The sequence below is a fragment of the Hibiscus syriacus genome, unplaced genomic scaffold (genome assembly GCF_006381635.1).
Source record: "Hibiscus syriacus cultivar Baekdansim isolate YM2019G1 unplaced genomic scaffold, ASM638163v2 tig00116975_pilon, whole genome shotgun sequence".
Classification (NCBI taxonomy): Eukaryota; Viridiplantae; Streptophyta; class Magnoliopsida; order Malvales; family Malvaceae; genus Hibiscus; species Hibiscus syriacus.
In genome coordinates, this window is record NW_024063499.1 from 721,827 (window position 1) to 866,005 (window position 144,179).

The 144,179-nt window shown below is 34.3% G+C and overlaps 14 protein-coding genes and 4 pseudogenes across 16 annotated transcripts in view; 12 read left to right on the forward strand and 6 right to left on the reverse strand.

The window, feature by feature from the left end:
• Nucleotides 1–18,498: 18,498 nt before the first annotated feature.
• LOC120192436 (thermospermine synthase ACAULIS5-like) lies at nucleotides 18,499–20,619 on the forward strand. Its single transcript, XM_039195220.1, has 10 exons — nucleotides 18,499–18,647; nucleotides 18,789–18,855; nucleotides 18,972–19,066; nucleotides 19,165–19,267; nucleotides 19,365–19,453; nucleotides 19,540–19,696; nucleotides 19,782–19,857; nucleotides 19,949–20,007; nucleotides 20,082–20,218; nucleotides 20,299–20,619. Exons 1-10 carry the CDS (start codon nucleotides 18,499–18,501, stop codon nucleotides 20,375–20,377), a joined length of 1,011 nt encoding a protein of 336 aa, XP_039051151.1. The 3' UTR covers nucleotides 20,378–20,619.
• A 3,431-nt stretch (nucleotides 20,620–24,050) lies between these two features.
• LOC120192525 lies at nucleotides 24,051–33,049 on the forward strand (annotated as a pseudogene).
• A 3,710-nt stretch (nucleotides 33,050–36,759) lies between these two features.
• Nucleotides 36,760–38,171, forward strand: LOC120192526 (mechanosensitive ion channel protein 10-like). Its single transcript, XM_039195294.1, has 3 exons — nucleotides 36,760–36,765; nucleotides 36,851–37,812; nucleotides 38,107–38,171. Exons 1-3 carry the CDS (start codon nucleotides 36,760–36,762, stop codon nucleotides 38,108–38,110), a joined length of 972 nt encoding a protein of 323 aa, XP_039051225.1. The 3' UTR covers nucleotides 38,111–38,171.
• LOC120192527 (mechanosensitive ion channel protein 10-like) lies at nucleotides 38,133–39,222 on the forward strand. The gene is made up of 4 exons (XM_039195295.1): nucleotides 38,133–38,228; nucleotides 38,353–38,628; nucleotides 38,712–38,911; nucleotides 39,009–39,222. The coding sequence occupies exons 1-4, from the start codon at nucleotides 38,133–38,135 to the stop codon at nucleotides 39,220–39,222; spliced, it is 786 nt and encodes a 261-aa protein (XP_039051226.1).
• A 10,687-nt stretch (nucleotides 39,223–49,909) lies between these two features.
• Nucleotides 49,910–52,351, forward strand: LOC120192572 (PHD finger protein ALFIN-LIKE 4-like). Its single transcript, XM_039195329.1, has 5 exons — nucleotides 49,910–50,114; nucleotides 50,257–50,289; nucleotides 50,770–50,998; nucleotides 51,494–51,626; nucleotides 51,986–52,351. Exons 1-5 carry the CDS (start codon nucleotides 50,018–50,020, stop codon nucleotides 52,253–52,255), a joined length of 762 nt encoding a protein of 253 aa, XP_039051260.1. The 5' UTR covers nucleotides 49,910–50,017; the 3' UTR covers nucleotides 52,256–52,351.
• Nucleotides 52,352–52,741: 390 nt separating this feature from the next.
• Nucleotides 52,742–70,389, reverse strand: LOC120192571 (annotated as a pseudogene).
• LOC120192528 (ankyrin repeat-containing protein BDA1-like) lies at nucleotides 54,473–56,032 on the forward strand. The gene is made up of 3 exons (XM_039195296.1): nucleotides 54,473–55,082; nucleotides 55,178–55,422; nucleotides 55,453–56,032. The coding sequence occupies exons 1-3, from the start codon at nucleotides 54,504–54,506 to the stop codon at nucleotides 56,030–56,032; spliced, it is 1,404 nt and encodes a 467-aa protein (XP_039051227.1). The 5' UTR covers nucleotides 54,473–54,503.
• LOC120192529 (metalloendoproteinase 1-like) lies at nucleotides 63,065–63,762 on the forward strand. Its single transcript, XM_039195297.1, has one exon. It carries the CDS (start codon nucleotides 63,082–63,084, stop codon nucleotides 63,760–63,762), a length of 681 nt encoding a protein of 226 aa, XP_039051228.1. The 5' UTR covers nucleotides 63,065–63,081.
• On the forward strand, nucleotides 65,487–66,493 carry LOC120192573 (probable WRKY transcription factor 50). Its single transcript, XM_039195330.1, has 3 exons — nucleotides 65,487–65,713; nucleotides 65,794–65,935; nucleotides 66,023–66,493. The coding sequence occupies exons 1-3, from the start codon at nucleotides 65,506–65,508 to the stop codon at nucleotides 66,144–66,146; spliced, it is 474 nt and encodes a 157-aa protein (XP_039051261.1). The 5' UTR covers nucleotides 65,487–65,505; the 3' UTR covers nucleotides 66,147–66,493.
• On the reverse strand, nucleotides 67,077–70,338 carry LOC120192569 (protein phosphatase 2C 53-like). Of its 2 annotated transcripts, XM_039195326.1 has the most exons (7): nucleotides 69,987–70,338; nucleotides 69,610–69,946; nucleotides 69,546–69,562; nucleotides 68,805–69,506; nucleotides 68,406–68,723; nucleotides 68,203–68,308; nucleotides 67,077–67,727 (listed from the first exon to the last, which is right to left on the reverse strand). In XM_039195326.1, exons 2-7 carry the CDS (start codon nucleotides 69,641–69,643, stop codon nucleotides 67,393–67,395), a joined length of 1,512 nt encoding a protein of 503 aa, XP_039051257.1. In that variant the 5' UTR covers nucleotides 69,644–69,946; nucleotides 69,987–70,338; the 3' UTR covers nucleotides 67,077–67,392. The 2 variants fall into 2 exon arrangements, with proteins under 2 accessions (XP_039051257.1, XP_039051258.1); XM_039195327.1 differs by having other exon boundaries at nucleotides 68,805–69,508; nucleotides 69,548–69,946.
• A 3,623-nt stretch (nucleotides 70,390–74,012) lies between the features above and the next one.
• On the reverse strand, nucleotides 74,013–78,432 carry LOC120192568 (serine/threonine-protein kinase tricornered-like). Its single transcript, XM_039195325.1, has 13 exons — nucleotides 78,104–78,432; nucleotides 77,486–77,660; nucleotides 77,249–77,332; nucleotides 76,732–76,973; nucleotides 76,353–76,596; nucleotides 76,121–76,200; nucleotides 75,783–75,867; nucleotides 75,536–75,667; nucleotides 75,337–75,450; nucleotides 75,165–75,212; nucleotides 74,807–74,891; nucleotides 74,675–74,722; nucleotides 74,013–74,558 (listed from the first exon to the last, which is right to left on the reverse strand). The coding sequence occupies exons 1-13, from the start codon at nucleotides 78,244–78,246 to the stop codon at nucleotides 74,467–74,469; spliced, it is 1,572 nt and encodes a 523-aa protein (XP_039051256.1). The 5' UTR covers nucleotides 78,247–78,432; the 3' UTR covers nucleotides 74,013–74,466.
• A 967-nt stretch (nucleotides 78,433–79,399) lies between these two features.
• LOC120192570 (protein ALP1-like) lies at nucleotides 79,400–80,804 on the reverse strand. Its single transcript, XM_039195328.1, has one exon. It carries the CDS (start codon nucleotides 80,680–80,682, stop codon nucleotides 79,435–79,437), a length of 1,248 nt encoding a protein of 415 aa, XP_039051259.1. The 5' UTR covers nucleotides 80,683–80,804; the 3' UTR covers nucleotides 79,400–79,434.
• Nucleotides 80,805–82,037: 1,233 nt separating this feature from the next.
• Nucleotides 82,038–86,035, reverse strand: LOC120192530 (annotated as a pseudogene).
• Nucleotides 86,036–87,309: 1,274 nt separating this feature from the next.
• Nucleotides 87,310–90,717, forward strand: LOC120192531 (U-box domain-containing protein 52-like). The gene is made up of 7 exons (XM_039195298.1): nucleotides 87,310–87,472; nucleotides 87,711–87,784; nucleotides 88,057–88,178; nucleotides 88,263–88,475; nucleotides 88,544–88,826; nucleotides 88,915–89,016; nucleotides 89,258–90,717. Exons 1-7 carry the CDS (start codon nucleotides 87,310–87,312, stop codon nucleotides 90,422–90,424), a joined length of 2,124 nt encoding a protein of 707 aa, XP_039051229.1. The 3' UTR covers nucleotides 90,425–90,717.
• Nucleotides 90,718–91,615: 898 nt separating this feature from the next.
• LOC120192389 lies at nucleotides 91,616–95,946 on the forward strand. Of its 2 annotated transcripts, none has more exons than XM_039195177.1 (14): nucleotides 91,616–91,696; nucleotides 91,813–91,975; nucleotides 92,064–92,125; nucleotides 92,474–92,524; nucleotides 92,625–92,651; nucleotides 93,113–93,217; nucleotides 93,619–93,726; nucleotides 93,820–93,891; nucleotides 94,008–94,058; nucleotides 94,299–94,361; nucleotides 94,446–94,570; nucleotides 94,721–94,922; nucleotides 95,063–95,778; nucleotides 95,855–95,946. In XM_039195177.1, exons 2-13 carry the CDS (start codon nucleotides 91,876–91,878, stop codon nucleotides 95,774–95,776), a joined length of 1,680 nt encoding a protein of 559 aa, XP_039051108.1. In that variant the 5' UTR covers nucleotides 91,616–91,696; nucleotides 91,813–91,875; the 3' UTR covers nucleotides 95,777–95,778; nucleotides 95,855–95,946. The 2 variants fall into 2 exon arrangements, with proteins under 2 accessions (XP_039051108.1, XP_039051109.1); XM_039195178.1 differs by having other exon boundaries at nucleotides 91,643–91,700; nucleotides 91,829–91,975.
• Nucleotides 95,947–126,281: 30,335 nt separating this feature from the next.
• On the reverse strand, nucleotides 126,282–133,057 carry LOC120192532 (annotated as a pseudogene).
• Nucleotides 133,058–141,223: 8,166 nt separating this feature from the next.
• Nucleotides 141,224–142,842, forward strand: LOC120192425 (plant intracellular Ras-group-related LRR protein 9-like). The gene is made up of 3 exons (XM_039195214.1): nucleotides 141,224–141,880; nucleotides 141,947–142,113; nucleotides 142,190–142,842. The coding sequence occupies exons 1-3, from the start codon at nucleotides 141,227–141,229 to the stop codon at nucleotides 142,821–142,823; spliced, it is 1,455 nt and encodes a 484-aa protein (XP_039051145.1). The 5' UTR covers nucleotides 141,224–141,226; the 3' UTR covers nucleotides 142,824–142,842.
• An 849-nt stretch (nucleotides 142,843–143,691) lies between these two features.
• Nucleotides 143,692–144,179, forward strand: part of LOC120192403 — a 661-nt gene continuing 173 nt past the window's right edge. The window contains exon 1 of the mRNA XM_039195188.1: nucleotides 143,692–144,179. This exon is cut by the window's right edge and continues 173 nt beyond it. Coding sequence (XP_039051119.1) covers nucleotides 143,754–144,137 — 384 coding nt within the window. The 5' untranslated portion in view covers nucleotides 143,692–143,753 and the 3' untranslated portion in view covers nucleotides 144,138–144,179.

Genomic DNA, 144,179 nt, shown 5'->3' on the forward strand with positions numbered 1-144,179 from the left:
AAACAAGCACCTAGAGCTTGGTATGAAAGATTGTCAAATTTTTTAATTGAAAAAGGTTTTTCAAAAAGGAAGGTTGACACTACATTGTTTTTAAAGCATAAAGGTAAAGATTTATTAGTAGTACAAATTTATGTTGATGATATAATATTTGGTTCTACTAATGATGTTCTTTGCCAATAATTTTCTAAGCTAATGTAAAGTGAATTCGAGATGAGCATGATGTGGAGCTCTCATATTTCTTGGGACTCCAAATCAAGCAAAGAAAAGATGCCATCTTCATCAATCAAGCTAAGTACGTCAAGAATATGCTCAAGAAGTTTGGACTGAAAAATGGGAAACCTCATAACACTCCAATGAGCTCATCAACAAAGCTTGACATAGATGAAGGAGGTAAATGTGTGGATGTTAAATTATATAGGTCAATGATTGGCTCTTTGATTTATCTAACTGCAAGTAGACCAGACATTATGTTTAGTGTTTGCCTATGTGCTAGATTTCAATCATGCCCTAAAGAATCACATTTACTAGCTGTTAAGAGAATCTTTAGATACCTTAAGGACACTCCTAGTTTAGGACTTTGGTATCCTAGAGACTCTAGCTTTAGCTTGCATGCCTTCTCTGATGCGGATTATGGAGGATGTAAATTAGATAGGAAAAGCACCTCCGACACTTGCCAATTCCTTGGAAATATGTTGATTTCTTGGTTTTCAAAGAAACAAAATTGTGTTGCATTATCTACCACTAAAGCGGAATACATTTCAGCCGGTAGTTGTTGTGCACAAGTTTTATGGATGAAACAACAACTTTTTGATTATGGAATTGAAGTAGGTACCATTCCTATCAAGTGTGAAAATATTAGTGCTATTTGTCTCACAAAAAATCCCATCCAACACTCTAGAACTAAGCATATTGAAATTAGACATCACTTCATTAGAGACCATGTCACCAAGGAAGATGTAGTTCTAGAATTTGTTGATACTTTGCATCAATTAGCGGATATCTTTACAAAACCTTTAAACAAAGAAATATTTTGGACACTTAGGAGAGAATTAGTTTTAAAAATATATATATTGATGTTTTTGATTTAATTGTATTATTTTCATGAAAACTATACGTATTATGATTTCTCAAATATTATTTTCAAATAGTTTTCAAAATCTTGCCCATTAGGATTCGGTTTAGAGAATCTTGAATTATTGCAGACTCTTTTGAGTTTTGGGATTGATTATATTGCATACATGTTTTTTAGATTTGAAGGTTACATATCCAATTCTGATTCCTAAACCATGTCCAACCCGAAACGCCCTAGGACTTGTTCGAGTCGTTCTAACCGACCTCCTAATCCTATTCCTCCTCAGCTTCTAAATCCAAACGATCCCAATATGACCATTCTAAACTCCTATTTTAATATGCCAGGTCGTCATAGAGAAGAACTCTACCATAGGTACATGGATTCCTTCCGAACATACAAAATCCGAGAAGAACGAATTCCCTCTATTCAAGCCATGGTAGATATTAACTTTGAATACCTTCCGACTATCAAATCCTGGAAGTTTGATAAATTGTTTCACCTTAAACCAATTGTCTATCATCCGTTGGTCCGTATTTTCTACTCTAATGCGGTATGTATTCAAAATGAGAGTCAATGTGGGACTATAGGAATCAGATCCTACCTTTAGGACAATATATTCATATTGAATCCGATACTATAGCTAAACAGTTTGGTCTAGATGACAATGGTTTATATAATGAGAAAGAAACTGTGGCATATCCCTATCTTCCTAATGCCAGTGTTAGTTCCTTACGTACACATCACAATCATTTTCTGCATTTAATGATCTATTGGTGGTTTCGACCATCCGGAGGTAGGTACTCCACTCTTTGTGTCAGATATTTATGGTGAACACATTGTATCCAACATAATAGAAAGATAAATTTGCCACATATCATTTTTAGTGAACTAGTAGATACCATAAATGTAATCCCATCCAAACATGTAGAAACTTTAGTTTATGGGTTTCTACTTAGTAATCTTTTTATGAAACTCTATCTTAGAGCCTCTCTCGACAATCCCATCCCTCATCAAAATCAAATCAATCTAACTCTTGAAGTACGAGTAATTTACCATATATGGCTAATTTTCCATTACATATCTATTTATGAATATTGATTATGAAACTAATGGCTAAACTTTCTCCTGATTGTGATCTTAGCAGCTTTAACTATCAATTGGCTAAGTTTTTCAAATCCTTATTTACAAACCGTTTTCGAGTCTTTTTGATTTAACAAAAAGGGGGAGAAGTGTTAAAAGTGTTAAAGTAAAGGGGAGTCATTTTCAAAACTTGATTTCAAAATCTTAAAATTACTCAAATGTTTTGTTATATCAAAAAGGGGGAGATTTTTGAAAACATTTTGATGTTTCGATATAACAAACTAAGTTTAAATGAATTTTAAGATTTTACAAATGATTTTCTAAAGAATATTCGATATAATTATTTGAATATCAAAATATTACTCCAAGTATTTCAAAGTTCAATTTCAATCCTTCCTAATGTGTAAAATTATGTTTGATACGTAAAATATTTTTGAAACAATTTTAACAAAGTATTCCGAACAAAAAATGAGCCTAAAATCAATTTTTCAGGTAAGTGTATCGATGCATGAATCAATGCATCGATGCACCCTTGTTTTAATTGAACATCGAATGGATTTTGTGTACCGATGCACATACCATGCATCGATGCACTCCATATATATTAAAACATCGAATTGATTTTATGCACCGATGTACAAGCCATGCAACGATGCACCTAGGCTTTTTCAAAACATCGAAGCATATTTATGCATCGATGCACTATCAGTGTACCGATGCACTAAGGGTCCAACGGTCGAAATATTTGAATTTTACACATAGTGTGTAACCCCCTTAGACCGATGAGGGTAACCAGATCCGATCCGGGGTGTCATATTTGGGCCACCGGAGCGACCCACTATAAAAATAGCAGAAAATTTAAAACTTTTTTATCAAAACATGTAAACTCATAAAATCATTTATCAATATTAAGAAATAAAACAGATTTTCAGACTCGTATATAAAACAAAATACAATTACATGTCCCCTATTCACATGTACCATACTCTGCAAACAACGCCGGAAGAACTCCCTTATTGATTTTGATAGTTGTACTGGTACAATCTTTTAACCTGAAATAGTGAGTAATAGAGTGAGCTTCGAAAAGCTCAGCAATACAGAACTACCAGATGATGCTGAAGAACGTGCAGATACAGATAAACATATATTTCCTTATTGGTTCAGATATCTACATATTTCTTTGGCTGAGTTGAGGTCCCATTGATATTTCAGGTATTAATAAATAATATTCAGTTCTAATGGAAAATATTTGGGTTGTTTAGGTTCAGGAGATCAGAATAGGTTTTCTAGTGTGTTCCTAAAAATCATGTAACTTTTCAGATCTTTTTAAAACATATATATATACCCCCATCCGTCAAGTCCAAAATGTGTAGGTTCCCCAGAACCATACACCCACCGTCAAGTCTAGTAAGGCCCTGAGCACATAGCCAAGGAGCCGGTAAGTAAGGTCCTGAGCACACAGCCGATGAGCCTCCAAGTATTCTTCCTCCAACATTACCCCCCAAATAAAACATGTTTCGTCTATAAACGGATATATTAAAAATCAAATCATAATTCACGTCAAGTATCATATCAAAATCCAGGTCAAGTATCAGATCAGAATCCAAGTCAAGTATCAGATCATAATCCATGTTAGATATCATATCAGAATCCATGTCAAGTATCAGATCAGAAATCCAATCGAAAATCAGGTAAAATATTCATGTGAGTAGGGAACACACCAGAATTTATATATAGTATTCAAAGATATTGGATAATCATAATAAGTAGAGGAACACGGATCTTCAGTATACCGATAAGATATCTCCCAGAATTAATGCTTATCGACTGGTCAATTAATTGTCCTTACAGGGTATTTACACTTTAATACTACAAATTCTAGTCCATATATAATCTTCGGAATCATCGCTGAATAAATCTTCCAATGTCTTTATTTCATGTTCACGCTTCCACTATATCATGAAATGCTGACGTACTTGATTGTAGTTCAAGACCCATAAGAACATTACATCATGTATGTTCATTAACATTTTCAGACTCATCCAAATCACTTACTTAATCCTTAGTCCTTGAGGTTACTTAGTTCATTTAGCATTCAAGTCTATTCCAGTTACTTCAGGATTTTCCAGAGTAATTCAAGCGTTACTGAATTTCATATATATGTTGTACTTCTGTTCCATTCAATTTGTTCTTCGTGGTTGATATGTTGAACAAACGTCTAATTCTTAGTACTGAATGCGATCTAGAGTTGAGCTGAGCTGAATACTTCCAAAATTTATCATCGAGCCAAACTTAAGAAGACGAACACACATTCCAGTAATATCTATGCCATTCAGGTATTGACATAGCTTTAGGGTTGATCTACTCACTTAAATTATGTTCCAGTACTTTTAAAGGTAGTCTTACACCTATGCTTATTTGGATTCCTTAATTAATCCAAGACATTCATTTAGTTTAGGCCATAAGGTTATTTTGGTAATTTTGGTGTTCAGTTTTATTCCATTCATTTCAGAGCTCGAGGATATCCAACCATTCCTGAGCTTGGTGATATTCTTGGCCATTTGCATTCTAAGGGTATTCGGGTCATTTTATATAACCATTGTAGTCCAATAATTCATTCCGTCTTATCTTATTATTAAATTCAAACTTATCATTTATATCAGTCCCATCGAACTATTCTGACAAATCCGATGTATTTCAATCCTTTCCATCCATCTGATCTTATTATTTAATTCAAACGTATCATCTTTTCCAGTCTATTTGAATAGTTCTGACAAAAGAAACACCCTTGATAATTTATTCTTAAATCAGAGATTTCCAGGTTAAAAGTCTTTTCAGATGTTACTAATGAATTATCAAGAATTTTCCATACAAAGGTAGGTCTAAACAATCAAATCAGTAATTTATCGGTTTAAGTACAAATTCTCAGGTTACTTTCCCATTCAAAGTCAACTCGGACTATTTTTACCTTCCAAGGGCATTTTTTGTAATTTTTTAACCAAATAATTTTGGTATTAACTCTTAACGAAAATAATTATAATTTAGAGATCCTATGGTCAATTGCTTTCCCGAACATTCTCTTATCTTGAAATGATTCCTTAACAGACTTCTAATATCTTGCACAAACCCTCTTGGGGTTAAAAACCGGTTATCCAATTTTCCAAGAAAAACTAGCATTTCTTATGCACATCTGTAAATTTATCATATCAATATGCATTTTCAGAGTTATTAATCAACTTCTAGGGACAACTTGTCATTTTACAACATAGCGGTATTTTTGTAATTTTACCTAATCAAAATATTCTCATAATTTATCATCTAAGTACCTTTAATGAGATAAATTATAAACTACATATCCATAGTTGATTCCATTATCACATAATTCCAGAACTTGTAATATAATTCCAACTGTCCTCCAATTTCTTATAATAATTGTAACACCCCCCAACCCGGATCCAACATTTATTCGTATAAAATAGTGAGTAATTTAAAAAACGTTTACAAAATATATCAAAGTTCATACAATTTATATCTTTAGACTACATGCCAACTACACTCCATATACAATACATATATTTTCTGATCTGACATTTGGTAAGGAGAACTGACCTGTCTTGCTCAGCATTACTCTTTACTCTTCTCGAAACCTACGTGTGAAACAATCACACGCTAAGTCATAGACTTAGTGAGGCATATAAAACATATAATATTTCATATAACATAAATCATACATAAACATATACCATCATTATCATTAAGAAACACACATAACATCATATGGTTAATATAACACATTTCAAACCACTTACCTTTGATAACCATTTATAAACCCATCGTATACATATCACATTCAATATGTTTGTTTGATCTCTTTATTAGCCCATGTACACTATTGAGAACTTAAGGTATGTGAGTACATTGAGGTTGTGCACCAATGCTGTCACCACAGCTCGTATCAATTCCCTCATGGGGCACCGAACCTTAGTTCAGTATTCGTCCTGAAGGACCAGTCATAGATCCCGAAGAACCTAGGTAAACAGTCCATATGTCCCGAAGAACATAGGTAAACAGTCCAATGTCCCGAAGAACATAGGTAACCCTCGACCCTTGGCATGCCAACTATACCACTAGCTCTCTTATCACATAAAATGGGCATTATTCATAACAATTCAATTTACTTATTCATATCCTTTCTCTTATGAACATATATCTTTTCTTTTCAGTCACGTATCAAATGTACGTGTAATCATTGATCTTATAATCACATGTTCATTCTCTTCGGTCACATACCATATGTATGTGTAAACATATATGTAATATCATATAATACGCATCACAAATGCATGTATTCACATAACTCATTTCTTATAGCTTTATTCATATCACATATTCATATAAGCATATCTTATTTCACATGTACTTTCCATATAACTATATATCTCATAATCACACAAATCATAACATTGATCACCAATCAAATAACATTTTAAGAGTACTTCTTACTATAATAACTCCATCACTGGCTCATCGCAAGCCAAATGTTTATTCAATAATATAAGTACAAATAAAATTGCACTCACCTTAGCTTTGCTTTGATTTGATTCTAATCCTTCAGTTGATTCGGAACGGGATCACGTTCTATATCTACATAATCATACATAGATCTATATCAGTATCATAACTAATATACTCTAATGGTTCACTCTTTAGACCAAGAGAAAAGTCAATTTCATCTTTTAATGAAGGTATGCATCGATGCACTACTGATGCATCGGTGCATAAAAGGTATTCGATGTATTATTGCTGGGATGCATCGATGCACTCCTTATGCATCGATGCACCAATTGCATTCGATGTTTCATTATTAATGGGATGCATCGATGCACTACTTATGTATCGATGCATGAATTGCATTCGATGTATTTATTTTAAAAGAGTGCATCGATGCACTTCCTGTGCATCGATACACCTTCAAACGATTTCTGGGTTTTAACCTTGATGCATCGATGCACAATGAATATGCATCGATGCACTCTGCCCAGAATCCTCTTTTTAAACCCGAAAATCATTCATTTTGGATTAAATCCTTAATGTTTCATCCCCTTTTTCATTCGTAACTCTAGTACACATACTTAAACCAATCTATATTCAGTTATTTCATCTTAAACCTCAAAATCCTATCTTCCATATGTAATTTAATAATTACATCAATTTTGCAACATGATTCAAATCCAATTCTATTACTTCATATCTCTTACTTAGATTGATAACAAGTCAAATCCAACTTTCAATTGTGTATGAACTCTATTCCAATATTTCATTCAAGAACCTCTAATCTTTAATCTTCTCTATCTCCTTTATCTTTTGATCTTAAGATAACTTAAGCTTTCCTGAAGCTTAGTTATCATCTAATGATCAAAACTCAATCTTAAACTTAACAAATAATTAACTAAGTAGAATACTCACCTTTGAGCTTGGAGATACGGGAGGAGAGGAAGAAGAAGAAGAAAAAAGAGTTTCTGGAGAAATCTCTCAATCTTATCCCATATATATCATTATCTTATCCTTTCCAAGTCAAATGACCACTTTGCCCTTAAAATCCTTTAATAATTACTAACAACTTTTAGGATTTATTTTCAGATAAATCATTAAACTAATCCATTCTTCTACTTTAATCACCAAATTTCTGAAACTTTCCATTTAGTCACTAACCATAGTTGGGATGTTACAACTCTCCCCTCCTTATAAGAAAATTCATCCTCGAATTTTCACTGCACATCTTAATAAGAACATATCTTCTAATGTTCTTATGTTGCTTCCCTGACTTATTCTTTGTTGTCATCATCAGAAACTTACTTTTTAATTTCCCTGACTTATTCTTTGTTGTCATCATCAGAAACTTACTTTTCAATCCTTTAGTTTTCCAACTATCTTTTTCGTTTATACATTCATCTTTTGTTGCTTATCATATAAACAATAACCAGTAATATCAATCCATTGTTGTCTTTTCTCTCATTCGATTATGCATTTTTCCTTTTACCTTTCTAAAATTCATATAATGTTACTTATCCTGTAGACAATAACATCAATTCTTATCACTCTAAATCAAAAATCAATCAATTGATTTTTTCCTCATTTTCTAATTAATTCACCACAATCCAAACTTTTACTCATTCTTTCATCCTTGTCTGTATTACGATATACATAATCTCTTCATATAACCTTACATACTTTTCTTACTTCTAATAAAACTTATAATCTGCACTTCCTTATAACCCTTTATCATATTTAATCCTTTAAACACCATCTTTTCATTTCTTTATCCATTTATCCTTTTATTATCAAAATCTTCTTATAATTGTATTTTCCTTCATCAGCTTCTAATCCTTTAACTTAATATACTCCAACTTCATAACTCTGTTAAACAACATCGATTCTTCTAATCTAAAGCAAAAACCTTCATCTAACCATTCATATACATTCTTTGCAATTGGAATTATTTCAACAATTACCAAATCTCAATACTCATCTCACCCCTTTATAACACTTTTCCCGCTTCAATTTTCATAACTCTAACAGAACTTTTAATCTAATTCACAAAGGTTGTCTTTAAGCTTGGTTTATTATCAATTAAATCATTGTTTAATCTTTCAGTACCAGACCATACTAATTGAGTCTGTCTGACTCTCTTTGATGGTACTGAACTCTATGAAGCACCAATTCTCTTAATCATATCCACACTCTTGCTTATACCCAATATTATCCCTTCGTTTCAAACTCATAAGCTCTGGCTTCATATACCTTATACACTTGTTACTGATGCACTTATCCTTGAACTCTTTTACAAATTCTCACTAATTCATTTAATCTTTTTAACGTCCTTATGGTGACACTCGTTCACCATATTCCATCTTATCCACATAATAACAAACTTCTCAATTTAATTTCTCCACTATGGAGAAATGAACATCTTCTAGCATTATCTTCATATTATTTATCCAAAGGTCTGTAACAACAGAGCCTTCCTCAAATTCACCCTTGAGCTCGGGTGCTCATAACTCTTTTAACTATTTTAATACATTCATTCTATGAGTTAATGAAGTATACAATTGAAAACACATCGGAATATCATTCAACATCATGAATCATTCTCTAATCTTATACAGACATTCCCTGAGGTTTTCGCTCTTCTCCCTGCCTGGCCAGGGCAGGTGAATGCTATTACCTTCAGGTCTATCGTCTTGTATTTCACTTTACAAACTCTCCTATCATTTCTTCTATCACATATCACGTGTGCATATAATCATCCAATTCATATCATATAACATGTCATTTGCATATGTTCACATATCATCTATCATATCATATAACATAACAATTTAACTCTATTAACAAGACAGCACACTCCTTACCCTATCAGATTAGAATTTTTTTTCACTTTGTGTTGGCATGTGCACTTTTTAAAATACTTTTGATTTCGTTTTTAGCCTAGAATCGGCTAAACCGTAGCTCTGATACCATTAAATGTAACACCCCCAACCCGTATCCGACCCGGATATGAGTCCGAAGTGTCACATTGACTTTTCAAACATTTATTCGTATAAAATAGTGAGTAATTTAAAAACTTTTATAACATTTAACTTATTCAAAACATTTACAAAATATATCAGAGTTCATACAATTTATATCTTTAGACTACATGCCAACTACACTCTATATGCAATACATATATTTTCTGATCTGACATTTGGTAAGGAGAACTGACCTGTCTTCCTCCGCATTACTCTTTACTCTTCTCGAAACATACGTGTGAAACAATCACACGCTAAGTCATAGACTTAGTGAGGCATATAAAACATATAATATTTCATATAACATAAATCATACATAAACATATACCATCATTATCATTAAGAAACACACATAACATCATATGGTTCATATAACACATTTCAAACCACTTACCTTTGATAACCATTTATAAACCCATCGTATACATATCACATTCAATATGTTTGTTTGATCTCTTTATTAGCCCATGCACACTATTGAGAACTTAAGGTATGTGAGTACATTGAGGTTGTGCACCAATATTGTCACCACAGCTCGTATCAATTCCCTCATGGGGCACCGAACCTTAGTTCAGTATTCGTCCCGAAGGACCAGTCCATAGATCCCGAAGAACCTAGGTAAACAATCCATATGTCCCGAAGAACATAGGTAAACAGTCCATATGTCCCGAAGAACATAGGTAAACAGTCCATATGTCCCGAAGAACATAGGTAAGCAGTCCATATGTCCCGAAGAACATAGGTAAACAGTCCATATGTCCCGAAGAACATAGGTAAACCCTCGACCCTTGGCATGCCAACTATACCACTAGCTCTCTTATCACATAACATGGGCATTAACATTCATAACAGTTCAATTTACTTATTCATATCCTTTCTCTTATGAACATATATCTTTTCTTTTCAGTCACGTACCAAATGTACGTGTAATCATTGATCTTATAATCACATGTTCATTCTCTTCGGTCACATACCATATGTATGTGTAAACATATATCTAATATCATATAACACGCATCACAAATGCATGTATTCACATAACTCATTTCTTAAATATTATTCATATCACATATTCATATAAGCTCATATCTTATTTTACATATACTTTCCATATAACTTATATATCTCATAATCACACAAATCATAACATTGATCACCAATCAAATAACATTTTAGGAGTTACTTCTTACCATAGTAACTTCATCACTGGCTCATCGCAAGCCAAATGTTTATTCAATAATATAAGTACAAATAAAATTGCACTCACCTTAGCTTTGCTTTGATTCGATTCTAATCCTTCAGTTGATTCGGAACGGGATCACGTTCTATATCTATATAATCATACATAGATCTATATCAGTATCATAACTAATATACTCTAATGGTTCACTCTTTAGACCAAGAGAAAAGTCAATTTCATCTTTTAATGAAGGTATGCATCGATGCACTACTGATGCATCGGTGCATAAAAGGTATTCGATGTAATATTATTGCTGGGATGCATCGATGCACTCCTTATGCATCGATGCACCAATTGCATTCGATGTTTCATTATTAATGGGATGCATCGATGCACTACTTATGCATAGATGCATGAATTGCATTCGATGTATTTATTTTAAAAGAGTGCATCGATGCACTTCATGTGCATCGATACACCTTCAAACGATTTCTTGGTTTTAACCTTGATGCATCGATGCACAATGAATATGCATCGATGCACTATGCCCAGAATCCTCTTTTTGAACCCAAAAATCATTCATTTTGGATTAAATCCTTCATGTTTCATCCCCTTTTTCATTCGTAACTCTAGTAGACATACTTAAACCAATCTATATTCAGTTATTTCATCTTAAACCTCAAAATCCTAATTTAATAATTACATCAATTTTGTAACATGATTCAAATCCAATTCTATTACTTCATATCTCTTACTTAGATTGATAACAAGTCAAATCCAACTTTCAATTCTTGTTATGAACTCTATTCCAATATTTCATTCAAGAACCTCTAATCTTTAATCTTCTCTATCTCCTTTATCTTTTGCTCTTAAGATAACTTAAGCTTTCCTTAAGCTTAGTTATCATCTAATGATCAAAACCCAATCTTAAACTTAACAAATAATTAACTAAGTAGAATACTCACCTTTGATCTTGGAGATACGGGAGGAGAGGAAGAAGAAGAAGAAAAGAGAGTTTCTTGAGAAATCTCTCAATCTTATCCTATATATATCATTATCTTATCCTTTCCAAGTCAAATGACCACTTTTCCCTTAAAATCCTTTAATAATTACTAACAACTTTTAGGATTTATTTTCAGATAAATCATTGAACTAATCCATTCTTCTACTTTAATCACCAAATTTCTGAAACTTTACCATTTAGTCACTAACCCATAGTTTGGGATGTTACAATAGTCATCTGAGCCATATTCAGTTACATACTTTCTACCGCATTCGTATCGAGTGTAGAACTTCATTAATTACACATATGAGACCAATCATTTTCATTCATGCATTTATCAATACCAACATGTTCTATAAAGCATAAAGAGGTAGTAATGTATTACCTCGATTTCCGTACAATACTGATCGACTATTAAATTCTATTCAAACGCCCTCGATCTTGAAATCATCTTCCAATATTTCATCGGATCCATACCAACAGAAATTACATAAAAACGGAGCTTAATTTTGAAAAACAGATCGAATCGGATGGTAAATCAGTGAAAAATAACTTACCGGGTTCGAATTTGGCAAAACAGACTTCGGATTCGGATTCAGGACGTCGAAAGCATAAAATATGACTTTTCAAAATTTTGGAATTTTTGGTCAAAATCAAAGTCAACGGGTTTGACTGGCAATTTTGAAGCCTTCAGGTCCAAATTTCGAAAAACGGACTGCAGAATCGGATTTGGAATGTCGAAAAACATCAGGATAGGTATACTCGATCAAAGTCAAAGGTCGTTTAATGCCCTGTCAACTGTGGTCAACGCCAGTAAACGGTCAACACAGGTCAATGGTCAACAGTCGACTATTTTACACAAATATCACCCTAACATAAATTAATTACAAAATCAGCCACCTTCTGTAAATATTTACGAAATTAACACCCGAATTTTACACAAATTGCACCCAAACAGAAATTAATTACAACCAGATGATGCCCACTCTTAGGGGTGGCGCGTGGGGCGCGTGAACAGTGATACGGTGTCGGAAAATTCCGGGAAAAATTCTTAAAAATTATTTTAAGCGATTTTGAGGCACTTACAAAGCTCGGTTCACAATTTTGAATAGCGAAGAGCTCGATTCCGAAACGTTAGAAACTTTGACGGTCTCACCCCTCTACGAGCCAACTACGACGGAGAAATGGAGAACACCGGTGGACTCGGAACGATGCAAGGAACACGATGGTGCGGGAGGTGTCCTAAACGGATGGCCGAATCATCGTGAATCGACGAAAAACCAACTGAAATCGAGTTATTACCGACGATACTTCCGACTGAAATTAACGATGAACGACGACGATTCACGACAAAATGTTTGAGGGGTTTTGTTCCTCGGTCGATAACGAACACGATGGTGGTTTCGGTTCGTCGATCGGAGGTCGGACGACGAGTAGATCGGAGTTGAAAGTGGGTTAACGAGGGGAGGAAAATGGAGCATTTTTTTTCCTGCAGAATACACGGGAAATTGGTGTTATAATTCATCCCAAAAGAAAAATGGTCAAATCATGAGTTTAGCCACTGAATTTCCTGCACTTCTTAAAATGGTCTGCCAATTTTGAAATTTTACAATTTAATCCACCGTTTCTTTCAAAATACCAAATAAATTCACCACCTTATAATTCCTAAAATTTAGCCCCTAAATTGGGGTGTTACATAGTGTACCGATGCACTAGCCTTATGCATCGATGCACCAGATGCTCCCACTGATTTTATTAATTGTTTTCACACTTAAACGACTCCATTGACTCCACTAATCATCCCCAACTTTCAAAATCAATTGAATGAGTATTTAAACAACCTTAGAAGCCATTGATCAATAACAAGAAACAAGAATCAACAAGAATCAAGAGAGAATCAAAGAGAAAGCATCAAACCTCAAGTTTGAGCATTTTTAAGCCTATTTCATTCAATATTCATTTTTGCTTTCAAGAACACTTATTGTGCTCAATTGTATTATTCTTGAGTGTTCTTTCTTTGTTCTAGATTTGTGTAAACTTCTTGCCTTGTGAGAATTTTCTTGTAAGTTTGTAAAATCTGTATTGTTCTTTTTGGGAGAGAGTGTTCTCAAGAATTTGGGGTATAATTCTTGAGGGATTTGTAAGGTTACTCTTTGTCCTCAAAAGAAAGACAAATTAGTGAATTTGTGGAAAATCCTTAGTGTGGATAGCTAAGGTAGTGGACGTAGACTTTGGTAAAAAAAGTCGAACCACTCTAAATCGATGTGCAAATATTTTCAATTTTCTGCAAAAGCTTCCACCGAAATTTTTATTGCCAATTTACCCCCTCTTGGCCTATTCCATCGATCGATTAACTCAACAAATGATAATTCTCTCTTGATAAAAAAGAGAAAACAACTCTCAAGAAAACTCTCTAAATTCTCTAGTATTGGGAGAAAGCTAGAATGATTTGGGATGGTTTTGAAGCTTAAGGACTAATCTTGTAAATACCCTAAAATACTAGGACTAAATGTGTAATTTTAGCATCCATAATTTCAACAATTTCGGTTTGCACCAAAAGCCACCGAATTGCAGCTTAAATTTGTCAAATTTAGTTGCCATCGATTTTGACTTTAACATATTAGGGAGAGTAAGAGATAGAGAAGAGCGGCATAAAAATTTGAAGGAATAGAAAATGATATAAGTAATATATATTAGGAAAATTCTACGACGTTCGATGACTCATCCTATATATTAATAATAATTCTGTATATATTTTAAAAATAGTTATATAATTATATCTAAACAGTATGAGGTGTGTATATTCTAAATCTTCTTTTGTTACAATTCTAACTTTTTTAAAATATTCTTTTCAATACGTTTGAACTTATTTTTTTTAAAATATTTTTATAACATCAGATTATATATAAAAGAAGCATCAATTTAAATTTTTTTACACATGTAATTAAAACTCAGAAAGTAAAACGGAGAGTTTCAATTTGACTCTTCTTCATAAAACCATACAGTAATTGAGAAGCAGCCATCCACTTTAGTTGGGTTTTCCTATGAGAATTGAGAAGCACTAATTGCACAAAGACAAATTGACGGCAACTTACTCAACATCTCTTCACTTTTCAGGACACAATCTATGGATGCTTCAATTATGGATTCAAAATTATGATTTGAGTAGCTTCAATTCAGAGTTAATTTAGTTTCATAATGAAATATATAAGATGATAATTTGATTCGGATTTGATATATTTTGACTCGAACTAATAGAATCGATATTTTTTTTATAAATAAAGTTTAGGTTGAGTTAGATGTAGTAAGGGGTAAAATGATCTGACAATAAACGCTTACATTTATGTATATGTGGTGTTCAAATACAAGATCTAAAAAGATAACAATAAATCTCTTAACCACTATACCCGTTTGATTCGTATACTATTATGTTATATGATTCAAACCCTATCCAAAACCACTTCAACTAACACAATGGACGTGTGTAGGTAAAATGATTTGTTTGGGAATATGGAATTATGAATTGGAAGAAAAAGATAGTGGGCAGCAGCAGCAGCAGCACCAAGCACGCTCGCCTCCATGCGGAGTCTCCACTCATTCATCACCAACAAAATGCCATCACACTATTATATAGAAAAGCTAAGATAGAAAGCACTCAGGAGAACACATACGAATTCATCTACTTGGCTTCAATATCAACACCACATACACACATTAATGTCAAAAGGTTTTTTACTTGTAGGAACTAAGAAAATGAGATCTAGGATTATTAGACCATTTGACTTGATGATAGAATAATATATATATATATATATATATATATATATATATATATATATATATATATATATATCCACAAAACATATCCAAAAATATTTTTAAGAGTGGACACACATAAATTAATAATATTTTTTTTTTGAATAGGTAAGAATCATCAGTAAAGAAGTAATTAGAAGAAGAAAATTTAGATTAATGTCATTATTTACTCACACGCGAAAGAGAGAGAGAGAGAGAGCGCAAGAGTAGGTTTAACCTTTTCAAACAGTAGCAACGTTATGTCTTGTAAGCCGCCCTTTCAATAAACATTGAACAATGCCATGATTCATTTATAATATATAAAATTTTGATTGCACCCTTGTCTCCCTTACCACTTAGGCAATTACCTTTGGTGCTCCAATATCCCTCCCATTCACGTCCCCTCCGACTGCTCAAAATATTGTTTCTTAGTTTATCCAATGAAACCCACTTCTTTAAGTAACTACTCCCCTTGTTTTAGTTACCCATACAGAAGGATGAGGACAAGCCATGTAGCATCTTTATCCACAATTCAAATGTTGTGTAACGCTCCAAAGAATTTAAATATACAAAATTTAACATACTTTTTTAATATAAACCATTAGTCTTATTAAAAATTAAAAATATCTAAAATTACAAAGATTTACAACTATCATAGTAAACTAAATACATAATTTGAATATTTTCAATACTTTAATATATCAAACTAATTTGGACATTTAATTATTTTATTAAATACCTTTAACTACGAAATGATAATTTTAACATAGACTAACTAATTCATGCTATTTTTTAGTAAAGAAATTTTTTTAATAGTGAACCACGTTATGTCATATGACAAAAGTAATTAAGGGTTAAAAATTTAATTTTCTCTATTAGTCTTCAATAAATTTCAATGAAACATGAGAAAGTGATTCACTTATATCAAATTTCATAAATTCTATTTTATGATTAGTAGCACATGTTATTATAAAGAGCAAGTCAAAACCAAATTCATCATCTCCAGGAAGGCATGCATGGAAGCAAATTATAATTAGTAGCACATGCATGGAAGTAAATCATAAACAAGTGCTTGAAATTATTATGTGGGAACAAATCTAGTCCCCACTAGGGATTGCGTGTAACATTTATTGAAAAAATCTCAATCTATAAACTATGATGTAAATTAACTTAAAATCAAATATAAAGAGATAAGAACACTTTTAAAATAATTTATTTATGGAATTTACATACTTGTATTAGTTGCCACCATTGCCCTACATTACTAGAAAAGAATATCCATGAACATACCATATCACAAAAGAAAGAAAGAAAAAGAACGAGGTGCATGTGGATGAAACCAATAGGTTATTTTTGGTAGTAATAATTGATAAGAAAAAGCTACCCACTAAGTAAAAGAGAAACACTAAAGCTTTGGATGAAGCTTTTCTTTGTGGCATTATGACATATAGGAGATGGACAAATGAACCCAAGAGCAACAATATCTCTCTACATAGGAGCAATGGGGGATATGATGGAGAGAGGACATAATATTGGAGTGGGATTTGCACCTTTTTTTAAAGAACAAAGTGGAGTCACCCCACGCTTACCAATGGTCTCATCTCCCACAACAATACATTTTTATTGGGTTTGGGGACCCATAAACCCCCCTTATATTGGCAAATTGCACAAGGTCCCATTTGTCCCTCTTTCTTCTTCTTTGGTACGCTTTTGTCAATTTGATATAGTACTCCTCTACTCCACACTTTGCCATAAGCCAACACCCAACAAAAAAAGAGAGGCAATTGCACCATACATCCTAAAATTATAGATTAAATATTTTAATCTAACCTTAATTATTGTCAGTCTGGCGAGTCCTCACTTTCTTCAAACATGTTACATTTAAGTTAGCATTCGAAGCAAAAGTTGATAGTTACGTTGACGATAAGACTTGATTTTAATGTTTAGAAATTTAGGATTGAATTAAAAATTTAACTCATAATTTAGTGACTTATATTGAAATTGACCATAAAAAATAGATCCCATTTGGTTTTGTTGGGGGAGTACTTTGTGATTGAGAAAAGAACAAAGGTTGCTAAAAAAGTGTATAAACTTTAATACATTGATAATTATCTCACTATACAATCTCTTGGTGGAACCCATCACCACTGCCACATGTACTTTTATCCACGTGTCGACCAAATAGACAAAGCACATATGCATGATGGGGTCCACCATTAACCCAGGCGGACATATTCCCCTGTTTTTCTTCCTTTTAGCCACGAACTTATAGATAACATCATATGCGCATGCTTCTTTCAAAATTCTAGAATGACAGTCAATCTCTGGGAAATTTCACCAAAATCTAACTTGTGATGTCAACACATGGCCTTGGAAGCCCCCCAAAAATGAAAAAAAGGGAGAAAACCATCTTGATTACTGCCATGCCAGCTTAGAACATCACTAGGAAACAACCCTTGGTGGGTTGTCACCATTGATGAGGTTATCATTTCCATGAACCATGTAGTTACCATGATAATTGGCGTGAAGAGGCTTTTTGTGTCACAGAAAATCCGTGGGACTGTCTGTGACAGCATCATTGCCCGTGTTAGCCAAAACCCATGATTGTCTAAAAGATTATATTTTAATTTTTTGGGTTTTTACAGTCTCAAATGCTTACTATCTTTTTCGTTGCGAATGTGTGCTATATAAGCACTACAACCTTAGTGTTACCATCCTCACACTTTGCCACCTTTTGCTCTTTGTTCTGTTTTGTTCTATCTTATCTTGCTTTATTTTGTTCAACTTTTTTGTGATAATGGGTGAGGCTGTTGAGATCTTTTATCCTAATGGTTTTTGCAATGGAACAACAAAGAACCAACCTGTTGATGAGACTCATCACCAGTTTGATTCTTGGTATGAAGAGACCATTGATGAAGATCTCAAATGGTCCTTTGCTTTGAAAAGGTTTGAGCCTAATCATATATATATATATATATTGCACATTACCATAATAAAAAAAGCAATGAACTTTGGGGTTTTTCTTTGATTGATAGTTCAATCTTAAAACCAAGTCTCATCTCTGTATATGTTTATTTCTCTCAACAGTGTGCTGTATAAAGGTGCTAGTGAGTATCAAGATATAGCACTTTTGGACACTAAGCGTTTTGGTAAGGTACGTGCAAGAAGTATCATCCATGGTGCTGTTTGAATAATTCATTTGAGTTCTCTAGTATTCCATTTGTATGAATAATTGCTTCTGTTAATGTAAGTATATATGCATGTATGTAGGTGTTGGTGATTGATGGTAAAATGCAAAGTGCTGAAGTTGATGAGTTTATCTACCATGAATGCTTGATTCATCCAGCTCTTTTGTTCCACTCGAAGTAAGTCCATGCTATCTAACCATGAATGTTTTTTTTTCCTTCCAAGAGATTGTCCTTCTGTTTGTAACCATATATCTTTTTGTTTACCGAATTTGCAGCCCTAAAACCATGTTTATAATGGGAGGAGGAGAAGGGTCTGCTGCTAGGGAAGCACTCAGGCACAGGTCCATTGATGAAGTAGTAATGTGTGATATTGATGAGGTAACTTGCTTGGTCCCATTTGCTACATATTTCCCTTCAAAATTTTCACTTTGTATGGTACCATATAATAATTCTTATGCTAATAATATAATTGCAGGAAGTGGTCAATTTCTGCCGCAGATATCTGACTGTGAACCGTGATGCATTTTGCAACAAGAAGCTTAATCTTGTTATCAATGATGCCAAGTAAGCATATTTATGGAGCTTATTCAATGGCGATTTGTTTCGAATTTGATGCTAATAACTTGGTGCTTTTGTGCAAAACATTCAAGGGCTGAACTGGAGAAAAGGAATGAGAAATTTGATATCATAGTTGGAGATTTGGCAGACCCTGTTGAGGGAGGGCCTTGCTATCAACTTTACACAAAATCATTCTATGAGAAAATTCTCAAGCCTAAGCTCAATGAAAATGGCATTTTTGTCACTCAGGTTGGTTGTTTCCCCTTCAAGTGCAAGTTCCTCTATTTATGTCATTATGTAATGAAATCTGAAGATGAATTTGTCTTCTATATAGGCTGGTCCAGCTGGAATTTTCACTCACAAGGAGGTATTTTCCTCTATATACAACACAATCAGGCAGGTTTTCAAGTGTAAGTTACTTAAACCAAACTCCAAATTTCTATACAAATGGTTGAATTCTAACACTAAATCATGTTTTTTTTTCCATGTGTGTTGTTGCAGATGTGTTGGCATACACAGCTCATGTGCCATCTTTTGCTGATACATGGGGATGGGTTATGGTATGGAGATTAATGTTTCATATTTGTGTAGTTAAATGGACTAAAAGTATTAACTTTTGTTTGTTTCAATATAGGCCTCAGATCAACCGTTCTCCATTGGTGCTGAAGAAATTGACAAGAGAATTGCTGAAAGAGTTGATGGTGAATTACTCTACTTGAATGGATCTTCATTCCTTTCCTCTGCAACCATGAACAAGACTATTTATATATCGTAAGTTCCTGTTTTCTCTTGCACAAAACTCGAACTCGAGATCTTTGTTTTAGCCAACAGAAAGTGATACATTGTTTCAGGCTGCTGAATGAAACCCATGTTTATACCGAGGAAAATGCAAGATTTATACCAGGACATGGACTGGGAAACCACCTCTGAGGTTTGCAGGGCCTTAAAATCTGGGAAGAGAAGTTGTAAATAAAAGAGAGAAAAAAGGGAAGAGATTGCAACCAAAAGATAGCATCCAAATGAACTTTGCTTCAAAGAAATCAGTCACCAATTGTTGGTAAAATGTTGGTTTTAATTTTAAGACAAATTTATGTGTTTGGCTTTGTGTTGTTTTCACAGATTTTCATTACAATGAAACTAAATGCATGAAAGCTTTTTTTATCAATAAAATCCAACAGACTTCATTACCATGCAGAGCTTATTGATTTTGTTAAACAAACATGTACTGACAGTATCTAAAGACAATGATACATAAACATCGATGATTATACCAACTTTCCTTTGTGTCCTCTTGTGCTGATGTGTACCAAAACCGTCAGGCAAAAAGGTTACATTGGTAAAGACAAGAAATTAAAAAAAAACACAGTTCATATGATAACTGATGATGACTTGAGGTGGCCCCTTTATCCAGAAGCAAAATCTGGGTCTTAATGAAAACATGGCAAATGTTATAAAGCATATCATCGTTCTTAACTTGACAAATGAAAACAAAACTTGATCAAGACCATAATGTTGTTAACTCCACAGGGCATATATATAATACAAGCTTACATAATTAAACTATGTGTACTTGTCTTCTGCAATAACCATTTCCCGCTAACCTTATACGAATAAAAGGACCTTATTCCTTTTTTTCTGCAACAATTACTGTTTACCAAGAGATAAAGCATAGTTAGTAATATTTTTTTCTGTCAGAAATGCATATAGGAGGGTGCCCTTTCCATAGTTTACCTCAACACCGTCAACCACACAACGATCACCGACATCAAATGGATGCATCACGAATACGAGATCGATGGCTTCAAATATCGTCTTGCAGGTGTTTCCATAGTATTACTGTCACACGTATTAAACAAATACAAAATTTAGCCACCGTAATGTTTGTGTAACTAAAGAAGGTAAAAAGAATAAATTAATATAAAAAAACACCAAAACAAATGCAATACAGAAAAAAAAAACTGTTGCAGTTACTTGGAATTTAGCATTTACCCCAAGTTTTCGTCAAGGGCAGCGGTGATGTCTCCTTCGACCACTTTCATGTTATTTTTATCTTTTCTTTTTTTAATTGATTGTTGTTCCATTTTATTAATTTCTAGTTGTATTTTAATGTATTTATAATATTGTTTTTTTTTTGTTGTTTTTCTAGTAAAGGCTATTAAGTTTATCAGTACTTTTGGACTACTAGTGCAGGTTTGTTCCATTAATCTTTTTTTAATCTATGGTTCTTTGTGATTTCTTGGTTGCTTGTCTTTTCGGATGTATGGTTTCTTCATTCTTTTATATATAATTTTTTGTTGGATCTAGGATATATGTGCTAGATAAGATTACAATTAAAGGAGGATACGTTTTTCATTAGTTCGCTTTAGATATTCTTCAGGTTTTCCTCCTCTATGTTTGGGGCACTGGGACGTCAGAGTGATTATTAAGTGTATGTCGTTGCCTCAATTGTTCACGCTTTTGACCATCAGACTGTCACTTGTCACTTACCGTTATATTTTGTTTATGATAGTTATGAATGTATTTATTTAGAATACATTCGACATGATGTTGTTAAAGATGTTTTATTTGACTAATGAATATATTATAGTTTTATTTTTTTACAAAAAAAATAATTTAATTGGTATAGTGTCAAAATTAGTATCTAACATTTGCTTTAATGATCATTTTGATCCCTATTATTTTTTTGTATGTAAATATTTTAGCCTTAACATTTTAATTTTTGGTCAAAATAATATTTATTAGATGAAAATTAAATTGATTAGTGCAAAATTAAGAGTTGAGTATTTCAATTTTAATATTAGAACGGTGTGTGTCCATTGGTACTATCAAAATTGATATAAATCGACTTTCATAAATAATACAAAAAAATTAAAATTATTAACATGAGAAAAATAATAATAAAATAATATATTTTAAGATAAACACATTTAATAAAATAAGACAGCTGTTAAGAACAAAAGGACCAAGGGGGTTGACTAGGCGGAAGAGAAATTTTTACGTGGGTTTAGACAAATAGTCAACAAGAGGAAATCACATGGATCTAAAAAAAAAACTAATATTTTTTTAGTAATGATACTTTAAATCCAACTCTCGTCAGGCCAAACCTTAAATAAGATCCAATCATTAATCTTAATATGGAACCTGCTTTCTCATTTCTCGCAGTATTTTTCAGCTCGAACTTGCTTTCATAGTTAGGATTTCAAATCACAGTCCTAAATCGTGATTTCGTTCATTTGAGTTACTCGCTACATGCCTAATAACACTTAATAGCGTCCGCGACGGCCACAATCACGATAAATCTAAAATAAACGAAAAAGCAATTTCGACTGCGATTTGAAACTCTATCTATAGCCATTTGATGAAGCTATTTTCTCGGCCAGCAACAACCATATTTCTACCTCGTCTCAAGCTGCATCTATCAGTTTTTCATTTTTGTTTATTTGCTTCTGCTTCATCTTCCTCTTCCTCTTCGTTTACATCAGATTCATGCTTCTTCCTCATTTTAGGTTTGTTGTTATCTTTTTACATATTACTTGGTGAATTTATTCTTATTTTGGATCATTATAGTTTGTTTAAATGAGTATAGTTTAATCTGTTAAAGCCTTGACCTTTGGCTTTGGCTTTCATGTTCTAAATCTGATGGTTTTACTTGCCATAGAATTTGAGTGAATTTCACCAGCTATAGTTATTCCAAAAATATATATTTTATAAATTAATTTGGGCAGGCCAGATTTGGCCCCGATTTCATTCTATTTGGATCCGAATAATATGCCCAAATTTCGGTAATGCATTGTCCGAACCCAACCCGTGAAGTTTTTCTAAAAATAAATAACTAAAATAAATACTATGTTTTTATAATGATACTATAAACCCAAGGCTCATCGTACCAAACCCTAATTAAAATATATGAAAGCTGCTTTCTCATTTCTCACACAGTACTTTTCAGCTCTTCTTTCTGCATCACTTGTTCAAAGAATTTGCTTCCATAGCCATTTGAAGAGCCTATTTTCTCAGCCATCAACAACCATTTTTCTACCTCGTCTCAAGCAGCATCTTTCACGTGTCAGCTATTTCGTTTTTCATCTTTGTTCATTTACTTATGCTTCATCGTCCTCTTCCTCTTCCTCTTGCATCGGAATCATTCTTCTTCTTCATTTTAGGTTTGTTGTTATTTTTTTACATATTACTTAGTGAATTTATTCTATTTTTTTTATAATTACAAGTTGTTGAAACGAGTATAGTTTAATCTGTTAAAGCGTTTATATTTGTTCCAAAAATAGATATTTTATAAATTAATTTGGGAAGGCCGGGTTTGGTCCGATTTCTTTCTATTTGGATCGGATCTGGGCTAAATAATATGCCCAAATTTCGGTTCGAGTGAGCATGAATGCTTTGTCCGAACCCAACCCATGGAGCTTTTCTCGTTCATGAATAATATCGTAAAAGAAAGGTTGCATTTTTAAAGCGCAAAGTTTCCGCTTTTTCCCTTAAATGCAGGTCTGATCCAAGATTGTTAATCATCCATGTCTTAATTGACTTGTTTTCTTATCAGGGTTTTGGTTGAAGCTAAAAGACATGGCAGAGAAGAGAAGCAGTGGAGGAGAATTGGTGATTAATATTCACAGTGAAGAGAATCCCAAAGGTCTAAACGGGTCTCCTCCGAACGAAATAGAGGCATTGGACCCTGTGCAAAATACTCGAGCTTCACCTACTGCTGATAAGCCACCATCTGTCCCAATTGATGAAGTTAAACGGCGTATTAAGAGGAAGCTTAAGAAGCGAGTTGTGGTCGAGTGGGTCATACTTTTGTTACTCTCGGGATGCTTAGTAGCTAGCTTGACCGTGGATAAACTGCACCACACCCGTTTCTGGGATTTGAAAACTTGGAAATGGTGTGTGCTTCTCATGGTAACACTCTGCGGTATGTTGGTTACTGGTTGGTTTATGCGTCCTGTTATTTTCTTGATTAACGTTATACTGCCGAAGAGAGTGATGTATTTCGTTCATGGTTTGAAGAAGAGTGTTCAAGTGTTCATATGGCTTAGTTCAGTTCTGGGTACCTGGGTTCTTTTGTTTCTTGATGTCGAGAGATCAAATACCGTCACGAAAATTCTCGATTACATAACCTGGGCTCTTGTAAGCATTCTCATTGGAGCATTTCTGTGGTTGTTGAAGACTTTGTTGTTAATGATGTTCACTTCCAGTTTCCATAAGAACAATTTCTTTGATAGAATACAATAATCGGTCTTCCAAAAGTACATACTGCAGACCCTTTCGGGACCTCCATTGATTGGCAATGCTGAAGAAACCAAAAGCTTGATTGGCACGGGAAAGCTCCATAAATTGAAGCAAGAAAAAGTTTCGTCTTGGCAAATGAAGTTGTTGTTTGATGCTATCACCAATTCAGGGCTTGCCAACAAGAGTAGTTGTGACGAAGATGGTGAACAAACAGCTAAAGAGGGCGAGGAGGAGGCACGAAGTTTCGCTTATCAAATTTTCAGAAATGTTGCTCCACCTCCACATTACCGGTTCGAAAATCAGCTTTTCACGATGCTTCAAGTCATTTAATTTTTCTTTTTCCTTTTTAACTATAGCCTCTATGATCAGTTACATCGATGAGGATGACCTTTTAAGGTTCTTGACTAAAGAGGAGGTGATCTTGTGTTTCAATTGTTTGAAGGATCAAATAATGGAAAAATTGACAGTAAAAGTTTCAAAAACTGGGTGGTAAGAGTACTGTATGAGGGACTCTAACAAGTCTAGTATGTTTTTTAAGCACTTTTAACAATGCAATGGGTATTACAAAATTTTGCACCTATCATTTCCTGAAAGACCTTATGCCATTTGTTGCTATCTGTCAGATTTTATTCGTGCCTAAAACCTAAAGATTACTCAATGTAGGGATTTTTGCTGAACATGCTTGTTTTCTGTTATTTTCATGCAGATAAATGTTTTCAGGGAACGGCGAGCACTCCAGCTCACTTTGTTTGACACCAAAAAAGCTTTAGAACAACTGAATAAACTTGTGAAAGCGATCTTGATTGTGGTCACTTTTATTATATGGCTTCTTTTGGTGGGAAATGCAACCACAAGAGTGCTTCTTGTAATTGCAGCTTTTTTGTTTGGAGAAACCTGCAAGACTATATTTCAAGTCGTCATATTCGTATTCGTGATGCATCTGTTTGATGTCGGTGATCGTATTGTGGTCGATGGTGTTCAGGTAAACTACTGAAAGGGCATGCTCCTATATGCATTTCTGAAAGAAGGAAAGAAAAAAAACATTACTCACTCTGCTTTATCATTGGGTACCTGACAGTTGGTGGAGGAGATAAATGTTTTAACGACCACCTTTCTAAAGGTCAATAACGAAAAGGTGTACTACCCGAACTCGGTTTTGTATTCAAAGCCTATCAGCAACTATTACAGAAGTCCTGATATGGGTGAGACTATAGCGTTCTGTATTGATTTAAGGACACCGGTAGAAACAATAGGCAGGCTGAAGAAAGAAATAAAGAGGTAATTTGAGTGTAGATTTATCCTAGCTTTAATTCATATAAGATTATGTTTCATTGAACTTATTGGTGTGTGCATTTGTGCTGTTATGTCCAAGCAGGCATTTGGAGGACAATGGTACCAGATGGCATCCTGGACACCTTGTGGTTGTGACGGAGATTGAGAATGACAATAAGTTAAAGATGGGTCTTCATTGTTGTCATACCATGAATTTCCAGGACTTTGGAGAGAGAAAGAAGCGTTGATCCGATTTAATCATCGAATTGAGGAGAATTCTGGAGGAGTTGAGCATAAGGTACATTATCCTTCCCGAAAAGGAGAGTCCAGATGAAGCCGCTCGAGACAGGCCAGACGCAACAAATGCGATGTTAGAAGAATAGAAAAGGAGAAAGTTGGGTGAACATTCATACTGCAGTAAGTTTTGTTGTTGGTTACCAAATGAGTCTTTGGTATAAATATTCCTTTCTGTAATCATTTACTGAGCTCGATTCATCAATGAAATGATCAAAGATAATGGTTCTCTCCAATCCATGAATGTTGTTGAACAATCATAAGTTTAACATGCGTCCAGCTTGCTTGTGACAATGAAGACCAATAGTGTAAGTAGTATATATACTAAACAAAAGCTCAGTCCACTCCAATGAAAGCGACGGTCGACCAGTAAACCTTTGTTATTTTACTACGCACCAAAGCAAAAGTTGACGAACACAGTGGAGGACCACATCAACTTGAGAACGTTAGATAAATTATTGAATAATTTAAAACATATTAAGAATCCCGACTGATAAATTAAGGAATTTCAGGCAGCAATTTAAGGATTGAAGACGGCAAAAGGGGACGGGTTAAAAGAGTGGGCTATGTTCGAATAGTTGAAGAGGGAGTTGGGCTAGTTGGATCAATTGGGCTCGAGGAGGAAAGTGGGCATAGGCCTAAGTCTAAGATAGATGAAAAGAAGAAGGATGGGCGGGACGAGCAGTACAACAAGCCCAAGATATGAGAGTGCATAGATGTTATAAAGCATATCATCGTTCTTAACTTGACAAACGAAAACAAAACTTGATCAAGACCATAATGTTGTTAACCCCACAGGGCATATATATAATACAAGCTTACATAATTAAACTATGTGTACTTGTCTTCTGCAATAACCATTTTCCCCTAACCTTATACGAATCAAAGGACCTTATTTCTTTTTTTTTTTCTGCCAACAACTGTTTTTTACCAAGAGATAAAGCATAGTTAGTAAAAAAAAATTCTGCCAGAAATGCATATAGGAGGATGCCCCTTCCATAGTTTACCTCAACACCGTCAACCACACACAGGAGCGTATTTAGGGGTGGGCCTGCCTAGGCCATGACCCACCCCGTAACTCAAAAAAAATGTATAAATCATGTTAAATATTATAGGATAAACTACACATTTAATATTTAAACTAATATTTTATTCTGTTTTGATTCTCAGACTTTATTTTTTCCAAAATCATACATAATATTTAGTTTAGGTTTCAATTTGGTACCCCACCTTTAAAAAATTAACAGAACTGCTGACAATACATTTTTATAATTTTTCAATGATGACATGACATTATCTTATGGTGACATTTCAATATCATCATTAAATTTTTAACGAAGGGGTTACAAAGTTAAATATAAAATAAGCATTAGGTATGGTTTTAAAAAAGTTTGAGTATCAAAACGGAACAAAATTAATAGTTTAAATAGTAAATATGAATTTACCCAAAATTATATTGGTCTAATTGATTTTTGGATTAATTACCCCATTCATACATGAATTATACCTATATCTCAGTTTCATACATAATTTTTAAAAATTCTTGATCTCATACATGGCGTTTTCTGCCATTAACATGTTCACCCATTTTCGTCACGAAAGATGACGTGGAACAATTGTGACCACTAACAAAATGACACATGGCGCTTTTAAAAAATATTTTTTAAAAAAATAAAACTTTCCCCTATTTTCCAATTCCCCCTAACTGGAGCAAGATCCCAACGAGGTCAGCGAAGGAGATCGGAGAAGGCTGTGACACGCGTCGTATAGTGTCAAATAAAATTCATTCTTCTCAAAACAAATAAGGAAAGAGCATAGTAAAGAGAAGTAAGAGTCGGTCTACATGGACTTAGAAAATTCCCAAATTTGAGTTTGTGTCAGCTATGATCCAAGTAATTTACAGTGAAGAAAAATAAAACAATGAGAATTTGATGGAATAAGGATTAAATAAGAAAATTAATCAAGAGTTAAAATAAAGTATTAAATGCATAAGGTTGAAAATAGCAGTGGTAAAAAGCAGCCTCAAGCCTCGCTTTGACTCAATTCATTCATGATCATCGAAATGGATTTTATTTCGAGATTCACGCCGGTTACAGTTTACAAGGCACAACACTTCTAACTTGCTTTTCGCTCTGATAACCGATTTTCTTTAGATATCATTCTCAGTTTCCTACAAACTTGGATATGCAATTAGCCTATCCTTTGAAAAATTAAAACACTTTCTATCGAAACATTTTTTTCCTTAAAATGAGATTTTAAAAAACGACGCATTTTTAATTTATCTCTTTCTCATGGTTAATTTTTAACTAAAAGTGAATGTGATTTAAAAAAAACTCTCGTTTAAAAAATTTTGGAATTCTCTTGAAAAAATAAAACGTATGGTTCGAAGAGTCGCCACCAATCTTTGATTTGGGTGTGATTGGGCATCCAAAAATGTTTTGTCATTTTAAATAAAAATTAATTTTAATTAAAACAACAAATTGAAGTATGCGTTACCAGAAAATGAGTTCGGGAGTCTGTTACGCGTAGGGAAGGATTATCACCCCACAGCGCCCTAAATCGGTACATAGTCGATTAATTAATTTCTTTGCAATGAAACTTACAAATTGGAATTTAATTTTACTTTTGATCTCATAAAACAACAAAGATGTGAATTTCATAATGAATTATAATATTCAAAAGCACCAAAATATATTAAATTAAAATTACCAAGCCTTTTAGAAAGATAAAGAATATTCAAATATTTAAAAATATCGAGACCATATCTTAGATGAGTTCTAACAACCTTTTTTCAACAAATTTAAATAGTCGAACATTTTTTTCTCTTTTATTTCCAAATTTTAAGGCGATGAATCATTTTTTAGGTTTCACTGCTGGGGTACACTTTCAATTTAAAATCGTCGAAATTGACTCTCTAATAAGTTAAGACAAGCCTCTTAAAACAATTTTAAATTAAAAAGATATTACCCTTAATCCAATTATGTGAATAGAAGTCGAGTTATGCACGTGAGGATATCATACAAATTGTGCAAAAAGAATGTCATGTGACTAAGCATTCATACGAACCTACACATTCTAAAAGCACTCATGAACCTGTACTAAATTAGTTAACAAAGATCCATTATTCATACATGTACCGTACTTTGGTAAATGAACGAAAAAAATGTCAATTTCACACAACCATATCACGTATTTAATATATATATGCTAACATGACAATATATTTTATAAAGGAAACAAGGGATTATAACATACATTCATATAACCAAGCTTTAATATAAAAAAGTACGTACGCATACACAATGAAAACATAGTTAGATGAACCCAAAATAAAGGAAGAAAAAAAACGTAGGATCATACAACCAAAGGTTTTTTTTTAATAAATAAATAATTAAATAAGATAAAATAAAATAAAAATCCAAAGTCAAATATAAGATTCGAAACAGGGTGGCAATGAACTAAGGATTTCAACGGGCAGGTTCAAAATCAAATCAATTATATGTATATAAAGAAACAATCAAATACCATTAAAGCATGAAATATAAACATTAATAGATAAATGCAATAAATAAAAAGGCTTAAATATGGAATACATGAAATAAATATCATAAAATAAGATACTAAAACTAAACATACGAAAATGAAATAAAACAGGGAGTTAAATAACAAAGGAACTATGACTAATTTGTAACAAGAACAAAATCAAAGGCAAAATTCGAATGTAAAAAATCTCTAAAAAGGGGACTAACTTGTATTAAAACTAAGAGTAGGAGAGCCCTTTCGTAATAAAACCACAATGCCAAAATAAGCAATCTCAAACCTAGATAAAAACGAAACTTCCGGAGGCACTTAATTTAGAGGTGTTCAGATCTAATCCGATAAAAAAAAAATCAAAAATCGATCCAAAAAATGATAACCGAAAAAAATCGAAATCGATTTAGAGTGTTTGTTTTTTTTTTTAAAATTAATCGGTTCGATTTCAGTTTGAAAACCCGAAACCGATCCAAACAAAATCGAACCGATAGTCTCTTACAATGAATGACTATCTCAATGCATAGAATGACACAGTTTCAAGTTCAATAAATAAATGGACTCATCTATGCCCAAAGATATAAAATATTGGTTACATCTAAAAACTACTGTTGAACTATTAATGTGAGCAAACTTCACAAGCTTACATTTATTAAAATATATATTCTCTTTATAAGCTTCACAAGCTTGCATTTATTAAAATATATATTCTCTTTGTTTTTGTTATACATATGTTGTTTTTTAAGAAAAAATTCGAGAATTATTTTAAAAAATTAGAATTCAAAAATAGTACAAATTCAAACTGAATCAAGCCGTACTTAATTCGATTGGATCGAATTTTTTTAGAAACATCCAAACCATAAACATTTATATTTTCAGATCGAATGAATTTTTAGTCAAAAATCAATCTAAACTGACAGCGAACACGGAACACCCTTAACTTAATTAAAGCCTCTAAATGAGGTTTTAAAACAAAACCTAACCCCAATTAAATTAATTTTCACTAATTACTCTCCCCTCAATGTCATTTCTGTCAGCCCTTTCCCATGGCCGACTCTCTACTCTTTCTCCATTCTCTCTTTTTCTCTATAGCCCTAAATCTAACCTCAATGATGCATGCGAGCACCAAATCGAACCCTATAATCCAAATACTCTCAGGTTGCCTTCTCTCATCGCTCCACTCTCCTTCGACCGACGCTGCCAAGAGTCTTCACCGGCGAAGACTCCGACGACAGGTAAAGTCACTACTCCCACGTTCCATTTTCTACTTCCGAGATACAACCCCCATTAACAAAACCTTTTAAACACCAAAAAAGAAAGGATGCAAAAGGGGTTTTAATGTTACCTTTGAAGACCGAAGGCTTTTCAGTTTTGGTGAAGAAGACCACTAGTTACTCCCCTGAGGTAAGGTTCTCTCTAAGCTTCGTTTTTTCCTCCTGTTTTTTCGTTCGAAACCTTGTTGCTGCTGTATTTTTGTACCCCGAATGGTTGCTGATTTCTTTCCTTTTTTCGGTATTTGGCTCTGGTTTCGCTCAATGGTGGCTGATGATGATGAGTTTCGATTGATTTTTTTTAAAAGGTTGTTTTTGTGTTTTTTTTCGTTGAATCTTCTCAACAATGGTTGCTGATGGATTTTTTTAATATTTTTTTCTATTGGAGAAAAATGTGGGCTGTTGATGATGCTTTTCCCTCTTATTTGCTGTTTGTTCTTGATGAATGAAATAGGGATCGAAAATCCCCTGGTTCGATGCTTCTTTTTGATTGAAAGTAAGAAAAAGGAACAAAGAAGTATTATCTACTTTGAAAAGGACTCTGTTTTTTTATTACGTTTGATTCCCCCTCAGAGTGATTACATTCTTGTTGTGTCTATTCAGATGGAGAGGGAAAAAAACTATATCTTCTTCCCTTGAGGATAGAGTTACAATGGTAGTTATTTTCCCCAAAAATGGAGAACCCCCTGTTACATTGCTTCACTCCCCAAACCCCTTACCCACGTTGATGAATTCCTCCACTCTTTATGGTTGTTTGTTGCAGGAACTTCCAAACGGTTGCACGGGTCCAGCAGAGGAGGGAACACCAAGTGATCTAGCCGAATCTTCATTGGTTGCTGGCGTGGCTCTAGTGAGCCTGATGTTGTGATGGTGGAAGTCTCACAAATGTCAATTTGCTGATGTATGCTTTGGGCTTCCACCAATTGTGGTACGGGTTGGGTTGCAAGTGATATTGGGCTCGGGTTGTAAATTTTGCCTTATAAAGAAGCCTGTTCCGATTTGGACTTTGTATCGAGCCTATAAAATAAAATAAAATAAAATAAAATAATTATTATATGCTTTATATATATTTATATATTAAATTATATATTAAAAAAACTCAAACGAAAATCACGGACAAAAACGAGCATCTACACTTTTATTTCAAAAAGTCGACGTTGGTCTGGATGTTGTTCTGATTTAAAGTTGGTAGGAATGATCGACTTATAGCACATTCAATTTCCTGTGAACACACTAAGCAGCGGTCTGCTAAGGGAATCTGAGACCGAATTTGATTCTCATTGAGATAACATAATCCGAGTCGAGTTTTTTCAAAACTTAAAATTGTTTTGTGCTAACGACGATAGTCGTAATTGGTTCAATTAAAAGCTGAATTTCAAAGAAAACTGAGAATGATATCCAAAGAAAATAAATAAAGCTTAAAGTAAAATAGAGATGAAAACAAAAGAAAACTTTTATAAACCAAAGTAATTAAAACTACAAAATCAAGTCTAAGCAAGTGTGTTCAAAGCTTTACCATAAGGGGATATTTATAACTTTCTAAAACCCTAAAAATAACATGAAAATTAAAAGAAAAATAAATCCCAAATGTTTTTAAATTCAAAACAACTTCCAGAAGGTGCTAAATGAATCTTTTAAAAATTGTCACGTCGGATCGCGTCATGCCAGTGTCGTGCCCATGTCTCCAACCACGATCGAAAAATAAAAAAAATACAGATTGTTCCCTTCTTACTGCTAATTCTGGAAAATAGGCTTCTGCATGAAAATGAGCGTAATAGAACTAAATCGACAGTAATAAACCCCATAACACATAAGAATTAACAAGTAAATATCTTCAATTTAGAACACTTATCAGGTAGTGATGGAGAGGGGACAAGCCCGACTGAGTTTTGATCGGAACAACCCAGGGATTCCAATGGTGACGGCTATGAGGCTCACGGAGGTCGGGACCGGTCAGAACGATGAAAATCAACGACGAGGAACTTATTTCCTGTGAACCTTTGAAGCGACTTCAACGGAGATCGGTGGCGATATTCACAACAAACGATTGAAAGGGTTTTGGTTGCGGTAGCAAGGTGCTCTCGATAATGATGGCAGTGACGATCATCAACCAACGACGGTAGGGATCGATGACAAGGAACTTGAACAAAACTCGAATTGTCTCTCATGGATTTCTAATGAACGACGGACGAACAAAGGTCACCGATAGCCGAAATTTGATCGTGTGACAATGACGATGCCGACGATGTGAAAGTGCACACCACAAACGGATGGAGAAGGTTAAATGGAGATAGGCAACAATTTAAATGATTGAATATGAAAGGTTATTTTTTTAAAAAAAATTAAAAATATTTTTAAAATTGCCACATCATCTTTCTAGACAGAAATGGGTGAACCCATTAACGGCATAAAAGATTATGTATGAAATCGAAATTTTTTAAACATTATGTATGAAATTGAAAATTTGATAGACTTCATTGATGGAGAATGCTGAAGAAACCATAAGGTTGATTGACACGGGAAAGCTCCATAAATTGAAGCAAGAAAAAATTTCGACTTGGCATATGAAGTTGTTGGCTGATAATGTCACCAATTCATGCGTAATCTCCAAAGCCTTGTATATTTATCGATATGTTGTATATTTTACGTTTGTCAACAACATTATTACTAAATTTATGTGTTTGGCTTTGTGCAGTTTTCACAGATTTTCATTACAATGAAACTAAATGCATGAAAGCTTTTTTATCTATAAAATCTAACAGATTTCATTACTATCCAGAGCTTATTGATTTTGTTAAACAAACATGCATGTCCTGACAGTATCTAGGGACAATGATTTACATAAACATCAATGATTATACCAAATTCCCTTTGTGTCCTCTTGTGCTGATGTGTACCAAAATCGTCAGACAAATAGGTTACATTGGTAAAGACAAGAAATTTAAAAAAAACGCAGTTCATATGATAACTGATGATGACTTGAGGTGGCCCCTTTATCCAGAAGCAAAATCCGGGTCTTAATGGATAAGGTTATATTGGATCAGAGACATGAAAATGGCAAATGTTATAAAGCATTAATCTTACATATCATTGTTCTTAACTTGGACAAATGAAAACAAATAGAACTGTCGGAAGAGAGGTGCTTTGGAATCGCAAAATGGAAGAGAAAGAAAGTTTTTATTTTTTATTTTTTTATGTGGGTTTGAAAGTTGATGACAAATAGCCAACTTGCAGAGATGAAGACTGAAGAGGACAGGAAATCACATGCATCTAAAAATAGATAACTGAATTAAATACTATTTTTTTATAATGATACCCTAACCCAAGGCTCATCACACTAAACCCTAATTAAGATCCATTTTTTAGTCTTAATATGAAACCTGCTTTCTCATCTCTCACACTACTTTTCAGCTAGCCCTTCATTCTGCAACACTTGTTGGAAGAATTTGCTTGGTTATCCGTTTGAAGAAGCTATCGTCTCAGCCATCAACAACCTATTTCTACCTCGTCTGAAGCAGCATTTGTCACAAGTCAGTTATTTAGTTTTTCATTTTTGTTTATTTACTTCCCCTTTCCTTACATCAGATTCATACTTTCATTTTAGGTTTGTTGCTATTGTTTACATATTACTTAGTGAATTTATTCTTATTTTGTTGAAATTAGTTTAATCTGTTAAAGCATTGACTTTCATGTACTAATCTGATGCTCACAGTTTGATTTTATTTATTTAGTGTAGAATTTGAGTGAACTTCACCAATTATATTTATTCCAAAAATACTCCTATTTATTTTATAAATTAATTTGGGCTTGGTCCGATTTCTTTCTATTCGGATCGGATCTGGGCAGAATAATATGCCCAAATTTCGGTTCGAGTGAGCAAGAATGCCTTGTCCCAACCCCCCCTTTTCTCGTTCGTGAAGGAGTATATCATGAAAGAAAGGTCGCATTTTTAAAGCGCAAAGGTTCCCCCCACACCCCTTTTTTTCTTCCGCAAACCAAATTTCATAGTGGTTGAGGGATTTATTATCGTTCCTTAGCGTATGTTTGGTTTACGGAATATAAGATTACATCTGATAATAACATTACTAGAATGTAACATTACTATATGAGAATATTGTATTACCTTGTTTGGTTTGTTAACAGGAATGTAAGATTACAATATTTGGTTGAAAGAATATAAAATAAATTGAATGCATATTTTACTAAATTATGTTTGATATATATTTTTATAAAGTTAAACTTTAATATTAAATTATAAATAATGAATGAAAATTCATAAAATATTTTAGTTGTTATACTATCTAACTCTTGAGAAAAAATATATTTAATATATAATTAATATAATTAGTAAATTAAACTTTTATTTTTAAATAATTTTTATGCGTATGATATTTATTTATATAAAATATAATATAATATAATATGAAAAAATAATATTATGATAGTGAGTAAATAAAAATATTGTTTTTCAATATATAAGATCCATTTTTTATAATTAAAAGTTAAATACTATTTTAAATAATTAGACTTTTACAATAATATTATTGTTCTCATCTCATAAAATTATAAATAATTAATATATTGAATATTAAAAATATAAAATATTTTTAAATTCTCAAATTTATTAATATTTTAATAAATCAAACTTTTATATATTATTATAATGTTTATAATTTTAAGTAGAGCACAAAAAATAAGAATCGAGAATGATTATTATAAAAAGAATTCATTATTCCAAGTGTATTCTTGTCTAAAGTTATGGAAATTGTGTAATACCTAATATTTAGATGTAATGACATTCCCAAAATTGAGTCAAAGATTATTCTCCCTGATAATAATCCTTTTCGTATACCAAACGTGAGAATGCAATTCCGGAAAAGATTATACTATTTGGTAATGATCTTTTTCGTGAACTAAACGCCCCCTTAAGGTTTAAGTATGAGTGTTCAATATCAAATAATTGAGTCATAGATTCTATCTTGTATTCATCTATTTTAAAAAAATTCATTTTTTATAATTGAAAAATAAGTGTTTAATTTATATTTTTCTTATTTATTTTTAATATTTATTCATTGTTATCAGAATATATATCTAACGTTTTTAAAATTATCACTATAAAATCAATGTTGTCACAACTGTTAAAAAATTCATTAAATCTAAAATTTCTCAAAAAACACCTCAAAATTCATATAACTTTAATTCTCAAATCTCTTAAATCATAATTCCATATTGAAATTAAGAATTTATGATATTAAGGCGATGATAAGGGGTGACCAATAGAGGGAGTTTGACGCCGAATCCAATAATTAGCTTTGGGGTTAGGAATTTAGATATTGTGAATTTAGGGATTTAGGTTTAGAGAAATTTAGAGATTTACGTGAATAAGGCAATAACAAGAGTGATGGTTGATAATAGGATCTAATAATGAATGAGTGGGTATTTAACAACAGTGATCGCAACCGGTGATAGTAATGGATTTAAGTATTAGAGATTTTAGGATTTTAGTGAGTTTTTAGTTTTTTAAAATAAAAATTTTAAAAACTCATAAATATTACAATCATCACATTTTGAGTGGTTAACGATTTATTTTTTAAAATCATGATAGAATTTAACCTAAACAATTGATAACTTTAAATACTTCAAATTTAGTATACAAGATATCATATACTTTATACATTTATTTTTCAATTGATCATTTTACCTTAAATGCAGGTATGATCCAAGATTGTTAATTATCCATGTTTTAATTGACTTGTTGTCTTATCGGGGTTTTGGTAGAAGCTAAAAGACATGGCAGAGAAGAGAAGCAGTGGAGGACAATCTCAAAGCGCTAAACGGGTCACCTCCGAACGAAATAGAGGCATTGGACCATGTGCAAAATACTCAAGCTTCACCCACCACTCCAACTGCTGATAAGTCACCAACTGTCATAATTACGAAAGTTAAACGGCATTATAAGAAGAAGCTTAAGAAACGAGTTGTGGTCGAGTGGGTCATTTTTTTGTTACTCATGGGATGCTTAATATCTAGCTTGACCGTGGATAAACTGCACAACATCCGTTTCTGGGATTTGAAAACTTGGGAATGGTGTGTGCTTCTGATGGTAACATTCTGTGGTATGTTGGTTACGAGTTGGTTTGTGTTTCTTGTTGTTTTCTTGAGTAACGTTTTACTGAGGAATAGAGTGATGTATTTCGTTCATGGTTTGAAGAAGAGTGTTCAAGTGTTTATATGGCTTAGTTCAGTTCTTGGTACCTGGGTTGGTTTGTTTCTTGATGTCGAGAGATCGAAGACCGCCGCGAAAATTCTCGATTACGTAACCTGGGCTCTTGTAAGCATTCTCATTGGAGCATTTATGTGGTTGTTGAAGACTTTGTTGTTAATGGTGTTCACTTCCAGTTTCCATAAGAACAATTTCTTTGACAGAATACAAGATTCGGTCTTCCATCAGTCCATACTTCAGAGCCTTTCGGGACCTCCGTTGATGGAGAATGCTGAAGAAACCAAAAGGTTGATTGACACGGGAAAGCTCCATAGATTGCGGAAAGAAAAAGTTTCATCTTGGCAAATGAAGGCGTTGGTTGATGATATCATCAATTCAGGGCTTACCGTAATCTCCAACGCCTTTGACGAAAGTAGTTGTGACGAAGATGGTGAACAAGCAGATAAAGAGATCACTAACGAGGTGGAGGCACGAAGTTGTGCTAATCAAATTTTCAGAAAGGTTGCTCCACCGCCAAATGATCACAACCGGTTAGAAAATCAGCTTTTCATGATGCTTCAAGTGATTTTTTTTCCTGCATTTATTCCATTTTTTTAAAAATTTGCCTTTAACTATAGTCTCTTCATGATCAGTTACATTGATGAGCAGGGTTTCAAAAAACGGTCCGCGACCGTGATTTCGTATGCGATATAGCGGTTTCGCCGCCGTTCGAGTTATCCGCGACGGCCGCAATAGCGTCCGCGACGACCGTAATAGCGCCCGCGACGGCCGCAATCACGATAAATCCGAAATAACCGAAAACGTGACCGCGACCGCGATTTGAAACCCTGTTGATGAGGATGACCTTTTAAGGTTCATGACTAAAGAGGAGGTGGATATTGTGTTTCCATTGTTTGAAGGATATAAAAATGGAAAAATTGACAGACACGAATTCAAAAACTGGGTGTTAAGAGTACTATTGGAAGACTCTAACAAGAATTATTCCCTGTTCTGTTATATATAGTTTAAGTTGTTTAAACTCAAAACTAAATGTAGGGATTCTTGTTTGACATGCTTGTTTTCTTTTATTCATACAGATAAATTGTTACAGGGAACGGAAAGCACTCGGACTCACTTTGTTTGACACCAAGCAAGCTTTAGAACAATTGAATAAACTTGTCTCCGCGATCTTGATTGTGGTCACTTTTATTATATGGCTTCTTTTGGTGGGAACTTCAACCACAAGAGTGCTTCTTGTAATTGCAGCTTTTTTGTTTGGAGAAACCTGCAAGACTATATTTCAAGTCGTTGTATTCGTATTTGTGATGCATCCGTTTGATGTCGGTGATCGTTGTGTGGTCGATGGTGTCAAGGTAAACTACTGAAAGGTCATGCTCCCATATGCATCTTTGGAAAAAGAAAAAGAAGAATGATTACTAACTATGCTCTATGACAGTTTGTTGTTGAGATAAATATTTTAACGACCACCTTTCTGAAGGGCAATAATGAAAAGGTGTACTACCCGAACTCGGTTTTGTATTCAAAGCCTATCAGCAACTATTACAGAAGCCCTGATATGGGTGACTCTATAGAGTTCTGTATTGATTTAAGGACACCAGCAGAAACAATGGGCAGGCTGAAGGAAAAAATAAAGAGGTAATTTGACTGTAGAATTATCCTAGCTTTAATTCATATAAGATTATGTTTTATTGAACTTATTGGTGTATGCATTTGTGCTGTTATGTCCAACCAGATATTTGGAGGCCAATAGTACCAGATGGTATCTTGTACACCATGTGGTTGTGACGGAGATTGAGAATGACAATAAGTTAAAGATGGCTCTCCATTGTTGTCATACCATGAACTTCCAGGACTTGGCAGTGAGGATGGAGCGTCGATCTGATTTAATCGACGAGTTGAGGATAATTCTGGAGGAGTTGAGCATAAGTACAGTATCCTTCCCGTAAAGGGCAGTCGAAATCAAGTCAGTCAAGACAGGCCAGAAGCAACAAATGCGATGTTTGAAGAATAGAAAAGAACTTTAGAAGAATGTTGGGTGAACATTAGTGAAATCAGTTGGAAATTTTCAGTTTGTTACCAATCCTTTGGTAGAAATACTCCTCTCTGTTATCATTTGCTAAGCTTGATTCATCAATGAAATGATGGTTCTCTCTCAATTCTTCTGTTATCTCCTATTTCTCTTCATCCAATTCATGGAATCATGAATGATGGTTGATAATCATAAATTTAACATGTGACCACCTCAATCCATCCCTATTCACATGCTTAAACGAAACCGAGAAAATCGAAAAATCGACACGAACTGAGTAAAACGGTTCGGTTTGGTATTATACGGTTCGATTTTCGGTTCGGTTTAAAGTCTCAATTTTTTTAATTCGATTCGGTTCGGGTTTTCCATATGGAACCCATTTGTTCCATATTGAACCAAATGGGCAATTTTTTTAAAAAAATTATAGTTTCAAGTGATTTTTTCATTGAAAAACCAATAAACAAAACCGAAATACCCGAACCGTTAAAAAAACCGAACCAAACCGAAAAAAACGATTTCAATTTTTTAACCATTCGATTTTAATTTTGGTTTAAATTTTAAAAAAACGTTTATTTCGGGGAATACACCCGTACTTAAAATATGCTATCTAGAGATGATTTCTCTTTAGATTTTATTCATAAAGTGTCATTTCATGATAGTTTATAATTTATAAAAAGTAATTATAAACATTTTTTATCATTGATTTTTGCAATTATAATACGTGGTTTAGGGGTGCGTATTCACTCGAGTCAAGTAAGAAAATTTAAATTATTTGAGTTGGTGAGTCATATTTTATGACTCAAACTTAATTTAAATTTTTTTCAAGTTAAGTCGAGTTTATAAAATTCGACTCGAGTCGAATTATTTGAGTTTTTATGAAAATTTATTGTAATTATTTATTGTATTATGGTATGAAAATTTATGGTACAAATTAGTTTCAATTTTTTTGACTTTCTCTAACCATATAACATATTATATCTTTATATTCTTTTCACATTATAATGTTATTTAATATTTCAAATACAATATAAAATTATAAAATATATTTACAATATTATATTTTAAATAAGATATTTTGAGGGTAAAATATTAATGAGAGTATAAAGGAGTCAAGAAATTGATGGGAATAAAGAATTTACAAACAACTATAGTCAAAAGACTAAATTGAGTAAAATATAAAGTTAAGTGACTAAATTAAAAAAAGTACGTTTTTAGTTAAAAAAAATTGAAGTTACATAGGTATACTATAGTGGTATGAGAGCATATAGTTCAAATTTGGTAAAAATGAACTTAAAATAAATAAGGAATTAAAGAAATAAGGACATCATGCAAAGTTGAGAGATTAAATTGAAAAAATAAAAAAACTTGTTATCAAAAAGAGGAATTGAATGTACATAGGGATACTATGATGGTTTAGGAGCATATGGTTCAAATTTCAACTTGATTAGAACTTGAAAATCGAATCAATAATTTGACTTGACTCGAGTAACTTAAAATTGAGAAAAAAATTCAATTTTTTAGTCGAGTTCTGTTCACTTCTAATGTGGTTAATAATTACAAGAGATAATTCCATAGAAGGTCCCTCGAACTATATTCACATTCTAAATTAATCATTAAACTTTAAAATATTGTATATCATTCCTTGAACCATGACACCATTTTAAATTAATTCATAAACTTTAAAATGTTAATATCAACTCCCAAACTATGACCCTCATTATAAAGTAATTAATAATTCACTTTTCAGTGTATTTAAATTTATGATCTTTAGTTTGTTAAAGAAAAAATTACAATCTTTATAATTCAATTAATGACGTTAGTAGTATAGGAGGGTGTGTTATAATTCAAACATGATCTTATACATATGTAACAAGTAGACTAAGTTAGAGCCGGCTCTCTTGTCTTATAATGAACATCAAAACAAATAATCGCCCATGAAAATGCCATATTGTTCATATAGGTCAACATTGGCTAAGATATAGGCGTAAAAACCTATGGAACTTTACATCAATTAATGCCTCCATAGATGATTTCATACCTTGATCATTTAAGTCCCCAAGATTCCATGGAAACTAAAAGTTTCCTATTCAAAAAGAAAGCAATGGGCAGTGCTTAAACATTGGTTTGCGTGAAGCGAGTGAAGCAAGAAGAACCAGAAGATTGGGACGAGAGCATGCCATTGCCGGGAGACATCATCGAGACGATGGTTTGTATTTTAGCACGAAAATCATCAACTCTTCCCTTAATTCTTCTATTTTAAGCCTCTAATATGTCATTAAATTCAACTACCATTACTTAAATCAACTTATATCAATGTAAATCATATTTAACCTCAAAATCCTATATTCCTTATGAAATTCAAGAATCATACTCAATTTCTAACATGTTCCAAATTTCATTCAATTGCTTCTAACTTCTTAATTAGACCATTGACAAGTCAAATCCAGCTTTAGAACTTCAAAAACCTTTCTATAACAAAAGTCTATTTCTACACCCTTCATATAATTTCCTTTTTAATTCTCTATTCTTGATGTTTAAAGCTTATATAAGCTTTCCTTAAGCTTATATAATACTCAAAGAATCAAAATCAACTTATAAATCCAAGAATTAAACAGCTGAAATTAAACTCACCTTTGCTCAGCATGTTGGAGAAGAAGAAAGCAAGAAGAAGAAGAGTTTTCCAGATACTCCTTCCCCTCCCACATGTTTATCTCTTCTTAAAGAGATAAAAAAACATCTTTTATGACAAATGACCACTTTGTCCTTAATTCCTTTAATAATTACTAACAACTTCCTGGAAATATTCCCAAATAAATTATTGAACTATTTCATTCTTCTACTTTAATCACCAATTTCTGAAACTTTACAATTTGATCACTAACCTGATATTGAGGATGTTACACATTGTATGTTGTTGAACCTAGAAGTAGTGAAGTTTGGTCAATAGCGGGTAGTAATCAACTAAGTTCTTCAACCCCAGTTTATGGTGCTCACAATGTACAACGTTGTTATGAACCTCAAAATTTAATGGTTCTACCACAATTTCATCACCAAGAAAATTTTATTTCACCACATTTCCAATACCAAACACAATATCAAACACAATCTCAAAACCCGCAGTCTTTTCCTAATCCAAATCCCAATCAACTTTCAGCACCAAATTCTGGTTTTTGTATTGACCAATTAGACGATTATGAGCCAACAGAAAAAATTGTGAGTACTAGTCAGTATTCGAAATTTGATCTTGGTCAATACCTGGACTTTGATCTTGGTCAATACTCAGATATTGATGATGTTTCAAAAGAAGAAACAGACCATGCGTGTAATGATTTTGATATTGGTCAATACCCGAATTTTGATGATGAAACAGCCACTGCCGAGGAAGATGTTGTTGATAATAATGATGAGGAAGTTACGACTATTAATGAACATGTTGAACATCCATTATGTAATTCATATAACCCTGAAGAAGAAAAATAAGAATAAGAAGTCCCCGAAGAAAAGAAAAAGAAGAAAATGCCACAAGAGTATAACTGGAATATGCCAGAATTACTTCAGATACCGGAAGAAGAGTTGGTAAAAATAGTAGTTGATTGTTTCATAAAAGTTATTCGTATCAAGAAAGATGATTGTTTTGATACAAAGGAACACTTGAAGATACCTTTGTATACGAAATGTATGAAAGATGGCTATCAACTACAAGTTAACAAATCAAGCAAAGATCGTTTCGAAACAAAATGTATGATTGAAAAAAAAACTGTATGTGGCGTATGATTGCAAAGAGGATAAAAGATTGCGAAATGTTTCAAGTTAGGAATTTATTGATAAATATGCATGTTCAAGAACCCAAGTTTTTCCTCACCATAGACAGGCAAACAAAAAGAAGATGTTGGGTGGTTTTCTGGCTGAGTTAATGTTTTTGAATGACAGGGTATATCAGGGACATGAAATTATAACTGACATGAATGCTCGGTTCAAGATTAGTATATCATATTCTTAAGCTTGGAGAGCCAAATGTTATGCATTGGAATTGTTGAGGGGGTCTCCAGAAGCATTGTTTGCCCAATTGTCGGCTTATTGTCATAATTTAAAGCTGAAAAATCCTGGGTCGATAACTCATATCAAAACATATAGAGATGGACGCTTTGAGTTGATGTTTATCGCCATTGGTGATGCGGTTAGTAAATCAATATAATTTTATTGACTCATTTTTGTTAGTTACATGCATTTCACATTTAAATGATTATATTTCTTGTGTATATTATTTTGTAGATTCGTTCGTTTATTACTTGCATACGCCCAATTATTATAGTTGATGAAGCACATTTGAAAGGTCGATACCTTGGAGTAAGCTTATTAGCAGTAGCCATGGATGCTAACAATGAGATACTGTAATAGCTTACGGGGTTGGCAAATCTGAAACCTCTGATTCATGGACATGGTTTATGGGGCATCTTAGGGATTGCATAGATCCTATTAACAATCTGACAATCATATCAGATAGGGCAAACTCAATTGACAACGCTGTTAGAACGTGTTTCCCAGATGCTTTTCATGGACTTTGTGGTGTTCATTTGTACAAAAATCTAAAATCAAGGTCTGCTGGTATAAAAAAATCACAAATAAACATACTGGAAGACTGTAAAAGCTTATCGGAAAGTGGATTTTAATAAGCATATAAATTGTTTAAGACGTGTTTTGCCTCAATGTGCTCAAACACTAGAAGATGTCGAGTTTGAAAGATGGTCAAGAGTACATCAACTTGGAGCAAGATATGGTTTTATGATGTCTAATAGTGCAGAATCAATCAACACTCTAGGTCGTCATTCCCGGAAATTACCCATTACTATGTTAATGGAGTTTTTTCGAGCCTCTATTAAACAGTGGTACTACAAGAAAAGAAACCATGCATGTATTATTTCTTTAAATTCGTAACTTATCATATTTATATATTTTACTAATTATTATTTATTTAAATTTACAGGAACATTGGAATGTCGTGTTACACCATGGACTGAAAAAAAGATAACGAAACGTGTTGTGAAGTCAACGTCATGGAGAGTTGAACCATGTTCAAACACTTTGTTTGAAGTATTGGATAATAACTTAAATGGGCTTGTAGATATAAATGCAAAGACGTGTAGTTGTATGAAATGACAAACATCTGGTTATCCGTGTGGCCATGTTAAGAAAGTTTCTCTTCATCTAAACCAAGATGATTCAAGCGCATACGCTATGGATTGCTACACTACATAAGTATATCGACAGACTTATGCCGAGATTGTCTACCCTATTCCACATCCTTCTGAGTCGGACATACCAGATGACTTACAAACAATTTTGCCACCAGTCATGGACAGAAGATTACCTGGCCGACAAAAAAATCACGATCGTATATCATCTAAGGGTGAAGAGAAGAGGATATCGATATGTAGTCGGTGCAAGGAAAGTGGTCATACAAGGTTGACATGTGGATCACCAGTGCCATCACAATCATCTTTTCCTCTATCAAAATATGGATCCTCATCAAAATCCAAAGCTCATATGGTGCCAAGTAAAAGGAAATCAAAATTGCAATCACAATCAAAATCTCAATCACAACCGGCTTCACCTTTTGGGACTTATTAACTTATGTGTTTTTAAATGCATACGTTATATTATGTGTATTTTATGTGTGAATGCATACATTTTCAGTTAGACATTCATCAGTAACTTAAGCTTGAACATTACTATGATCTTTTCAGTTGTTATCACTTATCAGATTGTTGTTTGTTATCTTTTTGAAGGTGTTTTTCTTGAATTCACAACGCGAAAATCAAATTCACGTTGCAATTTTTTTGTTGCGATTGTTGCGAAAGTCAAATTCGCGTTGCGATGGTTGCGAAAGTCAAATTTGCATTGCGATTTTCACGTTACAAATTTGATTTTTGCGTTGCGAATTTGACTTTCGCAACCATCGCAACGTGAATTTGACTTTCGCATTGTGAAAGTATACCTTCAACAGATCTTTTTTGCCTTCAACAGATCTTTTTTGCCTTCAACATAATGCAGATTGAAATTTTCTTAAACAACAAATCAATTAAACAAGCAAAAAACAATTCTTATTTACACATCTAAAAAAACAAATCAACAGCTGGTTGTTTATGCACAAATACATCAATTTCACGCAGCTCACTTCAGGATTAACCTGTAGAAACCAAACATTTGCTCAAACAACACTTTCTACACATCTAAAACCAACAAACAACAAATTATCTAGGTACTTAACCAAACATTTTCAAACCAACAAAGAGTATATATGTTAACAACACTTGCTCAAACTTACCAATTTGTGTTGTTTATGCATACTTTCAGCACGCGGATGCAGGTAGGCAACGTCTCGCATATATCGCTCTAGCCATAAAATGACGAAACCATAAACCTACTACATCTCTATCTCTATCTGTGGGAGGTAGAAACTGTTTACTTTCTGTCATCAAACGTTCCAAGCACATGCATACGAGAGGACCACAATCCCCTCTGGCTCCCTCCGTTTGTTGTGGCACTGTCTCATCTTTGATCATTGTAACTTTGAACTTCTTTGGCTTCTTGTTTCCATAATTAGTCCAATAATCAATCGCATCCAAGTATTTAGCCAAATGAGCGCTCCATCCTTTACAAATAATATCTCTCAGATCAGAAAATGGTATGTAATTCAACATGCTGTCATATACTATCATCTTTAGGGATGGGAGTTGAAGCTCAACGAGAAGCCAATGACGACGTTCCATAACAGGGATAAACACCTGCAATAATAAATAATAATTCAATTGCGCACATCAAATAAAATTTATGAACACCTTTAAAATATTCAAAAATAAATACTAACCTTATCGACCTCCCAAGTCCCACCACGCAGGATAAAGTTTAGCTTTTTCATTACCCAACACATATGAAGCGTCTCTATGATCCTTTAAGTGAACAACGTGAAAAGACGAAGGCATAATAGTCTATCGTGTATTTTTTATTTTCTTCAATTACCTTATTATCAGAAGACGTGACACCCATGCATCAATATGTTGTTTTATAAAAAAATAAATTTATTAGTGAATTTAATAAATTTTAAAAAAAATTAATCAAAATGCAATATAAGAAGAATATAAGACTTACCCCCCATTCGAAATAGCCATTGTCTTCAACCCCTAATAAAACACCCCACCGATCAAGAAACAAATGAATATCATCGTCGAGTTTGCATATGTCAGCGTAATACCCCTGGCTCCGCTCATGTAGATAAAAATCAATTGTGGTCTTAGCCCAAAGGGTATTATCCTTAATTGTGTCTGGTAGTGTTCTCCTCTCCACTTCAGATACCGAAATGGTACTGACCGATAACTGATATGAAAGCCAACTCGAATCCATCATATTGGACACATGAGGGGGTTTATCAATATGTCGATATAATATGCGATATGAATCAGACTCTTGAACGGTGAGAGTGGCCTCTTGAATGATGAGAGTGGCCTCTTGAACGGTGGGAGAGGCCTCTTGAAAGATAGGTGGGCCTCTTGAACGATGACAGGTGAATCAGGCTTCTTCTTATGGAGTCTTGGAAGTATTGGGGTGAAAGGAGATGTAATGGCACGTGCACGACGTCTGATGCGTGAACCCCGTCGTACAAGAAAAACCCTACATAAAGCATCTACCTTATTAGGCCGCTAAAAATAAATTAATACAAAAATCAGTAAATAAACAAATAAATAATACCAAAAAAAGGTTATTTGCATTTTTAGTATAGTATTAAACAAACTTACCTTATTGCGTAGAGTATGAACCTCATTCTACAACGATGCAATAATCTCACTTAGAGCGGCTACCTCATCACGTAAAGTAGATACCTCACCACGTAAAGCACCATTGTCATCGCGTAAAACATCTACCTCACCACGTAAAGACCGTACCTCATCACGCCATGCACCATTGTCGTCACGTAAAGTATCAACCTCCTCACGCAAAGCACTGACCTCATCACGTAACTCCCCTAACTCATCCCGTGGAGGTGGAGAACAGGGAGATAAATGTCGTGGCGTCTTTTCCAGTCGCCTATCATGAGGTGATGGTGGAGAAGAGGCTCGATGATGTGATGGAATAGGTGATGGCTCTCGTTGTGGAGGTGTATAATCGGCTCGATCAGGTGATGACTATGGGTGTCGAGCTGTAGAATCGGCTCGATCAGGTGATGGAACTCGAAGCGGGGGTGCTCATCATCCGTGCCATCAAAACAACACTTACTAGCTTGCCACCAATCAGTGGCAAGCACAGCCTCTGTGGGTGTCAGCTTCTGTAATGGATAGTTGGACTCCTAACAATATAAAATCTCAAACAAAGTTAAACGTCTACTAGTAATAACTTGTTTATATATGGTAGTATTTGTGTTAACTTACATCATTCATCGTCGTATATGGTAGTAACTCTTTCCAATCCAACAGCCGAATCCTCCTCCAGGAAATAGCCCTAGGAGTATCATTTGAATTTTTGATTGCATATGTCTACATGCTGGGAAAAGCCTCAAATATTCAAATCTACAAACAATATAATAACCAAACATTAGTAATTGTTAAATAATTAATTATAATATTGGAAAAATTATATAGAAATTCTTACCTTAAAGGCCCAAATAAAGCATGTCAAAGTGTATTTGGAACAATGGCCACGCAAACTTTTTCGGTCCTCAAAGGCAGATGATAACTTTTTTCATGTAGCTTTCCATAGATATGAACCCCACGGAAAGACGTTCCATGCATTTAAGTCCTCTAACAATAATATTAGGTCCTCAGAAATAGGTTGTATGGCCTTTTTGCCTAAAAAACCGGCATGCAAAAGTAATAAAAGGCATACTCGGACAACATCGAGGTCATCCATCTGAGTAAAACCATCTTTAACAAGTAATCTTTTCAAGTCGTCGACGTGTAAACTGTGCTTCGTCTTTGCCAGCTCAGGAAAAACCCTAGATAACCATGATGGGCGGGCGATATGACTAGTGTACCGACCTACTTCATCGTGTCCGAAGCGTAGACCAGTGATTAAGAAAAACTCCTCCCGCCCAAAACAAGTATACGTCGGTGGAAAATAAAACCATATCTCTTCATCACCACGTTGTATCCTCTCGGGTAGATCATTAGTCATGGTCTGAAGAAACAAATGGGTCAACATAATATCTCCACCTGGATGTTGTACTTTCAGCTATGGCCCGAAGCAAGAATCCTCAAACAATTTTCTTTGTACAGGTGTAAGTGTAGACCCTATTGTAGTGGCTAGGCTTAATTTATTCCTTAGAGTTAATGAAGCCGAAAAAATTTCTAACAAAAACAATAAACATACCAAGTTAGATATATCAAAAACTACAAATTATACACTATAAACAGACATGATATTAAACAGTGAAAACAAAGCCAAATATGTTTTAAACTAGCACGATATTCACCCAAGTCATTATTCTATCATAGTTCACAAAATACATCAGATAACATTCCAGAAGTAAGCACTTATAGACAACATATAGGTTTAGTGCAGGTTCAAGGACAACCTAAAGAGTAGTAGTTTATTCTTGAAACTTAAATTCACAACACTGTAAAGTTAGTATTTGTCTTTATTTTTTGGTTGAGTAATGCAATTCATTCAAGTTTCAATTTGCAGAAGAAGAGTAGTTTCTGAAACTTAAAATCACAACGCGAAACTAAAATCGCGTTGCGATTTTTCATTTTCGTGTTGCGAATTTAAGTTTCAAAAACTATTCTTCTGCAAATTGAAACTTGAATGAATTGCATTACTTCAACCAAAAGATAAAACAAAGACAAATATTAATTTCACAGGGTTAAAGACTAAACAGTTTAGTAGTATTGGCAGCAACCGAATGAATTTACTAAGCAATCTAAGTGAAATGGTTAATTTATTATTGAAGAAATTACCAGTAAATTTATCATCAATTTAAATATGAAAAATCTAATAATAATACAAAATTTCAAAATAAAAATAATTAAAAAAATAACCCTCAGTAGTTGTTTTTTTATTTGTGACCGTGAATGGTTGTGAGGGTGGCTCTGAGAGATGGAGATAGACGGATTTCGCCAGAGATGGGGACGGATTTCGTCGGAGATAGGGACGGATGTCGCCGTAGAGAGTGAGAGATGGAGATGAGACTGAGTTGTGATTTAGGGTTTTAGGTTATGATTTGCGATTATATTGTTTACATTTGTGTTGCGAAATTAATATTGTGTTTCGAATTCGAAAATAAAATGTGTTGCGAAAATAAACGCGCTTTGTGAATTTGACTTCTGTGTTACGAATTTGACTTATGTGTTGCGAATTACAAATTCACGTTGCGATTTACAGATTCGCGTTGCGATTTACATATTCGCATTGCGAATTTGGAAACTGAATTACGAAATTGAAGTTCGCGTTGCGAATTTGTTGGTCAATTTTATAAATCCAAAAAAAATTAATTAAATCGTATATTATAAGACATTTTCAGTCACTTAAATTATTTTCTCTTTTTGAAGGAAAAAATACTTTAAAAATTCCGCTCTCTCTCTCTTTTTCCTTCCAGAGAGAAACTGGTCAGTCAAATGCTCTCTTAAAATTAAAAAAGAAGAACCCATTCTAGCAAATCTTTCCTTCCTTTTCCCCTAGCTGCTTCTCTACCCCAAACTAAAAAAAAAAAAAAGGACTGTGTTATGGACGGCGGTGCTTCCTACAACCCACGTACAGTCGAAGAAGTATTTCGAGATTTCAAGGGTCGTCGAGACGCCATGATTAAAGCTCTCACTGTTGGTATTACTCCTCATCCTTATTTTGTTGAAATTCCTACTCTTTGTCTTACTCGTTTGTCATCTTCTTAACCACCAGTTCTTGGTTTTCATCTTTTAAAGTTTATTTTACTTATTTACTTTTCTGGTTTTGGTGTTGCTTGCAGATGTTGAAGAGTTTTACAATCAGTGCGATCCAGGTACTGGGTTTTTTTATACTCAGCTTCCGTTTTGTGGAAATGATTTATCTAGAGAATGGAATTTTTTTCAATGTATTATCTTTTATATATATATAATTTAAACTGAAAAAATTCGAACTTTAGTGTGAAATGAAATGAAATTTTAGCGCATGAAATGGTATTTACAATTCTAACTTTTTGTTTCTGTTTAATTCTTATGTCATGAAGAAGAAGTTATCAGTTTTTGTACACCCTTTCTATTTTTAATTTGAACTTTCCTTTCTAAGATAAGAATGAATTGTTTTGAACTAAAGAGGGATCTATTACAACATTTGTTCAGACGAGGTAGACTAGAATGGGTTCTTTTTACAAATGTAGATTTTTTTTATTTGATTATTAGTTGGTTACACGGATTTGATTAGGATAAAAAGTCCGTTCAGCGTTTGGTTACAGATGCACGAGTGGAAGGTAGTTAATTAAAATTTTAAACTTTGGTTACAGAGAAGGAGAATCTTTGCCTCTATGGATACCCCAGTGAGCAATGGGAGGTGAATTTACCTGCTGAAGAGGTGCCTCCAGAACTTCCTGAGCCTGCGCTGGGTATTAATTTCGCCAGAGATGGGATGCAGGAAAAGGATTGGTTGTCTTTGGTTGCCGTACACAGTGACGCGTGGTTACTTTCTGTGGCTTTCTATTTTGGTGCTAGGTTTGGATTCGATAAAGCTGATAGGTAATTTTATCCTTGCCCCAAGTATCGTATCTCGTTTTGACTTTATACACAGTTTCATCCAAATAATTGCTTCGACTATCTTGCAGTTTTGGTGTTTTGTTATCATTTGTATTTTTATACTAATTATGTGTCAATAATGAAAATTTCTTGGTTGACATGTTTCTTTCGTGAACGGATCTTCGCTTTAAGGTAAAATTTATTACGCTATTTAAACTGTTTAACTTGTCTAGAATTTGTCATTTGGTTCGGGAAGCCTCATTAATTAGTTTAAAAGCTTGGTGTTCTATGTCCGATGTATAATTGGTCTGATTGTTAGGTATAGGCCTCAGCTTGAAGCGCTTAACAGTGTCTGTGTACATGATATGTGCTAGGCCTTGCATGATTTAGCATGCTTAAATCGGGACGCTGTGTATCAGATTTGCATTTGGCTGTAACAAGTATGATATACTTTGAGCCATGTTTTCTTCTGCAATAATACTGACCAATTCAATGCAGGAAACGCCTTTTCAATATGATAAATGATCTTCCGACAATATTCGAAGTTGTGGCAGGAGTGGCTAAGAAACAGACAAAGGAAAAATCATCAGTTTCAAATCATAGTAGCAACAAATCTAAATCAAACTCCAAGGTACGGGACATTTTTCCTTTTGCTTAGCTGTTTTGTTCAATGTTAATTTGTTTAAATTTTAGGGTTAAAGTTGGTTGATGCCTGTGTAAAAACATACTATTACATTATTCTCACAGTTTGAAGGATTTATGGAGTTGATTTTATCATTGGTTGTGGATTTTCTTTATCAAAATCTAGTTACCACTATAGATTGTGTCTGAAAAATAGCATGGCTTCCATTTTTTATACCAAAAATAGAAAGAAATTCATTAGAAATCCAATCTAGTGAACCCGAAAGCTTGAGATAACTTTTCAACTTCAAGGGAAGCAGACGTTATAAATTATATTTTTGTTTCCCTTTTATGTTTGAAAATATGCAGCGAGGTTCTGAGTCTCAGCCCAAGTATCCGAAGGCGGCAATGGCAAAGGAAGAGGGTGAAGATGGTATGGAAGAGGACGACGATGAGGAGCACAGAGAGACGTTATGTGGGGCTTGTGGAGAGAATTATGCAGCGGATGAATTCTGGATTTGCTGTGATATTTGCGAGAAATGGTTCCATGGGAAGTGTGTTAAGATTACGCCAGCAAGGGCTGAGCATATTAAGCAGTACAAATGCCCATCGTGCAGCAACAAGAGAGTGCGACCTTGACGACTGCTGCTCGGTGGCTCGTTTGATGTGAAATCAGATGTTATAGACTTTCTAACTGTCTAGTAGGTGGACTAGTTCAAGTTTGTTTGTAGTAAATGTGTCCTTTTATGTAGGATACTTTTGTTTACTTGGAATATGCAAGTTGTGTCCTTGTTATTTGGTTTGATTATAAAATTGGATATTTATAATAATTGCTTTCTGCAAGGACACAACCTACATATTGCAAGTAAACACAGGTCTCATACATTAAAGGACACATCTACTACAAACTAACTTGACTACACCTCCTTATGTAGGTTGTGTACTTACTGTTTGATTTGATTGTAAAAATTGGATATTTATAATCATTTCTTCCTGCAATTGGAAGGGAAGACTTGATTTTATGTTTGAATATTCTCTTCTTTATATTATTATTAAGAATGATCCAGATGAAGAAAAAAAAGGAAGGAAAACTGGTAGATATACTTTACACATTAACATGCAGGTGATGCTCATCATTAGCAAGCCAAAGGAAGAAAATAATTTACAATTCGAAACCCCTTTACTAAGCAAACTGGATAAAGGCCTCAGCCTCTCTTTTCATGTTGTTGAGGGCTATTGGGTCTTATAACCGCTCCAAGAACTCATACGTAGTGAACATGGTTGTTGCAGAGATAGTAATTGATTCCCATCGGGGCCGAATCCTCTGTAACAAGCTGCCAATCCGCCTTGTACTAAATTCCGAACTGTTTGCAGAACGTTCTATGGTTCTCTCACCGTATTCTCTTCCCCATCCAGTACCTCTAATTTGGTCTTGATGGTGTCAAATGGCACGGTGATCAAAGCCAAAACCCACTAGCCATGGCTGCACTTAGCCCTTGGACCGCCACCAAGGCCTTTGAATCAGACCTAAAACCACCAAACTCATGTTTCTTACACATTGAGTAACCAATGCAACAACTCCAAATGAGCTTGCGTGCAACAAAGTAAGACGCCCACCAAACGGCGGGTGCCGGTGCCGGTGCTTAAGTCAAAATCGAGATCCCAAATCCCCTATATAGTCCATTAGGACCATCTGCGTGTACAATTTCCCTAAACGCATCAAGACCAATCTACAAAATTTCGCATTGGGATTTACATTTTTGCTACTATTGATATCATTGCATCCTTAAACCATAAGTTCTACAACATCAGTTGGGGTCCAACCCAGAAGCTGCTCCAGCTGGGATTGTTCCGATCAAAGAGGTACCAGAACTCTTATAGAATCCTCTAAATCCTTCATATTTCATGATGGAGAAGACATTTTAAAGCAAGAAACTTTAGTGGATGAACCTTGTTGCCCAGTTTTCAGCACTACTACGGGGGTAAAGAGCAGCTGATACACTTGAAAACAAAGCGGCACAAAGAAAAAAGAACCTAGATTTATCAAGCATATGCCAATCTATATCGGTTGATATATGAATCTCTGACACTGAATCATCCTCCGCTGCACTTAAGTTCATTTTCGCCACCTTTGTAATTTGTTTAGCTCAACCAAGTAAAATCTGATTCCTTTGCTGTTATCCTTTCACCAAAATTAATCCCAAACCAACTCAGCTCTTAGCTTGAGAGTGAAGAAGATTACCAAAAGGTAACGAAAATTGGAAATTCACTATGTGTTTTTAGTATTCTAGAATTAGGACAAAAAAGTTAGGAACTTTAAGCAGAAAATAACAGGGAAATTTATGACTTTCTAGCTTCTATTAGCTGTAAAAATCAGAAACAAAAAAGGGGTTTTGTTGTTTTTTCTTTTACTTCTCACTTGGTCCAAGCGGCTCAGCTGAATTGATCGATTTGTTTTTATCCACTGTTGAATCCAAATAACTCATATTTTCTGGGTATCTTTTCAAATATAGAATTGGTCAAAGTTCAAAGACGGAAAATATTGCACAGTGCTGGGACTAAACCCAACATTTCCATGCATACAGTGTGAAACATTTAACAATCAATAGAAATGTTTTCAGTCGGCTACTCGATCAAATTTCCCCACCTGCTGTCAAATGCTGCAATCTTTTGATTTTTCCATAGATAATCTCTTCACTGAATGTGGTGCTCAACTGCTCATACATGTTTCTTAGTCAACTTTAACTCGTTTTATAAAATTATAAACCCATTCAACGGTTTTGCAGACATCACCAGGAATGTCGACTTTTCCATCACATTGGGCTTGAAAATTCTTTCGTTTGCAGCTATTTAAGCTATCATCTGCAGTTTCGAACACAAGACAAAAATGGCGGCAACATTGGAAAACAAGCTTTATGAAGCAGCAGAAGAAGGGAACGTAACGGTTTTGTTAGAATTAATCCGACAAGATCGGTTGCTTCTCGATCGGGCGCTCGTTAATTACGCCGTTGAGACTCCTTTACATGTTGCAGCTATGCTTGGACATACAGATTTCGTCAAGGAGATTATACAAAGAAAGCCAGAGTTCACCAAAGAAGTAGATTCAAAGGGTTCATCGCCACTTCACTTGGCATCGGCAAAAGGGTATGTTGAGATAGTTAAAGTGTTGCTACTTGTGAGCCCTGACATGTGTCTGGCTGTTGATAAAGAAAAAAGAAATCCTCTTCATCTTGCAGCCATGAAAGGCCAGGTTGGAGTTTTGAAGGAGCTAGTCCGTGTTAGACCACAGGCAGCTCGGGTCGCGGTGGCATTGGGAGAAACCATATTGCATTTGTGTGTCAAGTATGGACAATTTGAGGCTTTAAGGCTGTTGGTTGAGGTAATGAATGACCATGAAATTGTAAATGCTAAAGATGAGTATGGCATGTCTATATTGCACCTAGCACTTGCTTACAAGCAAATTGAGGTATGGATTAGATTGGATCACCATAATATATCAGTTCTAACCCTTTCTATTGCTATTGATATTAATCAGATGTGTATACTGGTAAAAATTTGCAGATAATGAAATTCTTGCTTTCCAGTACCTGCGTCGAAGTGAACGGTCTCAATGCATACGGTTTAACTGCATTAGATGTTCTTGGACAGAGTAGGAGAGGATTGAAAGACTTTGAGATGGCTGAATCCCTTCGAGAGGCTGGCGCTCTAAAAGCGGAGGAAATATCTAATTCGGGGCCTCGAACGGTTCGATTGAGGAAAGAAGCAACACCTCTGTTTGCTCGAGATGTTCCAACCAATCAACCAGCCAAAGAATACCACTGGGTGGAAAAGACTTTCAAGAAGGAAGATTGGCTCACAAGGAAACGAGATTCATTGATGGTAGTGGCATCACTTATGGCAACAATGTCTTTCCAAGCTGGACTAACCCCTCCTGGTGGTCTATGGCAAGATGGTTTGTTACAAGCACCCCAAGGCAACAACATCACTGATGGAACACACGAGGCGGGGACATCGATATCAGCGTATCGAAACCAGAGTTATTATGGTCAGTACCTTGCTGCAAACACGATAAGTTTCATCGCATCGATGAGCATCATCTTGTTGCTGATAACAGGGTTGCCTTTCAAACGAAGGTTCTTCATGTGGATTTTGACTGTGATCATGTGGGTTGCTATCTCAGCCATGACGTTTACGTACAGAATTTCACTTCTGGTTTTCACCCCAAAGGCACAGGAACTAAATGTCTCTCGGATACTCGACTATGCTCTTGTGGTGTGGCTTTTGGTGATGGCTCTTCTTCTTCTAGCTCACACCATTCGCCTCAATGTAAATATTTTCCAGAAAGTTGACCATGTGGTAGGGCCGAGGAGAAGGCCGTCGCCAGCCTTATCCTACACAAATAATTTCGACATCTAATCATCATAACTATGTCAGTTTGTATGTATAAGTAATTGTTTTTAGAATTTTTTCCCCTCTTTTTTCTATATATATATATATATATATATATATATATATGTATATATATGGAAGTTGCAGACCTTCTTCCTCTGGTTTCTGATGAACAACCAGTCTCTCTAAAGATTGCTTGATCTTCTTCTAGTAGAGAGTTGGGACAAGGGAGGATTGTTGTGTTGTTCGTAAAATAAAATAGAAGTATATTTTGTAGTAAAATAAATATATATATAATATTGAATATAGATATACATACAATAAATAAACCTAATAATTAAAATTGTAGGTATAGAGAAATATTCAAAATCATTATAGAAAGACCAGACCGGTAAATTTATAGATAAATTGTGAAATAAAAGATTATTAGAAAATATTGATTTTGAGTAATTATATAAAGATAATTGATTTTATTATATTTCAAACGGGATATATATGAGATGTTTAGGAATGTTTATTAATATGAAAAAACTAAATTGAGAGTTGAAATTAGAAATAGATCAATAAGATAAAAAAGCTAGTAAGATGAGGTTAAATCTAATTCTATTATTAAGAACGGACGCAAGATTTTATGTTATGTGTTGGTTTTTTGACAAATTTTGAATCCCACATTGGTTTTCTATAAGGAGGAGGGGAAATTCTTTTGTTATAAATAGAGCTCTCATCCTCCTTAGTTTTGTATCCCACAAATATAAGTCTTCTTCTATATTAAAGGTTATTTGTACTCTTTCTCTTTCTTTGTAATATTTCTTCTATTAGTGAAATATTATTTTAGTAGTGTTCGAGGACATAGGCATAATTTTGGCCGAACCTCGTTAAATTTTGGTGTTATCTTTTATGTCTATTTAATAGCTATTGTCGGGTATAATTGTTGTTAATTATTGCCCTATTAAAATTATCTGTCTTGGTAGTTCTGTCTAAAGAGAATGAGTTTTAAGAGAGACCATTGTGACCTCTCAACTCTTTTTTGGGAATTTACCTTGTGGTGATTTTTAGTACAATCGTTTTCACACTAGTCACCTAGATAATAGTTTTCAAGGTGAATTTGTTATTATTGGTGGAAATTAACCCGAATTCCACAACAATTGGTATCGAAGCTTTTCGTTTATTTTAGTATGCTCTGTGGTTGCGGCTTAGGCTGATCTTCCACATCAGAAAAAAATTTCCTTGGGCTAATTGACATTCTACATTGACAGTTATTAAATAGAATTTGTAGCAGAAATGAAAGACGACACAAAAACATCCACATCGTCGTCAACTGCTTATTCATCTTCAATTTTGGCAAGAAATGTTGTGACAAATGTTAGATTTGCAGTGGAGAGTTTTAAGGCACTAGTTATTTCGGCATGTGGCAAAGTGAGGTTCTAGATGCCCTATTTCAGCAGGGTCTAGACATTGCTATTGAATGAGAGAAACCAGATGATGTTGAGGAGAAAGAATGGAAGATGATCAATAGATTGACATGTGGTACTATTCAATTGTGTCTTTCTAGAGAGAAGAAATATGCATTTTCTAAGGAAACTTTTGCAAGTAAATTGTGGAAGGTACTGGAGGATAATTTTTTGAAGAAAAGCGGTCAGAACAAGCTTTACATGAAAAAGAGATTGTTCCGCTTCAACTATGTACTAGGTCCCACTATAAATGATCACATTACTAGCTTTAATCAGTTGATGACTGATCTGATGAATATGGACGTGACTTTTGAAGATGAAGATATGGCTCTGATGTTGATGGGATCACTTCCTGATGAGTTTGAGTATCTTGAAACTACTCTACTTCGTGAGAAGGTTGATGTGTCTCTTAGTGAAGTAACTGCTGCCTTGTATAGTTATGAATTGAGAAAGAAAGACAAACAAGAAAACACAAGTGTCGAAGCAGAAACTCTTGTTGTTAGATGTCGTTCGAAGAGTCAGAATAAAGGAAGGAAAGGGAGATCGAAGTCAAAGTCCAGATTGAGCTAAGATGAATGTGCCTTTTGTCGAGAAAAAGGGCACTGAAAGAAAGAATGTCCTAGGCTAAAGAATAAAGGCAAACCTGAAAGGGGAAAGGCATCTCAGAGTCAAATGTGGTCGAGTATGATGATGCATATTCAGATTTCGCATTCGCTGCTATGCCATCAACCAGCTATTCTAATTCATGGTTGTTAGATTCAACTTGTAGCCACTATATGACCCCCAATAGAGAATGATTATTTGATTTTAAATAACTAAAAGGTGGAATTGTCTACACAACAAATAATTCCCCTATTGACACACTTGGGATTGATTTAATTCGCTTGAGGAATCAGAATGGATCAATCAGAACCTTAACATGTGTCCATTATGTACCAGATTTAATGAGAAATCTCATCTCTGTGGGAACCTTAGAGTCAAAAGGTTTAGAAATGAGGGCAAAAGATGAGATTATGAGGATTATCTCTAGTGCACTGGTGATAATGAAGGGAATCCAGAAAAGAAACAATGTGTATTACTTTCTGGGTAGTACAATTGTTGTGACAACAGTAGTGGCAGCTTCTATTGATGAACAAGAGTCAGAAGCAACCATGTTATGGTATATGCGCTTGAGGCATGTTGGTAAAAAATCCTTGAAATTGCTGATAGATCAAGGATTATTGAACGGTGCTCAGGCTTGCAAATTAGTTTTTTGTGAGCATTGCATCAAAGGGAAGAAAACGATGGTGAAATTTGGATCAACAATCTATGATACTAAAGGTATTTTGGATTATGTTCATTCAGATATATGAGGGCCTTACAAGACAACTTCATTAGGAGGAACACACTATTATGTCACCTTTGTTGATGATTTTTCCCGGAGAGTTTGGGTGTATACAATGAAGACAAAGGATGAGGTGCTAGGATTTTTCCTTAAATGGAAAAAGATGGTGGAGACTCAAACAGGCAGAAAAATTAAACGTCTCCGTACAGATAATGGTGAAGAGTACAAAAATGATTCATTTCTGAAAGTCTGTGAAGAAGAAGGTATTGTCAGACACTTCACTGTCAAATATACACCACAACAGAATGGGGTGGCAGAGCGTATGAATAAGATATTAGTGGAGAAGGTTTGGTGTATGTTGTCTAATGCTGGGTTAGGCAAAGAATTTTGGGCTGAGGCTTTGGTCTATGCTTATCACCTTGTCAACCGCTTACCATCGACTGCTATTGGTGGTAAAAAACCATTATAGAAAAGGTTTGGAGAACCTGCTACAAATTATGATTCATTACATGTGTTTGGTTCCACTGCATACTACCATGTTAAGGAGTCAAAGTTGGATCCAAGATGAAAGAAGGCGATCTTTATGGGGATCACCTCTGGTGTTAAAGACTATCGTCTTTGGTGTCCAGAAACAAAGAAAATAATCTTCAACATGGATGTTACCTTTGATGAATCTACCATGTTGAGAAAGGTGACTTCAGAAAAATTGGAGCAAACATATGAAACTCCCAAACAGGTAGAGTTTGAAGGAAGCAGAATTGTCCCAGCTAGTAAAGAAACTGATGTTAACTCTCCTATGGTAGAAGAAGAGTAAGATGAAGAAGATGTTCAGACCCAAGAACCTCCACAACAACATGAATCAATTGCACTCAGAAAGGGAAAGATGACTATTAGACAACCTTCTTGTTATGCTGATATGGTCTCTTTTGCATCACCAATTGCAATTGATGACGTTCCTGTCACTTTTAATGAAGCAGTCCAAAGTTCAGAACATAAAAAGTGGAGGATCTCCATGAATGAAGAAATGCAATCCCTTCAAAAGAATCATACGTGGAAACTAGCTAGTCTTCCGAAGGGAAAGAAGGCAATTGGGTGCAAGTGGGTATATGCAAAAAAATATGGATTTTCTGACAAGAATAACATCCACTACAAAGCAAGATTGGTGGCTAAAGGCAATGCTCAAACGGAGGGAGATGATTATAATGAAGTATTTTCTCCAGTTGTAAAACATTCCTCTATCAGAATTTTGTTGGCTTTGGTAGCGCAGTTGGATTTGGAACTAGTTCAGATGGATGTAAAAACTACATTTTTACATGGAGACTTGGATGAGGAAATCTACATGACCCAGCCAGATGGATTCAAAGTTCCTGAAAAAGAAAAGAAGGTGTGCAAATTAGAAAAATCGTTGTACGGATTAAAGCAATCTCCAAGGCAGTGGTATAAGCGATTTGACAAGTTTATGATAGGGCAGAAGTACACAAGAATAAAATATGACCACTGTGTGTATTTACGCAAGCTAAAAGATGGATCCTATATATATCTTTTTCTTTATGTTGATGATATGCTGATAGCTTCCAGGAGTCAGACAGAAATTGTGAAACTAAAGACTCAATTGAACAAGGAGTTTGAGATGAATGATCTTGGTGAAGCGAAGAAGATTCTAGGCATAGATATATCAAGGGATAAGAAATTGGGGAGGCTTTGTTTGTCTTTGAAAGAATATATGAGGAAGGTACTAAAATGTTTTGGCATGAATAAGAAGTCAAAATTAGTTAGTATACCTCTTGCTCCTCATTTCAAGCTCGGTGCATCCATACCACCTAAGGATGATACAGAACGGGAATACATGTCAAAGGTTCCGTATGTAAGTGCTGTTGGTAGCTTGATGTATGCAATGGTGTGTACGAGACCCGATATTTCACAGGCAGTTGGGGTTGTGAACATGTATATACATGATCCTGGAAAGGAGCATTGACAAGCTGTGAAATGGATTCTGCGGTATATTCTGAACACCGTAGATGTTGGTTTGGTCTTTCAGCAGGACAAACAAGATGGTTAGTGTGTAGTTGGGTATTGTGATTCAGACTATGCAGGTGATTTGGACAAGCGTTGATCAACTACTGGTTATGTGTTTACATTTGCAAAGGCACCAGTCAGTTGGAAGTCCACCTTACAGTCAACAGTGGCTTTATCTACTACAGAGGCATAGTATATGGCAGTTAGAGAGGCTGTGAAGGAGGAAATTTGGCTTCAAGGGTTGCTTGGTGAATTGGGAATGGAACAGAAGCACATCAAAGTGCATTGTGACAGTCAGAGTGCTATTCATTTAGCAAAGAACCAGGTTTACCATGCAAGGACGAAGCACATCGATGTTCAATATCACTTTGTACGAGAGATTCTAGAAGAAGGTGGAGTCATAATCCAGAAGATTCAGACCACTAAGAATCCTACTGATATGTTGACAAAAGTGGTAACTGCGGTCAAATTTAAACATTGTTTAGACTTTGTCAATATTGTTACAAATTGAAAGATGAATTTGCAGACGCTACTGAAGATTGGATTTTTGAGAGATGTGTGTGGAATTTGCCAAGGTGGAGATTTGTTGGTTTTTTGACAAATTTTGAATCCCACATTGGTTTTGTATAAAGAGGAGGGAAAATTCTTTTTTTATAAATAGAACCCTCCTCCTCCTTAGTTTTGTATCTCACAAATATAAGCATTCTTCTATATTAAAGGTTATTTGTACTCTTTCTCTCTCTTTGTAATATTTTCTCTATTGGTAATATTTCCTCTATTAGTGAAATATTATTTTAGTAGTGTTCAAGGACATAGGCATAATTTTGGCCGAACCTCGTTAAATTTTGGTGTTCTCTTTTATGTCTATTTAATAGCTATTGTCGGGTATAGTTATTGTTAATTATTGTCCTATTAAAATTACTTGTCTTGGTAGTTCTGTCTAAGGAGAGTGAGTTTTAAGATGGACCATTGTGACCCCTCCACTCTTTCCTGTGAATCTACATTGGGGTGATTTTTAGTACAATCGTTTTCATACTAGTCACCTAGTTAATAGTTTTCAAGGTGAATTTGTTATTATTAGTGGAAATTAACCTGAATTCCACAACACTATGACCTATGGAGATAAATTTATAAAAATTTAGAGGACTAAAATTAATTATTAATAAAAAAATATAAATAAAATATCTAAATTATATAAGAATATAAAAGTTTTAGAGGAAATTGCCCCTCCGACCCCCCCCCCCCGCAAGCTCGGCCATGGCTCGAGTCAAGGTTTTGTCTACCCGAAAATTAAACCCCTCCACCCGTACCCAATCCAAGTCGGTTTTAAGAGAATTTCATCCCACTTAAAACCTGACTCAATTTTTTTAGGTTAAGACATGCATTTGATATGACCTATATATAAAATTCATTTTCGTTAAATCAAATTAATTGGAAAAAAATAAAAATAGATATGATTGTAATAACCCCTAAAATATATAAAGAATAAGTATAATACTACATCAGATTAAACTGAATTTTTCATTATAAATATGAACTTGATTCGACTCTATACTAAAAAAAATTAACTCGACCTGAATTTGAGTTTTCAAAATAAAAAATCAACTAACAGGATCGAACTAGATAAAAATCCACTTAATCCAAGTGAAATGACCATCCCTAACCTTCGGTCCCCTGTATCTATTACCTCCTCAACTGTTTTATATTTAAAGTTTAGTTGCAATTAAACTTACGAACAAGGGAGTGGATTTATTAACATACTTTAATGCGTTAATCTATAATTTCAATTTTGGCTGCGCAAGATTAAATAAATAAATAAAATAAATGTAATTGTTAAAAAAAATCTACACTTCCACAAACTTGAATATTTAACACTATTTGAATTAAATTTATGAATTTAAATAATTTTTATATTGAGAAATTAAATTTAATACATGTGGGCTAGAAAATCAACCAAAACGTAGTAATTAACACAAATTAATGACCTGTTAGTTTACTGACCTTATAAATAGGAGTGAAAGCAAGCATCAAAACACACACTAAAGCAATCAATAATACAATTTGTTCACAAGGCTTCCAATGGCAGCCAAATTTTCTCATAATCTTTTTGGAGCAATCCTTATGTTCTTAGTGTTGCATCCTTTTGCAGCGAATTCGAGACCTCTCAAATTCGAATCCTTTCCGAATCTTAAAGAAACCCAGAAAGGAGATGTTGTGTATGAGATTAATAAAGTGAAGCATTCCTGAAAGCCTACGGCTATTATCCTCATGAGATCAATGATGAAATGGATGATAAGTTCGATTATGCTTTAGAGTTTGCTCTCAGAGCATACCAACAATTTTACCGTCTAAACGTAACCGGTAAGATCGATCCTAATACGTTGAAAGCAATGTCGACCCCTCGTTGCGGTGTGCCTGATATTAACATTGAACAAACCTCTAACTATGTCCTTTTCGACGGGAGGATGAAATGGTTCAAGTACGACCTCACCTACAATTACTTATCTAATTCTTCTCAGGTGCTTGATCTTCAAGATCTGAAACTAGCCATTGCTCGAGCGTTCCAAACATGGAGAAACGCTTCTAAATTCACGTTCAGAGAGAACACGACACCGGGCGCTAACACCGATATCGGGATCGGATTCTTTCGACGATTTCATGGGGATGGAGAGCCATTTGACGGGCCACTAGATAGATATCGGCCTAATGTTGTGGCTCATGCTACTCCTCCACAATCTAGGTATTCGTTTCTTCAGTTCGATGCAGATGAGATTTGGAGCACTAATCCTGCAGAAAATACAACCCAAGTGGACATAGAATCGATAGCCCTGCATGAATTAGGACATATTCTTGGGTTGAATCATAGTCAGAAGGAAGAAGCAGTGATGTACGCAATATTCCCAGGTGGACAGAAAAGGGTACTTAAACAAGACGACATTGACGGCATCACGGATTTATACAAGTAAAATAACATGCATCTCGCCTTAAGTTTATGATATTAAATAAGTGATTAACACAGTTGAATTAAGATGCGATATGTAAGCCTCAAGCTTTAGTTCCTATGCAAATCAAAATCACTGTTATGATTAATATTGATAAAAATCTAATATATTCAATTATTATAATTATAATTGTTATATAAATTTTAAACCACACAACAATCTTTGCATCGTAATTCTACTAAAGCTAAAGTGTTATAAAAAACTAATATAAGATTTAATACATTAATCTATAGTTTTAATTTTGGCTGCTCGTGATTCTGACAAATCATAACACATAACCTAAAGTATTAAAAGAGTGAAGGGGTTATATAGGGAAAAACTTTCGAGATAATGTTCTGGAAAAAATTAATTTACAAGATAAAGCACTCCCAAGATTAATTGTTAAAATAAGGTGAAATCCACAGTGTTGATCGTAGGTCGCCATGTCTTCCCGGCAAGCTACAAGAGATTGCATGTGCCATGCACGTCCCAACACGCTGGGCATCTGAGGCCATCCGACCGAGGCCATTCGAGAGCATCCGAGGCCATCCGACCGAGGCCATCCGAACGAGCTATGCGAGGGCATCCGAGGGCAACCGAGCGAGCTATGCGAAGGAATCCGAGGGAAGCCGAGCGAGGGTAGGTCGCCCGGAGTGCATGGCGACCTACAAGGTCGCCCGGAGGGCATGGCGACCTATGTGTTGGGACGTGCATGTGTCATGCAACACGTTCATTCTCTCTGTTTGAGCAAGGGTAGGTCGCCCGGAGTGCATGGCGACCTACAAGGTCGCCAGGAGTGCATGGCGACCTACGGCCTATGGATTTCACCCTATTTAAATATATACTAATAACTAAATTTAAAAAGCTGAAAATATTTTCTTATAAAAACCATTTTCTCCACTAGTTTTTTCCTGATCAAATAAACGTATGCACGTCAGCATGAAATGATTCAGGGTTTGTTTGTTTGGAATAATAAATATGTTTTAGGGTTTGGTCATTGGTCTCTCGTTGAAGTGAAATTTGAGTGACTTTATTGTAACTTTTTGAAATCAAATATTTTCTATGAATAAAATATATTACATCAGAAAGGTGCATAATATTTAATGAGTTAATGATTTATTTCATTGTTTGTAACAATCGATTAATTGAGTGATTCATATATAATCTTTTGAAATTGAATGACTCGTTTATAGTCTTACTAATAAACAAGTGACCTATGTGTAATTTACTATAAAAATCCTTCCATGTTTCTATCTACAATTTTCCATCCTGGTGAAGAATATAGAGAGAAAAATGTGGTCCTTATAATATATATATATATGACATGGAAAGATGGGCAGTAAATAGTTGATTTCACCATTATTCAAAATAATATATAGTGGACTAGAAATATATACAAATTCCGCAGTCTGGCTTCCAGGAACCAGGTTTATCGTTGAATTGAAAAGGCATAATTTATTACCTATATATATATTTATCCAATTGACTTCAGCTCTAAATGTAAAGACCAAAGACCAGAATAATGCTGATCATAGTTAGGGGTCTTAATCACTTTTGACTTGTCTAAATATTTAGGCATGTTGTTTCAACATCAACCACTGAAGCTTCCTGTAAATGTCATAGGAAGGTCATGGCGAAACCACCTTGCAGATAATGAAGCAGAATGTAATATCTGTATAGGTGTATGCTGATACCATTAGACAGCAGTCTTTTAGTTTATCTAGATAGATGTCTAACGATGGTTTTAAGCCGCCGGACTCGGCGGAAAGCGACCGTGCCTATCGATCTGATTTCGAGTTCCCTGATGACTGGACTTTCGACGGTTGGCTCGAGGATTATCCTGAAGCTGTCATCTCAGGGTCAATTCAGATACCTTTTAATCAAGCTAATGTGATTAATGATTCTGCTGGCACTAGCAGCCTCCTTCAAGTATCTGGTAATGAAAATTACTTGGAACTTGTTCTTATATTATGTATGTGTTCACTGGGTGAGAATCATGCTTCTCTGTGTTGATAGGAGAAAATGAAACTGTGAGGGAGAGGAGGGAAGTCAAAGGAAGATATGCATTCAAGACGAAATCCGAGGTCGAGATACTGGATGATGGATACAGATGGAGGAAATATGGGAAGAAAATGGTGAAGAACAGCCCAAATCCGAGGTATTTTAGCCAATGCTTGTATGCTTTTAATCTTCAAACTTGAGGTTTTAACTCTGTTGTGTTCATTTCTTATTGTCTGATTGATAGGAACTACTATCGATGCTCGGTTGAAGGATGTCCCGTGAAGAAAAGAGTTGAAAGAGACAGGGATGATCCAAGTTACGTAATCACAACGTACGAGGGGATCCACAGTCACCACAGTGCTTCTTGAATCAGTCAACAATTCACCATTACTATTATCTCAGAGCCAACTCCCACATAAGGCCAACATTGATCTGCAACGATCACATAGTCCGCGTAGTACATCGAAAATGTCTCCGTCCATTTCTATCCATGTAGGTATCTGTAAGAAAATCCAAGGACCAGACTATATTAGCTTTTGCAGAACCCTGAGTTTCAATTATAAGTTGATTCTATTATAGTGTCAACGACAAGCGTTAGGGGTCTGTTTGTAACTTAGGAGAAGCGGTGGAGGTTGTTCAGATCTGTTCTTTGAACACACGATGGAATATCTCTGATAGTAATCCGAAATCATCAATGAAATTATAGACTTCTTGGTGAGCCAAGTGATTGCAATGAAAAGGCACAGAAAAAATGCTAACAACTTTAGCTATTGCTTCATTTATCAAGCGATGACTTGATTACATTTGAATGTATATTCAACTGTAAACTGGTTCTTATTGGACTACAGTCTTTGACAACTTTAGTTGCAGAAAAGTTGGTTGATAGATTCCGGTACATGTGATTTAACCTCCATAAACTCATCCTATGCAGATAAAGATTCCAATACCGACGATTCTCCAATCAATAGGTCATGAAAATCTGACCACCTCTCCAAACTCATTAGTTTAGAACATGTACTCTTCTCTTGTATGGATTCATCTTCACCATCTTCCTCAGTGTAAACATTGGAGCAGTAGACATTCAAAACATGTTCTGCCTCGTCAATATTAGTGTCACAATCTTTAAGCATCTCATCGATATCAATAGTTTCAATGGCAGAGCAAATCAATAGCTTGAATAACACTTTGTTCAACCTTAGACTGATCATTAAAACCCAGAAAGGAATTAACAGAAGTAAATTGTTTTACTTGAAATCTATTTCTTTTTTCTGTCAGAACAAATAGTAAATAAAATGCCATGAACCAGAACTTGCTAACTTTTATAAGCACCATGGAGTCGAAAATAATACAAAACAAATGCCTCTGAGTGATTTTTTCAACTCGGAGGCACAATGAATACATTTTCCCACGATGTCTGAAAGCATGGAAATCCACATAATCGCCTATTTCCTACGGCATGGCTAATGACTTATAATACCCAGAACTTAAAACAATGGAGATGCACCAGAAATACAATGGTGCGTGCTTCATGTTCTATAGTGTACATACAAATGGAGAAAAGCTATATTCAAACCGTATGGATTTTGTCAATATGGCAAAGTTGGAGAAACTAAATCATGGCTTACTCTTGAATTTCCTTTGAGCTTTCAGATCCAACACAAGTACTGTGATGTTGTCCTTGCTTCCTTTTTGGAGAGCTCGGTTCGAAAGGTATTCGGCTGCTGCTTGAGCCGCAGGATCGATTGTTTCCCCCCTTTCTGAAGTCAGGGTTGCACCGTTCTTTTTGTACCATTGAAGTATTCGTCTACGAGCCAGGTCGCATGCTTCTTGGTTTGTCATAACATCCCATAGACCGTCACTGGCTAAAATGAGGCATTCGTCTTCTTTCACTCTAGGGACAAACATTACTTCTGGTTCTGGAATGATCCAGGGCTTCAAATATCTGTCACCTGAAACATCAAGAATGATTATTCTCGTTTCTTTTAATTCATCCGTCCACTCAAATTATTTACTACGTATCAACCGAGAGTGATTATGCCCCCAGAACGCATGCATTATTACGACTTATTTTTCCCGACCCAAAGCTTATATTACCAAGCAAATACTGTTAATGCATGAAAAGAAAAGCATGCATGGATATTTATAATCTATTACTCTCTTTAACATTCACCGATCACCGTTCAATCAAGGGCTATAGAATAGCTGCATATTTTGAATACTATATGCATATAAAACTATCGAAAAAGCTAGACTTAAAGCAGGCGTAAAATAGATACTGCAGATGCCACACCTAAATAAATGAGCAGATTTTTATATATAGTAATCCACAAGAGATAAATCTTGTATTTTGCTTTGCATATAGGCGATCAAACCTTAGAAACACAATAATGACTAAAGTTCAGAAGGCATAAACTGAAGACATACCAATGGACCTTGACATTGCAAGAACACCAAAAACCCGATGTCCATTCCATTGAATAACCTTGCCTCCAGATTCTTCGATCCTTTCATATTCGTCTTCTCGATTTGGCTACGAAATTTGAACAAAATAAAAACAGAAGGGTATAAGTTTCCGACAGTTGACGTACAAATACAATAAGATACGAAGGTAAAATTCAGTCTCTTACTTTATGATCCACGGACAAAGCCATGGGCTCTTTACCACGACATAGAACTGCCCTTGAATCTCCACAATTTGCTACAACGATATGAGAAGAACAAATAAGGGCAACAACAGCAGTAGAACCAACTGTTTCCGAGGCAACAGGTTCATGACCAGCTTGTCCTTCGACTTCAGCGTCAACTTTAACGAAACAATTAGTGAATGCCTTTCTCCACAGCTCGTGGCAACTATGGGTTGCGTTTCCATTGCTCCAACATTCTTTAGCAAACTCTATTTGCTCAGACAAAGCAGAGTGAAGCCGGTCTCGACAGTAGTTTGCAACCTATATAACAGTAAATAACAACAAAAAAATTATTTCCTAAACATCCAATGTGATTTAACAGAAAGGAAATTGAAAACCAACCTGTGAACCTCCATGACCATCATAGACCCCGAAAAAATGAGCAGTCTGATGAGCAAAGCCCTTGCTCATGCCATCGAATACCCTATCACCAATTAGCATTTCGATTGGAACCTTTACGAACCGTGGCACAGCAGCCACTGCATCTTCCATCTCAGGTCTCCTTCCACATATAGAAGTATATCCCCAAAGAGGTACATATTCCACCTCGAACACACTGCGCGGGACCGGAACTGTCATAGTAGTTTCTTCCTTTTGGAGAGCCAATTGAAGAACCCCTTCAGATAGTTTCACTTCAGACCCATCTCCAACCTCTTCCTCAAGGCTGACCTCTACAGCAATAGGATCTTTGTTGCCTGTTTCGACATTCGACTCCACAAATTTGGCGACTTTCGCAATAATATCCAAACCGCATATGTTTTTCTCAATGTCTACACCAGAAGTGGAATCGAAACCAAGGAAATCCTCTCCACAAAAGCTGCTAGTCTCACTTGCCACAGATAACGAACACAAGCTATCCATATCACAAACACGATCGCCTTCCAAAGACAAAGAATCGTCTTCCTCACTTTCTTGGGCTATAATATCAGCACTAGCAATGCAACTATCTTTAATAATAGTTACCATATCAACTTCTTCCATTACCTCTTCTGGTAGTGGCAACTCCATGCTACTTACTTCAGTTTCCATACCATCACAGTTGCAATCAACATCTTCATCAGTTAAAATACCAGTGGATTTGCCATAAAAGCTTAAGTCTTGTGAATTATGATGTCCACACAAGTAGAAAAGGTTGAGTTTTCACAAAGTGAATTACCTAATCTAAATGGCAACACCTCCATCAAAAATCCCCTTTAACCCCTTCAAATACCACACTACTAATCACTGTTTAGCTAAACTAATGACAATGGAACAAAGAATGGTGGGTTTTAACATATCATTAACCATGCCTTAATCAACTCAAAGGTGTCCAAAGAGGTGTCAAGTTCAGGTTTTGAACCTATGGGTGAGTGAAACAAGGTAGTGAAAGAGAATTGGGTTACAGTCAGATCTGGTCAACTACAACTGGATCCAAACTTCCATTTGTGGAAATTACTACCCAAAATAGTGACTTTACACCTTTGATTATGCCTCTTTTTTCCGAACTTCTTTTCTCTGGACTCCTCTTTATTTACCTCCAGCAACTAAAGTTAATACATCAAGAAACAGAGAAATAACATAAACATCCACACAACCAAAAATAGATCAAATTCAAGGCCAACCCTTTATCCTTAAACACAAAAAGGAAAGACTTGGGGGGGAGAGAGAGAGGGGGAGGGGGTTCATGAAAAATAACTTAAAGAAAAGTGATGCCCCAAGAATCACAAGAAAACCCTAAAAGGGAGAGTACCCTTCTTCAGATATTATACAAAGAGTTCCCAGGATCTGAGGCAACCCTTCTCAGCCTCTTGTAATGTGTTTTGCTGAAAATTGGCTAAAAGTTATAATCAAGAAGATAAAAGAAAAGGGGGAAAGAAAATGTATAAACTTTAACAACAAAGGAATGACTACTACCTAGTTTTGCCAGCTGTAGTAGACTTCTTTTTGCCAATCACTTTATGGTTTGAAGAAACAAGCTTTTTTAACATCCTTAGATGACACATGAAAAGATGGAAAATGGAAAATGGAAAATGGAAATCAAAGTAAGTAATTAAGGATTAAATCACTTCTTTTTTGCCAATCACTTTATGGTTTGAAGCAAGAAGCTTTTTTTAAATTTCCTTTGCTTAACATTTAATATCATTAAATGTAAGTAAAAAAAAGCACAAAACGATCAATAATTAAGGATTAAAAATATGTTTTTTTCTTTTATGGATCCAAAATAAGATTTTTATTTATTTTTATTCTTTTATATTTTATCTGCAATACAATAATGGATAATATATGGATATTTTGGGACCAGAAAAATTAAAGATTAAGAAAATGCATAGGAAAAGGAAAGTGTGCGTGTGTGTCTAATGTTAGTAATGTAGGGATGGTCATAGAACCCGAACTTGAGAACTCGAACTCGATGGGTTTCGACCTGATCCGATCGGGTCGGATTTTTAAAAAAAATCGAGTTCAAATTGGGTTGAGTTTTACATTGAAATTTTCGGAGTCGGGTTGGGGGCTAAAATAATCTTACCCGACCTGACCCGAACAGTAAATGAATAATTATTATTTTTTTTTACTTTCCCTAATGTCCCTTTACCTATCCTACCCGAGCATCTCCTTCAGCCTTCAGCAGTTTCAAACACTTAACACAGAGGTCAGAGCCACCGACGCAAAAGCAACGACTCGATTTACATCTTCGTTGGTTCCTTCTTTGACGAGCTCCGTTTCTGGGTTCAATTATATGTTGTTTTAGGTTCAATTAAGTGCTAATCTACACTTATATGTTGTTTTAGGTTCAATCAAGTGGATTTCTACAAGTCATCTCTGTCTCTCTACTTCAACTTTCAGTTTACATCTTCGTTGGTTCATTATTTGACGAGATTTGTTTTTGGGTAGAGAAAATCCTACCACTTTGATTTCTCTCATTTTCTGTTATCTGATTTTGATTTTATCGTGTATTGTTTTTCTTTGTTCTGTATTTTATTGATTCGGTCTTGTTATACAAAATTAATTGATCTTTTGAATTGGGTTATCTGCTGTCTAGATAACCAGGGAAGAACATGATCTGCTAGTAAGGAAAATGCCATCCAGGATTGTTAAATTAAATGTATGCCTTTTGGTACTTTTTCTTTCATTTGTGTAACTGCATGGTTTGTTAAATATTTGTTGTTACGCATTATCATAGTTGAATTATGTTCTCAGAACTTCTGATTGCAAGTCATTTTTTTTTATTTTAAATTGACTGCTTCGAGCTTCATTGACAAGAACTGCAACACCAGTAATAAATATACTAAGATTACCCTAGCCGTATTGGTTTTTTATTAAATAAAAAAATCGGGTCGGGTCTATTTTTAAAAAATAAAAAATTAAATCGAATCGGATCGGATCAGATTTTAAAACTATCCATCGGGTCGGGTCGAATCGGGTGAAAACTCAAATTTTATCGGGTCGTCACGGGTGGAGGTATCCTTCTTCTCGGATCGAATCGGGTATGCTTAAAACCCGACCCAACCCGACGCACACCATCCCTAGTCTAATGTGTGTAAGAAAGAGTAAAAAGAGAAAGTGACGACACATGTTAAATCTTAAAGAGTCACTTAAACTTTCTATCTATCTTTGTCTAAAATTATATAAATTTTTATTTTTATTTCAACTCTTTATTTATGTTTAATCTTGGGGCAATTACATCGAAAAATCACATTTTATAACTTTAATTATATGTCAGACACTCTTTCATCTTTATTTACCGATTTAACACATTTTGCAAAAAGGCGCATCCATGAAATGCGCCCTTGAAATGTGTCTTACGTTGATCTGGCGCCACGTAAGGTAAGACGCATCCCCTGAAGCGCGTCTTATGCTAACATGGATACACGCTGGCTAAGACGCGGCCCTTGGGACGCTCCTTATGCCACGTAGGGGTATAGCGCGGTGCAGAGATCGCGTCTTCCTACAATTATGACACGCGTCAGAAAGGTGTGCCCCCTGTGTCTGGCCGTATATTAGATCCTTTTATTAAGAACCTTAAGTTAGTGATGCCTACCCGTGTCTGGCCGTATTGGCAAAAATATTTCGACGTATGCTTCCATTTTCCAATTTTACAACCACAAAAATTAATTGAAAACAATTAATACAATATTTTTTTCAAATAATCATATATAATTATAAAAAAAATATTATAAAAAATTACCTTATAACGAAAGATCGAACGAACTTCTGAATCAAATATAAAATGATTGTCGGGTGTTTTTTACTGGTTGAGATGATTATTGTAGCAGTTTATCGGTTGAAAGGGAGTTGTGAGAGAGTTTACGAGGGAGAGGGGTATTTATAGCGGAGAGGCGATGCTTTAAACTCGAGAAGTGAGGATGCAATTATGCAAGGGGCGGCCATGCATCGCGCCTTGCATTATACATGTCATAATTGCAGGAAGGCGCGGCCCCTGCACAATGCTATACCCCTACGTGGCATAGCGTGTATCCATGTCAGCATAAGACGCGTTTCAGGGGATGCACGTTATCTCACTTGGCGCTAGATCAGCGTAAGGGGCGCTTCAGGAGGTGCGTCTTTCTGCAAAGGGTGTTAGATCGGTAAATAAAGATGAAAGGGTGTCTGACATGTAATTAAAGTTGTAAAATGTGATTTTTCGATGTAATTGCCTAATCTTGGAAAGGGTCTTTGTCTAAATTACATCTTGATTGCTTTAATGGGGGAAAAAAAGGGAAGAAATTACAACCTTTTTCATTACATGCATGGTAGATTTTTTTTCAAGGCTTTCCTTTTGCTGATCAACGTTTGGCATTTGCTTTTGATTGCATCCTTGGAAAAAAAAACTTGTTTGATCTAATCAAATTCAATTATTTGCTGTGGTGTGTACAAATCACACTGCTTTTTGGTAATTAATCTTGTTTATAACATCATTAACTAGCTCATCATCCCAAATCTATTGAAAAAAAATAAAATGAAAGATCTTTTATTTTCTTCTCATCTTGGAAACAGTCCCATCAAACACTTGCCATTCGTTTCTCCTATGGGGGTTTTGAGTTGTGGGAAAAGAAAGTGAGGTGAAGTGGCTGGTTATGATTTGGATTGAGGGCTTTACTTTAATCATGCGTATATATTTTTAAACTTTTACAAAAGTCTAGGATTAATCACTTAATAATAAATATTGTATTGAGCCTAGAGTTTTGGTGGAGTCCTGGGTGACAGTGTTATAATCAAATCAACACAAATTTACCTGCCTCAAATACCAAAATCTTACCTAAACAAATTGATTGTGGTTAAATAAATGGCCAAAAACTTGACCTTTTAATTAGAGTTTCCCCCCTTCTTACCTATGTAGACAGACCAAGATCATTTTGACCTTTTCTTAAATGATATAGCTCATGCCACATAAGTGATGAATATATATGTAATTAATACGAGTAGACTTAATTGTTTTTTCCAAGCTTTTTCATATATTTGAAGGATTATATCTTCATGTTCATATTGAAATCTATGTACTTTAATAGAGTTCGGATAGAATCAAATCATACAACAAAATAATAAGATTAAGAAGGAAATTTTTACTGAGAATTATTGTATCCGCAAAATATTTGTTTCCTCACAATTAATTCCTAGTTTCTGGTAAATATAAGTTTACACACAACAATAAGGGTAGCATCGTTGCTCCCAAAATGGCTATGGAGTTTCTCAAGAGTTTTGTGCTACCAATTAAAAATTTAGACCAGAAACTGCCACTAGAGAAGGCAAATTTTAACACAGCCAACCTGGGCAGCCAGTGCATCCACAACTCTCATCTAAATTCAAACACAATGCCTTTTTGGCTAAGGGTTTCCCTTGTCCTGCCACTCAACTCGGAAACCGGTTTTCAAAATCTTTCTTAAATATTACTGTACATTTCATTGACTGATTCCGATAATCAGATGGCAGCCACTCCACAAGAACTGCAGGATTTGGGAGGGTTACCGAACTCAACGCAAGCAGAAACATCCCAATATATATATATGGGGTATATTAGGCTTTGGTTACTTTATGGCAACATGGGATCACCTGCCGATGCAAGCATCTGCATATCTGTTTCCTCGGCCAACTGCTTCGCAGGATAACCTACCCCGGAATCACCTGCATTAGTTAATAAACTTATATCAGAATGAAGAAAGAGAAATATAATATCTATGACTATAATAACGCTAGGAAGATGATGAAAGAAGAAAATATAGAAGAGAAAGGTCCATTACTGTATATAGAATCAACAGGTGGCTGTTCCATTGATGGATTATTGAAATCTGCAGAGTTTAGATAGGTGATGTCAAGTTTTCTCTTTTAAGTAGAGCAGAAAAATCTTGACAACAACAAGACAAATTGAATACCGAAACCATGGCGTAGCCCTTTGACAGCATCAAAGTTCTTGTATGTATAGCCAACAAAACTTAAATCTTTGGGAGTTAAAAACATCTGCACAAACCCCCCCGGGGGGGGGGGGGTTAAATAAAACTTTAACAAGTGTAGTTTGTTTGTGGGAACTAGCAACTCATGGAATAACGAGAAAAATGACGTTGATTTTCATGGGAAAAAATGCATATATTTCTCGAATCAATGTATTTGTTTCTGTAAAGGTGTTAACACTTTCAGAAGAGAGACCATGAAAGTAGAATTCATATTTTCCCGTAAATTACCATGTCTTAACAAAAAATAAGGAAAAGGAATAAAGTTCTATTTGTTACAGACCTTCCGTGAGGATCCCGAGCCAGTTCTTGCCGATGCTGGAGGATCCAACTGGTGATAATTCAACAAATAGTCAGATTAAAACAGATATCTTTAATTTCACAAAGAAACATATAATGAAGGAAGCGATTAAGTATTTGGAATAAGCAAAAATAAAGTAGAGTTCACTTAATACTTCATCAAACTTCATAAAATTTTGAGTATCTAACTCCCCATTCACTTCAGGTTTAAATGCTGCCTCCATCTCATACAGCTTATCCCATATAATGTCCTTGAACCAAGGATGAGCCTGACAAAATTACATGTCAACAACCATAGGTAAGCAGAAATAGTTGGCGGAAAAGAAATAATGTTTCAATAGATCATAATCTTACTTTAATTTGATTTGCCCCTCCAGTACCCAATCTGTGCTCGACATCGCATAGCAATCTACATATAAGATCCTTTGCCTCATGACTTATCTTCGAATCTTCAGGAAATCTTAGGTGATTCCTCCAACGCACAATCTGACAGTAATTGGCGAATAAAATGTCAGGAAAAAAAACCTCCATCAAGTAATAGTAATAATAGTACACCAAAGGTCAACTGGAGCAGAGAAAAATAAAGCAGACAGACATTTACCTTCCTGCATGTGGAAATTGGATCATCAGAAAAGAATGGCGGGTATCCGATTAGCATTTCATACATAATTGCTCCTAATGACCACCTAAAAGAAGTCAACAAAAAAGGCTGCATTATTTTTATTAAGAGAAATTCACAGAGAAACCGAGTTAGTTTCAGCAATTAGTTCGCTCCCACTATCGAAGTTATTGCAAGAAAAATGATAGATGGTGTTCAGCTAGAAACGTAGAACAGATAAGCATCATGCATGAAGGTGAAGCAAAAAAAAGAGGATAATAAATACTAGATCCAATTGCAATCATGAGAAAGAAAGTGAACTGAAAATAAATATAACTAACCAGTCGCATTCCATGCCATATCCTTTCTTCAGTAGCACTTCAGGAGCTATGTAGTCAGGTGTTCCCACAGTTGAAAATGCCTTCACAGTAAAACAAAAAGGATGGCAAAAAAAGCTGGAAAACTATAAAGGTTTTGAGCCACTATAACATTGTTTATTATAGATTCATCTGGAATGTACTTTAAGAACGCTGCATTAAAACAGTACAACTGTGAAGTAAATTGCGTACGTACCAACTTTCTTCTGTTCATTTGCCAATGCTGAAGCTGCTCACGAGGGCTTCTCCAATTGCTTTTCTCGTTGGCATCAGGAATACATCCATCAACATCCATTGGTTCTGTTATATTTTCATCATCCAGCGGCTTATTCTCATGGATTGCTGGTAAATTCATGCAATCAATAGGCTTACAAAGGCCAAAATCGGATAACTTCATGTGACCATTTTTGTCCAGAAGAAGGTTGTCAGGTTTAATGTCTCTGAAAAGAAAGTGAATGTAAAGGAATAAGATGCGGTAAACCGTAACTTGAACAATTATGAACAGAAATTACCATATCACCTCGTTTCAAAATGAATTCATTAGACAACATAGTAGTGCAAGCTTAAATATTAACCTGTGAATGTAATTATGTTTGTGAATAGACTCGATGGCCAAGATACTTTGAGCAATGTAAAACCTAGCCACATTCTCAGTTAAGGTATCTTCCCTCATCAGCAGAGTCATCATATCACCTCCAGGAAGATATTCCATGATCAAATACAAGTATTCAGCATCCTGAAATGAATAATAAAGTTTTACAATGCAGTGACTTGCAACTTCTGCCAGCAAGTTCCTCTCTGCTCTAACATGTTCGACCTATTGAGTGAAATACATTTGGTTAGATTAGCAGTACAACATCTGAAAATAAATGGAGAATAGACAAAGTATAGAAAAAATGCCTTCTTCTGATGTAGTATACAACAACTTCGAGTTAGTTTTAAAATCAAGGGACAACATGTAGAGAGTGACTACAAACTTTAAGACAAAGAAGCATAATATAAAGGCATAGGGTTGAAGAAACTAGAAAGTTCCACTCTTCTCAATTCTAACTTCAGAGATATCAATTAAATGAATAATAATTTGAATGTTACCTGCCCTCTCTTAAGCATTTCCGATTTCTTTAGCTTCTTCATTGCATAAATATTTCCAGATTTCTTCTCTCGGCACAATCGAACCTGCAGAACAATAAAATACTCTAAGCAGCCAATGCATTATTGGTAATATGAATAAGAAGCAGAAAACAACAATTTCAAATAGAAGGAACAACGAAGCCACTTATGTCAGAAATAACTGATATTTTGACATATAACAAGCATTAGCATTCTAACCTCACCAAAGGCTCCCCTTCCGATAATAGTCAAAGGATCAAAATCACTAACACAAATTTTGTGCCTTTTAAGTCTAATAAACTCTGTCTCTTTTCTCTCTAAATCCTTTATAAGATTGATCTGTTCCTCCTTGGGCACATCTGAAGAAGCTAACTTTCTCTCCAGGACCCATCGTCTGCAATGATGAACTTAATTATGTTATGAACTTGAAATCAACACTATCAACTCCAAGCACAGAACAGTAAAACGCACACACACACACACACACACACACAAAAATCCACCCCTGATTTGGGAGAAGCAGTTTCAGTTACTCCTATTCAATGCTTCACTTCCTAACAAAGAAACCTAATTTAACACTGGTCCAGTAACAGTAAAGAATGGCACTAAGCTACATACCAAACAAGCACCAAGTTCATCAGCTCAAAATAAAAAAATAGATTTTTTTAAGAATTAATTGAAGGTAGGTTCAGCGCTTAAGTTGACTAGAAAGTTCATTGATTCCACCAAATATTAACTAACCTAACATTCAAAGGTCCTATATTTACTTTTTAGAATTTCTCAGCAACCAAACAAAGATCATAAATAATAAAATAAAAGAACAAGCAAAAATGGTACCTTTCTTTGCGTTCTTGAATATTCTTCATATGAGCTCTATAGTGATTCTCGATAAACTGTTTGGCCGCCGCCACCTTCTCCATCGTCAAGCTTGACCCTAACACTTCCTCTCCTCCACTCTCTTCTTCATCTATGCCCTCCATGTCCCCTCTCTCTCTCTCTCCCTCTCCCTCTAAAACCTCTCCTTCACTCTCTCTATATATAAAGAGATATATATTTCCTCCTCTAAAAACTCACTTGGAAGGAAAAATCAAAACTTTTTTCATTGATTGTGCAGGAAACGGCCAACAAAGAAGAGATGATGAAGAGAAAAACAGAGTTCCCCTTCAGTGATCTTCCTCTTATCGTCTACCTCCAATAGTTATACCAAATCAAAACCGTCGACGTGGCGGTCTTTCAGTGCTTCTTTGAAGGCGGGTTCATGCTGGGATAGTGAGATTAGGAGCAGCAGAGTTCGGGTTTTCATTTTATATGTATTATATATTATTAAACAATAAGTTCAATGTTGTCAACTCAGGATTGGGAGAACTCTCACGCGCGGTACTCAACACGCGACTAGCATTCAGTAGAGTGTGAAATTATATTTACCTAATCGAATTATTAGAAAAATTAACATTCTTTATATAAAATTGAGTTTAAATATTATAAAAAATAAAAATATTAAAATAATTTATATGAAATTTAATAATTTAATCTAATTTAATATTAAATATAATCAAAATGTATTTAAACTTACAAATATTGAGATATTATAAAAGAAATTATAAATTTTAGGACAAGAATGCCGCAAGGGACCCAACCCCAATGGAGAGTGGTGTTCACTTGCCCAAAATCCGACATTTTTATTCCTTTTAATTATCTGCTTAGTGATGGGCTGTCTTTTGCTGTTTAAGCCGAAAGTAAGTAAATGAGGGCTGATCTGTTCTCCTACTTCTCACACACAAATTTATTATCCATTACTGTATACAAGCTGTTTATAATTGGGTATTTATATTTTTTTAGTACTTAAAGATTTAGTTTTATTTTTTAAAATTATTCTAATTTTAAAAATTTACCTATATAAAAATTGAAATCAAATCCTCCGTTCTCAAAAATTAATTTTGGTTTTATTTATTTCAATTCAAGAAACCTTAAAATCCAAAAATTAATAAATTGAAAATTTTATCAATAATGAATAAATAATTTTGTAATAAATTTAATAAATTGATCTTAAAATGATTATGAAAATAACTTAAACATCTATTTAGACTAATAATAATCATAATTTAATCAATTATCAGCTTGCATGATGTCAAATCTACAATGTGACACATCCATAAAAAAAATTACAATTAATAGCATATTGCATGGTGTAAAAGGTTATGAGCAATAGCATCTCTGGCTTCCATGGAACTCACCGATCTCAAATCAACTTCACCCACCATCTCATCATCATCTTCAACAACAACAAACTCAGATCCCCATTCACACTCACACTCAAACCCATCACCTCTCATTTCACAAATATTATGCAAAACACAACAGGCTCCAACAACAACACTCAAATCCTGCAACTTGAAATCACTCCTCTTCTGCAAACAACACCATCTCCCTTTCAATCTCATGAACGCTTCTTTAGCAACTCTCTGAATCTCACTAATCTTCTCGTTAAACACATGTTGCGTCCATGTTAACCCTCGTTGATTATAAGGAACCAAAACCCAGTCCATTAATGGATACCCTTTGCTCCCCACCACCCAAACTCCATTCAAAAACCCACCGTTTGCTCTTTGGTGTAAAGCTGATGTTTGCAGCACTTGATCGTCGGTCATCGATCCCGGCCACCCCATGCAAACGTCGGTGAAAACCCCACTATGGTCGACTACGCCTTGTACTGTTAATGTGTAAGATGTTTTCCCGTCCTTTTCCGTTTGGTTTTTGTTCAAATACGCGGCCAGCGATGGCGCCGGCGGGGGTGACACCGGGATATGGGCTGTGTGCATTGATCCGACGACGTTTGGTATGCACGAGATGGCTTCGAACTCTTGTTTTGTTTTCCGTAACGAGTTCGCATCAGGCCACCGTAAGTACTTCGGCATCAAAACGGTGCGTATGGCCGAACAGACCTCGAGGACAGATTCACGGCACGTCTGAATGGATAAACCGAACCGTTTCGAGACGAGTCGAAACGGTTCGCCCATGGCCAACCGAAAAATGCAAACCGCCACTCGCTGCTTAATGGTGACGTCTTTTTCGTCGCGGATAACGGAGTTCAGCTCGGAACAAATGAACTCGAACGTTGATTTGCTCATCCTAAACTCCTTTTTGAATTCATCTTCCGGGTAATCAGGTCCGTCACACTCATCCCACCATAACAGCTTATCCGACCCGGATTTGGTTTCCGTCCTGATAGTGGAAGCCTCCATGGGGCTGGAAATCTTCCTCCTTATACGGCCGTCGGTGTAAAATTCCGGCATGGTTCGAGTTTTTCTCTTGTGGGTTGAATCCGAAATGGGTTTTTCATCGTTGGAACAACTATCTTCTTCGTCAGGAAAACTCTGCTTTCGTCGCTGATTATAGATATCGTGGCCATTATTCATTTTTTTTCTCGGAAGAAAGATTGAAGGGAGGAAGAAAAAAGAAATGACGGGTGTTTGAGTTGCAGAGATGAGTGTTGGATTTGAGGACAAAGAACTTTTTGAAGAGCCGTAATTAGAGAGAAAATCATTGGGTGGAAAGGTGTGGAAAGGTAAAGTGTGTGTGAACGCAGAGAGCTTGAAGTTGACATTTGTAAGACATGATTTGTCACGTAGTCATATGCCTACGGGAATAGGGTAGACATTGTTCATACAATGGAATAAAAGCTTATCCGACTTAGAGTTGTAAAGAATTGTATATTTTATTTAAATTTTAATATCCAATTTCAAGTAATAAATCAATTTTTATATATTAGAAAAAGAAATTTAGTGAAAAGCTTTCAATATAATATAAAAAGAAATCAGACCTTGTGGCACCGAGCCTTGCAAAAGCAGCACTAATTCAGAGACAAGGCTGAAGCTGGAACCTGTCATAACATTAAAATTAATAATAAAAACGTGAGCAAGTGTGAACGCAGCCATTAGTGAGAATAAAATACTAATAATAATCTTTTAAATTACTTTATACTGCGCATCTCTTTCTCTATTGAGAAAAGTATTATTATAGTATTATTTTTACTATAATTTTAATAATATCATAAATATTCTATTTATTGACAGATTAATTCAACTGAAAAACACCTTAAATTTATTTCTATTTTCTTATAATATATGATAATCTAATTCACTAAAATATATACATCAAATATAAAACCATCATTAATTGTGATATCAATGGGCGATTCGTCCTTTTATTATAAAGCGGAAATAAGTATATAAGATATATACAAAAATAAAATAAAAAGAAAAAATGTATGAAAATCTATACATCATAATATTAAAATTTAAACGAATATAAAATTTACAGTGAACTGGACACAATTTCTTCATTTTTCGTTTTGCTGGCACGATTCCCTCATTATTAAACTAATTAAATAAATTAATGAAATAAACGTAACATTAACTATCATTAATTTCATCAGTTTCATATATTTAATGTTAATTACACATAAAAGTAATCTAATAAATCTCTCTACCATAAATATTGTCTTATGACACATGGTACACTCTACTGTGGTAACTGGTAAACATGAATCAACATCGTAATTATTTAATATTTAGAGCTATCAACTATGATACACCAAAATGAGCAAAAATGTATGACATATTAACAATTTGGGGTCTAGATCGATACCTAAATCCTTAGTAAGAAGAAAAGCACTCCCGATCCATCATTGACTTTCCGGACTTTGGCCGCAGCTGCTGAGCAGTCGAAGCAAAAAACAGATGGCAGTCCTGTGAACCAACATACCGTTTTCATCAGTACGGAATAGATCAAGTAAGAGATTTGCCAGCCCATTCGCGTTCCCTTCGCTTTTGCTTGGCTTGCATCCTGTTGAACTTTTCTTTCCCCTTCTCCAAAAGTGTCAACCACCACGTAGTCATTTGGATCATCCTTGCGAGACATACCGTCCTGCATCATGATTCAAACAGAACACTCGATCACTCCGTAAAGCCTATGACAAAAAATTATCGGGGATTTTGCAAAGTTTCCACAGACGAATTTTATAATTTATGTTTTCGGCATGACTAGCTTGGTGCTGTTCTGAATACAAGTACAAAAATAAATGCAGTTGGACAAATCAAACTCCGTAAGAAATCAAATGTTTTATATGCAAATGAAAGAAAACCAACCTTGGTATCAGGAGCAAACTGCAACCGAACCGCTTTCCAGTTGGACAAATCCTCATTATCATCACCTCCAGGCTCACTGCTAGAAGTAGATGGCTTTGTGAAAACAGATTGCTTGAACCTCTCAAGTTTTGCTAGAACCTATGTTTCAAAAAAGAAGGTAGAGTTAGTTCCATTTCCAACATGTGTGGAGAATGTGATTTTAAAATTTAAAAGATACAAATATCGATCTAGGCCTATCATCATTCATTGCTTCCAATATCAATAATAGGGTTTCATAAGCACAGAGAAGACAACTCTATGGTAAAAGTCAAGTTCGATGGGAGATTCTACCATGTGAGAGTTGCATTACAAAGACAGAATGAAGATAAAGTTTAAGGCAATAAGGGGAAAACAACATTGAATCAGAAATTTCATAACATACTTCATCTTCACGTCCTTGAATTCTACGTTTCTTCTGTTTCTGCAATAGTCTTTCTCATTCAGCCTCGCTGAACAACTGTAAATCTCCATCAGCTTTAGCCATGCGCTCAGCTCTGGCTTCAGATCCGACACCCCTTTTCTTCAGGGATAGCTTTCCTACATTTGGTTGGTCATCATCAGTACTTTCATCATTGGATCTGGTGTAGATTTACAGAAACAAAAAGGTTTGAGTTATATAAGCAAAAGGAAAAGGCGACAATATATTTCGTACCTTGAATAAGCAGGAGGCAGCAGAAAGAGAAGGTGATAATGTTAGAAAAGACGCAACAACAAAATTAAGATGGATATACGGATCAAGTCATGGCCAAAGTCAAACCAACACAACAGAGAGGGGAAAAAAGCTTTAGATGTTTACCTTCGTGCAGAAATTTTATCGTCAATTGGTTTAGAGCTCCCTGCACATAGGTTCCAAAAGTCAAGACCAATTTTAAGGCAATCACTAACTAATAAATAAACCAGAAAGAGGATGTGGACTAGAAAAATATCTCTCTGATAACAGGCCAATTTCCATGTATTTAATATCGATAAGTTTATCAAAATCTTCGGCTAAATTCTAACAACCCTAAATCAAGTGCATCATATCACTGAACAAGTACCACTTGAAATTTCAAGGTCTAGACAAATAATGCTCTTTCCTTACTAGATGTTACAGATTGCTCTAATTGCGCCATGCAAACATTGTGTATAAGTGATTCACTTCGATGACCTAAGCAAGAGATAAATCTTACAAAGCATAAAGCTCTTATGAGTTATGATTGCAGGAATATACTTTTCCGGACATTATTTCTCCAACATATTATAACAACATCAATACCAAATTAACCATATGCTAAAACACAGATATTGTACTATGAATTCACATCTTGTATCATGCAAAACCTAAATACCTGCCACTTTTACATTTTTCATGATGGTGACAGTTTTAAGTACTTCTCCAGTTTTCTCTTAATAATATCTAAAATTGTTTCAACATTACATTGAACTCAAAAGGTACCATGCGTCCATGCCTAATTGCATGTGCTCACACGCACATGACAAAATTGTGTGGAATAAACTACATATATAACAGGTCTACCTTACTGATGGATTTCCAATGACCATTACAGGACCTGGAAATGTAATGCAAGGAAAGGTCATAGTATCCTATATTTATGTTTTTATCTTTAGAAGAGATTTTTAAGACTGAGCCAAAACCTGGTTTTATGAGAATAAGCACTGTAACTAGTAGTTTTTGCACTTCACACTTCTGTTTAAATCCAAAAGACAAAAGAGTTCCATGATGAATAGTTACCGTTTTGCATCTTTTGCTTTGATGGGAGAGCTCCAATCTCCTTCCGTCTGTTTAGTATTTGACAGCGCATTCGAGCATCAAAACTGGCCTCATCATCATCGCTATGATCAAGGGAATATGAAAAATCAGCATCTGCATCTTTTTTATCTCCTTCTCTTCTTGATCTAAGAGCTCCCCTCACAGACAATTGCAAATCCTTAGCAGCTTTGGCAGCAGCTAATTCTTGCATCAAATAGTTGCATTAAGTAAATGGAAGCAAGATTCATTAACTGCTCATTATACGGCAAAAACACTCTGCAACCCAACATAAATATCACTGGCTAATGGTAATAAAGAGAATGATTGGAAGAAGAATTTTTGTAAACAAGAAAAGTGTGCTTCAATTAACTTGGTTTGAGCATTGTTTCGCAATCTATTCAAGTATAGAAAAAGGTGAGGGGAAATAAACATCAAGACAGATACGGGATCTTACTTGTTCTTTATCACGAGCTTCTTGCTTTAGGAGACGTGAATCATCCAACACATCATGACTACCCTTAATCTTTAGCTTCACTACTGCCAACTCTCTCTCTTCTTCTTCAGCTTCTTCGCCAAATGACAGCAAGTTCAGCTTTCTGAATTCTCCAAGCAAAACATACAACTTAAGCAATAAGAATGCATTCATGATGCTCAAAAGAGAGTGCTCAATTATGGAAGAAGAAGACTTACTTAACAGCTTTCTTCTTTGAATCTTTGTTCTCAGCCTCAGCTGAAGGCAGGATCAAAGGCCTCGAAGTTACTTTTGGAATAATATCTTCAAAAGGGTTCCACAGGACCTAAAAATAGCAGCTCACAGTATAAAAAATTAAACCAGCCGACATAATGCTCTTCCAATAAACTAAAAACTAAGGACAATAAGCTGTTTACAACACACCAAAGGATCTGGTTAATTATTTACTTAAATGAAAATATAACAAGGAAATTTTACCTCGATGGATTTGATTTTAGGAGGAGGATCCAAAGGCCGGTCATCCTGATCAGTGTCGACCTCGCCTATCCTCAGAAGATTAAATATAGAGTTTCCAGTAACCTACCGAAATGAACAATCAGTTCTAGTCACACTCAAGAATCAATTACAATATGGAATAAACAATATTAGAATGCAATCACCTGTTACCTTTCCAAAAATAGTGTTCTTTTTATCAAGCCATTCACATTTATCCAAAGATATAAAGAACCGACTCCCATTGGAATGCGGCGTACCAGCATTGGCACAAGCAACAATACCTCTATGATTAAACCTTAAACGCGAATGAAACTCGTCCGAGAACGTACTCCCGTAAATACTTTCTCCACCTAAAAACAAAAATTCAAATTCATAACTAACAATTTAACTAACCCTAACCCTAACTAATTCAAAACGGCTAGAGCAAATAAAAAATGATGAATAACATGGGGGGGGGGGTTTACCGGTGGGATCACCGCCTTGGACGAGGAAGCCTTTGATGATACGATGGAAGATTGTATTATCGAAATACTTGTCAACAACCTATACACCTCCCTTCTCCTCTAGGTTGTGGGTTCAGTACATATTAGAAAACAAAATTCTTATTTTCCTCCTTAAATAGAAATTGTTCAAAAATATCACTAAAATACCTGAAGATTAAAAATTCTTAAAATTTCTAAAACTTTTAAAATATATATATATATTTCCTCAAACTAATTTGACTGATCTTCTACATAGAAATTCTTCAAAAATCACAAAACACGTTGATGTCGTTCTTTTTAAAAAATCGTCTTTTTTTTCATGAGACTTATATTTGTGATCTTATATTCAAAATTGCCTTCTTTCACAATTACAGTTGCATGCATTTCTATCCACCCACAACTACTTTCTTGAATTTGGAGATCGTCAAAAATAATCTCATATAACCTCCAGCAAGCTACCAACCGAAACAATCTATACTTAGTCTCCATTTGTTGTGTATACAAGATTGAAACTTTGAGAATTATCGTGTTTTGTCTACCATTGACATATAATATAATGAGAGAAGTCTCAATACTATATTGCATTTTTGGGTTACTGAAAGTATAATCGCAAATTTTTGAGTTACCTCTTCTCTCCGATCGCCAATATTTGTATATGTTTTGTGACTTACATTTAATGCTTATCTTATTATTAGGTCACTGAGATTTGATATCTATGTAAACTATTTAATCGTCATAACCGACTATCATATTTATTGTATTCCATTAATTCTTTATGCTCGTTGTTATTGTATTTTCATTTAATGAGCGTTGATTTCATTTGCTAGAATGGTTTCTAATTTTCTTATCGTTTTATATTTTACTTGATTATAATGTTTAATGTATGTTGATGTTTAACATAAATTATCTTTCGACTATAATGTTTAATGTATTTATAATAAATTAAATTTCAACCTCATAAAAACTAAAAACATTGAAGCAAAAACCTTAAACAATGATCGATAACCTTTAACCTTAAAATCCTAGAACCACTTAATCTTAAAACCTTAAACGGGTGATCAAAATTAGAAACTAGAAACGATAAAATTCAAGAAAGATGTGCTTTGTAAAACATAAGTTTCTCTTTTCCAAATCAATTATGTTACGTATGATAACATGTTATATAAAACATATTTTCTAAAGAATATCTCATCCAACGTGGTAATTTTTTTTATCATTTTCATAAATAATTTTTGAAGGCGCAATAATTATAAATAAAAGATGGTATATTTGAGTATATTTTGTTGAAAATTTTCAAATAGGCTAGCGATCGTAGCAAAAACTGCTTATAAAGGCAGCTTATTTCTCTTACAGATTACAGTTTTTACAGGCATGGACCTGGTCAATTTGCTAAAACAAGCCACGGCGAAACATTGTAGTTTCACCTAAATACCAGGAGAAAAAGCCTAAAACTAGGCCTATATCTTCTTTTCTTCCTTCGTCATTCCCATTTAGTTTTTGTCAACAAAGGCCATAGCAAGCGGTGGAGGTGGCATTGCCCCAAATGGTCGCAACGGCGGTGCCTCTTGTGGTGGTAGAAACTTGATTCTGTCATCAACCACACAAGTTTGATAGCAAACACCACCATTTCCAAGAGCCCCACAACGTCGTTTTTTGATATGGCTCCTCGCTTCTTATTGGATGACAATGCACCACCAATCAACACCACTGCCGTGGCCATCGACAGAGACAAGAACAGCTCTCACGCCGTTCGTTGGGCTATTGATCATCTCGTCATCTCCAATCCGTTCATTGTGTTGATCCATGTTAAGAATAGTTCCCGTAAGTACCCCCTTCTCTTGTTTTCTCATATTATCATGGTAAATATATATTTTGGTACCCGAAGTTGGCTTCACGTTACAATTTGGTATCTAAAGCTAACTTCAGATATCTAATTAGACTAAAAAAAGTTTGAAGTACCAAATTGCAACTTGGAGGTAAGTTCAGGTACAAAAATCTATCCTATTACTATCATCATCTTTTCCTTTGGTATGTGTTTTCTTTGATCATTTTCATGCAGAGAGCGAATGCGAATCTGACGACGACGTAAACAAGCTCTTCGTCCCATATCGTGGCTACTGCGCTCGCAAAGGGGTAAGCAAGCATTTCTCATGAACAATTGTTTGAGAAATGGTAAAACTCAGGGACATACAAGATTTTTCATGTAAATTTAAGAAGTTATATAAGAAATTTAGAGAATACAAAATTATAAAATTTTATGATGAGAAATTAAACAATCAATAAAAAGTACATAGAAACTACAAAAATTTGAAAATTTTAGGGGTACGATCACACCACAGTAATTTCATTCTATCCCTAATCAAAATTGAAGCTAATAAATTATCTAATTTCATTTTCAAGTTCAGATTCAAATGAAGGAGGTTATTCTTGATGATGCTGATATCTCTAAAGCACTTTTGGACTACATTAGTAGGAACTTGATTAACAACATAGTCCTTGGTGCAGCAACCAGGAACGCAATATCAAGGTTTAATATTTTGTTTTAACGACCAAAGTTCAGTTCTGGGTTTTTCTTCTTCTCTGTATCATGTTCTAACAAACCAAAGTTCAGTTACTTGTCATATAGGAAATTGAAAAGTGACATCCCAACTACCTTGATCAAATCTGCACCAGATTTTTGTTCTGTGTATGTGATTTCCAAAGGCAAGATATTGATGGTGCGAGCAGCGCAACGACCCGTGTCGAACACCGCTGCTCCACCGAAGTCACCTCTAGGAATGCCATTGCAGTTTACGTTGGATCAAAGCGAAGACGATGGATATAGGTACGGAGAAGTCGGTTACATTTTTAGTACTGGCACAATGTTGACATTGCGTGGTTTACATGTAGCAGAGGACAATATATGAAGGGAGTAGCAGGAAATGCAGGACCGGAGAGGCTTTCTTTTGATAATTCCTCAAGAGTACCTATGCGTGACAGACCCCGAAGCGCTTCAGGAAATATGTCATGGGACATTGATGAAGTCCGAGGACCGTCATCGCCGAGACGAGATTCTTTGTCAAGTGACATAGAATTTCCTGAAAAACTTTCCCTCGGATCTGTTGATATGTCTGACACAGATCTCGATTTTGATGTGGGTTCAAGCGGCCATTCGGAGCCATTTCAACAAAGTGCGGTAAGAATCTTCATCCCTTCGGTGTTTAGCCTCTGTGTTGTGTTTGACAGAACTGCTAATCATAATATGATATGACCGTGAGTTTCAGAGAGACATAGAAGATGAAATGAGAAGGTTAAAGCTTGAACTTAAGCAAACCATGGATATGTACAGCTCGGCTTGCAAAGAAGCTCTTACAGCCAAGAAAACGGTGATATATTACTCTCATATTCTCTACTTTTCAGTTTCTATAGATCCAATTAACAGTATCTTCCAAGAAAATTATGAAACTTCAAGTCTTAAATATAACAAATCTTTGATTTTATTCATGAGAACAAGAACACAAGAATCTAATAATGGAGCTCAATTCTACCATTTCCTTTTTTTCTAATGTCTAAAGGCTGTCAAGAACATCATTTTGAGAACTTTATTGACTTTATTTCTGAGTGCAGGCTAATGAGCTTCATCAATGGAAGATGGAGGAGGCTCGCAGGTTTGAGGAAGCCAGGCAAGCTGAAGAAGCAGCTCTTGCCATGGCAGAGAAAGAGAAAGCTAAATGCAGAGCTGCGATCGAAGCAGCCGAGGCAGCACAGAGGCAAGCAGAGATGGAAGCATATAGAAGAAAACAAGCAGAGTATAAAGCTAAGCAAGAGTCAGATGAGAAAAACCGGGCTTTGCATACCTTGGCAATTAACGATGTCCGGTACCGAAAATATACCATAGAAGAAATCGAAGAAGCTACTGGAAATTTCACAGCCGAAAACAAAATCGGAGAAGGAGGTTATGGACCTGTTTATAAAGGCAAACTTGATCACACTCCAGTTGCCATCAAAATTTTGAGACCAGATGCTGCTCAAGGGAAGAGACAATTCCAACAAGAAGTTGAGGTTCTTTGCAGCATTAGACACCCTAACATGGTCCTCCTACTCGGTGCATGCCCCGAGTATGGATGCTTGGTATATGAATACATGCACAATGGCAGCTTAGAAGACCGACTATTTCGAAAAGGCAATACTCGTCCGCTTTCATGGAGGAGACGATTTAAAATCGCTGCCGAAATCGCAACTGCACTTCTGTTCCTTCACCAATCGAAGCCGGAACCGCTAGTGCATCGAGACCTTAAGCCTGCTAACATTCTCCTCGACCGCAATTTCGTGAGCAAAATTAGTGATGTTGGTCTAGCACGGCTAGTTCCCCCTTCTGTAGCTGACAGTGTAACACAATATCACATGACTTCGGCTGCAGGGACCTTCTGTTACATAGATCCTGAATATCAGCAAACAGGCATGCTAACGACTAGATCGGACATATATTCTCTCGGAATAATGTTGCTCCAGATTATTACGGCCAGGCCTCCGATGGGTATCGCTCACCATGTTGGAAAGGCCATTGAAAACGGAACTTTAGCCGATTTACTTGATCCAGCTGTGCGAAATTGGCCACTTGAAGAGGCTTTATCATATGCTCAATTGGCAATGAAATGTGCAGAGCTGAGGAAGAGGGACAGACCAAATCTTGCCACCGTTATAGTGCCGGAGCTTAACCGGTTAAGGGACATTGGATACAACAATAATGATTCTAGCAGGAGCAACCATGGACCTGGCAGCACTTGCCGGTAGCAGTGCGCACAGCAGTAGTGATGTTATTCGCAGTGCAATCTCAAGTTCGAGGATATCATCTCGAAATAAGATGGTGCTGCTGAATGAAGTTCCAGATGAGATTGAACTAACATTGCTTGTGAACAAAATGGAAACGAAACGATTCTGAATTGCGCAATACGACATCGGAAATATGTATATAGCACTTGCGAAAAGGCTGCTCTTGTATAGGGAGGGGTCAATAGCAAAGAAGGGTCTAATGAACGGCTTAACTTGTCTCCCATGTTGACAGATGAATTGTAGTATAACGGGCTAATAAGCATGCAAAAGAATTTTTATTTATTTTATACGTGGTTTGAAATTTGATTATTAACATCATTAATGATCACGAATAATTGATCATAGAATCATAACGAAAAAAAATAAACAAGCATATAATTTTTTATCAATAAAGCACTTTCAAGAGAAATCATTAACAGAGTTGTTATAATATCTCACAAAGTACACTCGACTCGATTAAACCTAAAACCTCTAATAACATATTTTATATTTGTACGGACAACTAAAATCCTACAATAAAATCCAACCTAAAAATCCTTGCCTTTATTATATAGCTCCTCTTTCTATATAAATTTATTAAATAAATCATATTATAAATTTTAAGATCATTCGAATAAAATTCACGTTACAATCTCTAGCAAATGATTAAAGACATTCAAACATATTAAAGTAACCGCAGTCTGCAAAAAAAAAAAAATAAAAGATTGAAGCTGCTTTATGCATCTTGATTATACACATTAACATTACAATATAAATACACAAATGAGATAATATCATGAATTAATCATATATTAATTTACATGAACAATATTTAAAATATTATCTTTTGAAGTAATAATTAATACAAATATTTTATTTTCTAAAACTACTTATATACAATCTCAAAATAAAATAATTTAAATTTTTATTTAAAATTCAAACATAAAACCGATAATTTAATATATAAATTCTTTAATAGTTCACCGATAATTATATATTGAATAGTTTTAGAAAAAAAATATTATTTTTACATAACATTTCTCCCTTCACATGCGCTAATTAATTCGATTTAATAAATTTGCAAGTTATAAGAAAATATCAAAATATAGGAACAAAAACGTACAAAACGATGCGTTTTAGGCGCCATCCTAACGTTTTGCTTTAGCATTCAGCTTCAGCGGCCAAAAACCTTAATTAATTCTTCGCTTTCTCGATTTCACATCTCGCTCTCTAGTGGTCTCACGCGAATTAAACGCAGGTAGTTTATTTTTATTTTTTCTTCCTTTTGGTTTTAGAAATCATGAGATAATCCCTGAGTCCACTATTACATGTTTGGTATCTTAATTCTCCGCTTCTAAGATTTGTGAATTACAATTCATATTTCAGGAAGTTCAAAACTCTCCGTTTTTTTTCCCATTAAGGCTGGTCCAATAATGGATTCCGAAATGCAAAATGGTGTGAAACAGAAACAACCAGCGCAGAGGATACAAATATACCCACCCACTACCGCTGGAGTTTCTCCCTTTTGGATAGGTGCTCAAATTAGATCTCTTTTACTCACAGTTATTGGCCTGCATTGAGTCGATACATGGTGCTTTAAATTTGATCTTTTGTTTTGAAGCTAAGTATGAAAGAGATGCTAAGAAGTATTGGGATCAGTTCTACAGGCGGCATCAAGATAAAGTTAGTCCTCTTGCAGTTTTTTAAGTTGTTTTCACCCCTTTTTATGTCTACTAAGGTCATTGTTGAGATGCTGTGTTATTACTTAAATGCACTACCTCTACTCCCCAAACCCGGATTTTGAACTGGCTGTTAAATAATGTTAAATGCTATAATAAATACCTAAGGTTGAGGATCGAATGCTACAAAATTTCGGTTTAGTCTTTGTACTAGCAATGGTTGTGACCAACAGCAAGGTTCTTTTTGGGATCACTTCTAAAAGCTGCAACTTATATAGAACCACTGTTACATGAATTTTACTATGTTCTTTGGTATAGTGATTTTGAAATTGTTTAATTCCTATTGTTTCAGTTTTTTAAAGATCGGCACTACCTGTACAAGGAATGGGATCAATACTTCTCTGTGAGTCGAAGCTAACTATTTTCTTCTCTTTGTTTTTGATTTTTTAATTCTTCAAGGTTTTTTGTTTCCTTTTTTAACTAATTTTTTTTTATTAAATCAGGGAAGCGGAAGAAAAGTTATTTTGGAGGTAAATCACTTAACATTTTCACTTACATATTATCTGTTCAATATCTATTTGGTAAATAAATAGACTGCCCACTAATACTATTTTCCTGAGTTTGAATCCGCAATAAGTTCTCTGTTAATGCCAGGTTATTTGGAAATGGACTTGTTTTAATTGAGTTCTAGTAAATGAGAATAGTGCTAACATTTCTGCTTTCCCTATAAATTCTTATTTTATTCCTCTAATTTTTTTTTGATAAGAGATTTTATTCCTCTAAATGGTCTGGTAATCTTATTCGAGATGCCCTTATTGTTGAAGTGAATGGTGTGGCAAACCTTGTTGAATGTTGGTAACTATATATGGTAGAACTTGACTTTACTGTTCCTTATTGTGTGTGTTAAGTAGTTCCCCTTCTTGTCTAATGTTCTTAAATTCTCATGTAAGGTTTCTATATATTATAGAACTAATGTGACCTTGGTAATCAGGTTGGCTGTGGTGCTGGAAATGCTGTATTACCTTTAATTGCTACATACCCAGAGGCTTTTGTTTATGCATGTGACTTTTCACAACACGCAGTTAATTTGGTTAAGGTTTAGTTTCTTGTCCTAATTGTTCCAAATTAGATAAAAAAACTATTAACAACAATTAACGGCAAATATAGTAGACCTAAACCTAGTTATCTTAGTTATCCCGGCGTTTACCTTTTCATTTAGGTTATAAGAACAAACATTGTATCACTAACATTTACTCAAACACATGCATGGTCCTTTCAACGTTAGTAGTCAGAGTTGTTCTGTCATTCTGCCACAACTCTGAATTTTTTAAGCTTTTAAATGTAGACAAAGCGATGGGAGAGAAAGAAAAAAGAGTTGATGCAACTTGGTGTGTGTGTATATATATATTATAATAGGAGGCTGAGTTCCTATTATTTGAAAATTTAGTATGAATAGGTATTGCAGCTTGAATGAATTATTTTCCCATATTATTGTAGGCACATAAAGACTTCAATGAGACTCGTGTAAGTGCTTTCGTCTGTGACCTGACCACTGACGACCTTAGCGAACATATTTCTCCTGCCTCTGTCGATGTTGTAACCATGGTATTTGAATAATCATTTGGATATTTCATTATCTGCCATGAGTGCTCATGTATCTTTTTTTTTTCTATCAACAATGGCTGACATTATAAGTAGATTTTTGTGTTATCTGCAGTATCACCAGAGAAGATGCCTTTAGTCTTGCAGAATGTCAAAAAAGTTCTCAAGGTCATTGATAATATTTTTGCATAATAGCAATATTTATAAATATTTCTTATCTACCTTGCTTATAAAACTAAACTTGGTAACTTTCTTCATTTTCAAATTTTTTGTTATCTTTCCAGCCAAATGGTCAGGTGCTGTTCCGAGACTATGTTGTTGGTGACCTTGCTCAGGTTGATCTATGCACATATCTTTTAGCACCATTTGAGTAAAATTAATGTGCTGAGATCTTATAATCTGTTAGTATCTTCTTGTGATAATCTGCGAACATTCTTGGTTTTTCGTTTTCAAATAGCCATAGGTGATGTTTTCCCTCTTTTACCGGAGTCCACATTGCTTAACTTGATCTTGTTCTTTACCGAGGTGGCTACTCTGCTTCTGATGTGCATTTTCATGTATACCTTGATTTACAGGAAAGGTTCTCTACCAAGGATCAACAGATCAGTGAAAAGTTCTATGTCAGGGGTGATGGCACTGTATGTTCGAGTCATTTTGTGCTTTAGTTTTAATATTTTCTCTTTTAAACGGGACTGATTTTACTCTACCTCTTTGCTTTTCAGCGTGCTTACTATTTTTCTAATGAATTCTTGACAAGTTTATTTAAAGAACAAGGACTTGATGCTGAAGAGCTTGGTTTGTGTTGCAAACAAGTTGAGAATCGAGCTCGTGAATTAGTTATGAATCGGTAAGGGATCAATGGTTTAGCAAGAGAACATTTTTCATTCCCCTTACAAAATATTAATTCTGACTTCCTTATTTTGAGGATTTTTTTTCTCACTTTACTTGGAAGAACCTTATGTTTTCCCTAAAGGAATTGCGTTGCCTGTTATTTTAGGCGTTGGTTCCAAGCTGTATTTCGCTTTTCAGATAGTGTAAACTATAACCCTGCTTCAGAGGCTCCAACTAAGTCTGACCTATGTTGTCAAGGGAACAGCCAACCAAAGGCTGATGCAGAGCCCATTAGTGATTTTGTAGTTGACATGTCTGAAGGTATGGCGGTCGAAATGTTTGGAGTTCCAACTAATAATGATAACGAGGTAAATATTTATATACTTATTGAAGATTGAATGAATGATATATTCACACACATATATATATTTGAACAAGAGATGTATCCTTGTTGCTCACTGTTTCCTTCAAATACATCAAGTTGTTCTGTCTTTTATGCTTCCCTCAGGTTATTAAGATTGAGCTCGGTGGATGTGATTTCAAGATCAACGTACTATCCAAAGAGAACCAACACACCTGCAAATCAACTGGCTTGATGTTGTGGGAATCGGCTCGTTTGATGGCTGGCATCCTCGCTAGAAATCCAAGTATTGTTGCAGGGAAAAGGGTTTTGGAATTGGGGTCTGGCTGTGGAGGCATCTGTTCGATGGTTGCATCTGGGTCGGCAAGCATTGGGGTCGCCTCTGATGGAGACAGGAAAGCACTCGATCTGTTGAACCAAAATATCACATCAAACCTTAGACCACCATTTGTGAATAAACTTGTTATAAAGAAACTCGAATGGGGAGACAGAGATGATATCAATGCCATCAAAGCCATGGATAATGAAGGCTTTGAACTCATCATCGGAGCAGATGTCACTTACATTCCTGAAGCTATTTTACCTTTGTTTTCAACAGCAAGAGAGTTGATTTCGTCCAACAGAAGTGCCGAGGAAGGCCAAGCACCTGCACTTATCCTCTGTCATATCTTTCGACGAGTCGATGAACCATCTTTACTTTCAGCCGCATCTCGGTATGGTTTTAGATTGGTAGATAAATGGGTGAAAGGAAGTCCAACCGATAAGTCTCGTAGCTTGATCAGCTCTTGGTTTCCAGAGAACAGTTTCGAGGACCATATCCCAACTTCAGCATTAAATATCATGTATTTCCAGATAGATTGAATTATCTATCACATAGGATTTCATTTTATTCATTGTTTTTTTCTTCTTCCTGTTTTCACTTTTAAAACAAGTACTTTATATATTAGCACTGAATTCATTTTTGCAGATGTAGTAAAATTGTACCCTTTCCCCTCCTTGTTACAATAAAAAAGGGTTTAGTTTTATCTACTTAATTATGCTTATTTTTTATTATTATATCGTTAAATAAGTAATGATGTTATGAATGAGTATTTACTTTTAAAAATTTATAAAAAGATCTTAATTTTTTTTAATTTTATTTTTGGTAAAAGACATTGATTTCAGATTTTTTTGATTTATCGATTGTGAAGCATCTTTCAAATCCTAGTGAAAAGGTAGAGAATGAGAAGATGGGATATGTCTTGGTTCTACATTGAACAAACGATGGATATTATAGATCATTGTCGTTTTTTTTTAAGTTTTGGATTGAATTTCATGAATTTTAAAAATATTTTAAGAAAGTTTAAATTGACAGAGTGATAGAGAACTATTCGTCAATGTCTTATGTGTTGAAAAAAGTGTGATTAACAGTTTGAATACCGACGTGACATAAAAATGAAATTTTAAAAATTCATTTCTATGGAGAAGAGAAGAAAAAGTAAAATAAAAAGAAACGAAAAAAATGATATAACCAATTAGTGGTTTCTATCAGGACAGACGCGATGTTAGGAGGTGAACTTCTAAAATTTTAGGTGAGATAAATTTATAAAATTTTAGTGACGAAAACATAATTTTAATAAAAAATACATTAAAAATCTAAGTAAAATACATTCAATGTCGGCACAAAATCGTTCATTTCATTACCTTTTTACTTTAATATTAGAATAATAAAAAATGAATAATTAAAAAAAATTATAATTAAATTAAAAGAATTAAAATTTAATGCTCAAGATAAATTATGATCTAAGATTTAGTGAAAAAATTTATAGTTTATCTAAATAAAAGATATTATTACACAATGTAAAACTAAAAGTATTTTACACAAATTTAGGATGTTGAAAGAATAAAAATAGATTATAAGATTAACAGCAGAAAATGAGAAGTCACTTAAAAAAAACAATGAGTTAATTCCAACCATTATTTTTTAATTATTCAACAATCTTAAATATATGTAAAACTAAAAAAATATTACATCGCATAATTGAAACTTAAACCTATATACATCACCACTTATCCAAATACACAATTAATGAATCATAACTAAATACAATATAAATCCACATACATTTCTTTCCTTCTCCCTGCAATGAGACGAATCTTGCTGTGTTATTACACAGTACTCAAAGACACAATCTGGCGAGTTCTTTTACATTTCTTAGATTTTCCTAACCAGATAACAACATGTAAAGATGAAAGAGTGAGTGATATTAAACTCAAACTAAACAAGTAGAAAGGAAAAATGTTACTATATTACTCTTTGCTTTCCTTTTCTGCTGCTAAGCATGCAAGGGCAATATATATATATATATATATATAATATTATTGAATACACCAAGCAAAGTATGAAACCTTGACTGACAGGACCACAACTGAAACACTTTTACAGCAAGTGAAGAAAGAAACATTCAAAAGAAAAGAAATGGAGATTCATCTTCTTTCTCCTTGGTTTTCTAGGTATGCATGAGAAACTTCCATCTTCTGTTTCTATGCTGGATCAATTGAACATATATATATGTCAAACATCATATAGGTTTCAGGAGATTTCATGGTCTTTTCTGCTTGATGGAATTGTTGGTTTTGTCGGATAAGAGTTTAGAAATCAAGAACATTTCTGTTTCAGATACCGAGCTCATGTTTATGGATCATTGGCTTGGAGATTTTTGCTGCACGGCTCTCTTAAGACCTCCATGGAAGCTTCAAAGTGTATATCTATAGATCTGATGCTTCAATGAAATAAGATTAGAAATAGAAAAATAAATTCAATGGACAAAATCAGTGTCATATCAACCTTTAGGTTTTGTTTGACCGCAAAAGTACAGGCCAAGTACGCCCATAACAATGAAAGAGTTGATACAAAGTACTCCAAAATAGATTTTATGTTGGGCGGTAAATTCATGCAAACTAAACACAAAAATCATTGCATGCATAAAATTGTAAATAGAAAAAGAGAGAAAGAGAGAGAAGTGGATGACAGATAGAGAGTGAGCACTCAGAGCTTCAAGCATGAAAAATGGCGAAAGCATGCAAGAAAGCACCCTGGGTGCTCACTCTCTTCTGTCATCTCCCTTACCCTAAAACCCCCATCAAAACAGCTTGTTGAAGCTGGAATCAAATACCCAGAAATGTTTGAAAACCAGACTAGTGAAACATGTCTAGTTTTTGGTTTGGTGTGGGAAGCAGTGGAGAATGACAGAGGGGCTTTATATAGAAGGGAAAGGAGAGTGGTTTTGGAATAAAATGTGGGATATATTATTTTATTGGTCACTCCCTAATATTTTAATCCCGTTATTCAGACTTTGAAGATAAAGAAGTCTAAAGACTATCTCTCTTTTGATCAACCCCAGAAGTCCATACAAATCTAGCCAAGACATACCACATTTATTCAAACTATACCCTTTAGTCTTTACCAATTGCACCCCAAAAACTCTCTCTTATCTATTTTCAAGTTGTTCTGATGAAATGAATCTGCTCTTCCCATGTCAAATGGCTTGGTCAAGAAAATCCCCCACCCCCCGAATATATACACTGGAAATTCATCATGATATTAATATCAAAAGCTTTTGAATGTCATGTTTTTTTTTCTTGTTCTAAGACCTTTGGAAAGATGAAATTTGTTAAATATGGAGGCTGCTAAGGTAAAGAGCAGCCAACCATAACCAAAGTAAAAGTGGATTGCATGTTACACATCCAAAAATAAAGCATAAGCAGCCACATTATTTTTAAACCCTCGTAGGCTGGCTGTCGCCAACAAAAATCCATATATTTAAAAATGAAATTTTTGTACGTTGAAACCTAAAACCTTAGCTCACTCATGTTGGGATTTATATCCCATTACTCTTTTCCAATAATATGGGAAAAACAATATATATATATATATATATAATCATTCAATTTCATGTCCGTTTCTTTCCAATGCACTTGGGATTTGGTTTAGTAGAACAAAAACGTTAGTTTCCTTGCATTCTATTGCTAGGGTTTTGTTGTGGAAGGAATCTTATGAGATGTTGTAAAGTAGGACTCATAGAATAAAAAATAAAAGTTGTCTTAGAACTCTTAAAAGAGAAGTTGGGTTTGAGTAAGTCAATTTTTATTAAAACCCTAAAAATATATTCAAGCCTCTTTAACCAGATCTAAAAGTTTCACTCTTTTCTGTAAATAATAATACAATGTTTAAGGGTTGAAGATGATAGATTATTAACATCGCATGGCACAGTGATTTTCCATCCATTATCTTGACTGGACCTCGAACAGCTGGTCTGGCCTGGTCCCCTACCCTTTGCCGGTTTAGCTTTGGAAAAGGAGAAGAGTTGTTTAATATAATGAAAGGGAGCATCAGCCAGTGAGTGCTTAACAACAACCTCATATGAACGCATGAAAAACGCAAAAGCACCCCCATACGGCGCTTAAAGTATATATGCTTTTGATTAATTAAATGATAAAAAAAATGATGTCAGACATCATTTTGACAAATGTAAAATCCGGACAATGCTACATTCCCTCAATCAATCTCCCTTTAGCATCCATTTGATACTTGCGTAAAGTACCCTACAAGCTTCTCTTCTTTTATTTCACCAAATCCATGCATGCTTCCTGTTTCCTCTAACTATTCATTCTAACTACTTTCTTGATCAACATCACAATCATACTATAACTAACGTAAATAATACTTCTTTCGGTATTCAATATTCATTGTAATTTAATTTAATTTAAAATTAGAGGTTGCTTAAATCATCAAAGTAAAATATTTTTGTTCTCATTTATTCTATTTAAGGGTGATAATTTGGTTTGAATTTAATGGATTATGTTTCGATCTAATTTTATAGGGTAACTTCTTTTATAAAAACAATAAAGTTTGGATCAAGTCGGATTTTATAAAATGTGAGATTAAGTCGGATTGAGTTTAGGTTTACCCTGAAAAATCTTCAGCTCAAATCGACTCGAGATAATAATATAATTTTATTCTATATATTTAAGAGTAATTGCCATGATATATCTTTCTATAATTTCTTTCCTAGTAGATCACTTTTTTACGAACAAAAATAAGTTTTTTTTAAAAAAACATGTCAAATCAATTCGTGTTGGATACATATTTTTACCTCAAAATACAGGTTTGTTTCGAGTCGAATGAGATCTCTCTAAACTTAAGTCGAGTTGTACTCAGATAGAGGAGATATACTTTTCGAATAAGATCGGATGACTTAAGATCTATCTAACCTAGCTCGTTTCCATCTCTAATAATCAGACTTGAATAAAAATCAAGATTTATAATAAATTTAGGGTTTTATATGTTATATGCATCACATTTTTTCTATGAGTGGTATCTTTGGTATTAAAAAAGTTACCTAATGGAACTGCTTTAGTTATTTGTTGTACTAAGAATAATGAAACAAGGTGGGCATAGAACAAAATGAATTATAAAATTTTCCCATTATGGAAGTGGGTATTTCTTAATTATGGCTCTGAACTTTCCCTTTCAAGAGTGGAATATATGGACATTCCCCCATTTCTCCAGCACCATCGGCAGCTTTCAAATCTATGGCATAATTACATTAAATATCCTCAAACTATGACACATTCTACATTACTCACAAAATTTTAAATCATTCTAATTGAACCCTAAGAATATCGGTATGATATCAATCATTCTTTTGTTAGCGTAATCATCAGTTTAGACATTAAATAACAATACAAATCTAACACAGAGGTCAATTTAAACAAGTTGAACGTTTAAAGTAGACTAATTTCATAGATTCATATTGAATTTAAGTAAATATTTAACACTCGAAACGACATTAAAACTCACAAAACAATCAATTTAAGAACTCAATTACAATATTTTAAAGTAAGCATCATATATCATCATCTTGTGTTACAAACAGTAAAGGCAGGTGAGAATTGTATGTAGCTTTTGGACAAGTAGGTGTTGCTGCAGATAGGGTTTACCTTTATATTTGCTGGGTGAGACCCAGCCATGTGCCTTTGATGGTGGAAGTCCACTTCAAGCTAAAAAACAAAGTCGAAAATTGCATTCAAAAGCAGTTTATCAGTAAAGGGCATTAGATTTTTGAGAATCCATTTTTGCTTCTTTTCTTGAATGCTGTCCAATCAATAATCAACTCGCTCTCTCTATCTATAATTACCCATTTAGATTATTCCCTTTCTTTTTCTTCTTGGTCACACGTCTTAAAGGTGTGTTAGAAGGAGGGTTTCAATATAATCTTCTACAGGTAACAAACATTATATATAGACTTATATCAAATATATATTATCGATTGATCATATGATATTATACTATAAAAATTTAAAATTAAATTTATCTATACATTAAATATTAACTTTATATACATGGTATGGCAGTATCTACCATTGTTAATACATGTAACACATATCCGAATAAGAATTGTATAAATAAATGTAAACGTAATTAAAATTTCAGAGTAACTTACATGAGAATTGTAGAGAGTAAAATATTTTATCTCTGTATTGTATAATTTATATAATCCATATATGATATAAAAGATAGATTTATAGTATATAGCAATTAAAATTGATAGGCATCCCTCAATCGCTACGTTGTAGAAGTTCTGGGTGTCGGCAAATCATAGTTGACAACCAACGAGACCCACAGCACAGTATCGATCCCTTGAGCCAACAGATCGGTGGTGATCAGCACCGAGAACATCCCGGCCGAAACTTGCTCATGATGGTAGCCCTAGTGTTCTGGTCAATGTCTCCATGGGCGTGTGATCATGGCTCTGCATTTGATCGGCGAGCCAATCAACTTTGCGTTTGGTGTTAACAAATATCACACTCCGAGTAATGGTTACAGTTTCGATCCATCTTTGCTCCATGCCATGCAACTACAGCTTCACGTATACATGTTAACTAACATATACAGAATCACATAGTTACAATATACCCACAATGATGTCATGACTATATGCCACCTAGATCAATTCAATGAAAAAAAAAATAAACCAAGTAAGCAGAAGAACTATATAGAGAGATATAAAACCTAGCTAGATTCATACTCCCTTCACTGATTCACTAGTAAACACCTCAGTTAGCTTTAGTTTATATGCAGTCAATAAGAATTAAGACCCTGTATGTTATTTATGTATAGGGTTAACATATGAGACTTAAACCGAAATAATGATGAAAACTGGAAATAATTGTCTTTTAATTGAACTGTTCTTTGTAATGATGAGTGGTAAGAAGAACTATACATCAACCTTTTACAGTTAGTACAAAGTAACTATGTTGGGTATATTCTGTGGTAAATTCATGCTAATTAAACACAAGAATCATTACGTACAGGTTCATGCATGCAGAAAATTGTAAATAAATGAAGAGAGAAAGAGAGAGAAGTGGATGACAGATAGAGAGTGAGCACTCAAAGCTTCAAGCATGAAAGATGCCAAAAGCATGCAAGAAAGTACCCTGGGTGCTCACTCTCTTCTGTCATCTCCCTTACCCTAAACCCCTTTTTTTCATAGCACCAAAATAGCTTGAAGCTGGAAAATAGAGTTATAAATGTGTATATATATACACACAGATATGAAAATACCCAAAAAAGTTTGAATATGAGAGTAGTGTGAAACATCTCTAGTTGTTGTTTTGTTTTGGTGTGGGAAGTAATGAAAGAGCATAGGGAGGTTTATATAGAAGGGAAAAGAGTGTGGTCTGTATCATGATTTGGAATAAAATGTGGGTTTATCTCATTGGCCACTCCCAAATATTTTAATTCCATTATGCAGAGACATTGAAGATAAAGAAGTGTAAAAGACTATGATTTCTTCTAATCATCCCCAGACCTCACACCTGCATTCATTCAAATTATTCTCTTTGTTCTTTACCAATTGCACCCACTGGTTCTAAATTATCTAATCCATTCTTCTGTCTCCCATTGGCTCAACCCTATCTGTAACATCCTCAATGCCAGGTTAGTGATCAAATTGTAAAATTTCAGAATTTGATGACTAGAGTAGAACCATGGATTAGTTCAATGATTTATTTAGAAATAAATCATAAAAGTTGTTAGTAATTATAAGATGAATTGAAGTGCAAAAGGATCATTTGACAAAGAAGATTTTTTTTATTTTCCTTGTAAGATAAGGAAATCACGTGGGAAGAGAGAAAATGTTCCAGAGTTCTCTTCTCTTCTCTTCTTCCTTCTTCATACGTGAAGGCTTGACTCAAAGGTGAGTTTCTTTGTTTGTTGATTAATTATTGATTTTAAGGTTGGGTTATGATCATTTGATGATAATTAAGCTTAAGGAAAGCTTAATTTGTTCTAAAACAACAAAATAAAAGATTTAGAAGAGATTAAAGAAAATGAGTTTTTAGATGAATTTCTGGAAAAGAGTTAATAAGTGAAATTTGAGAAGGAATTTGACTTGTTATCACTAAGAATAAGAGATATATGAAGTTAGAAATGATTAATAACAAAGTTGAAAGTTTAGTAAGATTCTTAAATCTTAAGAATCATGATGAGATATGGAAGATAAAGATGGTTTATATGGATATAAGCTGGTTTAAGTAATGGTAGTTGAATTTAATGACATAATAGGGGCTTAAAATAGAAGAATTGATGGTTTTCGGGCTTAAAATGAAAATTCTGGGCAAGGTGTATCGATGCACTCTTTAAAGAAGAAACACCGAATGCAATTGGTGCATCGATGCATAAGGAGTGCATCGATGCATCCCCTTAAAATGAAAACATCGAAGGTAATTTGTGTATCGATGCATGCGTAGTGCATCGATGCACATGTTAAAGAATGCATCGATGCACTTCAAGGGGAAATTGAAATAGACATTTCTTTTTATCTAAGAAATGATAGATTAGAATATATCAATTGGATACTGATATGTATCAATGTATGATTATATAGATATCGAGCACGAACAAGTTCTGGAGCGATTATCAAGTCAAGATTTGATCGAAAGAAAGGAAATCATAAAAGTGAATTGGAACTTAGTGAGGCCTAAGTGAGTGCATATTAGTTAGTCTATGGTGCTAAATGGAAACAAGACTTGTGACAAGTCTATTTCCTATATTATAATGCATGAATATATGATTATATGTATATGAATGACATGAATTATATGTATGCATGGTTTTATGTGTTAATATGCTTTTGAATGTAATGATATGAGAATTATGTGTTATGTGACTGCATGAGAAAGATATGAGCCAAATGACATGATATATGTGAACATGAGAAAACAAGGTATAAGACATGAACTATGTAGATAATAAAGATTTAAGTAATAACAAGAGAAAGTGGTATACACTTGGTAGTATAAATATCCAGAATTATATGGACATGTAATATAGGTTAGGTAATGAGGAATTATGGGTCTATATGACTAGGAGAAGATATAAGAACCATGGGTAAAATATATAATAAGTGTATACAAACTCTAGGGAATGTTATAAGTGGAAGGGAATTATATGACATATAATATATTGTAGGGCAATGATTTATGTGAAATATGATAACCAAATATAAATTATGTAAGTTAGATTCTATGTAACTAATATGATGGACTCATATGATTAAATGAAGACTGAAATAAGTTGAGTAACATTGATGTATAAATATGATAGAAAATGAGAATCAGATGTAACTAAGAAACACTGACATAAGTTATTATACTAACATTTAATAGTAGTTATATAAGAATTATATAGGAAATAATATATGAATATAGGTTTAGATAATAAAATTATATGAGATGAATTGTGAAGCTATGTGATATGTTATGAGAAATGACCCATGTGAATACATGAGCTTATATGAATTAGTGATGTGAATGTATATGTGAATATAAGTAATATGAGCTACGTGCTTATGAGATATGAATATGGAACATGAACTATGTGAAAATAAGTTAAGTAATTACATGTGCAAATGGAAATGTTATGTGAAAAGCTATGTGGATATGTGAAGAGGTGTAATGGTATAAAAGATAATGCCCATGTTATGTGATATGAGAGCTAGGGGTATAGTTGGCATGCCAAGAGTCGAGGGATTATCAGTGGTCCTTCGGGACAAACAGTGGTCCTTCGGGACATAGTGGCCATTCGGGACAAATATTCAGTGCCCCTTGAGGGAATTATACGAGCTGTGGTGACAACATAGTGCACAACCTCTATGTACTCGCATATCTTTAGTACTCATATGTGTACATGGGCTAATAAAGAGATAATATAAATAAACTTGATATGATGATATGTTTGTTTCCTCGTGAAATGTTATGTGTGATATATGATTGTACAAATGGTAATTATAAGATCATATGATAAAACGAATCTATGATAGTGATAAAAATGAAGATAATGATATAGTTGCTTGATTGTATATGTTATATGATATAAGTAAGTACATGTTAAGATATATGATATGAACATGAGAGATTATATAAATAAGAGAATAAGAGATATGAATGATAATGACATGTATGTATGTATGTATGTAGTGTATTTGTTAGATGAATAAGGATATGAGTGGTATGATATAATAATAGTAATTATTCATGCATGATTACAAGTTATAGTTTACATTTTATGTTTATTTGCCTCACTAAGTCATAGACTTAGCGTGTGATTGTTTCACACGTTGGTTACAGAAGCGAGAAGAGAAGTGAAGATGAGCAAGACAGGTCAACATCTCCTTTATAAAATTTCAGATCATAAAATAGATGATTTAAATGTGTTTGGTTATTTTGAATATAATTGGCATGTACTAATTGATTGAGTTAAATATGCTCTGATCGATTTTGGTTATGGTGGTCAATTTATGTAAATAAACCGCTTTTACTTTAATGAAAGTTTTAAATTTTATTTGAATTTTTGTCAAGAGTCAAAGTTTAAAAAGTCAATGTGACACCTCAGACTCGTATCCGGGTCGGGACGGGTTGGAGGTGTTACATTTAATGGTATCAGAGCTAAGGTTTAGCTGATTCTCGGTATAAACCAAAGTCCAAAGTGTCATAAAATGTGTATATGCCAACACAGAGTGAAAAAAATTTCTGATCTGGTAGTGTAAGGAGTATGTTGTCTTGCTAATAGAATAAGATTTGTATGATATAGTAGAAATTGATTATAGAAGTTGTTAAAGTGAATCGATAGCTGAAAAATCTGATGGTGATAGAAATTCTCCTGCCCTGGCCAGGCATGATGAAGAGCAGAAACCTCAGAAAATGTCTTATAAGATTAAAGGTTGATTTCAGAAAGTTGAAATCATATTAGAATAGTGATAGAAGATTTTTCTAGTTTTGAATCTGAAAAGGGATGTGAAGTATTCTTATTATTCCTTGGATAAGATAGAATATGGTGAACAAGTGTCGCCATAAGAGTGTTAAAAGATCAAATGATGTAGTGAGAATTAGTAGAAAAGCTCAAGAATAAGTGCATCAGTGACAAGAGTATAAGATATAGAAAGCCAGAGTTTATAAGTTGAAACAAAAAATAGTGTTGTACATAAGAAAAAATGTGGATATGATAAGAGATTGCATTTTAGAAAGAAAAAGTTAGCGTTGGCTAACAACAATATGTGATGAGAATGTACTGGAAGTATAAGATTGTAAGATATTGTCAGGATATGATAACAAATATGAAATGGATCTGGATACAGTTGTATATTTGAGTAAAACTGAGGATTGATAAGAAGAGTTTAGAGAATGTGTATATCAATAATTAGTTTATAAGACAAAGGAAGTCATAATGTTGAGTTGAACAACGGAAATTTCAGGATGTATGAGAATAGAGGTGAAATTGACAAGTTAAGTAAACGAATTTTGAGATAATTTCGATTGGAAAGGATGTATATGGTTGGTTGACTAGGGCTTGTACTCTAGATTGAACAGATGTTATTGATTAGATATCAGAGTAAAAGTGATAGAGTTATAAGATTGGAAGAAAAGATAAAGTTGAGTCAATCAATTATGATGTGAATCTGAATATAGTTGTGTATTCTGATCAGATAGCTATGATGTAGAAACGGAGATAAGTATTTGCATGAAACCTTAAGGAAGAAAAATACAAGTATAAGAAATGATAAAGAATGAAGTTTTGTATAAGAAATGAGTTATCAAAGTTATGAGGATGCAATTAAGATTGGTACATAGAGATGAATGTAGATGATAAGACAAGAGTATGTGAAAATGAAAGGAAATATATGATTTATGTATAAAGAAATGAAAGGGATTGAATTAAATGATAAGATACGATAAAGGTTATATGGAAGTGTAGATGATAATTTTGATATAGAAGTAAGAAAAATGTGCAAGGTGATGTGAAAAGATTTTTTAAAGTGTATGTTGAATCGTATTTAAAGAAGATTTAATGTCGTGTTCTTGGTTAAATGATGATGGAAAACGAATTTGGTTATTATAAGGTAGTTAGAGATAGATTTATGATGTTGAGTGATGAAAATGAATGTTACTGTCTATATAATGAGTGACATTATATGGATTTTAGAAATGTCAAAGGAAAATGCAGAGTCGAAGGAGATAAAAGACATAATGGATTGAAGTTATAGGTTACTGTGTATATGGTAAGTGACAGTAGATAAATGTATAAAGGAAATCGACAATTGAAGAAATAAAGGAATGAAAGATTAAGTAAAGGAAATAACATGAGAACATTAGAAGATATGTTCTTATTGATATGTTCAGTGAAAATTCGAGGACATATTTTTTTTAAAGGATGGGAGATTTGTAAGATCCTCAATACCGGGTTAGTGATCAAATTGTAAAGTTTTAGAATTTGGTGACTAGAGTAGAACCATGGATTAGTTCAATGATTTATTTAGAAATAAATCATAAAAGTTGTTAGTAATTATAAGACGAATTGAAGGGCAAAAGGGTTATTTGACAAAGAAGATTTTTTTTATTTTCCTTATAAGATAAGGAAATCACGTGGGAAGAGAAAAAAGGTTCTAGAAATAAATCATAAAAGTTGTTAGTAATTATAAGACGAATTGAAGGGCAAAAGGGTTATTTGACAAAGAAGATTTTTTTTATTTTCCTTATAAGATAAGGAAATCACGTGGGAAGAGAAAAAAGGTTCTAGAGTTCTATTCTTTTCTCTTCTTCCTTCTTCATACGTGAATGCTTGACTCAAATGTGAGTTTCTTTGTTTGTTGATTAATTATTGATTTTAAGGTTTAGTTATGATCATTTGATGATAATTAAGCTTAAGGAAAGCTTAATTTGTTCTAAAACAACAAAATGAAATATTTAGAAGAGATTAAAGAAAATGAGTTTTTAGATGAATTTCTGGAAAAGAGTTAATAAGTGAAATTTGAGAAGGAATTTGACTTGTTATCACTAAGAATAAGAGATATATGAAGTTAGAAAGGATTAATAACAAAGTTGAAAGTTTAGTAAGATTCTTAAATCTTAAGAATCATGATGAGATATGGAAGATAAAGATGGTTTACATAGATATAAGTTGGTTTAAGTAATGGTAGTTGAATTTAATGACATAATAGGGGCTTAAAATAGAAGAATTGATGGTTTTCGGGCTTAAAATGCAAATTATGGGCAAGGTGTATCGATGCACTCTTTAAAGAAGAAACACCGAATGCAATTGGTGCATCGATGCATAAGGAGTGCATCGATGCATCCCCTTAAAATGAAAACATCGAAGGTAATTTGTGTATCGATGCATGGGTAGTGCATCGATGCACATGTTAAAGAATGCATCGATGCACTGTAGAATGCATCGATGCACTTCAAAGGGAAATTGAAATAGACATTTCTTTTTATCTAAGAAATGATAGATTAGAATATATCAATTGGTTACTGTTATGTATCAATGTATGATTATATATATATCGAGCACGAACAAGTTCCGGAGCGATTATCAAGTCAAGATTTGATCGAAAGAAAAGAAATCATAAAAGTGAATTGGAACATAGTGAGGCCCAGGTAAGTGCATATTAGTTAGTCTATGGTGCTAAATGGAAACAAGACTTGCGACAAGTCTATTTCCTATATTATAATGCATGAATATATGATTATATGTATATGAATGACATGAATTGTATGTATGCATGATTTTATGTGTTAATATGCTTTTGAATGTAATTATATGAGAATTATGTGTTATGTGACTGGATGAGAAAGATATGAGCCATATGGCATGATATATGTGAACATGAAAAAACAAGGTATAAGACGTGAACTATGTAGATAATAAAGATTTAAGTAATAACAAGAGAAAGTGATATACACTTGGTGGTATAAATACCCAGAATTATATGGACATATAATATAGGTTAGGTAATGAGGAATTATGGGTCTATATTACTAGGAGAAGATATAAGAACCATGGGTAAAATATATAATAAGTGTATACAAACTCTAGGGAATGTTATAAGTGGAAGGGAACTATATGACATATAGTATATTGTAGGGCAATGATTTATGTGAAATATGATAACCAAGTATGTGTTATGTAAGTTAGATTCTATGTAACTAATACGATGGACTCATATGATTAAATGAAGACTGGAATAAGTTGAGTAACATTGATATATAAATATGATAGAAAATGAGAATCAAATGTAACTAAGAAACACTGACATAAGTTATTATACTAACATTTAATAGTAGTTATATAAGAATTATATAGGAAATCATATGTGAATATAGGTTTAGATAATAAAATTATATGAGATGAATTATGAAGCTATGTGATATGTTATGAGAAATGACCCATGTGAATACATGAGATTATATGAATTAGTGATGTGAATGTATATGTGAATACAAGTAATATGAGCTACGTGCTTATGAGATATGAATATGGAACATGAGCTATGTGAAAATAAGTTAAGTAATTACATGTGCAAATGGAAATGTTATGTGAAAAGCTATGTGGATATGTGAAGAGGTGTAATGGTATAAAAGATAATGCCCATGTTATGTGATATGAGAGCTAGGGGTATAGTTGGCATGCCAAGAGTCGAGGGATTATCAGTGGTCCTTCGGGACAAACAGTGGTCCTTCGGGACATAGTGGTCCTTCGGGACATAGTGGTCATTCGGGACAAATATTCAGTGCCCCTTGAGGGAATTATACGAGCTGTGGTGACAACATAGTGCACAACCTCTATGTACTCGCATATCTTTAGTTCTCACATGTGTACATGAGCTAATAAAGAGATAATATAAATAAACTTGATATGATGATATGTTTGTTTCCTTGTGAAATGTTATGTGTGATATATGATTGTACAAATGGTATTTATAAGATCATATGATAAAAGGAATCTATGATAGTGATAAAAATGAAGATAATGATATAGTTGCTTGATTGTATATGTTATATGATATAAGTGAGTACATGTTAAGATATATGATATGAACATGAGAGATTATATAAATAAGAGAATAAGAGATATGAATGATAATGACATGTATGTATGTATGTATGTATGTATGTATGTATGTATGTATGTATGTAGTGTATTTGTTAGATGAATAAGGATATGAGTGGTATGATATAATAGTAGTAATTATTCATGCATGATTACAAGTTATAGTTTACATTATATGTTTATTTGACTCACTAAGTCATAGACTTAGCGTGTGATTGTTTCACACGTAGGTTACAGAAGCGAGAAGAGAAGCGGAGATGAGCAAGGCAGGTCAACATCTCTCTTACAAAATTTCAGATCAGAAAATAGATGATTTAAATTTGTTTGGTTATTTTGAATATAGTTGGCATGTACTAATTGATTGAGTTAAATATGCTCTGATCGAGTTTAGTTATGGTGGTCAATTTATGTAAATAAATCGCTTTTACTTTTATGAAAGTTTTAAATTTTCTTTGAATTTTTGTCAAGAGTCAAAGTTTGAAAAGTCAATGTGACACCTCAGACTCGTATCCGGGTCGGGTACGGGTTGGGGATGTTACACTATCTCTTTCCGATTGGTCTGATGAAGTGAATCTGCTCTTCCCATGTCAAACGGTGGTAAGATTTGAAAACTGCCCTTTGCCTTGTTTGTATTTTAATCAAAGTAAGCTTCAGCCAATGCATTCTCGACACAGCCTCGTATGAACGCATGAAAACGCAAATGCTTGTAAAGTATAGATGCTTTTTTTATTAATTAAACCCTAAATAATGATGTAAATCCCCCGAACTACTCCTTCAAATGTGCTACATTCCCTTGTTCAATCTCCATTACCGTTTAGCATTGATTTGATACTTGCGTAAGGTACACTACTATCTCACCTTTCTTTCTTGTCATTTTATATTTCCATAATCATGCTTCACCTAACCTTAATCATGGTCACAATCATATATATATATGATCAGAAATCTAAAAAATGCCCCCCCTAAAATAGTAACTATATGTAAGTAGACTGAATTCTGATAAAATTTAGAGTTGAATTAGATCAAATTTATAATATAGTTATTTATTGTACTAACAATGATGAAGTAGGAATAGGTAGGGATATATGAGAAGAAGCTATAGAATTTTTTCCCATTATGGAATTGGGTACTTCTTATGGTTTCAAACTTTCCTTTTTCGATAGTGGAAGATGAGGCGGCTCCCAATACACGTGGATATTCCCCATCTCTCCACCAGCTTTGAAAAAAGAAAAAGCACTAGGGTTAATTGCACAACATCCCCAAAATATACCCAACAATGGTCTATCTCTTCCCCAACCTCAACTTCATTGAACAAGCATGATAAGCATCATATCATAACTTTTAAGCATCTTTTGTGCCACTTTCGACGAGTTTCTGTAGCCGCAAATTGGGTTTATCTATATATTTGTGGGTCGACGAGTTGACCCTTGCTGGCTGAGACCCAGCCATGAGTTTGCCTTTAATGATTCCATCGTTTCATGTGTGTAATGAATAATGATGGAAGTCCAAGTTGAAAAGGAGAGGCATAAGTTGCATTCAAATGCACACTTCATCAGTGCATGAGATTTATGAGAATACGTTTTTCTCAAGTGCTGTCCAATCAAGAATCAACCTCATTATTTATGGACGTTTTAGTAATGATTAATATGGATTAGCTTAATATTTTCCCCCATAAGGTGGAAAGGTGTGTGGAGGGACCATGAACTCCTCAGTCTCCATGACATTAAAACAGCTTAATGGAATAGCTAAGCATGTTCATGTGATGATCATATTCTTGGACTGAATGGATCAGATGTATGTGCTTCATCACATTGACTAGAGAGGTGGAGTAACACCTCTTAAAAGCATAGATGAAGTGATAATAAACCTATCATTAATTAATATTATAAAATTTGAATTTGGTGGCATTCATCCCTTCTCTAAGCTTATAGTTAAAAAAATACATCAAATATCATTAAACTTTAGAATTTTGTATCATTCATATTACTAAACTTTCAATTACTTCAATTATAGTACTGAACTTTATTTTGAATTCAATTATAGCACTTGACCATTAAACTGTAATGACATGGTGACATAGACGGATCTTTCTGTCATTGTGATAATGTAAATAAAACTGCGTCATTTTGGTGTGACTATTAATGCTCAAAATAACATGGTTTTAGGCACTAAACTTTAAAAATGTTTAGTTTTAGGAACCAAACTTTTTTAATCCTTGTTGGTAGTTAACTGTCACTTATTGTTGGCCACCATTTACTTAAAAAATCGATATCAAAACATTCATATTTCAGTCATATTTCTTCTCATCTTTAAAAATGTCCAGTTTAGGCACTAAAATATAATTGTGTCTCAATTTCGCTACTAAACTTTAAAAATGTTCAGTTTTAGGCACTAAACTTTTTCGGTCACCACTGGTAGTCAAGCACTGCTCATAACCATTCGCCATTCGCGGAAAAGATTGATATCAAAATGTTCATACTTCACTCATCTTATTTTCTTCAAATTAATTTTTCACGAAACACACTAAAAACAACATAAATCCATCTAAAGGTTTGGCATGCTAATACTTTGATCTCCTCCAATTTTTGTTCAATGAGACTAGTTTTAAGATATATTATTCTTGTTATGGATATAATGGTTATCATCGTTTGGATTTTCAAAAAAAATCCTAAATCTCTCAAATCTGAGGAAGCCCACTTGTTGAGTTAATCGATCGACGAATATAGCCAAGAGGTGAGATTGATTTGATTTTGGAGAGGGATGGGATTGTCGAGAGAGACGTTTAGACCGAGTTTGATAAAAAGGTTACTAAGAAGACATTCATAAACTAATGTTTCTACATGTTTTGAAGGAAAAATGTTTATGGTATCCACTAGCTCACTAAATATAATGTGTGGCAAATTTATTTTGTTTTTATTCTTTATACAGTGAATCCACCACAAATCCCTAGTACGAAGAGTGGAGTACCTACCTCCGGATGGTCTAAACCACCAAGAGATCATCAAATGGAGAAAACGATCGTGCTGAGATCGTAGAGTACTAACACTGGCATTAGGAATGTAGGGATATGCCACATTTTCTTTTTCATTATATAAACCTTCGTCATCTAACCCAGAATGTGTAGCTATAGAATCGGAGTCAATATGAATATATTGACCTAAAAGGTAGGATCTAATTCTAACTGATGAAAGACGATAGGTTTTAGGGAAAACAATTTATCAAACTTCCATGTTTTAAGAATCGGAAGGTATTCAAAGTCAATATCAATCATGGCTTGAATAGAAGGAATACGCTCTTCCCGGATTTTATAAGATTAGAATGAATCCATATACCTATGGTAGAGTTCATTCCTATGACGCTCAGGCATATTAAAACATGTACTAATAATGGTCATGTTTTGGTCATTCGGGTTTGGATTTTGAGGTTGAGGAATGGGAGGACGGTTTGAACGAATCGAAGAGGACCTAGGGCATTTAGGGTTTAACATGGTTAAGGAATATAACCTGCAATTTTGAAACACATGTATGCAATAATCAATCCCAAAACTCAATTGAGTCCGCAATAATTCAAAGTTCTCTAAACCGAATCCTAATGGGCATGATTTTGAAAACTATTGAAAATATTATAATATATATATATAGTTTTCATGCAAACAATACAATTAAGTCAAAATCATCAATACATTTCGAAAATAACAATTTTTTTTTATTTTGAAAATTCAGAAAAATCTTGAAAAATTGGTTGTTTTTGACGAAATTGATTATAAAATCTAGTTTAGAATCATAATATAATCAAATCCCGATATAATGTTCATCATAGAACTAATTAAAACTAGTCCTAAGATCAAAAATCAATAAAATATAGGTTTTTAGAAAAATACCTTGAAAAATTCAGATTAAGAGGAATGTAGTGATGTTTTGCACGATTTGATGATAAAAGCAGGATATGCAGATGAAATATGAATGAATTACGATAAAAAAATGAAGGTTATGGAGCAATTTTGAGAGAGATGAGAGGAAGAGGAGCGGCGGCAGTTTGAGAGAGTATGAGAAAATAGGGTTTTTAACCAAAAACCCGACAGATGCATCGATGCATGGCCTTGTGCATCGATGCACATTCAAGGCGTGCATCCGTGCATCGTCATGATGAATCGATGCACATTCAAAGGGGATGCATCGATGCACTATCAAGTATATCGATGCATTAAGCACAAAAATGTCAAAAATCCGTGTTAATCACTCAAAATGCTAAATTAATTAGCTCTAGTGATATTGACAACTCATATATTGAAAATTAATTATGTTCAATTAATCAAATTTATCTTTAAACATTATTTGAACAAAAAATTAATTTTCACTAAGAATCATAAACTCCCCCTAACTAATAGCAAGAATGCAATAAAAAATAGCATTTTTATAAACATTTTTCAATATTAATTAAAAGTGTTAAAAATATTTTAAACACTAAGTGAAGATAGGTCAGTTAAACCTAATTTTCTCCTAAGTGTCCAAAATATTTCTTTATCTAAAGGTTTTGTAAAGATATCCGCTAATTGGTGCAAAGTATCAACAAACTCTAGAACTACATATTCCTTAGCGACATGGTCTCTAATGAAGTGATGTCTAATTTCAATATGCTTAGTTCTAGAGTGTTGGATGTGATTTTTAGTAAGACAAATAGCACTAGTATTGTCACACTTGATAGAAATAGTACCTACTTCAATTCCATAATAAAAAAGTTGTTGTTTCATCCATAAAACTTGTGCACAACAACTACCGACTGAAATGTATTCCGCTTCAGTGGTAGATAATGCAACACATTTTTTTTTTTGAAAACCAAGAAATCAGCATATTTCCAAGGAATTGGCAAGTACCGGAGGTGCTTTTCCTATCTAATTTGAATCTTCCATAATCCGCATCAGAGAAGGCATGTAAGCTAAAGCTAGAGTCTCTAGGATACCACAGTCCTAAACTAGGAGTTTCCTTAAGGTATCTAAAGTTTCTCTTAACAGCTAGTAAATGTGATTCCTTAGGGCATGATTGAAATCTAGCACATAGGCAAACACTAAATATAATGTTCGGTCTACTTGCAGTTAGATAAAGCAAAGAGCCAATCATTGACCTATATAATTTAACATCCACACATTTACCTTTTTTCATCCAAGTCAAGCTGTGTAGAAGAACTCATTGGAGTGGCATAAGATTTCCCATTTTCCAATCTAAATTTCTTGAGCATATCCTTGACGTACTTAGCTTGATTGATGAAGATGCCATCTTTTCTTTGCTTGATTTGGAGTCCCAAGAAAAATGAGAGCTCTCCCATCATGCTCATCTTGAATTCACTTTGCATTAGCTTAGAAAATTCTTGACAAAGAACATCATTAGTAGAACCAAATATTATATCATCGACATAAATTTGAACTACTAATAAATCTTTACCTTTATGCTTTAAAAACAATGTAATGTCAACCTTCCCTTTTGAAAAGCCTTTTTCAATTAAAAAGTTTGACAATCTTTCATACCAAGCTCTAGGAGCTTGTTTTAAACCATAAAACACTTTTGTCAATTTAAGAACATGATCTGGAAATTTTGAATCTTCAAAACCTGGAGGTTGTTCCACATACACTTCTTCTTTTATAAAACCATTTAAAATGCACTTTTAACATCCATTTGATATAATTTAAATTCATAAAAACATGCAAATGCTAATAACATTCTAATTGCTTCCATCCTAGCTACGAGAGCATATGTTTCATCATAGTCTATGCCCTCTTCTTGAGTATACCCTTGAGCAACAAGTCTAGCCTTGTTTCTCACTATATTACCACTTTCATCAAGCTTATTCCTAAATACCCATCTAGTACCTACAATAGATTTATTAGTAGGCCTTTCAACTAATGTCCAAAATTTACTTCTCTCAAATTGATTTAACTCTTCTTGCATAGCCATAATCCAATGCTCATCTTTTAATGCTTCTTTGATATTCTTAGGCTCTATGCATGAGATAAATGCAACATAATTACAAATATTTCTAAGAGAAGATCGAGTTGTTACCCCTTTGGATGGATCACCTATAATCTCACAATCCTTGACATAGTTGTACTCTCTTGGATAAGATACTTCCCTTTCTTCAATGGTTGGATTCTCGAGAGGATCTTGAGTTTCCTCATCTTTCGTTTCTTCCTTTGATGATGGTTCTCCAACGTCATTTATATTTATAATGCCTACATCTTCATTCACACAAGAATCCTTCCTCGAAATGAGATTATCATCGAAAACAACATGTATAGACTCTTCTACAACTAAAGTTCTTTTATTAAATACTAGATAAGCTTTAGAATTTAAGGAATAACCCAGAAAAATTCCTTCATCACTTTTAGCATCAAATTTGCCAAGATTGTCTTTATCGTTGTTTAAAACAAAACATTTACATCCAAAAGGATGAAAATAGCTAATGTTAGGCTTTTTATTTTTAAAAAGTTCATAGGGAGTTTTCTTCAAAATAGGCCTAATCATTAATCGATTAATAACATAACAAGCGGTATTTGTGGCTTCTGCCCAAAAATATTTTGGCAAATTATTTTCACAAAGCATGGTTCTAGCCATTTCTTCTAAAGTTCAATTTTTCCTCTCAATAACTCCATTTTGTTGAGGAGTTCTAGGTGCTGAAAAATTATGGCTTATACCATTAGAATTACAAAACTTAGTAAATCCAAGATTTTCAAATTCAGTGCCATGATCACTCCTAACACTAGTTATAGAGTAACATTTTTCATTTTGGATTATTTTTGAAAATGTGATGAAATTTTCTAATGCTTCATCTTTAGTACTTAAGAATAGAACCCAAGTATATCTAGAATAGTCATCTACCAAGACAAATGCATATTGTTTTCCACCCAAGCTAGTAGTCCTAGTTGGCCCAAAAAGATTTATATGAATCAATTGTAATACTCTACTAGTTGATACATCATTAATTGATTTAAAAGAAACTCCATTTTTTTCCTTTAGCACAAGCATCACAGATTTTATCATTATCAAATTTTAGTTTAGGCAACCCTCAAACTAAATCTCCTTAAATTAGCCATTGCAAAACACTCAAACTAGCATGTTCTAATCTCCTATGCCATAACCAACTATCATGCTCATCCTTAGCAACTAGACACAAATTAGTCATTTCTATATAATCTAAATGCACCATGTAAATGTTTCCTATTCTATGACCAATAAGCATAATCCAATTAGATGCAATGTCAATAACTTTACAACCATTAATTTCAAACATGACATTGAATCTCTTGTCACATAATTGACTAATACTCAAAAGATTATGCTTTAATCCATTTACATATAAAACATTTCTAATTTGTATGGAAGAGGTATTACCTACTGTACCTATACCTTCAATGTGACATTTTGAATTATCACCAAAAGTCACTTCTCCTCCATTTTTGTCGTTAAGCTCTATGAACCGACTTTTGTCTCTAGTCATGTGTCTTGAGCATCCACTATCAAGGTACCATGAGTTTGGATTTATTTCCCGTGCCTTGTAGCAATGCTCCTACAAACATAGATTAATTTCTAATTTTTGGTACCCAAATTCTTTTGGGCCCATATTCATTAGTTTCTAAAATTCTAGTCCCCTTAGGTATCCATTTGTGTATGATAACTTTATATTTAGTAGTAATGAGTTCTTTAGGAACCCACATACTTCTAACGATTTTACCATTTCCCTTTTTCAAATCTTTTTGTTCCAACTTTATCAAAAGAAGTTTTAAGATCATCAATTTCTTTTTGATGATCATCATGAACTTTTGAAAGTAAGTTATGCAAATCAGTATTTTTCTTTTCAAAATCATTAATTTTGATTTGCAAATTTTTAATCTTACTTTCAAGCTCATTGTTGGTTTTGGACATAAAACTATTTTCGTTTTTCAATTTTGAAAAATCATTTTTATATTTTGAAAATAGAGTCTTATAATCCGAAGCTAACCCATTATAATCCTCTAATAACTCATCACAAGATAATTCATCTGAATCAAATTAGTTAGAGGTTACATGAGAGTTTTCTTCGATGGTCATCAAACACAAGTTGGCTACTTATTGTTCATCTTCATCGGAACCTTCTTCATCTCTCCATGTAGCTACATGAGTCTTGTGTTTCTTCTTGGATTGACCATTCTTCTTCAATTGAGGGCAATCGTATTTGACATGCCCCATCTTTTTGCATTCGTAGCAAATGATCGGGTCTTTCTCATTCGATTCAGTTTTGAAGCCTTCATTCCTTTTGAATTTTCTTCCTCGATTGGGCCTCATCAATTTTCTGAATCGTTTGGCAAATAATGCCATTTCCTCGTCATCTTCATCTTCATCCGAATCACTCTCATCTTTTGTATATTTGAGAGCAACTCTAACGTTATTTTTCTTCTCGTTTTCCTTTGGTATTTCGTCAATCTTATCGAGGTCCACCTCATCTTCAAGCATCATTTCAGGAGTGAGGAGTGAATCGATTAGTTCTTCAAGGGTTAAGGACTTTAGGTTCTTAGCCTCGATGATTGTCGTCTTCTTTGATTGCCATGATTTTGGAAGGGAGTAAACTAACTTCCTTACAAGCTTTTCATTTGAAATGATCTCTCCATAAGATTTGAGACCATTGACAATCATTGAAAATCTATTCGTCTTGATATCTTCATTTGGTTTCATCCTGAAATTTTCATAGCTATGTGTTAGAAGACTAATTTTATATTCTTTTACCTCGTCCGTGCATTCATGAGTGACTTGTAGTTTATCCCATATCTCCTTGGCAGTTGTACATGATGAAACTTTTTCGTATTCATCCGGTCCAAGTGCACAAAATATGATATGGATGGCTTTGGAGTTGAGTTGGAATATTCTTGTCTCTCATTCACTCCACATTCTTGGATGAGTATGAGGTTTGATGTATCCATCTTCTATGACATTTCATACTCCTATGACACTTGCTTGAATGAAATACATCATTCTATTCTTTCAATAAGCATAGTTAGCTCTATTGAAGAAAGGTGGTTTGTTGACGGGCATTAAATCGAGAACGAAGTCGAAGTTTGAAGTGCCGACCATTGATGACTTGAATATCGATGTAACTTTTCCCTAATCGACTCAAGAGGTGATTAAACCTTCAAATGAGTGAGGCTCTGATACCAATTTTTGAGTTAATCGATCGATGAATATAGCCAAGAGGATAGTGAATTGGCAAATAAAATTTTGGTGGAAGCTTTTGCAGAAAATTAAAAGTAATTGAACAGTGATTTACAGTGGTTCGACTTTCTCAAAAAAAGTCTACGTCCACTACCTTAGCTATCCACACTAAGGAGTTTCCAACAAATTCACTAATTTGTTCTTTCTTTTGAGGCCAAAGAGATAACCTTACAACACCCTCAAGAATATACCCCAATTCTTGAGAACACTCATTCTCAAATAGAATATTACAAATTTGCAAACTTATAAGAAAAACCTCACAAGGAAAATGCGTTTGCACAATTCTAGAACAAAGAAAAGAACACTCAAGAATGAATAAAATTGAGTACAAGTAGTGTTCTTGAAAGCAAAAAGAATATTGAATGAAAAATAGGCTTGAAATGCTCAAACTTGAGGTTTGATGCTTTCTCTTTGATTCTCTCTCAATTCTTGTTTCTTGTTGATTCTTGTTTTTTATCAATAGCTTCTAAGCTTGTTTAAATTCTCCTTGGATCACTTTTGAACGTTAGGGATCATTAATGGAGGTAATAGAGCCGTTAGTGTGTGAAAACAATTAATAAAACTAGTTGGGAGCATGCATGCATCGATGCATACACAGAGTGCATCGGTGCATCAAGTGTAAAATTCTAATATTTTGACCGTTGGAACACTTAGTGCATCGGTGCACTAAGTGTGCATCAATGCATCAAATGCATTCGATGTTTTGAAAAAGCCTAAGTTCATCGATGCATGGTATGTGCATCGATGCATCAAATGCATTCGATGTTTTCATTAAAACCCGAGTGCATCGATGCATGGAGAGTGCATAGATGCATAAACTGCACTCGATGTTCAATTTATTCGTTGGTGCATCGATGCATGGATTAGTGCATCGGTGCATACCTTTGAAAAAATAATTTTAGGCTAATTTTTTGGCTCAAAATACTTTGTGAAAATTGTCTCAAAAATAGTTTTAGTATAAAACACAATTTTACACATTTAGTAAGGATTAAAATTGATCTTGAAAGACTTGGAGTAATATTTGGATATTCGAGTAATTAAATCGAATATACTTAGAAAATCTTTTGTAAAATCTTAAAATTCATTTATACTTAATTTGTTATATCGAAACATCAAAATGTTTTTAACACCACTAATAGGTGGTTTATTTAGTTGTTATTTTACCTTTAAATTGCTCCTTAGTTGTTAGTTTTTATGGTTGATTTGTTCGTTTTGATTCATTTTATGTACAATACACTAGATTTTGGAAATTACACAAAAAGGACATCATTCTGTAGTCTTTTTTTATTTTTGGAATCAAGGATGGATTAGTGGGCATGATTTTGGGCATGACGCATCTGACGAGGCGTTAAGTCAACACCTTCCAAAAGGTCCAGTCATCTCTTCTAGAAGGACGAATAGGTCTTTCGCGTTTTTAAAATTTGAATTCGAGATTATCTCATGTTTTTAGGATTTTAGTTTGGATATTTTTCAAGAATTATCTTTTCATAATTTTTAGGATTTTGAAGGCTATAAATACCCTCTTAAGGTAAGCCTGAAAACACGTTCATGATTTATTCTTCCTCTTTGCTTTGGGTTTTATAAAAGTTTTCTTTTCTTTTTCAAAGTTTTCTTTTTTTTATTTTTATTTTTAAAGATGTTAAGTATGATTGTCATACTTAGCCAATTTCTCCATAAGCCAAGGGCTAAAGCGATGACTAAATTCCTATTGTGAGGATTGAAAAGCACTAAAATACCTTTGAGTTATTTTCTCAATTTTCTGGAGAAATATGATAGGTAATCGACCGATCCTTTAAAATCAAAACGCTTTTAAATAAAAAAGTCAACGTTGGTTTGAATGTTGTTCTGGTTTAAAGTTGGGAGAAAGAATTGGTTGGTAGCAAGTTTGACTTCCTGTGAACACACTTAGCGGCGGTCCGTTAAGGGAAATTGAGATCGGGCTCGATTCTCATTGAGATAATATAGTCCAAGTCGGATTTTTCCAAAGCTTTTAAAACTGAATTGGTACTGACGATGATAATCGTAGTTAGTCCACATAAGGGCTGGAATTCAAAGATAGCTTTTGGATTTCCGATTTTCAGGTTTTAGCTTTTGTCTCAATTCAAATTGATTCTTCGAATATATTTTCATTTCGGATATGTGTCGGTTATAGTCTACAAGCCCCAACCCTTGTAACTTATTTTTCACTCTTGTAAACTGAAAATCCAAAAGTTATCTTTGAATTCTAGCCCTTATGTGGACTAACTAATATTATCGAGCTATGTTGTCTTAAAAGCTTTGGAAAACCCCGACTTAGACTTGTTGTCTCAATGAGAATCGAGCTAGATCTCAATTTCCCTGGGCGGACCGCAACTAAGTGTGTTCACAGAAAGTCAAACTTGCTAGAAGTTTATTCTTCCTCCCAACTTTAAACTAGAACAACATCCAAACCAACGTCGACCTTTTGATTTAAAAACATTTTGATTTTAAAGGATAGATCGATTACCTATCTTATTTCTCCAGAAAATTGAGAAAATAACATGAATGTATTTTAAGTGCTTTTCAATCCTCAAAATAGGAATTGAGTCATCGCTTTAGCCCTTGGCTTATAGAGAAATTAGCTAAGTATGACAATCATACTTAGCATCTTTAAAAATAAAAATAAAAACAAAGAAAACTTTGAAAAAGAAATCAAAACTTTTATAAAACCCAAAGCAAAGAGAAAGAATGAATTCTGAATGTGTTTTTAGACTTACCTTAAAAGGGTATTTATAACCCTCAAAATCGTAAAAATAATGAAAAAATAATTCTTAAAAATAATAGATAATTCCTAAAGATAATTCTTGAAAATATCCAAAATAAAATCCTAAAAACATAAGATAAACTTAAATTTGAATTTCAAAAAAGCAGAAGACCTATTCATCATTCTAGAAGCGCTGATTGGACCTTCTAGAAAACGCTGACTCAATGCCTCATCAGATGCATCATGCCTAGAGTCATGCCCACTAATCCAGCCTTGATTCCGAAAAAAAACTACAGAATTATGTCCTTTTAGTATAATTTCCAAAATCTAGTGTCCTGTACAAAAATGAATAAAAACAAACAAACCAGCTTCAAAACTAACAACTAAGGAGTGATTTAAAGGCAACATAATAACTAAATAAACCACCTATCAAATTCTCCCTCACTTATTCAATGCTTGTCCTCAATCATTCCTCAATTAACACATCAAAATCACAAGTTTCCATCTTTAATTTCACTTTACTCCTCAAACTTATAATCGAACTAAGTCCATGATAATTGTCGAATTCAAGGTATAGTCAAGCAAAGACACAACTAAGAAAAATTTTAAGCAAGCAAGATATCCCAATTATTTGCCAACTTTAATGAAACATAACTCAATACCTCACAAAGATTCGCACGTATCAGCGTAAAATGAAATCGCTCAAATCGGAACTAACCAAGATATTACCATAGGCTTGGAATTCAATCAAGTCTCCATTACTAAAAGTGAACATAATGCAATAATCAAGGGGTCTTTAAATCAAGGTGTAATGTGGCTTAGGTTTGGGTAGGAAAAATGTCATGATGATCGGTTTAAATATTAAGACAAGAGATTTACAAATAGTTCCTAACTTCATAAAATAAACGAAAGTAAACTAATAAACATAAACATAAATCACCTCATTTTTTGTGTTTTTAATTTCTCTCTCTCTCTCTCTTTAGTTTTTTCTTTTGTTATTTTCTGTATTGTACTATGGTAATTGTTCGAACAATTTTTTTAAGAAAAGAAATAACAAAAATAGTAAAGTAATTAAATAAGGAACATACATAAATAAAAACAACTAATCTACTTCTCTTTGTATGGGTAGAAAAGAGGGATGAAAATAAAGGCTTGGATTTAAGTATGTGGTTAAAACAAAGAAAAAAGATAAATGCTCAAAAAGTGGTTCACTAGTGGGTATATAAACGGGTAGGCTATTTGGGAAAAAGTGGGTTTAATCCTAAATGCCCTGTCACATTAAAGCATTATGTCCAACATGTAGTTTCGATATGTATTAAGATTACGAATTCTAGAATGTCATAATTAGTCCGTCACACTCAGTCAAACAATGAGCAAGAAAGAAAATATATGCTAGTTAGGCTCAAATCTCACAAGAAAGGTTTATATGTAATGAGTCAAGTTCATCTTCAACAACAAATGCATGAAATATCAATACTTAGCAGAAAATCACCAACTATGCCAATAACCATCATACAAATTAATTTCGATCAAAGCATGGTCACAATCCAAAAGGAAACAAGAGTATAAAGTGAATTTCAAGATAAGCAACTAAAGATTCAAACACATCAATATCATAACAACTTAATTCCAACTAATCAAACAAACAAGAGAAAAATATGATAGCAAATTCTACCCTCACTTAGACCATATTGTCTCAGTGTGAATAAAAAAGCACAAGAGAGGGAACAAAATTACTCCCCTGGTTTAATGGTAGATCTATTCCAAAATTTGCTCGATCAAAAATATTTGGGTACCTAAAAATTCAAAGAAAATAAAATAAGTACCCAATAAAATAAATATAAATTAAAAATAAAATTACAAAATATTAAATGAAATAAAAATAAAATAAAATGGGCTACCTCCCATTTAGCGTTTTTGTTTAACGTCGTTAGCTCGACAACCTATTTTTTTAGATTTTAGGTTCCTCCAATTTGATTTCTTCGATTAGACCAATCAGAGCATTTTCATAATACAGCTTCAACATTTGACCATTAACTTTAAATCGAACTCCTGAGTTATCTTCAACTTCAATAGCACCGTGAAGAAATACTTGAGTTACTGTAAACGGTCTGCGCCATTCTGATATGAGTTTCCCTGCAAAGAGTTTAAATTTAGAGTTAAATAATAAAACCTTTTGACCGAAAGAAAATGTTTTAAAAGAAATACGACTATCATGGACTTCTTTTGTTTTTTTCTTTAAATATTCGAGCACTGTCATATGCATTTCTTCGGATTTCCTCAAGTTTCTAAATATGTAACTTTCGAGCTTCACCAATCGCGTCCATATCTATATTACATTGTTTAACTGCCCAATATGTTCGGTGCTCCAACTCGACCGGCAAATGACATGGTTTATCAAAAACAAGTCGGTATGGAGACATACCAATGGGACCTTTATAAGCGGTTCGATATGCCCAAAGTGCATCGATTAATTTTAGACTTCAATCCTTACGGTCTGGTTTAACAATTTTCTCAAGAATTGTTTTAATTTCTCGATTTGACACTTTTGCCTGCCTATTTGTTTGTGGATGGTAAGCGGTAGCAATTTTTTGAGTTACTCCAAATTTCTTTATCGGTGATTCAATTACTCGATTAATGAAATGGGTTCCTCTATCTCTTATTATAGTCCATGTTGTGTCAAACCTGGGAAAAATAGAATTTTTCAAGAAGTTAAATGTAGTTTTAGCATCATTATTCCGGGTACCTTTAGCTTCTACCCATTTAGAAACATAATATACAACCAAAATTATATATGTATTTCCAAATGAAGAAATAAAAGGGTCCATGTAATTGATTCCCCATATATAAAAAATCTCCCGGATTAAGAGGCATTTCGTTTCAACGACTTAAATTACATGTACGTTGACATCTTTCACAAGTTTTACAAAATAGATAAGAGTCCCGAAAGATGTTAGGCCAAAAGAAACTACATTTAAGAATTTTTATGGGTTGTACGTTTTGGCCCAAAATGACCACAACAAGAGTAAGAGTGACAAAATTGTAAAATTAATTTACCTCATCTTCGGCGATCGGCGATATGTCGTCGAATTACCTTATCCGAGCAATTTTCACACACAAACCCTCAAAATAATAAGTGTGTTTAATTTCATCAATTTAAAGTGAATTTCATAAAAATCCAATCATAGGAGAAGAAAGATGAGTGAAATATAAGCATTTTGATACCAAACTTGTCGTGCATGATAACTGGTGAAAGACGACTATTCACTGCAGTAATGACCGAAAAAGGTTAGTGCCTAAAAGTGAATCGATTAAAAGTTTAGTGACAAAATTATCACATTTTTAAAGTTTAATACAAAAAAGTGACATCATGAATCACTAACCACACTAAAATGATATTGTTTTGTCTACAACATCACGTAGTTTGGATTTTAACGGTTCAGTAGTATAATTGAAGTTAAAACATAAGTTTAATGCCATAATTGAAACAATTAAAAATTTAATTGTATTAACGATGCACCACTTAAAAATGAGCAATATTTAATGTAATTTACCCTTAAAAAATCTCATGCATCATTTCCCTTGACCAAACAAAATTTTCTATAATTTGTTTAAAAAATCCCTAAACAAAAAAAAATGAAGAAACATTTACACATGTGAGTAACATACAAATATAAAATTTATTTAATATGAATAAAAATATAAGATCAAGCTCTGCACCTGGTCCAATTTATCAAAATTAGAACTTGGACAAAAGTACATTTCAATTTGGATCGTCTCGTTGATTTCAAATTACTATTTTAATAATAGTATAAAAGTTTTATATAAATTTAATACAAATTTATATTAACATGTATGTATATATATACTATAATTAAAAGTTATCCTTAACTCATAAAATTGTAGAATTTGACATTTTTGTTTTGGAAGAACCTAAGAAAAGGAAAATGCAATGAATTGAAGGGTAATTATGATTATGTGCTATTCCGAGACACTATGCTGTTGACGAACCCTAAACAACAAAAACAATCGGATCAAATCCGGAACATTTGAGGGCAGCTCCTCTATCGCTATGTTGTATAAGTATTGGATGCCGGCAAACATCCTTTCGTCATCTCCTGTAACAAACTTGACCGCAACACCTTTCCTCCCTAACCAACCAATGCGACGAAGATACTTCTCCGGTTAACCAACGAGACCCGCTGGACATCGATCCGCCCCATTGTTGGGTTCATAGCCAACTTGGTACCTTTCTTGCTTTTCAGACTTCGTATTGTCTTTGCAGTCTAATATTGGTTATATGCAGTTGGTAACCTTGCTCGGGTTGATCTTTGCACATATTTTAATTCAACTGTTCTTTGTATATGATCAGTGTCATATCAACCTTTAGGTTTTGTTTTGAGTGTAAAAGTACAGGCCAAGCACACCCATAACAGTGAAAGAGTTGATACAAACTCCAAAGTAGACTTTATGCCGGGCAGTAAATTCATGGAAACTAAACACAAAAATCATTACATACAGATTCATGCATACATAAAATTGTAGATAAAAGAAGAGAGAGAAGTGGATGGCAGATAGAGAGTGAGCACTCAGAGCTTCAAGCATGAAAATGGCGAAAGCACGCCAGAAAGCACCCTGGGTGCTCACTCTCTTCTGTCATCTCCCTTACCCTAAAATCCCCACCAGAACAGCTTGTTGAAGCTGAAATGAAGGACATCCCTAGTTCCCAACATAAATATATGTGAAAATACCCAGCAATGTTTGAATATCAGACTAGTGAAACATCTCTAGTTTCTAGGTTTGGTTTGGTGTGGGAAGCAGTGGTGCAGCACAGAGGGGCTTTATATAGAAGGGTATCGGGACTAAAAACTGCAGCCGGTCTCTGCCCTTTGCCTGTGGAAAAAGAGAGTTGTTTATATTTTAAACAAATTAAGTGAGCATTGGCCAATGCATGCTCAACACGAGCTCATATGAACGCATGCTAACGAGCTTAAAGTATATATGCTTTTCATTAATTAAGCCCTGAACAATAATGATAATGATGATGTAAAGAATCGTTTTGATATTTGCAATTCCCTTATTCAAACTCCATTACCATTGATTTGATAATTGCGTGAAGCACCCTACGATCTTACGTTTCCTTTTTTTTTATTTCCCCAAATCATGCATGCTTCTGTTTGATAACAATGATTCGTCCTCTTAATCAACATCACAACGATATTCATTTATGACCACAACTAGGGAAACGAACCTATTTTACTGTATTATTTATTTGTAAATGATGAAGTAGGGTGGGTATAAAACAAAAAGAATTATAAAATTTCCCCATTATGGAAGTGGGTATTTCTTAATTATGGGTCAAAACTTTCCCTTTCAAGAGTGGAATTTGTGGACATTCCCACATTTCTCCAGCACCATCGGCAGCTTTGAAAAATATGGGATAATTCCACGAAAAGTCCCTAAAATTACTTAAAATTTACATTGGTAAGCATCATCATTATTTTCTTCTCATCATCTTTTTTCTGATATAAACAGTAATGGCTGATACAAAAAATTATGTGCATCATTTCTGCCACTTTGTCCAAGTAGCAATGAATTTGGAGATAGTGTGTATCTGTAGACAAGTGGGTTGGGTTGACCCTAGCTGGCTGAAACCCAACCATGTGTTTGTTGATTTCGTCTTTAATGATGCAAGTCCAAAGTGAAAAAGAAAGGCCAGAATTGCATCCAAAAGCAGTTGACCAGGAACACCATTAGATGTATGGGGACCCATCTTTACTTTTTTTTCTTGAATGGTGTCCAATCAAGAATAACCACATTCTCTCTCTCTCTCTCTATATATATACATACATAGCTTATCTAAAATTATATATTACTAATGTATATGACAACTTTGTTCAATTCCCACTAAAGAATGCATATACAAAATGATAAAAAAAATATAATTTAATTAATGAAAAGATTTTACTGCTTTGAAAGTTGATCATTTACCATATGAATTATTTATTTATTTATTACCGAATAATAATCTTATTTGGAAATTAATATATTTTGACAAATAATAAAGAGTGCTACTTGGATCAAATTAAGACTGGTTTTATAGACTTTGACAACACTTAAAATTTCAATAGGACTTGTTTGGAGATTATACAAAATAAATTAGGGGCTATCAATCTCCATGCAGCTCCTCCATCTCAACGTTGAAAAACTTCTGGATGTCGGCAAGCATCTGTTCATCGTCTTGTGTCACGAAGTTGATCGCTTTGCGTTTCATCCCAAACCGAACACCTCAACCAATACGACGAAGATAGTTCTCCAGTTGAGTAGGCAAATCATAGTTAATAACCAACAAGACATGGTGGATATCGGTCACCCGAGCCAGCAGATCAAAGGTGATCAGCACACGAGAAGATCCCGATAGAAACTCTCGCATGGTGATATCCCTAGTACTCTGGTTCATGTCTCCATGGTAAGCAGACACTGTGTGATCAAGGTTCCGCATTTGATCAGTGAGCCAATTAACTTTGCGTCTGGTGTTAACAAAGATCACGCACTGTCGAATGTCCAAGAGTTTCATAGAGTTGGGAAAGCCTTTCGAGCTTCCACTCCTCCTTGACCACTTTGATGTAATAGTGTTCAATACCTTCGAGGTTGAGCTCGTCACTCTTTAAAATAACTCTGACTGGTTGGTTCATAAACTTCCGGACAATCTCAAGAGCCTCGGGCGGCATTGTTGCTGAAGAAACACTAACATGTACTTTTGCAGGGAGTAGATGGAAGATACTACATATCTGAAAACAAAGACGTAACGGTTTATCAATCACAAAAGTCATATCAATACAAAATTTAACACATCGAATGAGAAGTAAAGGCCAGAATGAAGCAAACAGACAGCTTTTAGTAGTTGACGACAGTGCTGGCTTATCATAATCGTTAAAAAACAGTCACATGAGCAGGAGTTTGAAGGTTTACTACTTTACTGTGGAAACATCGATCATGATGGTAAACCATTAAAACTACTGAAAGGCAATATACGGACCTGATCTTTAAAACCTCGAGAGAGCAGTGCATCAGCTTCATCCAGAAATAACATCTTAATATAATCAGCACCAAGAGACAGCCTGCGGAGCATGTCTAAAACACGACCAGGAGTACCAACAACAACATGGACACCATCAACACGGATCCGTTGATCCTTCTGAACACTGGTTCCACCAACACAAACATGAACTTTTACGCCCAAATAAACACCAAGATCCCACATGAGTTTCTCAATATGTTGGACGTGCTGGCTAGTCAGAGCAAGAACCAAAGCCTGACATTGTACAAAACTGTAATCCAGCTTCTGCAAGATCCCAGAACAGATCATCACAGTTTTACTGGTACCCGATGGTGCTTGTTGAATCACATCTAGACCTTTGCAAAAGGGCACAATTCCCTTTTGTTGAATCAAAGAAGGCTTCTCAAATCCTAAGCGGAAGATAATAAAATTAATTAGCACCATAACAATAGAAAGGACAAATGATACGAACAGAAGGAAGATCACTATAAGCGTAGAGGCCTCTTAGGAGGTTTTCCTGCAAACCCATTACATCAAAGCTCTCGTAGACCTCATTATAAGTAGTAACTCCGTAATCACCAAGCCTATATGATCAGAAATAAATACAAGTACAAATGACAAAGACTAAAAACATAAAGATAGGATGTAGTAAAAACTTACAATTCATTCATTTTACTGTTGCTTTGGCCAGCATTGTTTTTCAAAGTGGGCAGTCAGTTTTGTTGAAAATTGACAAGGGATAATTATTAAATTGAGTCCTTGAACTTTAAGATATTTACAAGATTAGTCCTTAAGCTTCAACTATAAATACCCTAACTCATTTAACTTCAAAATCATCTCAAATCATTTTTTTCTCCCAATACTAGAGAGTTTTCTCATGAGTTATGCGTATTTCGTAAACACCTGTAAATATTATCTCTTTAGTAAAATATCTGCAGCAGTCCGGAGACGTAGGCAAAATTGATTGAACTCCCTTATTAATTTCAAGTATTATTTTATCGTTTTTATTTTGCATCCTCACTAATCTGGTTATAGGGAAATTACTCGTTTATTTTCCAACAACTGATATCAGAGCTTTTGGTGGTTAATTTTTTCGGTTTTTTCTACGAGGTTACTATTTATGTGAATAGTAATTTCGTGAATAGTAACATTTGGTCAGCGATACGAGTTTTTTGACGGAGGTGTTTTAATATATGGTGGTTTGCAAGAATTGTCAGAAACGATCTAAAAGAAGCCATATTCGAGTGGGAGCGATGGCTTTGAGAAACGAAGTTTAGGAGCTCAAGAGGGAGATGCTCATATGCAAGGGAGCAATGAGTGAATGAGATGAGCTCAAGACCTTCTTGGAAGGACTTAGGCCAGGGGCGATGCTCGGGGGAGAGCAAAGTGATGCCCAGAGACTTTCGGAGGCCATAGTTGTAGCCGGAAAGCTGATTTAGTTTACAGGTGACAAGTCAAGTAGTGATGTATCGTCCAAACTCATGCCCAGAGATAGTGGCGACAGTGGTGGAGACCGGGAAAAGGTGCAGCGGGGAGATAGTAGAAAAAACTCTTCGAATGGTCAAGGTGAGCCATCAACTTGTCGTAGCCAAGGAAAGCCATCGGGAAAGAATGGCAAAGCTAAGTCTGGTGTAAATAAAAATGGGAGCAAGGAAAAATTGAAGTGCTACTTCTGTGATAGTCCTCATTTGATTAGAGGATGTCCCGAGAAGCGTCGCCTTACAGCCATCATGAATAAGATGGAAGAATGAGAAGTAGCGAGAATTGGTACGGTCACAAGTGTTAAAGCTACCAAGCCAGGAAAAAGACTTGGTCCAATTGATGGGATCAATACGGCCAAGCAAGGATCGAGACGAGGCAAGGTTGTTGATGTTGAAGTAGCCGAACCCGGAAGAAAGCCCGAGATTGCGAGTATCCAAGCAATCAAGACAGGGGAAAGACTTGGTGAGGCTACATGTTCCAAAGTAGCCGAATCAATGAGCAAGAGTAGTGCGACTACAAGTTCTCAAGTAGTCAACCCAGGATCGAAACGTGACGAGACTGCGGGTGTCAAAGCAGTTGAGCACAAGAAGGGACCCTGTGTGATAGCAAGAGATAAAGTCGTTAAGCCGAAGGTGCAAAGTGAGCAAGTCTGCTCACAGTATGCCAGGATGGAGGTGTGGTCCAAGTTGAGGCGTCTCAGGCATAAAGAGACACTTAAGGAGTATGTGATTCGATTCAGAAAACTCATGCTCAAAGTCCCAAGTTTGACTGAAGAAGATGGATTCTTCACCTTCATGTTTGGATTGAAGCCATGAGATAACAGAGTGTTGGAGCAAAGGGAACGTGAAATTGAGAAGTTCGATGGTGCGGACTTTGACTTTTGAAAGATGCAGATTGAAGATTTTTTGTACTAGAAAAATCTATATCAACACTGTAGCTTACCTGATCAACTGTGGGCCCTCAGTTCCCTTGGATGGTGGAATACCAGAGGAATTTTGGAGCAAGAAAGAAATAAACCTTTCACACTTAAAAGTGTTTGGTTGTATTTCTTATGTACACATAAATTTTGCTGAAAGAAGTAAACTTGATGCTAAGTCTAACAAATGTGTCTTTGTTGGTTATGGTGGTGATGAGTTCGGTTACTGGTTTTGGGACTATGAAAATCGAAAGATCATCAGAAGCAGAGATGTCATTTTCAATGAGAATGTGATGTATAAAGACAGGTCAACCTATAATCAAGTAGCTCCAATACTGAAGCTGAAACAAATAAATTTGCTGAGTTTGAGGAGATTTCAGGAAATGATGTTCAGATCAGTCTTGAAGCAGTTCAAGAAGAATCAGGCACACCATAACTAAGACGCTCCTCCAGAATTTCTAAACCAACCCAGCGTTATTCGCCTTCTTTGTACAACTTGTTGCTGACTAAAAATGGTGAACCAAAGTGTTATGATGAAGCAATGCAGGTGGAGGATTCATTCAAGTGGAAGTCATCCATGAAAGATGAGATGGACTCGCTTATGTCAAATCAGACGTGGGAATTAGCTGAATTACCACCAGGCAAGAAAGCACTTCATAACAAGTGGGTTAACAAAGACGGTAACTACGGACAAACTGAAGTTGTGTTCAGCTTCAGTTGGCATGCTAGAGTAACAAAACTAGAAATGTTGTTGCATTGATCGAGGTGTGAAGATAGATGAAAATCAATCTTCAAGTGGGAGATTATTGAAAGTTGACTTAATAATGCATTGCCGTAAGAATTGAAATGCATGGCAGCAAGGATTGAAAATTGATGCATTTGGCAGCCGGCGACTTGGAAGCATTAATGGGGCAGCTAATTTTGTTGAAAATTAGCAAGGGATGATTACCAAATTGAGTCATTGAACTTTAGGATATTTATAAGATTAGTCCTTAATCTTCAACTATAAATACCCTAACCCATTTATCTTCAAAATCATCTCAAATCATTTCTTTCTCCCAATACTAGAGAGCTTTCTTGTGAGTTGTGAGTGTTTTGTAAACACATGTGTAAATTTTCTCTCTTTAGTAAAAGATCTGCAGCAGTCTGGAAACGTAGGCAAAATTGGCTGAACTCCGTTATCAATTTCGGGTATTATTTTTTCCGCTTTTATTTTGCATTCTCACTAATATGGTTATAGAGAAATTACTCGTTTATTTCCCAACAGTTTTGTGATCCGTCAGGTTCAATTCCAGCCATGACTGTAAATAACAGAAAATTGTAACAAAAATTCATCACATAAGAGATGGTAACATATCTTTAAGCCATACAACCAACATAAAGCTTCATGTCTCCAAACACTATCAATACGCCACCGCCAAAGACAACATGTAAATAACATGAAACAATATCAATTCAATACCTTATGTCTAAAAGAACACACATAATGTCAGATAGAGAAATACCTTCAGAATGAGTAAGGATAGAAGCAGAATGAATGATTTCCTCTTTTTCAACATTATCCATTCTAAAGCATTTCATCAAACATCTTCATTTCAGTGCATGTGCCTTCTAGTTGATTTCGTAAGTCCATTCGCAGCTGTTCCATTGAGCTTTCGACCATGGATTCAAACTGCGCCAATCTCTTTCGAAGCTTAAATACTTCCTCCTTCAATAGCATTTTATCAAACATCTTCTTCATTTGAGTGCACGTGCCTTCTAGTTCATTTAGTAAGTCCATACGCAGCTGTTCCGTTGAACTTTCAGTCGTGGATTCAAGCTTCACAAATCTCTTCCTAATCTGAAATACTTCTTCCTTCAATTGCAAAATCAAACAGTCATCATCCAGGGCCGAGTATATATCGGTATAATCAGAGCAATCTGAAATTCATTAACAACCAGGAAAACAATAAAATAAGAAACAGTACAGCAATAAGGGAACAAATAAGGTACATGTATTTTAGTTTTAGAGAAGAAAATGAAGCGTTTTACCATCTGACATATCCTTAAGCTAATGCCATAACAGTGTTACTAGTACTTGAGTGTCTTCCAGTTAAAGGTTTTTTTTTATATGTTGTTAATTTTATATCCATGTGACAGACACGAATACTTCAAAAGAAAATGAAGAATTACAGCAGCATAGGTCTACAAGCAACATAAGCACTGCCAAAAACAAAGATTTGTCGAATAATGTAAACAATAAGAGAACGAGGTAGAGATTCAGTTCATCTTACATTCCAGGAGCTATTGTCATATGCAATTATACAAGGAAAGTTGAACTAGTATTTAGCAAAACTACTTGTAAGGGACTAAGGATCAGTTACCTATAGGGGAAGGTCAAAAATACCTGAGAATGAAGATGGTCGAGAATCGGTAGAGAGATAAGTATAGGCCACAGGGTTAGGGTTTTGGACCAAACTCTTCGCATCTCTCTGTCTCTCGGTGAAAGGAAAGGGAAGGAGACGAGTTTATTTATAGACAGTACAAAGACATGCGAAAGACTCGAGGGGCGAACTCATTCGACCTTCCACCTTTGCTATTACGAGGCGTCATTTAGTTACTATTATCCATTTATACTTTATATAAGTCACATCTAATTGGACCCGAAAATCAAATGAGCTTCTATTGTAAATTATATATTAAACACTATATGAAAAATTTTAATTATATAAAATTTTGTTTTTATTTTTATTTTTTTAATAAAAATCGCTAATTTTGTTAAAATAAAAATACTCAAAATTACAATAAAAGTTTACAATTATAACGGTAAATTAAACACATAACTAGCGTATTTTCCTACAACCATTAACAAAAAAAATAGCCACTTAAGATCATACAATGACCCTATAAAGAAAAATTTTAAAACTAAACCAAAATACTCTAACAAAAATAGATACGAATAGATTTGATCATATCGACTGATGAACCACAAAAGGAGATAAAAACTACTGAAAGACCATCGACAAATCACATATTAGACTCGAGTGATGTGAAAAACTATATACAATACAATAACGTATCTCAATCCAATCTGATGGTCTAAAGAATAAAAAATTACCAGGATAACAAATAAGTGTCATCTTTATCGATCAGTCGAGACGTCGTCAAATTCAACATTGAAAAAAAAATAAAAATGAAAAGAACGACCAAATGACTGAAAACATGTCATAAAGACAGAGAAAACATGCTATAAAAGTAGAGTTATTAAGAAATTATAAATCGAAAAAAAAAGTAAATGTGTAATATAAGAAAATAAGTGAAAAACAAAAATCATCGACGATCGACAATTAATATTAAAACTGTCAAACCAAAATAAAAAATGGAGTGAGGGACGCAAGAAGAAAAAACCTAGGGAGTGAGCGAGAGTATATACTTCCCACTTTTAAAACTCTTTTTTCCACAATTCTATGAGTTTTTATTTAAAAAATCGTGAAACAATGTTTCATTATTTAAGATAATTTTTTTTTGTTTTCTTGTATCATATCAGATAAATAAAATAAAATAAATGTTTTCAGTTACTTAAGCATATTTGGGGATGAAACTATGGTGGGAAAAAAGATAAAATTTAGGTTAAATTATGGTTGAAATTAATAATATATTTGAATAAATTTTGGGATAAAATTGAAAATTTTAAAAGTTTAAAGATCAATTTAGAATGAAGATCAAAGTTTAGGAATAAAATTGAAATGTTCAAAAATTTAATGATTAGTTTAGATAAGAGTCATAGATTTAGAATGAAAATTGAAATATTCAAAAGATAGAAATTAATTTAAAATGTGAATTATAGTTTAGGGATATACGAATTGTAGCTTAAGTATAAAATAGGGGAAATATATATATAAAAAACATGTGACATAATTTGTATTCAACCCATGTAGATTATGTGTATGTGCCCCCTCTCTCTTTGTATATAATAGATACAACAAACGATTTTATTCGCCTAATTTTGCTTATGTATTTGTACCTCTCTCTACCTATATATAGTTATGTCTAATGTCTCTGATCACATATTAACACACATAATTTCAATTGCAAACTCTGCGTATGAATAAATCAATGTCAGGTCAAAGTATAATAGTAAGATATTATTGAATAAAAAAATTGCATCGACGAAATCAGTCGATTGTGAGGTGATTGATTGAACACATACAATCATTTCTTTCGACTAGAAAAACAAACTTCGATTTTATCAAATAGATGATTTGGGTGTGAAAATCAGTTCTCTTCATTGATCTTCCCGTCATTTAATATTTAAAAAGAAAATTCTACACATCGATTTATGTGATTATTGAAGATAAATGATGGTTATTGATATCTACAATTAAAATCATTTTTTTGATAAAATCGAAGTTTGCTTTTCTAGTCTAAATAAATGATAATATGTGTTGAATCAAATGACAATTGAATGATTTCGTCGATTTAAATTTCTCTACCCGATGATATCCTAGGACTGCACTATAACCTAACATTGATTTCTTCATATGCAGAGTTTGCCATTGAAACTAAGTAAATTTCTTTATTTGTACCTTTCTCTATCTATATACATATAGTTATGTCTAATGTTTTTTTTATCATTTTGATTTAAAGGTTTCGCTTTAATTAATCAGGATTAACTTGCGTCGCACACCTTATTTTGATAATATTAACCCACATAATTTCATCTTACAAGTTTCAATGACAAAATTTGCATATGAACAAATTTATATCAGATCAAAGTGCAACCGCAAGGTATTATCATATACAAAAATTTGTATCGACGAAATGAGTCGATTTACAGATGATCTAATTGAACACATACTATTCTTTCGACTAGACAAACAGTAATGACTTTGATTTTGTCGAAAAGATGGTTTTGGGTGTGGACGTCAGTTCTCATCATTAATTTTCCCATCATTTAAAAATGCAAAAAAAAACACATGTATCAGTTCATGTGAGTCTTAAAGATCAATGATAGGAACTGATGTTCACACATGAAGTCATCTTTTTGACAAAATCGAACTCGTCACTGTTTTTTTTTTTTGTAAAAAGGTACTTTGTATTGAGAAAATTACAAAGTAACCACTCCACGGACCTCGTTAAAAAACCTCCCTACACCTAATTAGAGAAAAAAGAGTTCATAATGGAGTGGAATGACCATGAATGGAAGATTGAAAAAATCAGCAATAAAAAGAAATTATGACAGTGAACACACTGCATAATTCCGATACAACCCAACACAACAAAAACAGAAGAAAAAATCCGAGTTTGCAGCTCAAAACAAAATCCAAGCAGAGCACCACTAATCTCAACTTAACTACTGCGAATGAAAGCAAGCTTAGACCAAAACAGAAAGCAAACGGTTGGGCGCACAGCAGAAGCAAAGCAGCAGCTGGGGATGCCAATAACCAAAACTGGGAACGCCATTAACCGCAACCACAGACAAAAGCAGTCGGATTTCGGATAAAATCCGACACCACAGGATAAGAACGTGGCCATAAATAATTCGCCCATAATCCTATCAGCAGTAAAGCTTTAAGAAATATTTGATCCGCCGTAAACGAAGCCCCATTAAATTTGGCATTATTTCTACAGATCCAGACTGTCCAAATCAGACCAAAGAAACCAAGACGCCACAGCGGCTTTACTCTCGGTCTAACGCGTTGTGCGAACCAAACCTCAATCAATAGTTTAACGTTCTTAGGAAAAACTAAATTAACATTCCACACAATGCACCATCTTTGCCAAGCATTCCAAACTACAGAACAATGACAAAGTGCATGATTTACCTCTTCCGACACAAGCTTACAATGGAGACAGCATAACTGATCGGTGCAATTAACACCCCTTTTAATTAGCTCCACCATAACAGGCAGTCTTTGGTGCACTGCTTTCCACACAAAGGCCGAGATTTTAGGAGGCACAAACTTAAACCAAACAATTCTCCACACAGGGTCTTCCAAAAAGCCATTGCAGGACACTCTAATAATCGATTGATTTCGTTGTTGTAAATGTCTTTATCCGATTATATATGTACTTATTATGTACAGAAAGAGGAATGGTGCAGATACATAATCGATATGAGTTAAATCCTTTGTCACTTGTTTTTTCCCCTTCTTTTTACATTTATCCTTTTATTCTAAATTAATCCTTACACTTTTGAACATTTTAATTTTATCCCTATACTCTGACTCTTATTTTAAATTGATCCCTAAACTTTTAAATATTCTAATTTCATCCCAAATTCATCCAAATATGTAATTAGTTTCAAGTTTCAACCACAATTTAATCTAATTTTTTTCAAACATATAAAAATATAGCTTGACCTAACGTTTTATTAACATGGAATGTGAATAGTATATACATATAAATTGAGGTGAAATTGAAATGTTGAAAAAATTTAGGGACCAATGCAGAATGGGCATAGTTTGGGGATGAAACTAAAAGGCATAATGAAAAATTAGTATATAACATTTGATAAAGTAGTTATTTTGGTTCCTATTCTATTTTTTGAAGCACTTTACTCCCAACGTTTCATTTTGGGCAGAAAACCTCCTGATTGGATCGAAAGCATTAGTTGACTAATAGTCAACGTTTCTTATTGACTGGATAAGTCTACGTGGACTAAAATACTAACAAGAAAATTACAAATTTATTAACTGAATTTTATTATTTCTCATTTCACTCATTGTATTTTTAATTTTTTAAATTTAATCACTTAATTTTATACATCGAGTGGTCTTTATCACTACTCAATTAAACATTTTAAAATAAACTTTTCTCATTTGTTTGACTCTTCAACGTTTTAATTTTCACATATTTTTCTCTTTTTAAATTTCTTTTCTTTTTCTTGGCTCTGAAATTATGGAAGGTAAAAATATGAATTTGATTTAGAAAAACTCGGTCTTTATAGGAGATAGATTTAAGGGAAAGGGAAGGTTTGATGGTGAGATATTCATGGTTTCACTGGTTGCTGCTTGGATGGGAGGTTTCATCATTATGATTTTATTATTCCTTTTCTTGATTGGTAACATCAAAGAAATATATAAAGAAAAGAGATGACACAAACTACCATTACAACTATCTTGTTTTGTTTTGTTTTGTTTTTTTATTTGCAGCAACTTCAACATGGTAAAGCTTCCATAAACAGTTGGTATTCCATCTTCAAAGTAGCTGCTCCAAGAACCGTAACCGTACAAACTCTAGCGGCAAAGGACCCTTAAAATTATTGCTATATGCATTAAAGATTCTCAAGAACCTAAGCTTGGAAACCCCGAGCGAGAATGTTGAATTGAAGTAGTTATATGGCTGATACAAAGAGCTCTAAGTTGACTGAATTCAAATATAAACGGTTGGAGAGGGCCATCAAAGTAATTCTCACTCAAATTCAAGTAATATCAGAGAGATTGCGATGAGAGAAATCAAGAGACGTAACTTGTGTTATCTAAGGATTACACTCAACACTTGACCATGAACACCAAACGGGGTCTTCAAAACGAGGCTTGGGAATGTAGGAATAGGGTCCAACCTCAACCCATACCAGCTTACCATAATTCCGTAAGTACTGATGGTATTGGCCTCATCATGTTCGAAGAATTTCAAGAGTAGATTCTTTGAAATTTGTCACTTAGCCAATTATTTTTAATGCATTTAATACTTAGTTCTATGTTTACACTTTACATAAAGGAAAAAAACTTAGTGTGTCGTGTAGGACGTAAGTTACGAAACTGCATGCTTTGCTTTAGTTACGTAAGCTTAGATTGGATTAATTTTTGTTCTTAATGGCTAGTTTTGAGCTTTTCAAGCTAGATGGGTTGTTATTTTTGGGAGGTAATGGCGTTTGCGGTTTTCAAGGAAAAGTTTATATCTTAACTTTTTTTAAAAAAAAATTGACACAGAACTTAATAATTGAAAAAATTGTTTAATTTTATCACGTCATAACGAAGTTAGAAAATTAGCAGTTGAGTTACCAAAAAATCTAATATATAAAGTTCAATCATTAAATTAAAAAATTAAAAATACAATGAATAAAAATAGAATAGGAACTAAAGTTTAGCGAGTAAATTTAGGGGAAAAATAAGAATTAGACCAAAATAGGTCTACAAGCAACATAAGCACGGTAAAAAAAACGAAGTTAAAAGTTATAAAATCAACTCAACATTATAAAATGGTCTCTTGAGTATAGAGTAAAACATGATTTTATCATATTTTAATTAGCAGGTTAACGGACACAAAAATATAATTTTATTATTACATTTTATATTTTTAATATAAAGTGATAAATATAGGCTAAAATACACAAATGGTCGTCTCATTATAAGGTGTTGTTTTATTGAATCTTCTAACAATTGAAAGTAACAAAATGGTCCCTCGACTATAAGATGTTGTTTTATTGAGTCCTCCAACTATTAAAAGTTATAAAATGGTCAATCGACTATTCATATGTTCTAAACTCATCATTTTTCGTTAAAAATTGATGATCGTCTGAGCTAAAAGTTAACATGCTAATTAGTATATGATAAAATCATATTTTTAATGATGTCTACTGGAACATGTTGCTTTCAAGTACTGATTTGACGACATAATGTTTCAAGCACTGGCTTAGCAACATAATAAACGAAGTGTCGATCTACAAAATACAACTCAAATCATTCTATGGTAAGATTTTATCATATCTCAGCCAAATAGGTTAACCTCTACCTCATACGACCACTATTTTTTTAACATAAAACGACGAGTTTGGAATATATGAATAGTCATATGACTATTTTCTAACTTTTAATAGTAGGGAGACTAAACAAAATAACACCCTATAATCAAGGGACCATTTTAAAACTTTTAATAATTGAGAGATTCAAAAAAATAGCACCCTATAGTTTATAGACCATTTGTATACTAAACTATTAAGCTAAATCATGATATTGATAATTTTTTATTGATAATTTTTTATTGAATTATATTTAAATTATATAATATCGCTACTTTTTTTTGAATTAATCACTGGTATTCGATTTATTAACTGACTAATCCAGATCGGGTACTGCAGAGGCGAGGACGATCCTCCCAACCCAGTTTGCTCCATTTGCAAACGCCAAGATTCAAACCCTTGACCTTGCTTAAGGGACCTAGTGCCTCATCCCAGTAGACCAACTGGTTGTTGATTATAATATCACTACTTTAATATTATATTAAAATACAATTGTGATTAATTAAAAGAGTTTATTTGAAAAAACAAATATTCAATCATTAAATTTACGAGAATAATTCCTAATTATACATTACTATATGATATCCAAACAATAACCAAAGTAATAATAAAAATCCAACAGACAAATGTTGTGTAACTGAACGTCGAAACACCAGCGAAGTCAAACTTGAAAATCGCCACTCTCAATATAAAATATAAAAGACAACAACATTTTGCAACTTTTAAGAATTCGAATATCCCTCAAAATGGATCCGGATCCGAATACTTACCCTCTCCTCTCTTACGTCATCACCCACCTCGCTTCCGTCAAACCCTCCGCCATCAATTCGCCACAAATCGTGAGCCAAATGCCCCACCTATCCCGTCCCAACGTCATCACCTCGATGAAAGATGCAGTCTCCGATGTGTCCAAAGCCCGCTCCTTTATCCAAAATCTAGGCCCACGTCCTGACAAAGAGCTCATTGATAAGGCCCGATCCAAACTCGCGGAAATCGAATCCAGTCTCGTCGTATCCTTGGAAGAATTGTTCTTGTGTCCTCGACCCGGTGAGGTGGATCTACTCGAGTGGCGGGCCTTCTTGGCGGAACAGGAGCTTGAGATTCGACAAGATACCGACGGAGAGAAACGTCCTCAGCTTTTGATTTTGCAATTGAATGAGATGCACGAGGCGTACGTGAAACTACTCAAGGAAGCGGAAGAGAGGTTGGTTAAGATTTACGAGGATGAGGCGGAAAATTCCGACGAAGCTAATGCGGAGCTCGCTAGGATATTACAGGAAGCGGAAGGGAATCCACCGGAAAGAATATATTTATCCGAAAGAAAGCTCCGATCTCTTCCGCCGGAGTTCGGGAATATTAATAGCTTGCTTTTGCTTAATCTTTCCTCTAATGAGCTTAAGGTCTGTTCCCTTTTTCTTTCTGTATGAACTTTCCATTCATCTGACTCACCTATTATAAGCAAACAGGTTATTCCCGAGTCCATTGCTAGATTAGAAAACCTGGAAGAGCTTAATCTTTCTTCCAATCTTCTGGAATCACTACCGGACCCGATTGGATTGCTTCGGAACTTGAAAATCTTTAACGTTTCTGGAAATAAACTTAATTTCGTACCCGACACCATTTGTCTTTGCAGGTAATTTTAATTCTATTGTAAAATCAAACATAGTTTTTTATCATTATCTGAAATTTGATCATCATCATCAATTCAGATCTTTGATAGAATTAGATGTGAGCTTCAATTCCCTGTCATGCTTGCCAACTCATCTCGGCAGATATTTAGGTAATCTACGAAGGCTTTCGATTCATTTTAACAAGATTCGATCCCTGCCTTCTTCTATCGGTGATATGAGTGCTTTGTGTTTCCTGGATGCTCACATGAATGAACTTTCTGGCCTTCCCGATGAGATCGGGAGATTGACAAATCTTGAGATCCTCAACCTGAGCAGTAATTTCACTAATTTGACGCAACTTCCCAACACGATCGGTGGATTGATCAATCTTAAAGAGCTTGATCTCAGTCACAACCAGATTCAGGCTCTCCCCTATACATTCGGCCGTCTCGACAAGCTAGCGAAACTCAATTTGCTACACAATCCTCTCGACATTCCGCCTCCGGAAGTGATAAACGAAGGTGTCGAGTCAATAAAGAATTACATGCACGACTTACTTGTTGAGGAAGAAAGAAAGAGCAGCCTAGAGGGAAATGAACAGACACAGAACGGGTGGTTAACACGCGGCGGCTCGTGGTTGATGAGTTCAGCTTCATTCGTCGGTGGAAGCATCTCGGGCTACCTTATCGGAGGTGCTCCCAAGAACGCCGCCTATCTTGAGGAAGCACGATAATTTCATAGTCCATCTTTAATGTTAAGTAGAAACAAATGTAAAACATCCATGATAGTTTGATCAGATGAAACAAAAACAAGTACATTACTTAATGTTAAATAAATAAAAAAAGTTCAAATCTTCATGCTCATTTCTGAAATGGATCGAAATATGTAATCGGATAGCACACGAAAGGAACTGCAAATGCACCTGAATAACTAGCTCCGGCTGCTTCATTATCAACTTTCTCCCCATCTTTCACTTCACCTAATTCGACTTCTTTAAATTCGGATCAAATTTCAGTTAATTAATATGTTATTCGGGTCGAGTTGACCGAAAATTTAAACTGAACCGACCAGTCCTAAGATTATCCTTAGGTGTGATGCGTAGACTTCCAATGTCGAGCATTCAACTGAGTAAGAAAGATGGAAAAATAAATGCATCTAGTTGGTATTTGGACTGCTTCAAAGTGTATAAATTGGGACAAATACTTTTCCAAGCCAACGTGATCAATTAGTTAAGCTAGTCCAATAAGAAATTTAATTCCTACTACTAATCCATAAAATTATTTCAAATACATATTTAATATAATGTAACAATAAACTGAAAAGAAAAATGGACACCATGACTTCCCGTTATACACGCCAACCACAATCATTCCCCATGTCTCCAAAGTCATATAACAATTTTATCTAATTTTATTTGATCATCCTGTAGTGGTCTAATTATGGGTTTAGTCCTTCTACTCTGATTAACTCTTAAATCTCATTATAATGAAGGGACTAAAGCCATAATTAAAATTTCTTTGTGCTAGTACCCCACAGTTTATAACTATTATTCTTTCTTCCCTTACCTTTGAACAATATCAAAAGAAAACTACAAAACAAACGCCTCTACCAGGCCACCAATTTCTTAAAGAAATCCCTCTTCTGAGTCTTCCAGCAAACTTTAATGGAAGATTACAGCAGATCAAGATCATATGGTAATGGGATGATGCAGCTGGAAACCTACCAGGAGGCACCGCCACCAAGGCCAGGTTCCTATGAGCTCAGGCCCTATAGTGTTTCCTATGCACAATCCCAGATGGCGGCTAATAACTACAATAATATGGGAAACAACAGCAACAGGGACTTGAAGTTGAAGAAAGTGAAGAGCACTTCTGGTTCATCTTCTTCGAAATCATGGAGCTTTGCTGCTGGCCCTGAGTTCCAAAGGAAGAAAAGGGTTGCTAGCTACAAGATGTATAGCGTTGAAGGTAAGGTCGAAGGGTCCTTGAGGAGGAGCTTTAGGTGGCTTAAAGATAAGTACACACAAGTTGTCTATGGTTGGTGGTAATTGTTGCAGTTTGGTTGAATCCTTTTCTTTTATATGTTTTAT

Excerpts from the sequence above, each read along its gene's own strand:
- LOC120192527 (XM_039195295.1), top strand. The coding sequence starts at position 38,133 with ATGACTAAAGAGGAGGTGGATATTGTGTTTCCATTGTTTGAAGGATAT. Across the intron at positions 38,629-38,711 it reads GTGTGGTCGATGGTGTCAAG|TTTGTTGTTGAGATAAATAT; the intron begins GTAAACTACTGA and ends GCTCTATGACAG. Across the intron at positions 38,912-39,008 it reads CTGAAGGAAAAAATAAAGAG|ATATTTGGAGGCCAATAGTA; the intron begins GTAATTTGACTG and ends ATGTCCAACCAG.
- LOC120192573 (XM_039195330.1), top strand. The coding sequence starts at position 65,506 with ATGTCTAACGATGGTTTTAAGCCGCCGGACTCGGCGGAAAGCGACCGT. Across the intron at positions 65,714-65,793 it reads CAGCCTCCTTCAAGTATCTG|GAGAAAATGAAACTGTGAGG; the intron begins GTAATGAAAATT and ends CTGTGTTGATAG. Across the intron at positions 65,936-66,022 it reads AAGAACAGCCCAAATCCGAG|GAACTACTATCGATGCTCGG; the intron begins GTATTTTAGCCA and ends TCTGATTGATAG.
- LOC120192425 (XM_039195214.1), top strand. The coding sequence starts at position 141,227 with ATGGATCCGGATCCGAATACTTACCCTCTCCTCTCTTACGTCATCACC. Across the intron at positions 141,881-141,946 it reads TTTCCTCTAATGAGCTTAAG|GTTATTCCCGAGTCCATTGC; the intron begins GTCTGTTCCCTT and ends ATAAGCAAACAG. Across the intron at positions 142,114-142,189 it reads GACACCATTTGTCTTTGCAG|ATCTTTGATAGAATTAGATG; the intron begins GTAATTTTAATT and ends TCATCAATTCAG.
- LOC120192569 (XM_039195326.1), bottom strand. The coding sequence starts at position 69,643 with ATGGAGGTGTTGCCATTTAGATTAGGTAATTCAC. Across the intron at positions 68,724-68,804 it reads ATGGTCATGGAGGTTCACAG|GTTGCAAACTACTGTCGAGA; the intron begins GTTGGTTTTCAA and ends ACTGTTATATAG. Across the intron at positions 68,309-68,405 it reads CTTTGTCCGTGGATCATAAA|CCAAATCGAGAAGACGAATA; the intron begins GTAAGAGACTGA and ends CAAATTTCGTAG.
- LOC120192436 (XM_039195220.1), top strand. The coding sequence starts at position 18,499 with ATGGGTGAGGCTGTTGAGATCTTTTATCCTAATGGTTTTTGCAATGGA. Across the intron at positions 18,856-18,971 it reads ACACTAAGCGTTTTGGTAAG|GTGTTGGTGATTGATGGTAA; the intron begins GTACGTGCAAGA and ends GCATGTATGTAG. Across the intron at positions 19,268-19,364 it reads TAATGTGTGATATTGATGAG|GAAGTGGTCAATTTCTGCCG; the intron begins GTAACTTGCTTG and ends ATATAATTGCAG.
- LOC120192389 (XM_039195177.1), top strand. The coding sequence starts at position 91,876 with ATGGATTCCGAAATGCAAAATGGTGTGAAACAGAAACAACCAGCGCAG. Across the intron at positions 91,976-92,063 it reads AGTTTCTCCCTTTTGGATAG|CTAAGTATGAAAGAGATGCT; the intron begins GTGCTCAAATTA and ends TTTGTTTTGAAG. Across the intron at positions 92,126-92,473 it reads ACAGGCGGCATCAAGATAAA|TTTTTTAAAGATCGGCACTA; the intron begins GTTAGTCCTCTT and ends CTATTGTTTCAG.
- LOC120192568 (XM_039195325.1), bottom strand. The coding sequence starts at position 78,246 with ATGGAGGGCATAGATGAAGAAGAGAGTGGAGGAGAGGAAGTGTTAGGG. Across the intron at positions 76,597-76,731 it reads AAACATAATTACATTCACAG|AGACATTAAACCTGACAACC; the intron begins GTTAATATTTAA and ends CTTTCTTTTCAG. Across the intron at positions 75,213-75,336 it reads ATTTTATGAAGTTTGATGAA|TTGGATCCTCCAGCATCGGC; the intron begins GTATTAAGTGAA and ends AATTATCACCAG.
- LOC120192529 (XM_039195297.1), top strand. The coding sequence starts at position 63,082 with ATGGATGATAAGTTCGATTATGCTTTAGAGTTTGCTCTCAGAGCATAC.
- LOC120192570 (XM_039195328.1), bottom strand. The coding sequence starts at position 80,682 with ATGAATAATGGCCACGATATCTATAATCAGCGACGAAAGCAGAGTTTT.
- LOC120192531 (XM_039195298.1), top strand. The coding sequence starts at position 87,310 with ATGGCTCCTCGCTTCTTATTGGATGACAATGCACCACCAATCAACACC. Across the intron at positions 87,473-87,710 it reads CCATGTTAAGAATAGTTCCC|AGAGCGAATGCGAATCTGAC; the intron begins GTAAGTACCCCC and ends ATTTTCATGCAG. Across the intron at positions 88,476-88,543 it reads AGCGAAGACGATGGATATAG|AGGACAATATATGAAGGGAG; the intron begins GTACGGAGAAGT and ends TACATGTAGCAG.
- LOC120192572 (XM_039195329.1), top strand. The coding sequence starts at position 50,018 with ATGGACGGCGGTGCTTCCTACAACCCACGTACAGTCGAAGAAGTATTT. Across the intron at positions 50,999-51,493 it reads GGATTCGATAAAGCTGATAG|GAAACGCCTTTTCAATATGA; the intron begins GTAATTTTATCC and ends AATTCAATGCAG. Across the intron at positions 51,627-51,985 it reads AATCTAAATCAAACTCCAAG|CGAGGTTCTGAGTCTCAGCC; the intron begins GTACGGGACATT and ends GAAAATATGCAG.
- LOC120192528 (XM_039195296.1), top strand. The coding sequence starts at position 54,504 with ATGGCGGCAACATTGGAAAACAAGCTTTATGAAGCAGCAGAAGAAGGG. Across the intron at positions 55,083-55,177 it reads TTGCTTACAAGCAAATTGAG|ATAATGAAATTCTTGCTTTC; the intron begins GTATGGATTAGA and ends AAAAATTTGCAG. Across the intron at positions 55,423-55,452 it reads GTTCCAACCAATCAACCAGC|CAAGAAGGAAGATTGGCTCA; the intron begins CAAAGAATACCA and ends GGAAAAGACTTT.